The sequence below is a fragment of the Amphibalanus amphitrite genome, unplaced genomic scaffold, assembly GCF_019059575.1.
Source record: "Amphibalanus amphitrite isolate SeventyFive unplaced genomic scaffold, NRLGWU_Aamphi_draft 001638F_arrow, whole genome shotgun sequence".
In the NCBI taxonomy this organism is placed as follows: Eukaryota; Metazoa; Arthropoda; class Thecostraca; order Balanomorpha; family Balanidae; genus Amphibalanus; species Amphibalanus amphitrite.
In genome coordinates this window covers 1-131,469 of record NW_024883131.1, presented here as the reverse complement: position 1 = coordinate 131,469, position 131,469 = coordinate 1, and the positions used below count along the sequence as shown (strand labels likewise).

General features: G+C 47.7%; 2 protein-coding genes across 3 annotated transcripts; both read left to right on the top strand.

Moving 5' to 3' along the window:
- The first annotated feature begins 10,356 nt into the window (after positions 1 to 10,356).
- On the top strand, positions 10,357 to 20,468 carry LOC122374320. Of its 2 annotated transcripts, XR_006255193.1 has the most exons (4): positions 10,357 to 11,192; positions 11,797 to 11,971; positions 18,008 to 19,293; positions 19,665 to 20,468. XR_006255193.1 is itself a non-coding variant. In XM_043352990.1 (3 exons), the coding sequence occupies exons 1-2, from the start codon at positions 10,409 to 10,411 to the stop codon at positions 11,922 to 11,924; spliced, it is 912 nt and encodes a 303-aa protein (XP_043208925.1). In that variant the 5' UTR covers positions 10,357 to 10,408; the 3' UTR covers positions 11,925 to 11,971; positions 18,008 to 20,468. The 2 variants fall into 2 exon arrangements, 1 of the variants encoding a protein (XP_043208925.1); XM_043352990.1 differs by having other exon boundaries at positions 18,008 to 20,468.
- A 4,712-nt stretch (positions 20,469 to 25,180) lies between these two features.
- LOC122374321 (cadherin-related family member 1-like) lies at positions 25,181 to 125,416 on the top strand (the record flags this gene model as incomplete). The annotated part of the gene is made up of 8 exons (XM_043352991.1): positions 25,181 to 25,581; positions 37,815 to 37,967; positions 50,241 to 50,356; positions 74,642 to 74,773; positions 75,174 to 75,263; positions 80,963 to 81,088; positions 96,669 to 96,803; positions 125,338 to 125,416. Coding segments are annotated over exons 1-8 (898 nt in total), but the record flags the coding sequence as incomplete, so codon positions are not given.
- Positions 125,417 to 131,469: the final 6,053 nt, after the last annotated feature.

The window sequence follows — 131,469 nt, the reverse complement described above, 5'->3', positions numbered from 1 at the left end:
ATCCTTTATAAGATTTCTACATAATTTATGATGCGATTTTGTTTTCTTGAACGCTGCGAAAGCCAGTGGTGGTTTCCCAGGACGTGTGACTGGTCTGCCCATTGCGTGTCATATGAGCCAATGATGTGGCAGTCGGGTGCCCCTAAAACCAAAATCATTAATTGCCGTGTGTGTACTGTGTACCTACAGGGTGATTTTTTTTAACTGTTAAAAGTAAACGTCAATGGTGGTCCCTAAATCGAAAAATCGCGTGCAAAAAAGCAATGCACGTGATAGATAAATCTGGGACATTTTGTATGGTGTCATCATTTGTCCCTTTTGACCGACGGCCTCGGCCCCAATGGAGCCTGAAAATGCCCACCAATCGGGCACGCATGGTCCACCGCCGTTCAGTAAGGAACGACACAAAACGATGATTCTGAAGCATTGAGGCAGTTCGAAGCATACGATGATCAAGGAGATACCTCAGAAGACGTTAAATAACGCATGAACAAGCTTGTAGTCATAAATAACCTTCAAACGGTCCATCTGGCGTATGAGCAGCTTTTGAAGAATCAGTCTTCAGGGGAAAGAAAAACAGCGAGTCAGACACCATCAGGGCCGCCAGTATCAAAATCCTCGACCTGCCCTCCCTAGACTTCTAGTTTTTGGACCCAGCTATGGCAGATATAACAAGAAAACATTGGAAATATCTGGCAGAGCTGAAAATGGGCGATAGGAGCCTTTTCAGTCCGCCTAATGAGTATGAGAGTCCATGGTACTGTTCAACACGTGCTCAGGCGGGCTGAGTCGTGTCGGTGAGAGAGGGGGTAACTTCAAGCACGAGTAAAATACACGATGGACGTTCCTTCGCATCGTGTCTGCATGAAATCAAAATGTCCCAGAATGCTCGTCATCCTGGCATATAATTTTGCAAGATATATTTGCATTTTAACCCCACTAGACCTCATTACTTTTTAACAAGTAAAAAAAATCACCCTGTATATTTGTGCCTTGTGATTGTGTATGTACAAGGGGGGTGTTTGAACACCCCTCCCCCCTGTGGTTTTTCGCGAATATCGCCGCCGTTTTTGGCACACCTTATCATACATCAATTCTACACATGTAAAAATTTCAGACCAAGGTCGTTCAAGGTCAGGTCACCAAATCACTTGAAGTGACCTCACCTCATAAAAAGTTTCAATGTCTGCCACAGCTACACCGAGTGACCCATCGCTTTGAAACTTTCAGCGATTCCTAAGATCAGTAGTATGTATAAAATGTATATCTCGGAATTTTGATATCGGTGACCTAAGGTCAGGTCAATTTTGCGACCTCCCCATCATAAGTCAATGGGAGAAAATTGAAAGGCGCCTCTTTTGGACGAAAGCCATTATAAACACTACCGAACACTGAATTACAAGGAACTTAGACACACTGAGCATTAAAATGGTATCCATGACCCCTGTTTATGCCCTTGAGGTCATCTCAGGTCACGAATGGTATCTAACAGTTTTTCGCGAATAACTTTGATAGAAGCATGATAGGGCGATGAAAACGCCTTAGATGTGTTCAGCTCGACGATACGGATCGACTGATATGCAACATGACCCTTTCCGGTCAGGTCATGACCTTGACCTGAGGTCAAATTTTCAAGTTGACCTTCCAAGGTCAAATAATGGTTCATTCGATGCGCTTGACGAGAGGAACACGATGCCGGTAAAAGTAAGCTAGTGCAAAGCTTGGGTCAAAAGTTATTACAGAAAAACTGTTTCCGAAAAAATCGGCTATTTTGGCAGTTTTTGCCCCCTGCAGGCCAAAACCGTTGACGCTAGGTCAAATCTGAGAGAATTACTCAGAAATGGCGCTAATAGGGCTATCGAATGCGTTTTCCGCGGCGCTCTATTGCTTCCCGAGTTATGCTTTGGCATTTTGGAAATTGTCGACATTCGACCTGAAAATCGGCGAAATTTTGACTTCAATGACCTCTGGTGACCTGACCTTTGACCTGACCTTTGACCTGACCAAAAAGTGACTGAAGTGATGTTCTCATTATTTTTGGCGCGCTTTCGAACGCCGCCTTCCGCGTATCACTACGTGGTCCAGGAGCCGAGTTAGAATGGGGGTGTTCAACCCCCCCCCCCCCCAGCAGGGCGTAGAAATCCAGGATCCCCAGCGGGGCGCTGGTTAAAGGAGCTAGGCGCGGATACAGGATTTTCCTTAGGAAGGACACGATTTCCAAGGGGGGGCTTGACCTTCAGGGGAGGGGCTTGACCTCCAGAGGTCCGGGGGGCTTGACCTCCAGAGGTTGGGGGGGGGGGCTTGACCTCCAGGTTAGGGCAGTGGACGGAATTCAGGGGACGTGATCGACATCTGTTTTTGTCTATGGCCAGGGCGTCCAGGGGACCTGTCACCTGTGCTGGTGCCAGGGACCCGTTTTTCCATTGGGACCAAACTAGAGTTCTGCACGGCTGCAATTTTCCACAGCCTAGCCGCCCCGCAGCCATGGCTCCACAGCCACAGCCGCCCACAGCCGTGGCAAACTGTGGGCAGCCAGCCGTCAGCCGGCCGTGGATACTTTCAATGAAATGCAACCAAATAGTATATAATAAGTTGTTTTTAGTTGAAACATATAGCCAAAGGCACATTGCAATGGGCTATAGATTTTCAAGCTCATGAAGCATCATAGGTTAAGTGGTTGTGTATCTGGCTTTAGGCGGAAGGCCTGAAGCCTGATGCGCATCGCATGCCTACACAAGCCCTTGCAAGGGGTTAAGAAAGATGGGTAGGTAGGTAACAGAAAACATAAACAACGAACCAGAATAGAAGCACTAGCAGTGTGTAGACATCTAATGCCAAATCCTGAAGCATGGTTGTGGGACAGAACAACAGACCCTGATGCTTTTCATTATCAATGTTAGGTATGGAAAATGAAACTGAAGTTGATGGACTGTCAAACAGTGATTGTCTAGTCAAAACTCTTGCTTCTTTCTAACCTTGCATATTTTCTGGGGTGTGATATGCCAGGCTTGAAGCAGCCTTCTGAGCAAGTCTCAAACTAATTTGATATGCAAGGCATCAAAACACTAGTGAGCATCCAAGAAAGAAAAAACATTCATCTATTTTGATTTTTCCAAATAATGATCTTCGCTCAAATCCCCAAGGACGTGCGAGCCACAATTGCCTGTTTCAATCAAAAATTTTACTTAAGTTTTTAATGACGTCAATAGAAAGGAAGTGGCAATAAATTGTTTTGTTTCACTATAAACAGCCATAAAAATTATAATTTTTTTAATAATAACGCTATGCAGTTAAAAACTTGCTCTAAAACAAAGATCAAGTATCAAATTTTTACATTTTTAGAAGAAGACGTCATTTTGTTAGTAAAGTCAACAGCTCGCGTAAAAAATATTGTGTTCAGGGTTTTCACCGTCATGTGAATTACGTGTTCAGGGTTTTCACCATCATGTGAATTAACCGTAAGTAAGGTTCATGCTCACTTATAATCTACTTCCATTGGCTTCATTGATCGGCATTTTCTGGTAGCGGTCACTCACACACCAGTTAGAACATAAAGCGCCAGTTTTATATTACGTAATTGGACTTGCCCGAAAATCCAGAAATTCATCTAAGAGGTATTTAGATAATATTTTATTAAGCCTTTACCTGCCTTTACCTAGGCATGATTTCTTTTTCTATTACCTGAAAGAATTATTGAACGCTCGTCTTCAATAGCTGTAAGGTGCTCTCCTAATGACCAGGTGAGATTGATTTGAGAGGGATGTGACAATGCAACATGTTGCATTTTCTGAAACTGTCAAGCTCTTGATGATGAAGGAACAATTGGTACCTATTATTAGTATTCTGTACCAGAGTGCAAACTCCCCTACAGCAAATGGTAAAACCATTACAGGTTCTCAAAGGCTTCACCACTTTCAATGTTGCTGGGCATCCTTTGCATGATTTTTACAGGCTAGACTGCTTATCAGAATGTAAGATTAAGGATTTAAAATTTTATATTTGAGTACTTAAGATTGAGCTTGAAATCTCACAGCCGTGGCCACAGCCGTAGCCGTGTTCTTGGAGATATTTGCAGCCGCCCCGGCCCACAGCCGTGGGGCTGCAGCCAGCCGCGGCTGCAGCCGGCCGGTGCAGACCTCTAGACCAAACAGTGAGGGACCACGTGAAGGGGGTCCTTGATATACCAAGGACCCTGTATTTCTAGGAGTTAGTAGTGGCTCAAGAGGACCTGCAGGCGAGGTTAGGGGTCCCGGATGACCGGGCGCCTGGCTTCTGGGCCATGTGCTGCTAGAGGCCTGGGCTGAAAGGGGTCCTAGCTACATGGGGCCCACCCTTCTGGTTACCCGAACTGGGTCCTTTCGGGGAGCCGGCCAATCAGGGGACCCGTGCCGTTGAGTGCCCAAGTACCAGAGACCCACCCGTCTTCGGGGGAGGGGCTTTGACCTTCAAAGGGCCATGTTGGCGGGGAACTAGGCCTGCAGTGGCTCGTTCTTCCAGGGACCCGGGCAGCCAGATGGTCTACATATGTTATTACACCTGTTTGCATTTGCCTTTGACAGATCTGGATAACTATACAGTATCAGTTCGGTAAAAGTCATTCATCGTGACTATACCTCCATAACCAGTGTCGCCTCCTATATGCATAATGGTTAAACAGTTAAATCGGTCAAATGTAAAGGTATAGTAAAGGAATCGACCTGTGCTGCTGGGCCCGTCCTCGAAGGCCTGTGCTGCCGGCGTTGTCGGGAGCCCTGGATGCCAGGTGCCCGATAGGCGAGAGCCAAGTGCCAAGCGCTTCTGGGGTACCGGGCCTTTCGGGGGCTCGTCGGTCTGTGATACCCGGGGCACGGACTGTTAAGGATCCGAGCTGCCGGGGATCAGAATACCAGAGGGGGACCAGCCATCAATTACGTAGGGGCCAGCCGGTCAGGATCAGGGGCCCGCGTCCTGCTAGTGCCCGTCCTGTTAGGGTCCCGGTGCCAGAAGATTTGCATGAGCCATCACCCCTACCCTTTTGGATGTTAAAGCGGGCGTAGCCGGAATGGCAGCCTACTACCTACTGCATCCTAGTGACGTCACTGGGAGCATTCAGCTTTAACCCGCGCCCTGGTGGGGTCTGTTTATAACGCGACCTGGTTGGGGGGGGGGAACTATTCCCCCTCGTATCTCCGAAACTACTGGACGGATCCGCAAAACTCAAACGGCGTTCGAAAGGCCTGTCAAATTTGTCTACGGAAATCAAATTTCATTGACCTCGGGGTCACCGATGACGTCACAGGTCAGGTCAAAGATGAAATGTTTCACCGTTCACGGGTCTTCTAGGGAATGCGCTATAACACCAAGGAAAACGCATTTTGTCGAGAATCAGCGATAGGGCGTCAGTTGCCTAGTAGATATGTTACTATTAGAGGTCACTGACAATACCAGGTCAGGTCACCAAGGGTCACAGGTCAGGTCACATGAACCCAACTTTACTAAGGTTGTGTGATGCATGTTTTATGGCCAATTTTTCATTTCCAACTCAATGGTGTTGGTTATAAGACTATCAGGTACGGCTTAGGTCACTTTCTGGTGAAGGTCAGGTCAAGGTCAGGCCAAAAAGGTCAAATTTTAAAGTTGATAGTTTTGCATAAAATGGGTATTGATTCGATGCAGCTCGTCACGGGGGAGTCTAATGGTGGTCTTTGTTTTGCGCTACGGGGTCTAGAATTGCTAAAAATTGAGTTTGAAAATTTGACATCATCAATTTTGAACAGTTTTTTCGCTATAACTTCGCCAAAAAAGAGGTATCAATCTCAAATTTGGTATGTGGATAGAAGGCGGTAAGGACTACCACATATATTCCGGTTTTTGCGAAATTCAAAAAACGTTTTGGATTTTTCGACTATTAAATCCAAAAATTTTTTTTTTGATTTTTGGGATCAAAATCCAAAAATTTTAAAAATCCGAGATGGCAGTTTTGTAGCCCTGTCAATTCTACAGCTTTTATGTCATTTATGTTTATTTATGTTTTATGCTTTTTTATGTTTATCATTTTTCTGTATTTGCAAAGCTATAGGCCTGACAGCTCTTCCCGCGAAACCTTTTTTGGTTCGAAAACGGCAGAACATGATGTTACTCTGACGTCATTTCCGGCCAACCTATCATAGCCTTTGGAAAAATTTTTGGTCACAATGTGTAAAATTGATGTCCGGGAGGGTACTGAAAGTTTGGTGACGATCGGCGCAGCGGTTCTGGAGATATATCGAAAAGTCTGGAGGGGGCAAAAAATAGCCCCCCCCCCCCCCCCCACCAGGTCGCGGGTTAATATTGTGTACCCTAGACGCTAACCTACTAGTTGAATTTTTTTTTTTTTTCATAAGAGTTTTTTAGTTTTGACTGGTGTACTACTTAAGTATAATACCAAAATGGTATCCTTTCAGGCCAGATAAGGTCAGGTCAAGTCAACCATTATTATGACTAAGATGTCTGAATGACATAAAATCCCTAAGCCCATCATCGTATTTCCCTTCAGTTTTCCTTCGTTCCAACGATACCCATGACGACCTATTTAACAAAGTTACTGTAGAGGGCAGGCCAGGTCAGGTCAGGTCAAGTCAACACTTATTATTACGCATATATCTCTGCATAACTGTATTTTAGTACAAATTGTCTCTACTTTTATGCCAAGGAACATCTAAGCTTTATCTGGCAACCCATTACACTTATGGTAAATCACGATCCTTAAATCTGACTTCTGACATTGCCGTGATCTAACCTGACATTTGATACTTCCAAAATTGTGTACACATTACCCTAGGTGTGCAAAAGTTTCCTGTTGTGTGCAAACTTTTGCATCCTGTTGTGTGCAAAAGTTTTGTTTTGATACACCCAGACATTTAGAAGATTTTTGGGAAAACGTTAAGGGGGCAATAAAGTCCCCCCACCGCGTGGAAGGTGGCCTGGAGGCCCACCGCCTGCTGGGTTAACTTCGCTATCTCTCAAATATAATGTTAAGGTGGGATACTGGTCTCGCAAAACAAAGACCACCATTAGACTCCCCGCGACAAGCTGCATCGAATCGATACCCATTTTATGTAAAAACTAAAAAAATATCAACTTTCACCTAATTTGACCTGACCTTGACCTGGCCTTCACCAGAACGTAACCTAAACTGGCCCCAAATGTCGCCTAACCCACATAATCGCATTTGTCATGTAAAATGGACCATAAAACATGTATCACACGACACTTTTATTGTGAACCTCAGTGACAGTAGCGGCGTAACACCTTCAATTAAGGGAGGGCACTGCCGACTTTTGGTCCCATTCTTTCCATGCAACGCCCATAGGGCTAATGTTAAAATGCCAAAATCAAAGGGGGGCACGGTGCCCCGGTGCCCTCCCCGTTCCGCCGCCTATGCTCAGTGACCTGACCTCTATGATCTGACCTGGTATCAGTGACCTCAAATAGCAAAAGATGTGTTTGACGGACAATGCCCAATCGATGATTTTCAATGGTGCTCCTTTTTACTCGTTTTTACAACACATTTCTTGAAATGCCTGTAAACGGTGAAAATTCGAACTTTGACCTGACCTGTGACGTCATCGGTTAGGCCGAGGTCAATGAAATTAGGTCACAAGGTAGTTCCCTGTTAGCGCTATCCAAAGCCGTTTGAATTTTGAAAATCGGCCGGTAACTTTCCGAGATCTAAGGGGGGTGGGTAAGTTCCGCCGATAGACCTACGGGCGCGGGTTAAGTCTGAACGGTATAGATGGCTCTTTGTAAACTGTTTTAGTAGTTATGAAACGCAGCAGTTTAGGCCTGGTAGTGGTACCTGTCCCGGAGCTGTCTATTACGTTTTGGTGGGCGACCTTCCTGACTGACTGGTGTAACTGTACCAATGCAAGTATGATGCAGAAAGAATGATGTCAATATAATGTAGAACGATTTAATGCAGAAAAGCGTCCTGCGAACGTTAACTGCTTTGGTCAGATCCTAAAAAGAGGAAGTCTGTCATATTACAGGGTCATAACTTCGAAACCAGAATTTGCTTATACAGTGTCCCAAAATTTGTAGATGTGGGTGGGAAACGACATCGAAATGCAGATCATTTTCCACTCTCACCTCCAGTTTTCAAGCCCAATTTTCCACTCCCAATCCCACCGAGAAGGAGCAATTGCGGGAATGGTTGTTTTACATCTGTCACAGTTGTAGATAGATTAATGTTTTTGATCATTTTCCCACTCTTTTTGGGCCTTACCTGACCGACAATTTTCACTTTCATCCTTTTTTTGGTCAGCAATTTTCCCCTCTGACACCCAAGCAAAAATATGATTTTGGTACACTGTGCTTATATGTATCCCCACGGTGAAAGGCTGGTTCGGATGCCACTCATTATACATTTTTTTAAGGCTTTGTGCAGTAACACTAAAATTGGCCTTTGTTTTTATTGTTAATGTTTTGCGTCTTCCAGAAAACCTCGGCATTCCTGTACCGGACTCTGCTGGCGCTCACCTACAACTGGACCTGGACAAAACGGTGGCGGGAGCATCAGCTGCAGACGCACCTGTACCGGACTCTGCTGGCGCTCACCTACAACTGGACCTGGACAAAACGGTGGCGGGAGCATCAGCTGCAGACGCACCTGTACCGGACTCTGCTGGCGCTCACCTACAACTGGACCTGGACAAAACGGTGGCGGGAGCATCAGCTGCAGACGAACCTGTACCGGACTCTGCTGGCGCTCACCTACAACTGGACCTGGACAAAACGGTGGCGGGAGCATCAGCTGCAGACGCACCTGTACCGGACTCTGCTGGCGCTCACCTACAACTGGACCTGGACAAAACGGTGGCGGGAGCATCAGCTGCAGACGCACCTGTACCGGACTCTGCTGGCGCTCACCTACAACTGGACCTGGACAAAACGGTGGCGGGAGCATCAGCTGCAGACGCACCCGCTGCAGACAGACCAGCACACTCGCCCGCTGCAAATGAACCTGCAGAGGACGCACCTTTGATTGAAATGCGAACGCCTCCGCTACAGCGGCACAGAAATCGGATGGTGGCCACGCGTGAAAACATGTCGTCATTTAACAAGGTTGCGCAAGTTCTCCCCACGATACGTGTACAAAATGATTCCAATGATGACAGACTGGATGACGTGGTGTCAGACACAGACTCTGATCCTGACTGGATGCCTCCCAGCAACGAGTCTGCTGACATGCTTGACCGGACGTGGTCCCTCGACGAAGTGTGTGAAATATTTCCTGAAGTGAGAGGTGAGATTCTTCCCAATTCACCCGATCACGCAGATTCGAACCCATCACTGCAGTCACACGCCACCTACTCACCTGTCGCGGGAGCATCTGCGGACGCCCTCTTGCCACCCGCACCCGCAGCTGCAGACGCTTCTGCCGCACCTGCCGCACCCGCACCCGCTGCAGATACTTTGACGACCCAACCTGCAGTGAATGTACCGACAGCGAGTACATCTCGCGAGGATGAACCTCACCTGGAAGGATCCCCCAGTCATGGTGTCTTTTATAGAGTGTCGCCTACTGCTAAAACGTACGATACAATAAACTCATGCCTGTTTTGTAAAAAGAAAATCAAACAGAAAATGCGCCGCCATTTGAAAACAAAACATTCAGACAAACAGCAAGTGGCGCATGCCATGACGGGGACAGCTGATCAACAGGACAGAAAGTTTTCCCTTCTTATCAGCCGGGGTAACTTTGAGCACAACTTGGAAGTACTGGAAGCTGGAAAGGGGAACTTATGTTGAAGAGGAGACCCAAGAAGCCCGACATACCAGTCACCAAGTTCCTGCCATGTCCTGGATGCCTGGCGTTTATGTTGCGTGAGGACCTGCAGCAGCATCATCCAGTTTGTCCTGCAGACAACATGGACAGTCTGGACAACGCAATGATCACCACCAAGGCGGAAACCTGCTGCGCAGGTTTGATCCAGGAGACGTACCTGAGTTCGTAAGGGAGATACGAGACAAAGCTATAAGGGACGTAGTTTGTGGCGACAGAACGTTGGTGGCATATGCCAACTACACCGTAGAAAGCAAAGGAAAAAACGAAAACCACTTGAAGCCAATAAAAACCAGAGTGACCAAACTAGCCAAAGTTCTCCTAGATGTACGGACAGGAAGAGTCAGCCAAACCTCACTATGGATGAGCTTTGTGACGCTCGATACTTTGACGACATTGTGCATGTGACAAAGCAACAGCGGATACAGGGAAGGCACTAAGCTGACCCCCACCAACGTTCCTAGTGCCTACGGTGCCAGAACGTGGGAACTGCGTTGGGGAAGTTTGCCATGTACTACTGGGCTTCAGTATGCGAGAAGGAAACACGCGATGCAGAACCGAATCTCCATCTTCAAGAGACTGCTAGAAAACGAATGGGGCGATAAAATGGGGCGCGCCTCACTCGAAACATTGAATTTGAGAAAACAGAACGCAGAGAAACAGCTGCCAACCACCGAAGATATGAAACGGCTACAGAACCACCTTCAGACCAAACTGGCATCCACGATGGAGTCTGTGAGTAGAAAGCCTAGCGTCAAGTCATACAACACCTTGGCGTGCGTAACAGCCGTCAGCCTCATGGTGTTCAACAAACGTAGAGGTGGAGAGTCCATGAAGATTCGTGTCCGTGATTACACTTCAAGAGCGGCGTACACCCAAAACGAGACAGTCGTCAATTCGCTATCAGACTTGGAGAAACAGATCATGGACAAGATGTGCCTGATCAAAACGCGTGGCAAACGTGGAAGGACTGTGCCGGTTCTCATACCACAGATGGAGAAACGGGCGATCGATCTTCTGGTTTCTCTCCGTGAGTCGGTGGGTCTGCGTGATAGTGTACCAGAAGAGGCGCTCCTCTTCTCAAAGGCTCCGGAAGGAAGACTCGTAAACGGGTGGTATCAGCTGAAGAAAGAATGCAGAGATGCTGGTTGCCGAGACATAAACGCCATCACTTCAACAAATATGCGCAAATATCTAGCCACGATCGCCCAGATCATGAACCTATCAGAAAATGAAATGGATCAGATTGCCTCACACCTCGGACACGATATAACCGTTCACAGAAAATATTATCGCCTACCGGACAGCACAGTAGAACTCGCGAAAATAGCGAAACTTCTACTGTCTACCGAAGAAACGCTTGGAGCCAATCTCGACGATGATGCTGAAGGTCAGTACCATTTACCATTCAGAATACGTAATTTGTCTGAATAACGCATAAATAGCTTGTTGGTAATTACCGGTTGTTCTTATTTATTAATTTTACCATTCTCAGGAAATACATGTAATTGTAAACGCTAAAGCAAGCACAATTGAGCTGGATGTCACCGTGTTTTTCGGGTCGGCCCCATACATGTCCGCTTTAATTATTGTCGTTCTGTGCTTCAAAACAGATGTGCACCGCATGTCAAATCCTAGCATGTACACCAGCATGCGTGGCCTTGTCCACTACACCCGCGCAGCCCGTGGAATGAAAAGTGAAATTTAAGTGAGGGCCCATTTTCGACGCGACGATTTTCGACCCGAGGCATCAAGTGCTGCGGCTTGTTTATTCAGAAGCTGTTCTTATCTCCGTAACTGTAACACATCTGATTTACATACAATAGTTGCGGCCCAGTAACACTGTCCGCAGTTCGTAAGGTATCGAGATATTTATCCTTAGTACTTTCTGTTGTGTACTTTCGGTTGTGTTTGCTCTGTCACACTGCCACCAGCGGTCCTCGTGTGCCCTATCACTGTGTTGGGTCATAGTGTTTTGTCTGTGTGGCCGCCAGGAGCGTCAAATGCAGTCGGCGCTACGGCTGGCCGTGTCAGCGACCCACCTGCTCGGCCACGGCCAACAGGCAGCCGGCTCCGACGTCAAGTAGGCGCTACGGTTCCTGACGCCAGCAGGAGCACTTGACCAGCAGCTCACCGCCACCGCACAGGACCTGGCACAGCTCGGCACAGGTACACGATCTTATTGATCTGATGCTTCATAACGCTTGTCATAGTTTGTTTTCACCTTCGTGACCTTTACTTAAGGTAAATACTTAAGGTTAATACTATACTGATAAGTGCACTGATTGTTTATGTGTCCCTATTAAATTAGATCATGAAATGAGAAACTTTTACTGTTCGTGTGAATCGTGATCGTTCACTCTGATCCAGCACGGCAGACCAAAGTGTTCGTGTAATCGTCAAGTTCACTAATAATTGCGTATCTGATCGAATCGTTTCATTAACCGGAGGACCAAAAGAGTTCTTTGGTGAATGTCTATTTCTTGAATATTCACCACACAATGCACGTTAATCGTATCGTACGACGCCGGCGCCGTTGCGCCGGCGGAGCCGCGTCGCCGTCGTCGTCGCGTCGCGAACTGCCGAGCCGGCCGGCGTCGGGCCGGTCATCGCACACATGTGCCCCAGATGACCACGCGGGCCCCAGTACACCACGTGGGCGGCGAGGCTCGGCTGAGCCCGCCGATCGCTGCCGTCTCCTCCACGGCACAGTACGTTTTCTCTCAAACATGGCCGGCCCGAATTTTCGCCTCGCTCGCGGAAATTCTAAACGTAAGAGAGAAAACATTAGCGAAACAACAAACAGCTGCTCGCAGGCAGTGTCTCTGTCTGTATCGTACAGCAATAAACGACCACTAAAGCTAAGACTGTAAACTACGTCGGCTGCGCCGCGCGTCGGTCCCGATCTAAGGCTGCTACACTCTAAGGCTGTAAACTTCTAACTCGTACAAGACCAACCGGCTAAATGAGCCAGGAGCGACACTGCGACAGTGTGAACGCTGGCGACTGTCGGACGGCTCACAGCTGTTGGCTAATGGCTAAACACCAAACACAAATGACCGGCGCACAGAATGAACGACTCATTCTCGCACACGCACACGTTAACACCGCGAATGGCGGACGCAGTAAACACTAATAGATGGCCAGACTCCGACACTACTCGCCGGCGGCACAGAGGGGTCGTAAACGACTCACCTCAGTCGTCTCACACGCGCACATTACCACTCTGAGTCCATTTACTGTCCGTCACCGTCGCGCTCGAGACGGCAGAGACCAGAGACCGACCGCCTATTCCGAATTTCCGACCAGTGGCGGTGGCCACTAACACTTTGACCACCTGCACTCGGCTGTCGGCGCCAGGGAACACGGTCACCACTCGCTCCAATAGCCAGTGCCCGCGAGGCAGGTTGTCCTTTGTCACCAGCGCTAATTCGTCGAGCTGCACGTCTGCCGGGTCTGCGCGTCACTTCACCCGTGTGGTGAGCGTCCGGAGGTGCGGCCCGGGGCCGGCTTGCCCACTTGGAAGGCTGTAGGTCACTCGTCGGCGTCGGCGCTGGCTGGGCTGACCGTTTCCGGCACGGCATGCAGGCAGGTGTGTACCGCTCCGCAGCGGCCCTGCCACTGATGACCCAGAATTGGTGCCGCAGGTGAGTCAAAACGTGCTCTGCGCCAGAATGGGAGAGCTTCTTGTGTCGATCGGTGACTATCAGCCGAGTGATGTCTCCGCGTGCAGGTAGAATCACCCGGTGCTTGACCTTGAAGTCTAGCTGAGCGTGGCGCAGCTGGCCCCCGACTCTTAGAAGGCCGCTCGAGTCCAGGAAGGGGTTAAGCCGGTGCAGCTGGCTGTTCGGGGGAAGCCGCCTTCCGTGCTGGAGAGCGGCGATATCATCGCCGAAATGCTCGGCCTGTGTGCTGAGCAGCCAGACGCGCTCAGCTTCTCTCAGCTCTTCAGCAGTCAGCGGTCCCGTCCGCCGATCAGCTGCTGCCCGGCTGCGGCTGTTGTAAGCGAACCTGCGCACCCACGCTGTCACACGCAGCAGCCTGAGCCACGATGAGAACCGGCTGGGGTTTATGGCCGGCTCAGCTCCCCTGATGACGCAGGCTGGTGCTCTCATTTCGGCCGTTTCCTCGTCTCTCGGGCGCTCTGTCGGGCGGGGCGGCGCGGCGGGCCGGTCCTGAGGACGGCGCGACAGGACGGCGCGACCTTGGCCCCACTCTTCGCCCGGTGCCACCTCAGCCACCGAGCAGCCTCGGCTGCCTATGTTCGATGAGTTCAGTGACCCTGGCACGTTTTGCCATCGAGTCACTTCCGAAGCGTCCTGGGTTTCCTCGCTGACACGGATATGGTGCACGTCCTTGTTGACTGGCAGGTTCTGGTACGGCGCGCGGCCGGTGACCGTCCAGCCGAGCAGTGTTCTCACGGCGCACGGCGCACCCGGTGGTCCGTCGATCACCTCACGTGCCACGATCAGTTCTATGACGTCAGCGCCCAGAAGTACTTCTACTGGACCTCGAGTCGCACTCGGCAGATCCAGGTCAGCGAGATGAGGCCATTTGCCCTTCTCCCGTGACCAGTCCATGGCGTGATTTGACACACTCAGCGTCGGCGTCGTTTGGGCGTTCCGTATTTCGTGACGTGTGCCACCGCTGCTGACAGGCTCGATCACGAAGGACACACGGCATGATCTGAGTTTCACTTCCGTTTATGGTACTCAGGACCGAACTGTCAATGGGTCCAGAGATGCCGAGACGGTCGCTCAGGCCTTCGGTCACCAGCGTTACCTGGCTCCCGAGGTCGAGAAGCGCGTGGGTCGTGCAGCGCCCAGCAGGACCATGCACCGTTATCGGCAGTGTCTGCAGCAGCACCTTACAGGGTGGCTCGACCACCGCAGTGCCGACATGTTTCACTGGTGACGGCGCGCTGCCGGCAGCACTGCGCCGTGGAAACACACGGCCTCCGTTGTGCAGAAGCGTGTGGTGACGTTTTCCACAGTTCTCGTGTCCACAGTTTGTACCGGACGGGCACGCGGCGCTGATGTGACCTCGCGCGAGACAATTGAAGCAGAGTCCGTTACAACCGGCAACCTCTGCTCTCTCGCTCGCTGTCAGCTGTAGGAACCTGTCACAGCGCTCTACGACGTGTGTCCCCTGACAGAATACACATGCGTCCTCACTCGCGACCGGCGCTGCCTTTATTGCACTAATTTTCTGTTTTACGACCTCTCGGGGCGCGGCCGGCGCTAGCGCAGTCGCGTAAACACGCCGCTGCCGGCTCTCCCCACTGTTGACCTCGGCCTTGGATTGCTGGTGGCCCGTCAGGGTCAGGGACGCACGCCCAGCAGCCACGTAGCCGCGCAGCCAGCTGTCCAGGTCGGGGAGCGTGGGCGGACGAGTCCGTTGTGCACAGAGTGCTCGCCCCATTTCAAAGCCAGCGCAGCAGGAAGCTTGGAGATCACGGCTGTTACATTGGTGGCAGCCGAGATGTCCGCGTCGTAGTGAAGGCACTGTAGCACACGAACCGCGGTGCGAAGGTCACGTGACAGCTCTGTCACAGCCGACATATCACCATCTTTCACCGGCCGCGAATCGAGCAGTTTTTTCATCGTCGCGTGAATGACCCGTGCAGGGTCACCGAACTCCTCCTCTAGCTCACGCATAGCCTCACCGTACAGAGAAGAGTCGCACAACATACCGCGCACTGATTCCTTGGCCGGCCCGGTGAGATGAGCCTGGAGATAGGTCAGGCGCTCGACGTCAGTCAGGTCGTCTCGATCGTGCACTAGAGCCCTGAACAGCGCGATCCATCTCGGCCATTCCAGAGCGGAGCCGCTGAACTTATCCAGGGTCACTCGAGGCAGCTGTGGAGTCGTTTGCTGTCTCACGGGCTGTAGCGGACGTCGTGCTTCCTGCTGGTGACGGTCGTCGTATGGCTGCGCGCTCACCAGTTGTCCGTACTGGGAGGACTGCTCCACCCAGTCCCGGGTGCGTGAGGACCTGTCACCCGGCTGCAGCGGCTCACGCAGCTGGGCGGCTGGCTCACTTGGAGCTGCGGCAGCAGGCCGAGCTAGAGCCTGACGGTCGACGGCAGATGGCTGGTGATCATACTCCTCCTCCTCGAGCAGCTCCAGCTCCAGCTGACGGCGTTCCGCTTCGTCGGCGAGCTGTTGAGCTTCGAGAGCTGCCCGCTGTCGTGCCAGTTCCGCCTCTTACCGCGCCCGCTCCGCCTGCGTCTCCGCCTCCTGCCGTGCCCGCTCCGCCTGCGTCTCCGCCTCGCGACGCGCCCGCTCCGCCTGCGTCTCCGCCTCTTGCCGTGCCAGCTCCACCTTTGCTGCGGCCGCTCGCTGGCCCTGCTCCGCTGCGAGTTTGCTCAGCGCGGCTCGGCGGCGGGCTGCGCTGATGGTGGACGACGCTGCGCTGCCGAAGGTCTCGCTGCGGGTATGGCATGTCCGCGAGCTGCGCGTAGATTTCGCGTCACACTGTGCGACCGCCCTTGCGTCCGACCTGGCGTTCGATTTCGCGTCGGATTTTGCGTCTGACATCACTCCTTCACTGCACTCGCGTCCGGACTGTACGTCCATTCACTCACTAGTTCACATACATCCGGCCCGGAGGACCAAAATGTTCGTGTGAATCGTGATCGTTCACTCTGATCCAGCACGGCAGACCAAAGTGTTCGTGTAATCGTCGAGTTCACTAATAATTGCGTATCTGATCGAATCGTTTCATTAACTGGAGGACCAAAAGAGTTCTTTGGTGAATGTCTATTTCTTGAATATTCACCACACAATGCACGTTAATCGTATCGTACGACGCCGTCGCCGTTGCGCCGGCGGAGCCGCGTCGCCGTCGTCGTCGCGTCGCGAACTGCCGAGCCGGCCGGCGGCGGCCGGCCCGGCGCGTCGGGCCGGTCATCGCACACATGTGCCCCAGATGACCACGCGGGCCCCAGTACACCACGTGGGCGGCGAGGCTCGGCTGAGCCCGCCGATCGCTGCCGTCTCCTCCACGGCACAGTACGTTTTCTCTCGAACATTTACCAAAAATACAGTCAAAGAACTTCACGAAAAGTAAATTCAGCTTGCCTAAAACGCAATGTTTTTAGATGACCTAGGTTGTACAGACACACAAACCCACAGACATACAAACACATATCAGTGACCTTGACCTAACTTGACCTGAAATGGCCTCAGCCAGCCAAAACCTAGTCGGATAGTGTAACAAAGAGGTTCTTGCTGGCTTGGCACCACAATACGTCAGCGTCATCGGTATATGATAAGCAGCGCACTTGATATCCAACGGTGACCCCAAACAGCAACATTTTTTGTTTGACCTGACCTGGAAGGTCACTGACTGACCTGAGAAGGTAAAACTGTGTATCATTGGATTCGTCTCTTCCCAAAAAAATCTTTTTAGTCTTTACCGCGAAGCTCTATCTCCAGCAGGAACGAAATGGCGCGGGGGTGGCAACCCCCCCCCCCCCCATGTGCGTTCTAGGATGGGAAAGTGGCATGTGCGGGCGAGGGTTAAATTGCGTAGTTGAATTCACATGCTGAACGAACTTCATCATCGGAACTTGTAGATCGTATAACAAAATGTGACCCGGGTTGCAATGTACAGTACATTCTAGGTATGTCAAGGCGTTAGTGTGACTGGTTAGTCAATCTGGTTGTGAATTTATCGTTGGTGGGTCCAGTGAATAATTATCAGCTTGTTTACTTTGTGTCTCTTGTTCTGGTGTAATTGCCTGCATTATCTCTAAGTCATTCGTTCCATAGATATTTTATCTACATGAAGATGCCCATCCAATGTCGAAACACTTTATTTTCTGCCGTCTGACTGCTTTACACTCGTGATCGATGGTATCAGCATTCTCCTTGGTAGAAAACGAGTAAAATGAGATGTTCAAAGGTCATCGACCATCACTGTCGTCAAAATATTTCAGTAAAGTCGTACCCTATTTCGTTTTCGGAAACCTCCTTCGGGGAAATAAATCCAAAGTAAAGCTAAATTTGTCAGTTAAAAGTCGTGAAATCAAGCTCGCACGATGTTTCAGCTCACATTCCCTAACTTGAATTCCTCCAATGAAACGGCAGGATAATAAGCGTCAGGGCATCTCTATGTATATAAGACCTCTATGATCCGTTCTACATGAATGGAAAGATGTGTTCTGGAACAAACGTTGATATTATATCTCTTGATTCACAGGCATGCACATTGACCCAGCAGTGGTGCAAGAATGCGAATGGCAAGCTCTGCACTGATTCCTCCGTTTTTAGCATTAGTGTTTCGCGTAACTTTCCGTTAAACGGACGGGGCCGCCGCCGGCCCCGGCCGCCGCCGTGCGAGTCGGCCGCCGCGCCGCTACGGACGACTGGCACACGCCACAAGTGTGATGGATTTTCGGCCAACGCGGCGACACCGGCGTAGCGTTCAATTGGCCGCGCTGCCCTGACGCTCCGGTGACGGACAGGTGGACCGAGGGCGCCGCCCGCCCATCCCTCCGGACCAGGCCAGGCCGGCCGATCTGAGGGAGGTAGGGAGGAGCCGCGTGGCTGGCCGAATGGACGGCCGCGCCGGGCCATTGTCACTGATTGTTGGCCATTGTCACTGATTGTTCATTGCCGCACCGAGGTCCGGCGATGTCACCGGAATGCCGCCACTGGTTTGAGTTTCCGCGAAACCGGCTTGCCCAGAGATGTTTGTCACTGGCATTGCTATGTGCTATTTGTGATGTTCATATATACCATTCCCGTTACGGAGTACATATCTTGTTTTGAACGTTAAGTTCCGATATACGAACTGGCCGTCTGAAAAAGAGCCGCACGTGCACGATGCTTGTAGATATTCCTGACGACCACGAACCGACCACGAATCAGAACTGCGCCTCTCGTAATGGGAGTGCGAGTAGTTGTTGCGAGTTAGAGCTCCTTGGCGAGTGGCTGACTCTGAACTGACTGACTAAACACCGGTTAGCTGTTTCACCAGCAGTCCCAGTGGAGGGAAGTAGGCCCAGGCGAGCAGGGTGTCGCAGCGTAAGTCCGACGATGGCGGCGCAGTAGTCGAATGGCGTCCACATTTAGCCGACGAAGGCTGCGCTGAGCGCCATACCCGCCTCACCTTATCTCCGAGTCACGTGTTCATGACTGACACGGGCAACCATACGGCCCGTCGTTGCCCACGCGCACCCCAGACGGGGCCGCCAGTCGCGGCCCCGGACACGTCAGTCCCCAGATCTGCAGTGATGTCGCCCGGCTCTGACGATGGCGCACAGCCGCCGTGTCCGCGGTCTCCGTCGCCGCCGCGGTATGCGGCGCTGGGCGGCGACTCGTACATGTCGCGGTCTCGCCATTGGGGGCCGAACGATTCGCGGCTCCCGCCGACCCCGCCGGCGACGAGTTTCCTCCGGCGAGTCCTGCGCCGTCTGGCGTGGTCGACGCTGCCCGGGAGGTTCCTGGCTGGCAAGCTGCTGCTGTGTCTACCGACGCACAGAGGTCAGTAGCTCCGGTGCCGGCCCTGCAGTGCTCTGAGAGAGCGTCGAGACCGCCTAACCGATTCTGTCCCTAATTAAGGTCTTTGTAAATATGTGTTCATCGTGCATCGTTTGTGATGTGAGCCGCGTGATCAGCTGCTAACTGATAATTTTTACTGCGATTTTGCTGTGGTCGTTGCTGGCGAATTGTTTAGTAATGTCGTGGCAAGCTGGTTGGGGACGCCCGTCTGGCTGTTCTGTTGACGGAACGCGCCGATCGACATGGCATGCAGCCATCCAGCGCCTCAAATCGGCGAATCTGTCCAGCGTGGTCTCAATGGAGTGCTGAGCGGTGCTAAAGGACATGGTTATTTTCATGCGTTCTGTTCACAGTTTTGTCGTGGCTGTGCTGTCCGCGGCCGTGCTCCACGGTTGCGACGTCTGCGGCCAAGCTGCCCGCTGCTGAGCTCCGCGGCCGAGCTGCCAGCGGCCGTGCTCTGCGGCCGTGCTCTGCGGTCGTGCTCTGCGGCCGTGCTTCCCGTGGCTGGGCCCTCCGTGGTCCCGTGATCGTGGCCGCGGCGAGGGTGCCGCGACCTGCGCGATGCCGTGCGCTGCAGTGATGGCGCCGCGCACTGTGCAGTGATTTTGCCGAGCGCTGCGTACGCGGTGGGTGCCGCGCGCCGCGCTGTTGAGCGTGCCGTATTCGGACGGTGGCTGCCGCGCGCAGCGTGGTGATTGCTGCGCTCTGCCATGAGTGCCGCTCACTGCCGTGGCCTGAGTGCCGCGCTCGGACGGAGTGCCACGCGCCGTTGTGTTGCGTCGCCTTCTGCCTTTTGATATGTGCTATCTCCGAATTTAATGTTGCTTGTTGCCGATGTTCGCTTCTTTTCGTTAAGAGGGTCGGGTATAGTCGGTCGATTTATTCGCACCGTTTGATTTCGTACCGGCTTCTCTTCTGTTTCTTATTGTTTTCTGCGATGTCACTTGTCCGATTTTATATCTGATTAATTCACGTCACTTAAGTATTTATTTTATATTGTCATAATAACTTACGGCGCTGTTCCTTTATTTTCTGTTTAGTTGCAGCCCTAGTACCTTAATTTCCGATGTCTCTTCGGTTTGTTGTCGCTCGCATGTTCAGAGAGTCCTGGTTGGCCGGCGCGAGCGGCGGTTGTGGAATACAAGCTCGTCTGTGAAGGTTGTGTGTCGGAGCCGGGTTGGCGAGGCGGGACCCGTCTACATTTCAAACACCATTGCATTTCTCTCATCAAGACGCGTCGAATGATGAATAATGTGACCTCAAACATAGGCGCGGGAACCGGGGAGGGGGCAGTAGGGGCAGCTTGCCCCCCCCCCCAACTCTGGGGCCGTGGGGCCGTGTATCTTATGGTCAGGGCGCGTGTTTGAATTTATTTTCGGGGGTTGGGTCACTTAACTTGACCTGGTGACCTGACCTTTGATGACCTGGAGCTAAAATTTTCAAAGCCTGTACGGAAAAGACGTATAATAAGCTGTACCAAACCGTTTTTGAGATGTCAGCGAAAACCTGGGGGGGGGGGCGTGAAAACGCCGAGCGGGTTAATGAACCAGTAAGACGCCTTTCGGGGCGATACGCGAGCGAGCAAAAGGATGAGCCCTGCAAGTGCGAAACTGAGTGGGGGTATTTCCAACTGACTTTTGCACGGCACCCTGCCAACCGGTCGCTATCGGTGTATCAAATCTGAGCACAATCGGTCCAGCCGTTCCTGAGATCTGGAAGCGGCACCCTCCACGTGCGCACGTGTAGTACACTTCAACGTTGGTCGTTGACGCATTGAAATACATTGCCAAGTTGCTCATAGGTACTCAGAATTTTCCGCCATTCTACGAAAGCTTGCTTCGCTCGCTCCGCTGGCTCGCTTGTAATAAAGCACGTAAAAAATATGTCAACTTAAAGTGCAATTTAAAAACAAAAATGTACGTCCACCTATGCACTACATTTCAAAGCAAAAAAAAAATGTCCACTTATACCGTTATCTCAAGACAAAAAAAAATATGTCCACCTAAAAGTACAGTCCACCGAAACGCTTTTTTGCACCCAAATTCGACCGGCTACCACATCAAAACTAACCGGCATAGGACAGCGGCCAGTTGATATTTTCTTGCTACCTACCTGACGTGTGCTGCCATCTAAAAGTCATCCTCCCAGCATGCGTAGTTTTCAAGTCCACCGAAAGACGAAATACGCTAAAGTCCACCCATCCCGGAATTTGGAATATGTGTGTTTTCACGACGGTTTAAGCTGGCGAGTGGTGAATGCACTAAACTTGACCAAATCTATCCAAATTCTTCTTCCAATGTATAATCGAAAATACTCCCTGATAGTTTGATAGATCAGGTGTAGGTGTAAGCAGCTGGTTCAAACTAGGCAGACAAAAAAACATGCATCCGATCAGTGGCGGATCCAGAGGGGGGAGGCAAAATGGACATTTGCCCCCCCCCCAAACGGCATAATTTTAACATTACGCCTATGAACGATGCATGGAAAGAATCGATAAATTGTTATGGTTTGCCCCCCAAAAACTCTGAGCTGGATCCGCCTCTGTATCCGATTGACCTCTGTGGTAGCTATTCCTCCCCGCTGCACAAAGCACAGCACCCCCCCCCCTGACCCCCCCCCCCCCCTGCACCTATAACCAGACTGCGGTCGAGTGGCTCGGGCCGGGGAGAGGGGTCTATCGGGAGATGGGAGCCGATAGTGGCCGGCTACTGCATGACACGGTCTGACTCGGTGAGCCCCCCCCCCCCCCCCCTCCGGACCGGCCGGGGGCGGTCGGAGCCAATTTTAGGGCACACTGACTCCTATAGTGGGAGTGGCTGCAGCTTCCTCTACCTTCAGGCGATGTTCCGTTCAAAGGCGATGATGTCAGCAATACCACACCACATTCACTGGTTCATCGTTACAGCTTTCCGATATTTAGGCCTCGCCTTCTTATTAGTGCCACTGCCACGCAACATCAAGCCAACGCAATGGTCACTCTGATACGATGTAAATTCGTTCACCGTGCCATGAGTAAATTCGTTGGCTCTGATTCTATGTGAATTCACTCGCCACTCTACGAGCCAGCTCTCAGGGACTGTGAGCGCGAGCAGCTTCATCAGCTCTGCAGGGCGTATGGACCGTCAGCATAGTGAACTGGTGTGTTTATTCACATCCGATATCAGACAACACTAAAGCAAATATTCTAAATAGCCAGACGTTTCGGCCTCAGGGTGCCTTCGTCAGTAACAGTAGGTATTGATTACTATTGCATTAACCTTCCAGGCGGTGGGGGGGCCTTTTTTGCCCCCTCCCCCTTTAGTTTTTTTTTTCTTCAAATTATCTCCAGAACCGCTGCGCCGATCGTCACCAAACTTTCAGTACCCTCCCGGGAGTAGCTAGCGCACATGGTGACCATTTTTTTTCCAAAGGCTATGATAGGTTGGCCGCAAATGACGTCAGAGTGACGTCATTTCTGCCATTTTCGACCCAAAAAAAAGGTTTCGCGGGAAGAGCTGTCAGGCCTATAGCTTTGAAGATACAGAAAAATGTTCAGACATAAAAGGGGTAGAATCACTAGTGCGACTAAACTGCTTTCTTCAAATTTTGAGATTTTGAATTTTGACCCCGAAAAACCCTTTTTTAATTTAATAGCCAAAAAAATCCAAAACGTTTCACGATTTCCGAAAAAATGGGAACGTGTGTAAAAGCCCTTACCGACTTCTATTCACATACCAAATTTTAGATCGATATCTTATTTTTTGACCAAGTTATTGCGAAAAAACTGTTCAAAATTGATGACGTCAAATTTTCAAAATCATTCTTTAGCAATTTTAGACCACGTAGCGCAAAACAAAGACCATCATTAGACTCTCCGTGACAAGCTGCATCGAATCAATACCCATTTTATGCCAAGATATCAACTTTGAAATTTGACTTTTTTTTACCTGACATTGACCTGACCTGCACCAGAAAGTGACCGAAACCGTTCCTGATGGTCTTATAACAAACACCATTGAGTTGGAAATGAAAAATTGACCATAAAACATGCATCGCATAGCCCTAGTAAAATTGGGTTTATGTGGTGACCCTTGGTGACCTGACCTGTGACCTGACCTGGTATTATCAGTGACCTATAATAGCAATATATGTACTAGGCAACTGACGCCCAATCGCTGATTTTCGATAAAATGCGTTTACTCGATGCTATAGCGCATTCCCTAGAAGACCGGTGAACGGCCAAAGATTTTGTCTTTGACCTGACCGACATCATCGATGACCCCGAAGTCAATGAAATTAAATTTTCTTCAACGAATTTGACAGGGCTTTCGAACGCCGTTTGAATTTTGCGGATCCGCCCAGTAGTTTCGGAGATACGGGGGGGGGGGGCAAAAAAGTGCCCCCACCCCCACCGCGCGGAAGGTGGCCGTGAGGCCCACCGCCTGCCGGGTTAATAAATTAGCCCGCGCCCAGCTGGGGGAGGGGGGGGGGGTGTTTGAACACCCCCCAGCGGTTTTTCGCGAATATCTCAAAATCGGGAGGGCGGAGCGCCGCCGTTTTTGGCACACCTTACCGTACATCTTTTCCGCACATGCTAGCAAAATTTCAGACCAAGGTCGCTCAAGGTCAGGTCACCAGGTCACGTCAAGTGACCTCACCTCCTAAAAAGTTTCAATGCCTGCCATATCTACACCGAGCGACCGATCGCTTTGAAACTTTCAGCGATTGATAAGAGAAACAATATGTACAAAATGTGTATCTCTGAATTTTGATGTGGGTGACCTAAGGTCATGTCAATTTTGCGACCTTTCCATTACCTATAAGTCAATGGGAGAAAATTGAAAGGCGCCTCTTTTAGACGAACGTCATTCTAAACACTTTCAAACACCGAATCCCAAGTAAAAATGACACATGAACCTGAAAATGGCACCCGTGACCCCTATTTATGTCCCTAAGGCCATCTCAGGTCACGAAAGGTATCTAAAACAGTTTTCGCTAATAACTTCTGATAGACGCGTGCTAGGAGCGATGAAAACGCCTTAGATGTGTTTGGGTCGACGCTACGGATCGGCTGATATGCACCACGACCTTTTACGGTCAGGCCATGACCTTGACCTGAGGTCAAATGGTCAAGTTGACCTTTCAAGGTCAAGATACAAGATGCAAGATACAAGTTGTGTATTATATCATCGATCCACTTGACACAGCGGCCGTGTGGCTTTTCACAATGACGCGTCGTGAAATAAAACATGTGCAATGAAGGGGGCAAGCATAAAACATAAAAAAGGGACGGCCGCACGCCAACTTTTCTCAGGATCAATTTTTGCCCGTTTTGCTCGCTAAAACACGTGCTTATTCCTGTTTGTTTATTAGGGCTTACGGGCGCGTCCACTGCGGTGGTCATTTTCACGTGCTTATTCCAAAAACATACTTGGAGCCAGAGTCCTTTTGAAAAAACGAAGTATAGTGATTATCTTTATAAACTTAAGTTTTTTTTTTCTCGTAATTTCTTGCTTTATTGGTAGCAAGAGTACAATCATTTATCCGTCTGTAGTACCTAACCTAACCCTTTCACCCGGCCGTGCCCAATCCTCTGTCCGGCCGTACCCAATCCTCTGTCCGGCCGTACCCAATCCTCTGACCAGCCGTACCCAATCCTCTGACCAGCCGTACCCAATGCTGTGTCCGGCCGTACCCAATGCTGTGTCGGGCCGTACCTAAACCTGTGTCGGGCCGTAACTAGCCCTGTGTCCGGGAGTACGTAATCCGTTCGGCCGCCGTTTGACGTCACTGGGTGTATCTTATCTGCTGACGCCGGAGCGCCGACTATCCGCCTCTATCAGTGCCTATCAGCGTCTATCTGCCCCCGGCCGCGGCGCGACGCCGCTCCGTCCGCCACCAGAGGCAGTCCGTCGGCCCAGGTGACCTGCGTCCGGTCAGCGGAACGCCGCGCGACCATTGGCTGCTGAGGGTGACCTGCACCGGTGCAGCGGAACGCCGCGCGCCCATTGGCTGCCGTCCGGAGGGTAGGCTGTGCCGCAGTACAGCATTCGGCAGTGCCGACCGATCTGGGTGGGCTGGCTGACCGCAGCGACCGTAAAGCCCGGTCTGCTCGTGGGGAGGGAACAACAGGAGGCGACAGAGGAGTGACAGGGAGCAGTGGTCGGAGGAGGAGTGAGAGGACGCCGCGAGGAACTGTGGGAGGAGTGACGGGCGGCCGCGCGATGGCCGGACTCGGCGCAGTCCTGCCCGGGCTGCTGCTGCTGATCGGCGCACTGTGGTCCCCGGCAGGTGAGTTGGACGATCCGCGATCCGTCCTATATGGTCCGCGGTCCGCCCTATATGGTCCGCGGTCCGCCCTGTATGGTCCGCCCTATATGGTCCGTGGTCCGCCCTATATGGTCCGCGGTCCGCCCTATATGGTCCGTGGTCCGCCCTATGTGGTCCGCCGTATATGGTCCGCGGTCCGTCCTATATGGTCCGCGGTCCGCCCTATATGGTCCGCGGTCCGCCCTATATGGTCCGCCATATATGGTCCGCGGTCCGCCGTATATGGTCCGCCCTATATGGTCCGCGGTCCGTCCTATATGGTCCGCGGTCCGTCCTATATGGTCCACGGTCCGTCCTATATGGTCCACGGTCCGTCCTATATGGTCCGCGGTCCGCCCTATATGGTCCGCCGTATATGGTCCGCGGTCCGTCTTATATGGTCCGCCGTATATGATCCGCGGTCCGTCCTATATGGTCCGCGGTCCGTCCTCGTATATGGTCCGCCGTATATGGTCCGCGGTCCGTCCTATATGGTTCGCGGTCCGCCCTATATGACGTCCGTCCTATATGGTCCGCGGTCCGCCATATATGGTCCGTGGTCCGCCCTATGTGGTCCGCCGTATATGGTCCGCGGTCCGCCATATATGGTCCGCGGTCCGCCGTATATGGTCCGCCCTATATGGTCCGCGGTCCGTCCTATATGGTCCGCGGTCCGTCCTATATGGTCCACGGTCCGTCCTATATGGTCCGCGGTCCGCCCTATATGGTCCGCCGTATATGGTCCGCGGTCCGTCTTATATGGTCCGCCGTATATGATCCGCGGTCCGTCCTATATGGTCCGCGGTCCGTCCTCGTATATGGTCCGCCGTATATGGTCCGCGGTCCGTCCTATATGACGTCCGTCCTATATGGTCCGCGGTCCGTCCTATATGGTCCGCGGTCCGCCCTATATGGTCCGTCCTATATGGTCCGCGGTCCGCCCTATATGGTCCGTCCTATATGGTCCACGGTCCGCCCTATATGGTCCGCCGTATATGGTCTGCGGTCCGTCGTATTCTCCCGGCAGGAGGGTAGGGGCCGATGTTGTGATGGTAAGTCCGAGGAAGATGGGCTGGATGGGCTGCCGATCCGCACCATTATTCAGCTGACTCAGGGTCAGCGGCGCTCAGCTGACCTGGCTAGTCCGAGACCAGTCTGGTCGGTCTGATCAGTCCGACCAGTCTGATCAGTCTGTTCTGTGTGGTCTGTCTGATCAGTCTGATTAGTCTGGTCAGTGTGGTCAGTGTGGTCACTGTGGTCTGTATGGTTTGTGTGGTCTGTGTGGTCTGTCTGATCAGTCTGATCAATCTGGTCAGTGTAGTCTGTGTGGTCAGTCTGATCAGTATGGTCAGTCTGATCAGTCTGGTCAGTGTGGTCAGTCTGTGTGGTCAGTCTGTGTGGTCAGTCTGGTCAGTTTGGTCAGTTTGGTCAGTCTGATCAGTCTGGTCATTCTGGTCAGTCTGGTCTGTGTAGTCAGTGTGGTCAGTCTGGTCTGTGGGGTCTGTCTGGTCTGTGTGTGATCTGTGTGGTCTGTTAGGTCAGAGTGGTCAGTGTGGTCCAAGGGGACTAAAGGCCATGGGGTCACTATAAAAGTTCGTTTTTTCAAAAGGACGCTGGCTCCAAGCATTTTTTTCGAATAAGCACGTGTTTTAGCGAGCAAAACGGGCAAAAACTGAACCTGAGAAACTCGAACGTCGCCTTATTTTAACATGCGAATTATTCCCGATAAATTCCATGCCTGCGTTTTGGAACTAGACATGAGAACAGTGGTGACGTCATGCTGTGGAACTTGCATTGCAATGCAATGCATAACTATCATGAAAAGAATCGCTTACTCGATTCGGGCCTCGGTAAGAGCAAAACCGAAGTTTTCCCAAAATTCGTTGGTAATGAATGCTTTCTTACGGACATTGGGTGCCAGCTGCCACCAGTGACGTCATCATATGCTCATTTTTGAAGTCACATTTTCCATGTATTTACAGAGCACAATTTGAAATCGATCATTTTTTTTCTACAAGAAATTCCTAGCCAGACGCTGAAGCTGCTAAAACTGACGTGAAAGCTTCGAGAATGAACTTTGAGCCAACGTCCTTTTGAAGAAAAAAAACGAACAATAGTGCAATTACTATTCAGTGTCATGCTTGCCTGATCGACATCCATATCATTCGGAACTTAACGAACTTAACACAATGTCATAATTCTCTATCTTTTCTGTAAGCAATTAAATCCGTTTGGTGACCGTTGATGACGTCACATGACCTTAGAGCTGTCTAATAGGAATTAATACATCAAGGTAGTCAAGGTTGGTAATAAATGACGTCATTTATGGTATAATAAGCCATTCCGACGAGTTTCAGTGAAAAATCAGGCAGTTGATTTTTCTCTTATTCACTTAGTGGGGGAGGACAAGAAATTGACCTGAACTTAGGCATCGATATCGAATTTCAGTGACAAAAAATTGTTTTTTTTTTGTCACTGAACGTTTGGTTTCTTGAAGCGTGCAGACGTGTTTTGCTGTGCTCTAGAAAACTTGGATTTTAGCCGAATATAGCTTGTTTTCATTAATGTATTACATATTGGCATGTTCCTAATTTGACGTAGATGCTATGGAACATACTTTTGTGTCATATAAGTATAAGATGTGTCTTTATTCTTACATCTAAAAGTTGATTTTTCTAGTCTTTTGTTTAAAAAAACTCAGTAAAAGTAGGGCAAAGTGCCCGTGATTTTTGCAGGAAGGCTCGTGCAGCTAAATAGAGTAGTTGTTCGTTTTCAAGATACCATTATCTGAATTATGAATTCACTGAATCGTATTCAGCGAAGATGCCGCGTAGAAAGAATTCTGTAAAAGGGAAAAACTCTCAAGATGGCCAAAAACAACATAATTCACTATCAGACAGCCAACCGCAGATCATCTCATCATCAGGAAATCCGTCAGTTGTTGTTTGCGAACAGTGCGGCATCAGAAACAGTAGAAAACATCACATTACGTGTGACTCATGCGGCCATCATTGGCATCTCACATGCGTTGGCCTGAAGCGGAGGGAGGCTGATTTTTTATCACGCTGGTGGTGCAAAAGATGTCTCGGCTTTGAGACTTCACTCAGCTCGCAGCCAGATCATTCCACCGCCAATGTTCTGCGCTCAACACCGGAGGCGGACATCCCATCAAGCGATGCTGGTGATCTGGCGTCCAGCTTAGCCAAGCTCAGACAAGATCGCCACGTTATTCGCCGCATCCCTAGAGGTGCTAGAATAGCTACAGCTGGTGCACTCACGACCCTACTCGAAGATACCGTACAGAATAACACGGGATCGACCTGGAAGAGACTGCTGCTGTTTCCATATCACGCTTTGTGTGTGCCGGAACGCGACAGTAGTCAAACACAGGACACGTCACTGACGTCGAAAATCAAACGCCAAGTCAACAGCTACATGACCTCAACCCCTCTAATACATGTCCAGTCATCGGTCGAGACCAACAGGGTGAAAAATCCTGTCCATGGGAAGCGTCAACGGCCTGAACATAACGAAGACGGACGCCTCCAACGGAGCGTGGCAGCCAAAATAGAAGACGGGGACGTGCGCGGAGCCATTCGTTTGCTCGCCTCCAAGGATCAGCTGGCCCAGAGCTCACAGGAGATAATCGACAGTCTGCAGCTCAAACACCCACCCTCCCCAGACGATCTGGCCTTACCAGCAGCGCCCGATGAGTCCATCCAGCCGTGTCAGGTCACCGAGCCCGAAGTGGCGGCCTCCATCGCCTCCTTTGATACCGGCTCCAGCGCTGGTCTTGACGGCCTACGACCAGCCCATCTCAAAGATCTGACCACCCGATCCACCGGGGAAGCTGGCGTGCGACTCATCTCAGTTCTCACGGCGCTCGTGAACCTTGTCCTCAGTGGTGACGTCCCAGCCTCTGCGCGTGATGCCTTCTTCGGCGGCGCCTTAACAGCGCTCCGGAAACCAGGTGGAGGTGTGAGACCGATCGCAGTGGGGAACACTTACCGACGCCTGGCGACCAAGGTGGCTCTGAAGCCAATCAGCGCCGAGCTGGGAGATCTCCTACGTCCAGTGCAGCTGGGATATGGCACCACAGGCGGATGCGAGGCAGCGGCACATGCAACGCGGCGATTCAATGACGAGCTCGGCGAGGGCAGTGCCATCATCAAAATCGAAATGCGCAACGCCTTCAACAGCATCCGAAGGGACCACTTCTTACACCAAGTTCGAGAGCGTGTGCCGTCACTTTTCCACCTACTGTGGCAAGCATACAGCGCACCAACTCCACTCTTCTACGAAACAGCAACAATCACATCGGCCACGGGACTTCAGCAAGGTGACCCGTGTGGTCCCGCTGTGTTTGCGCTGGCCATTGACCAAGTGGCCAGAGGGGTGACGGCACCATTCAACTGATGGTACCTCGACGACGGCACCATCGGTGGCCAGGTCAGCACCATCTGTTTGGACCTGCAGAAGCTAATACCGGCTATGGCCAGCATCGGTCTCAGTATCAACGCCAGGAAGTGCGAGATAATTCTGCCAGATGGCAGCGCTGATGAAGAGGCAATGCAGGCAGTGAGAAGAATTCACGAGCTTATCCCAGGTGCAGCTGTCCTCGGCGCTTCGGAGCAGACCATTCTTGGCGCTCCCATCACTGAAGCAGCAGCCGATGCCGTCATGGAAGAAAAACAGGGGGAGCTCAAGCACATGGTAGAGCGCTTACATCACTTGGACGCCCACACCGCGCTCTTCCTGCTACGCAACTGTATCTGGCTACCGAAGCTTCAATATCTGTTGCGAGCTTCTCCACTCCAGGGGGATGTCGTCCCGGTTCTTCCCATGTATTATTCGCCAATCAGCTTAACACTACCGGTGACGTCACTGGTGGACCGCCAATCGGGGCCGGCCGGCCGGGCCCGTAGAAGGCCAAACGCAGACGTTTTCAGAAAAGCGTAAGCCGTATAGATACAGTCGTGGATGGAGTTTTGCTGTGATTCGGCTCTCCAAGAGTGCGTCAGGGTACTCCAGGACCCGGGCAAAGGTCATAGTGAACCGGTATCTGATAAAATCCGCTCGCCACTTAGCAGCCGACTTCGACCCTTCACCCTCGTATAACACAAAAGCTTGCCGGTCATCAATCCTCCTGCATCTCTGCATCTGCTTACTACCTATATCGACCAGTTACTACAGCCGTTTTGGAGCGGCTCACGGCCGATAACACACCGGGCGTGCGCTAGTCGCCGGTGCTAAGCGCTAACCATTGAGTGCGCGTGGCCGACTGCCGCCCCGATGGCGCTGGCCCCCGACACCGGCGCGGCGCTGCTGACCCATGGAGGGGGGGGGGGGCTGCTTATAATTAGTTGAGCCGGAATTGGGATAAAAGCCAGTATGGGATGGAGATAGCTCAGCGAGACTAAGGGTTTGTGTGGTGCCCTCGGTAGGCCCCTCAAAATCATCCGTGTAGGGCCCTTAGGGCCGCCGGTTATTAAGCCTTTGGAGGCACTGGTGTGGGCCCTCACAGGTACCGGTGTGAGGCTCTCAGAGGCATTGGTGCGGGGTCCCCAGAGGCGCCGGTGAGGGTCCTCACAGCTGCCGTTGTGGGCCCTCAGAGACACTGCAGTGTGGGGTCGTTACAGTCGGGTGTGGGACCCTTAGAGCTGCTGGCTCGAACCCTTCACAGGCCGACAGGGGCTCTCGAGAGGTCTGCGATGCCTTTTGGAGCCCTGTGGAGTCCTTAGAGCCCAGCAAGGTGCACTCAGACGCCAGTGGGGCCCTCAGAGTCGTCGGTGTGGGGCCCTCAAAAGTCACCGGTGAGTGGCCGTCCGATGCGCAGGTCCCGTCTGAGGCCGTCAGAGGCTCCAGCGTTGAGCCCTCAGAGCCGCCGATATATGGCCTTAAGAAGCATTGGTTTCGGGACCTCATTCAGGGGTGCCGGTTGCACTCAGAGGTGACAGTGTTGGGCCCTCAGCTAGGCACCGGTGTGGGGCCTTCACAGCCGCCGGTGAGGGCCCTCGCAGGCGCCGTTGTGGGGGCCTTCAACCATGGGTCATCGCAGGCGTGTGTGGAACCCTTAGAGCTGCTGGTCCCTGATAGGCCGGTAAGGGCCCTCAGAGGCCGGCAAGTAGCCCTCAGAGGTCGCTAATAGGCCCTGAGAAGCCGGCAAGGGCCCTCAAAGGCCGACAAGGGACACTAAAAAGCCGGTGTGGGGCTCTTATGGAGAGAAGTGTGGCTCTTCGGAGCGCATAAGATGTTCTTCCGAGCCTTGTGGGGCCCTGCTGAGTCGAAAGATGCCAGCGTGGACCCTCAGCCGCCAATTGGCGTCGCAAGGCCCCTCGGGCCCGAGGCCCCCTAATCCGATAGGGACACGTGCCCCCTGCCCCCCCCCCCCGGGTGCAGATAGAGAATGCAACCGGCGGTGCGGGACACAACAATTGCAATCGTTCCAATCCCAATCGTTCCAACAATTGCAACGGGAGAATTCTCCCGTCGCGAGGTCGCCCATCCGACCCATATCCCATGATTGTCAACCCTGGGGCTCGGGTCGGCAATGTACCGGCAAGGAAATCAGCTTTAGGTGAGTAAAAAAGTTATTAGGAGTCATTAGTTGTCGTTACGTTCAGTAATAATAACTATACGGTGCCAAATGTACCCGACGTAAAGCTTGGAGCCGGGCGCCGCCCGGTCTCCACCAGTGACGTCACGCTAATGCTTAGCGACCGGTCCATTGGAAATCGCGGGATGATTCTACCTCTCTTATACGGCCTTGCTCCACTCTACCGGCAAGCCAGTCTGCTCAGCCAGCTGGACGCAGTCATGCAGTCGGCTCTGACAAGCATCAGCAACGTCAAGCTCACAGGAGCCAGTTGGGAACAGGCTGTTCTCCCGACTCGATATGGCGGTCTCGGACTCCGGCTCCTGGTCGATGTCGCTCTACCAAGCTACGTCTCTTCACTGCATGCCTGCCATGGAATCATCTACTCGTACTCCTGTTTACCAGACTCTATGACTGCATGTGTCACAGAAGAGCGTGAAAAGGCCGTCAACGACTGGCAAGAGGCAGCTGGAGGTGAAAACGTACCCGAAAGAGACGAACAGCTGAAGCAAAAGGCATGGGATGCAGTCCTGGCAAAACAGCAGCAGGAAAAACTGCTCTCAGAAGCAAATCAGTATGATCGTGCTCGTCTGCTGAGCACTGCAGCACCAGAAAGCGGTGCATGGCTCCATGCTGCACCGTCTGCCAACCTGGGAACACTTCTAGACCGAGAAACCCTGCGAGTTGCCATCGCCCTTCGCTTGGGAGCCGATGTCTGCCGTCCACACCGCTGCAGATGTGGCTCAATAGCGGACAGTAAGGGATACCATGCCCTTACCTGCAAGTTCAGCGCCGGGAGACACCCTAGACACACCGCGTTGAACGACATCGTAAGGCGAGCACTGCAGTCGGCAAGGATTCCCTCTCTTCTGGAGCCAACAGGAGTTGACCGTGGAGACGGCAAGCGCCCCGACGGCATCAGCATATTTCCTTTCAAAAACGGTATGTGCCTAGCTTGGGATGCCACGTGCGTCAACACATACGCCGATAGCCATGTGCTGGCAGCCGCTACCTCAGCCGGAACAGCTGCACGCGAAGCTGAAGTCAAGAAGCGCAAGAAGTACGATGATCTCACGCAGCGCTTCCACTTTGAACCTCTGGCCTTCGAGACATCTGGAGCTTGTGGTCCTTCCACAAAGGTGTTTGTTCGGGAGCTCGGTGCAAGGATCGCCTCCGTAACGGAAGACCGTCGAGAGACAGCCCAAGGCCATATATAGGAGGTAGCGACACTGAGCGATTTGTTTACAGCCAGTTTCGGACTCAGTGACGCAAATGTGTCGTCACGGGACAAAACAATATGGCCACCTCTAATGAGAACCAAGTGCAAGAAGTTCCCGGATGTAGCCAGCACTGACGTCACCGGGTCCGAAACCAATGACATCAGTACTGGACCTATGGCGAAGCAAAGTAGTGACACCCCCCTGGACAGCCTGGCTTTGGCAGCGGCTGGCTCTGGCTGTTGTCAGAGGAAACGCGGCAAGCATCCTGCAAACGGCTGAACATGAGGTGCAGCAGAAGCGGCGGGAACAAGAGACTGGCACGTGGAGGGGACGGACAGTGCAAAACCGGCGCAACGGGCTGCGGGAGGAGCCGCTGGGCGTCGGTGAGCTGCACTGCGCGTTGCCTAGCCGCAACCCACTGGACGACCCCGAGCTGGCGCAGTACCTGAAGCCACGCGCCGCTCCCCGGTCAGTCGATGAGAGAGTGGCAACTACTCAGGAGCTGACCGACCAGCTCCTGAGCATCGCGCCCAGCTGCTCCGAAGTGTCGCCAGGGTCGCCGCGCCCCAATCGGCTGGCCACCTACGCATCGCTGCTGGCTGAAATGAAACGGGACGCAGTGTCGGGGTACGTAGAGCCGGGTGGGTAGTATGGTAGCATCTGAGTGAGTGAATGAGCAGCGTGTTTTTGTGTGTGTTTTTATGTCATGTCATAGATGATAGATGTGTGTACACTGGGCATTGGACATTAGCTCAATTAGCAATTCCGTTCTTTCTGATGACGCCCCCAGTTTTAACCTAATGAATAACGATTTAGCCTTCAGGAGACAAAAATTGCTAAAATGTACGTTGTTTGCCAAAAAATTGTAGCTGATAATAGTCTTATCACATCCTGCAACTTTCAAAGGACTCGGTCATCTACTGTATCTCTGATACGGTGACGAAGTTGCAAAAAAGTGATTGGAGGTCGCGTCATTCAAGGTGACATGGTGACCTGCCCTTGAAAGATAAGAGGTTCAGGGTTGCACACGATGCGTAAATTGGAAGTGAAAATAGTTTTGCCGAATTTCGAGGCGCTACGCGATGCGATTTTTTCGTTATTTAACCCTCGCCGGACGAGGGGGGGCGGGGTGCCGCCCCCCATAGTTTTTTTTTTTTCGCAAGAGCGCCGAACACGCTGGCGATAGATAGCTGAAACTTAGCACACCTGACTTATGATTGAAGCCGGATTTTTTTGACATCAACCGCGTTTTCAGGTCAGGTCAGGTCACTGACCTATGACGTCATAAGTAAACCTCTGCACGGTCTTCAGACGTCGCAACTTCGCAGCGCCCTCACTGCCAGAGGAGCTTTCACAGGGAAATGAAACTTGCAGGATGTAGTATCCATTACGAGTCTCACAACTTCTATATCTCGAATTTTTCCTAAAGGTCATATGAGGTGAGGTCATTTTCGTGACCTTGCCATTATAAGTCAACGGGGAAAATGAAAATTGCTATTCTGGCGCCGGGAACGATCTCCAACTAGCTAAAGCACACATAATTGTGATTTGATGCACTCCTTGCAAGGTTAGATGCTTCACTTTTGCAATGTAGACCTTGCGTGACGTCATTTATGACGTCATCAAGGTCATATTAGTTTTTCGTCAATAACTCCCGATCAAAATGAGCTAGCGAGTCGGGAAAGCCACCAATGGACTCAAGAAGACCTGCCGAAGCGAATTATATGCGACATGATCTCTTTCGACCAGCTTCGTGACCTGGGGACGCTGACCTGACCGTGACCTTAGGTCAACACCCTAAGTTGACCTGACCAAAACAGAAAGTATATCATTCGACGCGCCTGAGCAAGACGAACACGATGCTGCCAAAGTCGCGGCTCTGCGGCCGTTTTTTGCGAAGTTATTCACCAAAAACTGAATCGTGCCTTGGGGCACTAGACCTGACCTCAGAGGTCACGGGTTGACCTAGGACCTTAAAATCGGGTACCAATCTCTGCGTCTCGTAACGGTGCACACGCTCGTTTTTCCGCGACGCGCTAGCTCCGCCAGGGGCGAAACGGCGAGGGGGGTCATACACGCCCCCCCCCCCTCTCCGCCGGCGCGTATGCAGAAAACCAATAGGTCCGGAGAGGGTTAAAAACAGTGGCTGATAACCGTCCCCCGGTCGGTGCGGGAGTTAAAAGTACTTGATAGCATAATGCAGAAGGCTGTCAAGGAGCAGGAGGAGCTTTCATATGCAAAACGTGTGTATGTGACATATTCAACTGCTAACTTAACCCGCACACCAACGGGGAGCGGTCTGCGCCAACTTAGAACCGACGGGGGGCGGTTGACCGCCCCCCCCCCTGAGGTCTCGAAAACGAAGCAAGATAGCGACAAGCGGTAAACGGCATGGGGTACGCAGAGACAAGGTCTACAATTTTTACAAAGATCATTTTCAAGTCAGGGCAAAGATGACGTCACAGGGATCAAAGAAGTCAAAATGGCGGCGCTAGATGTTGAAAGTTATTTGAGTTTTTATCAAATAACTTTCGAATTAGCAAAGCTAGGAACAAACTAAAGGCATCATCGTGATCCTCTCGTTAATCCGCATAGAATCATATATGTGTTGACCTCGAAAGGTCAAGGTCAAAGGTTGACCCCAGGTCACGTGAGCTCAAGGTCATCATGTATATAATTCAATGCGCCTTGACGAGCTGAACACAATGAGACCATCTGCGCGGCTGCATCTTGTTCCTGTAAGGAGTTATTAGCAAAAAACATTTGGTGACCCTTGATGACGTCACATGACCTTACAGCTGCCCAAGAGCAAAAGAGGCCTCAAGCTAGTCAAGGATGATTGTATATGAAATCACTCATGGTATATTGGGTTATTCCGACGCGATTTAGGGGGAAAACACGGGGTTGATTTTCCCCCCATTGGCTTATGTGGAGGTCAAGAAATCGACCTGACCTTAGGTCATCAATATCAAAATTCCGAGAAATAGAATTGTAGCCATCATCAACCTCATTACATCCTACGACGTTCATAGGCCTCCGTCATCTACTGTAGCTCTGACACGGTGACAAAATTGCAAAAAAGTGATTTGAGGTTGGCTCACTCCAAGTGACCTGGTGACCTGACCTTGAGAGGTAAGAGCTGCAAACATGCACACCATGTGTAAAATTGATGAGGGAAAAGTCATGCCAAATTTTGCGGCGCCATGGTTTTTCCGCTATCCGCTAAAAACCTCAGGGGGCGGTAAATCGCCCCCCTTCCGTCGGTGCGCGGGCATTCTGCCACCCGGCGGCATCGAACAGCGCCCCGCCCAATTCGCCCGTGCGGCCAAGGCTACAGTCTGTCCGGCGATGGCGACCGCCCGACGATGAACCGTGTCAGGGGAAGGAGGTGCGACATCCGTGTGCGGTGTGCTGTCTTGAATCGTCCGTTTGTATTGAGAGAGAGAGAGAGAGCGAATGTCCAGTGATTGAATCTGTATGCCTGTGTTTCTTGTCCCCGCATGTTTTTGTTTGTACCCGACTCAGACTCTGGACTATAATTGTCACACGCTGTGTGGATCGTCCATGATGGTAATACATGCATACACATACACATACACAAAAGATTTTCCACTCTCAACGGTCGATTACAATCAACCTCCACTCTTCACTTATATGGCCTTGCGCTCTTCAACATACATACTCATGTACTTTTCTGGTGTTTGTTGATGCATACACGTGATGTTTTATATTGATAGAGACAAGTAGAAAAACACGGAACAAAAAGTGCATGGACGAGTTTCGATTATTAAATCTTCATCAGCATGTCATAACCACAGAGAAACAAGATATCTTGTTTTGATGATTGGTAAGAAAACAATATATCTTGTTTTCTCTGTGGTTATGTCATGCTGATGAAGATTTAATAATCGAAAAGCGTCCATGCACTATTTGTTCTGTGTTTTTCTGCACATGAGGTTAATGATTGTTTACGGCGAATCCTCGTGTTTGAAGCTTATCAACCTGTTATAACGTATTGGGATGTTGAAGCTTTTTTTTCAGCATCAGTTTATTACACACCAGTCAGCGGACACAGCTCACAATATACAGCGCCGCGGTCATTCAACGTGATCAGCAAAACCCAACGCGGTACGGGCCCGCTTTGGACACTGTCAGCGGCCGTACCGAGCATTGAGTACCGCAGGCAGCGGTACACAGTACCAAGGGTACGCAGTACTTCGGTACACAGTACACTGGCACTCAGAGATACAGACACTCAGCTCGGTACGACCCCTCGCGCGGCGGTCTTAGGGAAGTTGAAGTTTGTGTCGGGATGTTATACAGCTCAGCGGTATACCTATATTCCCGTCAGATCTGGTGATAAGCGAGTGTGCTGACGGATCATTGATTGCTTTTTTCAGAGGCGACTGCTGACTGGGACAATCCGTTCCTCTCTGCCGATACGTCCGACGACTACATCAAAGACGTGGATGAATCCAATGCGGTCCTTACAGTATACGAGGACGTCCCGATTGGTCACAAGATAGCCGAGCTCAACATCGTGGCACAGACAGGTGAGTGAACCTTTTCTAGTTAGGGCGTCACGGTGATGAAACTTAACCCGCGCCCTGATGGGGGGGCCATTTTGGCCCCCCCTGTGGTTTTTCTTAAATAGCGAGAAAACGGCGGCGCGCAGCGCCGCCAAATTTTGGGTACCTTACCGCGCATCAATTTGACACCTTCACACAAATTTCAAGTCACAGGTCACCTCAGGTCAGGAGTTATTGAGGTCAAACTGAGGTCATGTTCGAGTAAAAATGAACAAAAAACATGGCATCTTTAAACGCTCACAAATTCTACAGATAACAAGCAATTTTAAAGTTCTTTATGTGGTTGTGTAGAGAAACGACGGCGCTACAAAACTGCTATCTCGGATTTTCGAAATTTTGGGATTTTGACCCCCAAAAATAAAAAAAATGATTTTTTTAGAAAAACTCAAAAAATTTCCAAAAAAATTTCGTATTTCGAAAAAACCGGAATATATGTGATAGTCCCTGCGCTCTTCGATATACATACCAAATTTTAGATCGATACCTCTTTTTTTGGCCAAGTTATAGCGAAAAAACTGTTAAAAATTGATGACGTCAAATTTTTGAACTCAATTTTTAGCAATTCTAGACCTCGTAGCGCAAAACGGAGACCACCATTGAACTCCCCGTGACGAGCTGCATCGAATCGATACCCATTTTATGCAAAAATATCAACTTTGAAATTTGACCTAATTTGACCTGACCTTGACCTGACCTTGACCTGACCTTGACTAAAACGTGACCTAAGCTGGCCCTTAAGTCTGTCTGACCCACATAATCGCATTTGTCATGTAAAATGGACCATAAAACATGTATCACACGACACTTTCATATTGTGACCCCCCAGTGACCTGACCTCTGTGACCTGACCTGGTATCAGTGACCTCAAATAGCAAAATATGTGTTTGAAGAACATTTCCCCATCGCCGATTTTCAATGAAATGCATTTTACTCGATTTTACAACGCATTTCTTGAAATGCCTGTAAACGGTGAAAATTCGACCTTTGACCTGACCTGTGACGTCATCGGTTTTACCGAGGTCAATGAAATTGGGTCACAAGGTAGTTCCCCGTTGGGGCTATCCAACACCGTTTACCGCTTGTCGCTATGTTGCGTGGTTCTCGAGATCTGAGGGGGGGGGGCCAAAATGGCCCCCCCCCATCAGACCGCGTTGCTCGGCAGACCCCATCTGGGCGCGGGTTAACCCGGCACCGCCTGGGCTATTTCCGTACCCACGACAGCCTGAGAAGGGGTCGGATCCGACCCCCCCCCCTGTTATCTCGAGAACCAATGGTCGTATCGAGCCCCGCGAGGCGGCGTTCGAAAAGGTCTCTACGAGACCTTCCCAAAGCACTCTTAACATTTTAAGATTGAGGTCAACTTTCGGGTCAAGGTCAGGTCAAAGGTCAAATTCGGGGGTTTTGCATGATTAGGCTTACGGACAGCGGAATTGATAGCTACTGCTCGAAACTGACCAAAAATGACCTCAAAGGACTAGTGAAGGTACCATGTGCGTATAGGGGTCATACTAAGTACGGGTCAAGGTCAGGTCAGGTCACGAAAGGTCACGTTTTCACTTTCTGCTACATGGGCGTGCGACACATGTTTTATGGCTTATTTTTCACGCCGAATCCGATGGTAATGGTTATATGTGACCCCAAGTCACTTTGCTGGTGATAAAAGTGCAATGAAAGCATACAAAAATCGTTTATACCATGCATAACTAAACGAGGGCTAAGAAAAAAGTCAATTTTTCAACTTTTTATTTTTGACATAAAAATGTACTTTTCTAGACGAGCTTTGTCCCAGGAATCTAGTGGTGCCATTTGTTTTCTCATGCGATGTTCAGAAGTGCCTCTAATTCACGAAAATGCTTATGACGTCACCATGCCCTATGCATGTTGGAGCTATTTCTTACAATTTGGGGGTCAAAAATCAAGATAGAAAGTTGAAACTTGGGGCATTAAATGTTTTTATAGAGCTCTACAACATATATTCCGGTTTTTTGGAAATTCCCAAAATTTTGGATTTTATGAGCTGTTTTCCAAAAAAATATAGTTTTTTGACTTTTTAGGGGTGAAAAACGCATTTTATGGAAAATCCGAGATAGCCATTTTAAAGAACTCGTTGAGCTGCGTCTTTTTCAGTCCTTAATTTGTAATTTTCCCTAAACCCTGATTTTTGGGGATTTTTTAAACATTTACCACTTTTTGACCAAAAACGCCATGTAGTTACATCACTAAAATCAATATATCTGAAAATTGAAATTTTTTCTTAACAATTAGGGGAAGTTGGGGCAATGCCGGAATTGGGGCAAAGCCGAAATTCGAGATATTTCGAAAACCGTAAGACATGGATGCCACCTGTCAGTGATGCTCTGAAGCTTAAGTGACTACAATTATCGCATGTTTGTTACGAGTCGTCATTCGGAATACTTCGACTGTGAGGGCGCCAAGAGCGTTTTCAAGGTACGTTTCCCTTGTACTACATGCGCCTTTGAAGCTGCATTTTTTACTCATTATGCTACCGTTTGTCTGGCCAATTCGGTCAAGTAATCTTTAGCATGTCTTTGCATAAGTGTGCTGCCTATTTGAAATTTATACAGCACGTTGAAAAGTTATGGGCCTGCAAATGAAAGTATGGCTGGCTGGGGTAATGCCGAAAACGTGCGATTACGCACGTGTTAAAAGCACGCTACGTGGACTTTAGTGCTGTAGAATAGCAACGCGTATTTTTAGTCACACAAATTACACTTTCAACCGACACAACGGCCTGTTACCTATAAGGAATGATTTACCTGGCATTTTCTTATTATATCACACAATTATAACTTCCAGTGTGCACCGCGTCCTCAAGCTCTTGAAACGTGTGTCAGCTTTGATGAATTCTGGATAAAGTTTGAGATAAAATGGCAAAACATCAATGTCGGCATTCCCCGTAGATCATTTCTCCCATTTTCGGCTTTCCCCGCAGTCCGGGGCAAAGCCGAAAAAGTCACTTCTTTGATATTTTTAGTTTGTGCGCTTAACGGTATGCGAATTCATCAAATGCGCCTGGTATGTTTGAAAGGCAAAAGACTGGCCTCTCGAATGACGCCAACAAGAATAGCGTATGTTGTCTACCTTGCGTGCTACGGGCGTCAGAAAAAAAGTCTTCGGCGTTCCCCCAACTTCCCCTACACAGGAGACGTCAAATTGATGGGGGAGAAGGTATGCCAAGTTTCAAGTAGATAGCGAAAGTGGTTCATGAGTTATTCAAGAAAAATGGGGGGGGGGGGTCGGATCCGACCCCCCAGGCGGTCGCGGGTTAACTTCGCTCTCCTGATACTATATACATATCAATGCAGGCTAGCGAACCATTATCCGTTAGGCGGCACGGGCGGACATCGATAGCAGCGCCTCTATCGGTCACTAGGAAAAGCTGGGCTGTAGGCGACGAAATACCGGCTGAGTTGTCACACGTTGAATAGGTTTATAGACATCAGTCTTGTGAAAAAGTTGAACTTTTGCCTTCAATATTTCTACAGGCAATTTTAGAAGTGTCTTCACATAGATTACAAAACCGTTTAGATTATTGTATTCACTTCAAGCCTTCCCTATTGTCCTTGACAAAGATGCGGGAACTATTTCTAATTAGTGTTTCTAGCTTAGTAAAAATATATTGTGGAAACGATGGAAAAAGCATAAATGGAAGATTTTAAATGCAATTTTCTCTAACAATTAATGGTAAATTATCTACACATCAAGGAAAAGGTACATGCTAACTGATAATTTAAAGTTCTTGGGGCCAGTTGTTTTCTTCTTTTCTTACGTCGCCCCAATGGCCGCGAAAACACTTGTGATAACGCCTATCGCAAGGTTTGCGATAGGTAAGTATTTTACCTATGGCGTAACCCTGGCAGATTTATTTTTATATATGCCCTCCGCCGCATTGGCCGTACATATTTACAGCGTCAAACGTACAGGGGATGGTCTCCCTGACGTTCGGCCATGATCGATCTAGAGCTTCCAGAAAAACGAGCGTGTTGCCCGCTCATTCATTCATTCATTCATTCATTCATTCATTCATTCATTTATTCATTTATTTCGTATGATCTCCATAGCATGACTTTTATGATCAAGTGTGAATACAAAGTAGTGAAAGCAAGCGAATAAAACACGACGAAAATGAACAAGAAGTAAGATGCATACAACAACGCTAAAATCAATTCGAGTGTTGACTACCTAGCGTCTGCATCCCGCCCTCCAGGCTACACATTCCGCTTAAAACTGGCTACGCTGGCATCCCTCACGTTAGCCGGGGCCTCGTTCCATATCGACAGCGCCCTGTAGCTGAAGAATCGCTTTGTCATCTGGGGCGTTCCACGACAAATCGACAAATAAAAAATTAAATTTGCACCCTCATATTTTATTCTTCGTTGAAAACTGGTGTAAGGGGTTGTGATGGGCGGGGAAGCCAGCTGTGGCAAGGATTTTTTCTTCGAACAACGGTTTCCGAGATATAGCCTCGGGCAATTCTTGGTGTTCGCGCTGCAGCCCTATGTTTGGCGGCCTATAACTCAGAAATTATTGGTTTTTTACGATAAAAACTTCATATGGTTCAACTCACAATCAACCAACAAACATTTTGGCTATCTCGGATTTTCAATTTTTGAAAATTTTGATCACGTGACCTTTTGTCCTATTTTTCGAAGTGACCTCGATATTTTCCCCACTGAAAGTTGCAATTTTGTCTGATGACGATTAAAGCCTTATCGATTGTCATTCATATGCGATAATAAAAAAGTGGTTATCGCCCTGCGTTGACCTCAGGTCAGGTCATTTTTATGACCTGTCCATTATTACGAGCGGGAGCGACAGCGAAATCTCCAGAATAAAGCAAGATAGCGACAAGCGGTAAACGGTAAAGGGTACACACGGATAAGGTCTATAATTTTTACTCAGGTCATTTTCAGGTCAGGTCAAAGATGACGTCACAGGAGCTAAAAGGAAGTCAAAATAGCGGCACTATACATATATATGAAGTTTTTCTCGAATAACTTTCAAGGTATCCCAGCTAGGAACAAACTAATAGCACCATCGTGATTCTCTCGTCCATCCGCATCGAAACATATGTATGTTGACCTCGAAAGGTCGAAAGGTCAAAAATTGACCTTAGATCACGTGACCTAAGGTCAACTTTTGACCTTTCGACCTTTCGAGGTCAACATACATATGTTTCGATGCGGATCGACGAGAGGATCACGATGGTGCTATTAGTTTGTTCCTAGCTGGGATACCTTGAAAGTAATTCGAGAAAAACTTCATATATATGTAAAGTGCCGCTATTTTGACTTCCTTTTAGCTCCTGTGACGTCATCTTTGACCTGACCTGAAAATGACCTCAGTAAAAATTATAGACCTTATCCATGTGTACCCTTTACCGTTTACAGCTTGTCGCTATCTTGCTTTATTCTCGAGATCTCGCTGTCGCTCCCGCTCGTAATAATGGACAGGTCATAAAAATGACCTGACCTGAGGTCAACGCAGGGCGATAACCATTTTTTTATTATCGCATATGAATGACAATTGATAAGGCTTTAATTGTCATCAGACAAAATTGCAACTTTCAGTGGGGAAAATATCAAGGTCACACTTCGAAAAATAGGACAAAAGGTCACGTGATCAAAATTTTCAAAAATTGAAAATCCGAGATGGCCAACATTTTTGTTGGCTGATTGTGAGTAAAGCCATATGAAGTTTTTATCGTAAAAAACCAATAGTTTCTGAGTTATAGGCCGCCAAACATAGGGCTGCAGTGCGAACTCCAAGAATTGCCCGAGGCTATATCTCGGAAACCGTTGTTCGAAGAAAAAAAATCCTTGCCACAGCTGGCTTCCCCGCCCATCACAACCCATTAGACCAATTTTAAGCAAAAAATAAAATATGAGGGTGCAGGGCACTTGTCGATTTGTCGTGGAACGCCCCATCTCTGTGCGGACACGCGGCAGTTCCAGTTGTCCGGCGGCTGTGCCTCGCTTGTCCCTGACAAATACACAAGATCGCTATCTTAACTCGCGCCCCGCTGGGCTATTCAGCCATACGCGCCCTGCTGGGAGGGGGGCAGATTCTGCCCCCCCCAGTTCGGAAGTTAGACGGGGGGGCAGATTCTGCCCCCCTGTCTAACTTCCGAACCGATGGTCGTAGAAAGATGGGGAAAACAGCAATCGAAAGCTCTCAACAAGGCGGCGCTTAACAGCCCAATTTTTTGCTTAAGTAGGTCAGAGGTCAGGTCAAGGTCAGGTCAAGGGTACAAAATGCAAGTTTCTACAGTATCGGCCTTGCACCGTAGTTGCCGAAGAATGGACTGAGACTGATTGCCCAAAACGTGTTCTTAGACTACCAAGACAATATTCGTTGCATACAATGTCGTTCAAAGGTCAAGGTCAAGGTCAAGTCAGGTCAGGTCACCAAAAACAAAATATAAAAAAGGGTATGTGCAACACATGTTTTATGGGTCATTTTACTCATAGAATTCAATAGGTACACTCAATAAGTGATATTGACCACATCTGGATGAATTATAGGTCGAGTTTAGTTCAAGGTGAGGTCAAGTGAGGTCAAATTTTGAAGTTGGTTGTTAAGGCCTAAAGAGGTGTCTATCTGATGCAGTTTTTCACGGTGAAGCGAATGGTGCTCTGTTTGTTTCCGTACGTGGTTTATAACTTCCAAAAAATCAATTTTTCAAAAAAAATGTTGTCGTGACGTAATATGATTTTGAATACCTCCCACATTTTTGAAATGATTCTTCTGAAAATTGGTATGTAGGTGTACATAGACCACTTCTCTGACACATTCCGGTTTATTTGACCAGTATAACACCTTTTGGGGTGACTAACGGAGCGAGCGAGAGGGTGGGCCTTGCACATGCGAAATTGTGAAGGGGTACGTCCAACTGACTTGTGCACGGCACCCTACTAACCGGTCTCTAGTGATGTGCCAAATTTGGGCACAATCAGCCCAGCCGTTCTCGAGATCTGGAAGCTGCACCCTGCACGTGCGCACGTGCAAAATGGGTCCCAACTGACTTGTGCAGTGGGTGTCTCGAAAGTGGGGTCAAAAAAATTAATTCACTTCCTATAGCAAAAACCACTTGCATCTAGCCTTATTATGACATGAAATGATGATTAAAAATTTTTCATTTAATGTTAAGAACCAGCGCACCTCGTCTATTGTAACCCTTTCCTGACAATTTCAGGCGTTGCAGTCTCCATAGGCTTTCTTCGGTGTTATTCTCACGTAAACCGTGTAAATGCGTTCTCGCTTCAGCTTGCGATCTTTCAACGAATCAATACATCTGTTGCATAAACATTTACTAAAACACTTTCCTAGCGCAACATATCCAAAAATTGCTACCTGAGTTGATAATCATCCTGCTGACAGTAGGTTGTGCTAAAAGCTAATATCCATGTCGCTGACGAGGTAAAATGCAGTAAGAATGCCAACACACATGGTATACCTACGGCGTTTTCTACGTTTCTGTCTTGCTCTTGAGCGCACTCCATTCCAATTTTTTGTCCGGATAAGTGGGAGGTCGAGCCTTGACTTCGCACGGCTGACAATGATATCGGCCGTCATGGCCGACACGCTTCTGCGACACTCTTCTGCGCTAGCAGCATTCCTCTGCTTCAGGAATCATCGGAAAACATCGCTTCTCCACGGAAGCTGCGTGCGAGGAAGACGGGCGGATCCAGATTTGCATTTTTTTTTGGGGGGGGGGGCAACTCATGTACCTAGGAGCCAAACCTAGCGTAACCCCAAATCCTATTTTCTCATCGGATTTAGGCCAGTTATTTTTCGTCACAGCCCTGACACGATGAACATTTTTTTTAATTAGAAAGAAAAAATATAGACATGGTAACCCACCCGACCCATGCCTTTATATCACTTTGTATAAACACTTCACATTGCTTTTGTCGACCAGTTAACCCGCTCCGGGTCGATGCTTGGCGCAACCTTTGCGGGCCGGGAGGTGGTAAAACACCCCCTGTTTAACTCGGCTCCTGGGCCACGCACTGATTGAACTATGTTTCATTATCGTTGGGGGGGGGGGGGGGGTCAAACAGGCCACTTTAGGCCTTTGAGGGGGCATAGCCCTAAATGCCCCCTCCCTGCAGATCCGCCAGTGTAAGAGACCATTGGAGATGGAGGAAGCTCTGCTGGGTGGACATTCAGGACCGGGACCACGGTCTGGTTACGGGTACTTGGACCGGGCTTTGCCATGGCCTGAGAATGAATGAGTAACTTCACCACCAATGCATACATCGACAGTCGACACCATCACGAGAGTTCAATCAACACTGGCGCGGCCGCAGCCCCTCGAGGTGAAACTCACCAAGCCTCCAGGCGGCTGCGGGCGTCGTTCTCGTCCTCGCCGAGTGGCAAGTAGGCTCTGGACACGAGACGGCTCACAATTGTGGCTTGGGTACTATGATTATGGTTAGAGCAGACGAAAGTTATCAGTGTGCTGCTGCCGCGGTCGGGCTCGAGGGGCTCGAGTGTCGACTAGGCGTCTGTGGCGCTAGCGTGTCTGGTCCGAGTTCCGACTGAGATTATGGGCTGGTGCCGGACGTGGTTTGCCCAGAGTTTAGCTGCGCTGAAGCGAAGGTCGCATTACAGGCGTGACTTTAAAAAGTGTATCGACAACGTCTACACTAAATAAAGTCAATTAACTACTGACCTGAAACTACGCTTAAACTCTTCACCCACGAACTCTGCCTGAGACTTTCGTGAAAACCACCGTACTATTACTGCCACTAACACCAAGCAAAACCAATGGAGACTGCAACGCCCGAAAAGTAGGTGCAAGCTTTTGGAAATCGCGACTGCGCTTGTTGAAGACAATGGCTCATAATTTTTTAATTGCGATTTTCGAAACCAGCAGACTCGATTGCAAATGCTTTGGGCTATAGGCATGTCAACTTTATTTTTCGAATGTGCACGGCACCCTACTAACCGGTTCCTAACTGTGTACCAAATTTGAACGCAATCGGGCGAGCCGTTCTCGAGATCTGGAAACGACCCCTGCACGTGCGCACGTGCAGCAGCACCCCAACTCTGGCACATGGATATGCAGTGCCTAGTGGGTGCCTACCTACATACATGCCGGCAGCGCAATCGGCCCAGTAGTTACCGAGATATTGCAACAATAACAAAACTGACACCTCTTCGTTTTGCACGTGGCACGTGCATAAGAGGTCACCCACATGCATCAGGAATAGTCCAATACTTGGTAGAAGGAATGAAGCTACCCTACAAAAATTACCGCATGTAAATCGGTCAAGTGGTTGCTGAGATATAAGCCTCGCAAAAGCGTCCGCACGGCCGGCCGGCCGGCCGGCCGGCCGCTCATACTCAGAAATTTCGGGTAATCTATGGAAAGACTCCGCTCGCTTCGCTCGCTCCGTAATAAACTCAGTTTTTTTTTAAAAGAAAAAATGGGCCAATATCAAAAAAAATCACAAAAAACGAGAGAGCCATTTGATAGACAAAGTAGCATCACGTATGACCTTTTTTGTTACGTCTTGATTCCTTTAACCCTCGCCGGCACAGGGGGAGGGGGGGGGGGTTGATGCAACCCCCGTAAAGTTTTTCATAAATAACTCGCGTAAAAAGCGGCAGATCGCGACGAAACTTTAATTACCCTCGCATTGATCAATTTTACACCTACCCTGAAAAATTCATGACTCTGGCCCAAATGACCTTTGACCTGTGACCTCTTTTTCGAGACCATCTTTGGCCGGAATCGCGATTCGGCGTATGTCGGCTCGCATTAGCCGCGTGTTTGCAAGCTTTTCGTGGTTTCAAACGTTCAGACATGTGATTTGATGTTGCTCCCATACATTAGGGTGGGTGTCAAAGTCACCTGAAGTCTAGGTCAGGTCATTGACCTTAAGTGACCTCCGGTGACCTCGGTTCACTTTTTTGAGTTTTACATGTTTCTAGGCTAGTTTTTGGAGCTAAGTTCGAATTTAGCAACCATTTGAACATTTGCGAAAGAGTTTTGGTGCCTTCGCAGCATGTTACGAAGCTGTCAGAGGCGGTTGACACGTATTACGAATACCCGTCACAACCTCTACCGGTTGACCTGATCTGACCTGACCTGACCTGACCTGACCCGACCTGGTCTAAATGCTTAAAGACATCATCTCTGATCAAAACTAACACGATATTCGTGATCAGCACCCCGGAAAACCACATAGCAGCCACACTTTACGACTTTCTAACAGGTCCCGATTTTCCCGATTTTCGGGGGACCTGACCTGGAAGGTCACCCGATGGCCTAGGACCTTAAAGTTGGGTGTCATCGGCTTCCTCTCGTGACGGGCAACACGCTTGCTTTTTCCGCGAAGCTCTAGCTCGATCAGGGGCCAAACGCGAGGGGGGGTCGTACCAACCCCCCTTGTGCCGTCGAAGGACGCAAAATGGCCTGTGCCGGCGAGGGTTAACCCGGCACCGCCTGGGCTATTTCCGTACCCACGACAGCCTGGGGGGGGGGGGGGGTCGGATCCGACCCCCCTGTTATCTCGAGAACCAATGGTCGTATCGAGCCCCGCGAGCCGGCGTTCGAAAGGTCTCTACGAGACCTCCCCAAAGCACTCTTAAGATTTTAAGATTGAGGTCAACTTTCGGGTCAAGGTCAGGTCAAAGGTCAATGTCAGGGGTTTTGCATGATTAGGCTTATGGACAGCGGAATCGATAGCTGCTGCTCGAAACTCACCAAAAATACCTCTAAGGCCTAGTGAAGGTGCCATGTGCGTATAGGGGTCATACTAAGTACGGGTCAAAGTCAGGTCAGGTCACGAAAGGTCACGTTTTCACTTTATGCTACATGGGCGTGTGACACATGTTTTATGGCTTATTTTTCACGCCGAATCCGATGGTAATGGTTATATGTGACCCCAAGTCACTTTGCTGGTGATAAGTGTGCGTTGAAAGCATAAAAAATCGTTTCTACCATACATAACTAAACGAGGGCTAAGAAAAAGTCAATTTTTCAACTTTAATTTTTGACATAAAAATGCACTTTTCTAGACGAGCTTTGTCTCAGGAATCTAGTGGTGCCATTTGTTTTTACATGCGATGTTCAGAAGTGCCTCTATTTCACGAAAATGCTTATAACGTCACCATGCCCCATGCATGTTGGAGCTATTTTTACAATTTGGGGGCAAAAATGAAGATAGAAAGTTGAAATTTAGAGCATCTAATGTTATAATAGAGCTCTACAACATATATTCCGGTTTTCTGGAAATTCTAAAATTTTGGATTTTATTAGCTGTTTTCCAAATTTTTTTAGTTTTTTTTTTGAATTTTTAGGGGTAAAAAACGCATTTTATGGAAAATCCGTGATAGCCATGTTAAAGAACTCGTTAAGCTGCGTCTTTTCATGTCCTTCATTTGCAATTTGCTTCGAACCCTGATTTTTGGTGATTTTTAAAACGTTTACCACTTTTTGACTAAAAATGCCATGTAGTTACATCACTAAAATCGATATATCTCAAACATTTTTGAAAGTTTTTTCTTAAAAAGTTCACAGGAGACGTCAAATTGATAGGGGAGAAGGTATGCCAAGTGTCAAGTAGATAGCGAAAGTGGTTCATGAGTTATTCAAGGAAAACGGAGGGGGGTCGGATCCGACCCCCAGGCGGTCGCGGGTTAAAAGAACGTTTTTTATAGAAAACAGAACGAATGGATCTCTAATTGAATGAATGTTCCGAAAGGCGAATGGGATTTGTAGGGCTCTGGATGAAATACAGCTATATTCGTAATATTTTACAGTTGTGTGTTGCACAAATTTAAGTCACTTTTGAAGATGCAAAACTATTTGCACGTGTTTTGGTAAAAGTTTTTGCCCACGGGCAAAAATGTTTTACCAGATCAAATAACATTGAGCCTGAAATTTTTACCACACGCTCGCGCATATTGTAAAGGGATATCTCGGCATACGGTAAAAAGTTAGTATTGCAATCAGTTTTACCATTTGGTTTGATTTTCGGTATTTTCCTATTGTTTTGGTTGGCATTTGGTTTGGTATCGGTTTCCAAATTTTTCGTATTTGACATCACTAATTCAAGCCTGCCAGATCCCCATCAGCAGGGTAGGGCAAAGATGCACTTGATGTAGGTATGTCTCAACTTAATCCATAAGAACATTGGTGGTAGCACAGCGCAGCCCAGAGAGCAGACTCTATTACAGGTGTTCGATCGATGTTCATTGCAGGTGACCCGGTGGTGGTGACGCAGCAGGACAAAACTGATGAAATCCGGTTCAGCTTCGACGGCAACATCACCAAGCAAAATGTCTACATTCAGAGCGCTCTTGACCGGGAGAAGACGGTTAGTCGTGTACCTCCGCGATCATGATTCTCTGTGGAAGTAACTTGCATCTTCCTAAGTAACTAAGAAGTAACTTGCATCGTCTAAACGCGTTACGCGGCGACGTCAAACTTTCCGTACCTTATCATTCATCAATTTCACAGGTTTCCTGATAATTTAAGCGAAATCCTTTGATTTTTTAAAAGAAAATGACGTTTTAGTGACGTCATGTTCGCAATTTTCGCCTCAAAAACGGCAAAAATTTCAAACGCCGCCAAAATCCTCATTACGAGCGAGCGAGCGCAGCGACCGAGGGAGTTCATACTGAACTCCCTCGGGAAAATCCTGAGTATGAGACGCTCTTCAAAAGCTAGATCTTAGGAACGGGACATCCGATTGACAAGCGGTCTTCTTTACTGAATGTCACTTGGACGTAAAAGTTCTGTGGTGTGATGGTCACCATGCGTTCTTGCCAACCACCGCACGTGGCGCGTGGTAAAGTTGAACTTTATTTAAGAACCCCAAAAATTGCAACCTCAATAACGGCACAACGGCTGGGCCGATTGAATTCAAACTCGGAACAGAGTTAAGTCTCTATCAGATAATTCATCTGCATGTGTTGACCCGCGTCCCGTAGGGCTACCGGCGGACCCTACCACCCGTAGGGGGGGGGGGCGTTTCGGCCCCCCTAAGATCTCGGAAATTTACCGGCCGATTTTCAAAATTCAAACGACGTTCGATAGCCCCACCCGGGAACTACCTTGTGACCAAAATTTCATCGACCTAGGTCAAACCGATGACGTCACAGGTCAGGTCAAAGGTCGGATTTTCACCGTTCACAGGCATTTCAAGAAATGTGTTGTGAAATCGAGTAAATTAGTAAGTTATTGAAAACCATCGAGGGTACATTGTTCGTCAAACACATACTTCGCTATCTGAGGTCAATGATACCAGGTCAGGTCACAGAGGCCAGGTCACTAGGGGTCACCTGGGGGGTCACAATATGAAAATGTCGTGTGATAATGTTTTATGGTCCATTTTACATGACAAATGCGATTATTTGGGTCAGGCAGCCTTTAAGGCCAGCTTAGGTCACGTTTTGGTCAAGGTCAGGTCATGCTAGGTGAAAATTCAAAGTTGATATTTTTGCATAAAATGGGTATCTATTCGATGCAGCTTGTCACGGGGAGTCCGATGGTGGTCTTTGTTTTGCCCTACGTGGTCTAGAATTGCCAAAAATTTAGTTTGAGAATTTGACGTCATCATTTTTTAACAGTTTTTTTCGCTATAACTTGGCCAAAAAAACGAGATATCGATCTGAAATTTGGTATGTAGATAGAAGACGGTAGGTACTATCACATATATTCCGGTTGTTTCGAAACTCAAAAACTTTGTTTTTTTTTTTTTGCTAATATATCCAAAAAATCGCATTTTTTATTTTTGGGGGTTTAAACTCAAACATATCGAAAATCCGAGATAGCAGTTTTGTAGGCCTGTGAATTCTACACCTTTTATGTCTGATCATTTTTCTGTATCTTCAAAGCTGTCGGCATGACAGCTCTTCTCGCGAAGGTCTTTTTTCGGTCGAAAATGGCAGAACATGACGTCATTCTGACGTCATTTGTGGCCAACCTATCATAGCCTCTGGAAACAATGTTTGGGCCCAATGTGTAAAATTAATGCCCGGAGAGATCCTGAAACTTTGGTGGCGATATCTCCAGCCGTTTAGGAGATATCGACAGAAAAGGACAAGGGGGCCCGTTTCCACCCCCTACGGGGCGCGGGTTAAGGTTGGGGTGCTACAGCACGTGCGCACGTGCAGGGGCGCTCCCAGATCTCGAGAACAGCAGGGCCGATTGCGCTCAAATTTGGTACACGGTTGGGGACCAGTTAGTAGGGTGCCGTGCAAAAGTCAGTTTGGACCCCGCTTGCACGTGCGCACGTGCAGAATGCCGCTTCCAGATCTCAGGAACGGCTGGGCCGATTGCGTTCAAATTTGGCACACCGCTAGCGACCGGTTAGAAGGGTGCTTTGCACAAGCCCGTTGGAAGTACCCTCTCGCTCTTGCGCACGTGCAGGGCTCACTATCTCGCTCGCTCGTTTTTCGCCCAAAAGGCGTTTTACTAGTTTTTAAAAGAATCAAGACGTAACAAAAAAGGTTATACGTGATTCTACTTTGTCTATCAATTGGTTATCTCGGTTTTTTGAAAAGTTTGGATTTTGGCCCTTTTTTTAACTGACTTTTGGGAAAATAGTTATAAAATCCAAAACTTTGAGTGTATAGAAAAACGGAATATTTTTCAGAGCACTGGTCTATATGCACCTACATACCAATTTTTAGAAGAATCGGTTCAAAAATGTGGGAGTTATTCAAAGTTTTATGACATAACGACACACAAAATGCTCGAAAAAAGAATGTTTTGGAAGTTCTAGACCTCGCACGGAAACAACAATAGCACCATTCGATTCGCCGTGATAAACTGCATCAGACAGACACATTTTTAGGCCTTAACAACCAACTTCGAAATTTGACCTCACTTGACCTGACCTTGGCCTAACCTCGACCTGAAATTCATCCAGATGTGGTCCATATCACTTATTGAGTGTTCCTATTGATTTCTATGAATAAAATGACCCATAAAACATGTGTCGCACATGCCCTTTTCTATATTTCGTTTTTGGTGACCTGACCTGACCTTGACCTTAACCTTTGCATGATATTGTATGTAACGAATATTGCCTTGGTAGCCTAAGAACACGTTTTGGGCAATCAGTCTCAGTCCATTCTTCGGCAACTACGGTGCAAGGCCGATACTGTAGAAACTTGCATTTTGTACCCTTGACCTGACCTTGACCTGACCTCTGACCTACTTAAGCGAAAAATTTGGGCTCTTAACCCTCGCCCGCACATGGGGGGAATGCCACCCCCCCCCAGGTAGTCTTTCTGCTCTGCACTCAACATTTTTAAAGCTAGGAGGCTGATTTTTCGTATAGCTGCTCCCCTATCCTGTCTTGATGTCCACTGAAAATTTCAAGTTTCTGTGGTTTTTGGTTTCGGAGATATGACCTTGTTTTTCAGGTCATGTCATGACTCAAATGGCCAATTCTCAACATCTTGCGTTGGCTATGGGCCTTGTGAGCTTTTGACACCTTGATTTCGGCCTTTTTTGCCAGTCTTACCTCCCACCTATCATGGAACATGTTGTTCGACGATGTACAGATGTCAAGGTCAAGGTCAAGGTCAACCTAGGTCACCTAAGATAATTGCGTTTTGGGCAAGCGGAATTTACTTTTTGTGAAGTTTTTGGACTGCATTTTTGATAAAAGCTTCTCAGATCATGATTTCATGTAATATGGACACATAAACAATCGGTGCACACATCAGTATACACACAGACACACACAGACATACAAACACATATAATTGACCTTGACCTAACTTGACCTGAAATGACCTCAGCAGCAAAAACCTGGTCGGGTAGTGTGACAAAGAGGTTCTAGCTGGCTTGGAACCAGAAAACGGCATCGTCATCGCTATATGATAAGCAGCGCACTTGATATCCAACGGTGACCGAAAACAGCAACATTTTTTAGTTTGACCTGACCTGGAAGGTCAATGAATGACCTGAGAAGGTAAAACTGGGTATCATTGGATTTGTCTCTTCCCAAAGAATCTTTTTGGTCTCTACCGCTAAGCTCTATCTCCAACAGGAACGAAATGGCGCGGGGGTGGCAACCCCCCCCCCCCTTATGTGCGTTCTAGGATGGGAAAATGGCATGTGCGGGCGAGGGTTAACCCTCGCCGGCCGAGGGGGTGTGGGTGCCGCCCCCCCATAGGGTTTTTTTCGCGATAGCTCCGAACACGCTGGCGATAGAGAGCTGAAACTTGGCATACCTGACCTTTGATCCAAGCCGCATCTTTTGACACCAACCGCATTTTTAGGTCAGGTCAGGTCACTGACCTATGACGTCATAAGTGAACCTCTGCACGGTCTTCAGATGTCGCAACTTCGCAACGCCCTCACTGCCAGAGGAGATGTCACAGGGCAATGAAACTTGCAGGATCTAGTATCCATTATAAGTCTCACAACTTGTATATCTCGGATTTTTCCTAAAGGTCATATGAGGTCAGATCATTTTCGTGACCTCACCATTATAAGTCAATGGGGAAAAATGAAAACTGCTATTCTGGCGCCGGGAACGATCTCCAACTATCTCAAGCACACAGAATCGTGATTTGATGCACTCCTTGCAAGGTTAGATGCGTCACTTTTGCAATGTTGACCTTTTGTGACGTCATTTATGACGTCATCAAGGTCATATTAGTTTTTCGTCAATAACTTCCGATCAAATTGAGCTAGCGATTCGAGAAAGCCACCAATGGACTCAGGAAGACCTGCCGAATCGAATAATATGCGACATGACCTCTTTCGACCAACTTCGTGACCTGGGGGTGCTGACCTGACCTTGACCTGAGGTCAACACCCTAAGTTGACCTGACCCGAACAAAAAGTATGTCATTCGACGCGCCTGAGCGAGGCAAATACGATGCTGCCAAAATCGCGGCTCTGCGGCCGTTTTTTGCGAAGTTATTCACCAAAAACTGAACCGTACCCTGGGGCACTTGACCTGACCTCAGAGGTCACCGGTTGACCTAGGACCTTAAAATCGGGTACCAATCTCTGCGTCTCGTAACGGCACACACGCTCGTTTTTTTTCGCGACGCGCTAGCTCCACCAGGGGCGAAACGGCTAGGGGGGGTCGTACCCGCCCCCCCCCCCCCTCGGCCGGCGCGTATGTAGAAAACCAATAGGTCCGGCGAGGGTTAAGATACGCCTTGTTAAGAGCTCTCGATTGCCGTTTTCCCCGTCTTTCTACGACCATCGGTTCGGAAGTTAGACAGGGGGCAGAATCTGCCCCCCCCCCCCCCAGCAGGGCGCGTATGGCTGAATGGCCCAGCGGGGCGCGGGTTAACTGGCCGTCGTAGCAAGTTTTTAGTGTAGGGAAATAACCATACAGGGTATTCAGAAACGAATTATTCGACACCAGTAGTATGTATATGATCGGTAGCTTTCGGGGGCTGCTGCCTCCTTCATCAGCCTGCTTTTTAAATGCATTAGAACACAAGACAATACGTTTCAAACATGTCTACCAAAAAGTAAACCGCCACGAGGAAAAGTTGTTACGGTACGTCTCAAGCATAGATGCACAACAGTTTGATACATGATAACAAATAATAACACATAATTAAGTCGCCATCGTCCGTAATATCCGTAATAAAACATTCGACATTAATCGTGATCCGTGGTCGTAACAATCAAGTTCGCACAAGCGGGGTCATGACACATTAATCGATGGTAGGGGAGAGCGGGGCCAGTTGAACCACTTTTTATATATTGACATGCACAGCGAGATCTAGTAGTCATATCGAAAAATGCACAATGCCATGAAAAAAATGTGCTCTTTTGGCTTTATTTTGAGATATGTAAAATTATGTTTCAAACATATTTTGCTGCCAAACGCATGCTTATAAAACAGCTCTTCGCCCGTTTCAAATGACCCCGATGCGAGGGTCAATTGAACCAGCCCATGGGGTCAATTGCACCTATCCTTAACAATGGGATGTTTTCCTCTTTAAGACCACTTTCTTAAGGAGATATTTTGTCCGGTTTACTTTTCCAAATGCTACATTCAATAGGTCGTTGGAAAGCTAAAACTGCAAAGTTCCTCATAATAGGTGACATAAAGTACATAGACTATAGTAAAATGGGCGGATGAGAAAAATGAGAAATATCTCAGGATATAGTGTGCTTTCAAGCAAAAGGCTGGAGAAAAAGGGGTAAAAAATTGAGCTCTATTGAACTACTATTTCAGTTTAAAGGCTCATTTCAAAGGTGGACTATTTCCTTTAATGTTTACAGCCCCTGAACAATAACCATTGCAAAGGTCACCGGGGTCCATTGAAACGGCCTGTGGCCCTGTTTCAACTGACACTCAGAGAAGCGTTTCAATTGACCCCATCCGCTCCCGCCATCTCGCACGCGCCGTAATGCACATGTCAAACGAGTTGGAGGGACGGCGTCATGCTGAATGAAGGGCCAAATAAGGTGTTATTCCGGAGCCAGGAGTTCTTCTTTCAGCAAACAAAGGTATATGAGATATCACAAAATATTCATAAAAACGATTTCTCCCAAACGCCCCTCAAAAACACAAAAACAAGTGTCAAATCAAAATTACCGTCCGTTTGCCGCCCAAACGCCGTTGACAAAGGAACTGGTCGAGCGCGGATGCGCAATGGTGTCGGCAACGCCATATGTTGCATATTGTTGAAAATAAAGCCATGTTTCATCTGACCCCGTGTTTCAACTGGCCCCGCTCTCCCCTAATCGTTATAGGATCGTAATCGTTACATACTTGCAGGCGCACAAGCTTGCATAAATTCGCTCTGATAGCCACACGCCTATATAACAAAACAATTTTCAACAATCCAAAAGCAAGTGTACCTATTTTTGACAGCTCACTCAGCCTCATCGAAAAGCGCCTTACACACGTAGTGCCCGGTACATATCAGGCACCTCCCACCCGGGTAAGATGTTAACCCTCGCCGGCCGAGGGGGGGGGGGCGGGTGCCGCCCCCCCATAGAGTTTTTTCGCGATAGCTCCGAACACCCTGGCGATAGAGAGCTGAAACTTGGCATACCTGACCTTTGATCCAAGCCGCATCTTTTGAAACCAACCGCATTTTTAGGTCAGGTCAGGTCACTGACCTATGACGTCATAAGTGAACCTCTGCACGGTCTTCAGATGTCGCAACTTCGCAACGCCCTCACTGCCAGAGGAGATGTCACAGGGAAATGAAACTTGCAGGATCTAGTATCCATTATGAGTCCCACAACTTGTATATCTCGGATTTTTCCTAAAGGTCATATGAGGTCAGGTCATTTTCGTGACCTCACCATTATAAGTCAATGGGGAAAAATGAAAACTGCTATTCTGGCGCCGAGAACGATCTCCAACTATCTCAAGCACACAGAATCGTGATTTGATGCACTCCTTGCAAGGTTAGATGCGTCACTTTTGCAATGTTGACCCTGCGTGACGTCATTTATGACGTCATCAAGGCCATTTTAGTTTTTCGTCAATAACTCTTGATCAAATTGAGCTAGCGAGTCGAGAAAGCCACCAATGGACTCAGGAAGGCCTGCCGAATCGAATGATATGCGACATGACCTCTTTCAACCAATTTCGTGACCTTGGGGTGCTGACCTGACCTTGACCTGAGGTCAACACCCCGAGTTGACCTGACCCGGACAAAAAGTATATCATTCGACGCGCCTGAGGGAGGCGAACACGATGCTGCAAAAATCGGCGCTCTGCGGCCATTTTTTGCGAAGTTATTCACCAAAAACTGAACCGTACCTTGGGGCACTTGACCTGACCTCAGAGGTCACCGGTTGACCTAGGACCTTAAAATCGGGTAGCAATCTCTGCGTCTCGTAACGGCGCACACGCTCGTTTTTTCCGCGACGCGCTAGCTCCACCAGGGGCGAAACGGCGAGGGGGGGGTCGTACCCGCCCCCCCCCCCTCGGCCGGCGCGTATGTAGAAAACCAATAGGTCCGGCGAGGGTTAATGCTATTGTGTCTTTCTACCCTGGAAATGTAAAAACCCTCCTTCACCTTTCGTTTACCCCAGTTCGTTTCATAATCCAAAATTTTAACTTCGTCTCATTTGATAGAGTGCCCTGTCTCCAGCACATGTTTAGATATCCCTGAGTGATCCCGGTTTCCGTTTGCTATAGCTCGTTTGTGTTCCGATTCCCTCGTCCTTAGCTTTCTCCCGGTTTCTCCTACATAAATTTTTCCGCACTGACACTTATACTGATAGACCAGCCCAGCCTTCTCCTTCACCCCCAACCTGTCCTTAGGTTTGACGAGTCTAGCACTAAGGTTGGCTGCAGGTCTCGTGCTGACCTTCGCGTAGGGTCGAAGGACGCGCGTTACCTGTTCAGTCACCCCCTGGATGTAAGGGATACTTACATAAGCCCGGCTGTCATCTTCCGCTCCCCTAGCTGTCCGTCCGGAACCCTCCCCCTCCCCCATCCTAAGCCGTTCTTTATTCTTTACCCGCCTCTGAATACGTCGCACCAATCGCTTGGGGTAGTTGTTCTTCTCTAGTGCCCGTTCTATTTTCCCTGTCTCGCGTTCCTCGTCTTCAGGTGTTGTTGTGAGCCGTGATGCCCGTGTGAAAAGTGTCTGTGGAACTGATGCTTTGTGTTGTGTGCTGTGGTGTGACTCAAAGTGAAGGTACTTGTCTGTGTGTGTCGCTTTTCTGAACACTTCGGTCTTCATGGTCCCCCCTCCCTGCCTATGTACCCTTACATCCAAAAACGGTAGCGACCCCTCCCTCTCCTCTTCGAACGTGAACTCAATCCTCTCATGCTGAGCGTTGAGGTGGTCGAGAAGTTCACCTACCTTGTCTTTCTTTACGATCACGAACGTGTCATCCACGTAGCGTCTCCATAGTTTCACTGGGTGTGGGAACGACTGAAGCGCACTAGACTCAAACGATTCCATAAACAGGTTGGCCACCACAACGCTCACTGGACTCCCCATGGCCGTGCCCCACTTTTGTTTGAAGAACTTTCCGTTAACCCGCGCCGGGCCGGTGCTCTGAGATCCCGCGCCGGGCCGGGGGGGTGTCTGAACACCCCCCTTCTAACTCGGCTCCCGGGCCACGTAGCGACACGAGGTAAGCGGCAATCGAAAGAACGTCCAAAATAAGGACGAAAACACTTCGGTCTTTTTTTGGGTCAGGTCAAAGGTCAGGTCACCAGAGGTCACCAAAGGTCAAATGTCCACTATTTCAACATTTTGGAAACTGCCAACGGCTATCTCGGGAACCGATAGAGCTACAGCACCGCAGAAAAGCGCATTCGATAGCACTTTTACAGACCTTTCTGAGTAGTGTTCTCAGATTTGACCTCAGGTCAACGGTTTAGCCTCCAGAGGGCAAAAACTCCAAAAATAGCCGGATTTACGAAAAACGTTTTTTCGGCAATTACTTTTGACTCAAAAGAGCCACGACATTACTTTTGCCACCATCGTGTTCCTCTCGTCGAGACGCGTCGAATGAACTATAATTTGACCTTGAAAGGTCAACTTGAAAATTTGACCTCAGGTCAAGGTCATGACCTGACCGGGAAAGGTCATGTTGCATATCAGTCGATCCGCAACATCGAGCCGAACACATCTAAGGCCTTTTCAGCGCTCTAGCACGTCTCTATCAGAAGTTATTAGCGAAAAACTGTTAGATTCTGTTCGTGACCTGAGATGACCTCGGGGACATAACGAGGGGTCACAGTTGCCATTTTCCGGTTCAGTGTGTCCATTTTAGCTACATCTCGATGTTTGAGAGTGTCTAGAATAGCGTTCGTGCAAAACAGACGCTTTTCAATTTTCTCCCATTGACTTATAATGGAGAGGTCGCAAAATTGACCTGACCTTAGGTCACCGATATCAAAATTCTGAGATATTCATTTTGTAGATAATGTTGCTCTAATCAATCTCTGAAAGTTTCAATTCAATCGATCAATCGGTGTAGCTATGACGAGCATTCTTATTTTTTTCTGAGGTGAGGTCACTTGGTGTGACCTGATGACCTGACCTAAGGTGACCTGGGTCTGAAATTTTCACAACATGTGCGGAAAAGATGCAAGAACAGGTGTGCCAAAAACGGCGGCGCTCCGCGCCGCCGTTTTTGAGATATCTGCGAAAAACCGCAGGGGGGGGTGTTCAAACACCCCCCCCCGGCCCGGCGCGGGTTAACCCTAAAGTAAGTAGTACCCAGACAGAGTCGTAATAGTTTAATGATGTCCTCGACCTCTAGTGCTGTTTCCGCCCTTACCCTGCCCTCCTCGTCCAAAAACTCTTCTTCGAGTCTCTGGCGTGCTACGTCACATGCTGCCTCTGTCGGTACCGACGTGAATAGCGCTTTTACGTCAAAAGACACCATGGTTTCATCGTCGCTGAGCGTTACCCCACGTAAACTCTCTTTGAAACCCACCGTGTCCTTAACCCTATTAGTGGCAGGGGGGGGGTGTTTTTATCCACCCCTCAGGTTTTTCGGGAATATCTCCGAAACCGCTGAAGCTACGATGCTGAAATTTTCTGACTTTTCCTAAAACTAAATTGGGCACATCCCTGAAAATTTCAAGTTCGTAACTTTACCAGGGGCGGCTCTAGAGCACTGGGAATTGGGGGGGTCCTATTCGTGAAGCGAGTCATTTGGGCGAAGATCACGATGCTGCACCAGTTTTACGAACAGTGAATGAAAGGTATCATGTGATAACATATACAAAGTTATTGTGCATCCTCTTTTGACACGTTTTTGCTATAATAGGCGGATCCAGGCGTCCAAAAAGGGGGGTTATTTTTTACCTCCCAACATAGGTGCCCTGACACCGCCTATGCATGACCAATACAATTTTAGTCGTTCTCTCATAAGAAAATTGTAACATAACAAGACCATTGCCACCCTTTTTAGAAACAGTACCAACAAAAACCTTATTTACTATACTTTTTGTGTACCCCCAATCTCAATGATCTGTATCCGCCTATGATTTTTGAAAATGCATATTTTTAGGATCCATGTGAATTCCTGGTTCATTCTCTATCGATCGGCAAAAGTTGCGTTAAGATTGGTTCAGAAACCTGGCCGTGATAAAGTCTAAAATGTATCTGCAATTTGCCCTTTTTTACCCCCCTGTACCCCCCTATTGACATTTTTTAATTTTATTTTTTTAGAAATGTAGATCTCGTTGAGCCAAATCGAATGCCGTTTGAATTTTGAAAATCGGCCCGTTAGATCTCGAGATATCAAGGGGGGGTCGTAAACAGCCCCCCCTGCCACTAATATGGGGTAGCCAGGAGCCTGCCACTAATAGGGTTAACATGATGTTCGGACCTGCCCACAAGAGGAGATAGGATGCCTGCTAGGTGTTTCGACAGCGCGTACGTCACACTGCCAATGCTCGACACGATGGGTCGTAGCGGAACTCCCTGCTTGTGCACTTTCGGTAGCCCATAAAGCAACGGCGGAGTCGGGTCCGAGTCCGAGTCGGGTCCGAGTCGGGTATATAAAATCCGAGATATACAGATTGTAGGCGCCCATAACATCATGCAATCCACCAAGTTTAACCCGCGCCCTGATGGGGGGGGCATTTTGGCCCCCCCTGTGGTTTTTCTTAAATAGCGAAAAAAACGGCGGCGCGCAGCGCCGCCAAATTTTAGGAACCTTACCGGGCATCAATTTGACACCTTCACACAAAATTTCAAGTCACAGGTCACCTCAGGTCAGGAGTTATTGAGGTCAAACTGAGGTCATGTTCGAGTAAAAATGAGCAAAAAACATGACATATTTAAACGCTCACAAATTCTACAGTTAACAAGCAATTTTAAAGTTCTTTATGTGGTTGTGTAGAGAAAAAACGGCGCTACAAAACTGCTATCTCGGATTTTCGAAATTTTGGGATTTTGACCCCCCAAAATCAAAAAATTGATTTTTTTAGAAAAAAATCAAAAAATTTCCAAACAATTTTCGAATTTCGAAAACAAACGGAATATATGTGATAGTCCCTGCGCTCTTCGATATATATACCAAATTTTAGATCGATACCTCTTTTTTTGGCCAAGTTATAGCGAAAAAACTGTTAAAAATTGATGACGTCAAATTTTTGAACTCAATTTTTTTAGCAATTTTAGACCTCGTAGCGCAAAACGGAGACCACCATTGAACTCCTTGTGACGAGCTGCATCGAATCGATACCCATTTTATGCAAAAATATCAACTTTGAAATTTGACCTAATTTGACCTGACCTTGACCTGACCTTGACCAAAACGTGACCTAAGCTGGCCCTAAGGTCTGTCTGACCCACATAATCGCATTTGTCATGTAAAATGGACCATAAAACATGTATCACACGACACTTTCTTATTGTGACCCCCAGTGACCTGACCTCTGTGACCTGACCTGATATCAGTGACCTCAAATAGCAAAATATGTGTTTGAAGAACATTTCCCCATCAATGATTTTCAATGAAATGCATTTTACTCGATTTTACAACGCATTTCTTGAAATGCCTGTAAACGGTGAAAATTCGACCTTTGACCTGAACTGTGACGTCATCGGTTTGACTGAGGTCAATGAAATTGGGTCACAAGGTAGTTCCCCGTTGGGGCTATCCAACACCGTTTACCGCTTGTCGCTATGTTGCGTGGTTCTCGAGATCTGAGGGGGGGCCACAGACCGCGTTGCTCGGCAGACCCCATCTGGGCGCGGGTTAAAACCTTTCTGACAAACACTGCAGGCTGGACATGATTGCAAACTTTTTTAGGCTTGGTCAGTTAACTTGACCTGGTGACCTGACCTGACATGACCTGGGGTAAAAAAAATTCACACATTGTCCAAAATTGATGTACCAAATGCTACCCCAAGCGAAGCGGCACTACGCGCCGCGGTTTTTTATTTACACGCAAAAAACGAGACAGGGTGGTAACATATACCCCGGACCCCACCCCCCCCCCCGAATGAAGGTTAATGGTAACATTAAAACCTTCGCCCCAGTGGGGGGCATATGTTACCACCCTGTCGCGTTTTTTGCGTGTAAATAAAAAACCGCGGCTCGTAGCGCCGCACCGCTTGGGGTAGTTTTTTGTACATCAATTTTGGACAATGTTCGAAATTTTTGACCCCAGGTCATGTCAGGTCAGGTCACCAGGTCAGGTTAACTGACCAAGCCTGAAAAAGTTTGCAATCATGTCCAGCCTGCAGTGTTTGTCAGAAAGGTTTCAAACTTGGTGGATTGCATGAAGTTATGCGCACCTACAATTTGTTTATCTCGGATTTTTTTATATCCGTGACCTGAGGTCAGGTCAGTGGCGTGATCTTACCATTATAAAGCAATGGAGAAAAATGAAAATGCCTCTAGATCCGTGTGTACGCATAGGAACAGTCCAAATATTTCAGAATCACAATGATTTGGACCACCCGTGACGACCAAGGTGCTTTTTTTGCTGATAGCCTCTAGAAAGGTCATCTGAGGTCATTTGAGGCTACAAACAGATTTTTGCCAATAACTCTCGATTGGAAAGAGATAGGATGCTGGGGATGGCCTCATTGTGTTTCTCTTGTTGAGACGCATCGAATGATATGCAACATGACCTTTTCCGGTCAGGTCATGACCTTGACCTGAGGTCAAATTTTCAAGTTGACTTTTCAAGGTCAAATTATAGTTCATTCGACGCGTCTGTCTTGTCGAGAGGAACACGATTCTGGCAATAGAAATGTTGTGGCTTTTTTAGTCAAAAGTTATTGTCGAAAAACACAATTCGCAAAAACAGCTATTTTTGGAGTTTTTTTCCCTCTGGAGGCTAAACCGTTGACCTGAGGTCAATTTTGATGGTAGCTTTATCAAAAGAAGAGTTCAAAAGCTATCGATTGCTTTTCCATGCGTTTTTCTAGCTATCATAGTTCCTGAGATAAATGCATGTTTTCTGAGAAATATAATGACATTTGGCAAATTTGACCTTTGATGACCTCCAGTGACCCCAATATTGCTCTAAGATGAAAAAATGACCTTAATACTTTCAAACGTACACACTGAGAGCTATCGACTGCTTTTTACTGCGTCTTTCTAGCCCTCTTAGTTTTTGAGTTAGAGGTGGGTGGTAACATATGCCCCCCCCCCCCCACTAGGGCGAAGTTGGCTGAGACCGCCACTGGGGCGCGGGTTAAGTACTGTGGTTTCAAAGCATAAAAGTGATAGAACGAAGCGCATATCTCCAGTATTTTCCGAGTTTAGTATTTTCCCATAGGCTTAACATTACGACGTAATGACCTCTAACTGACCTAAGGTCAGTGACATCAAAAAACCCGAACTATATGTTATGCAACTCGGTGAGCTTAGCACACCCTGAAAGTTTGAAGGAAATCTGTCAAAAACTGTGAGTTGGACAGGTGCAAAAAGAAAATTGAAATTTGCCATGACCTTGTACCGGTCTTTTCTGACCTCGTGACCTGACCCAACGTCACCAGGACCTGTAATTATCAGGTCATATGTATAAAGGTTGCCCTATAGGCTGTGCCAAATTTGGCGCCGCCGTTTTTACGCTATCTTCGAAAAACATTAGGGGGGGTGGCATCGACCCCCCTGCCAGGGCGAGGTTTAACCCTCGCCGGACCTATTGGTTTTCTACATACGCGCCGGCCGAGGGGGGGCGGTACGAACCCCCCTCGCCGTTTCGCCCCTGGTGGAGCTAGCGCGTCGCGGAAAAAACGAGCGTGTGCGCCGTTACGAGACGCAGAGATTGGTATCCGATTTTCAGGTCCTAGGTCAACCGGTGACCTCTGAGGTCAGGTCAAGTGCCCCAGGGTACTGTTCAGTTTTTGGTGAATAACTTCGCAAAAAACGGCCATTGAGCCGCGATGTTGGCAGCATCGTGTTCGCCTCGCTCAGGCGCGTCGAATGATATACTTTTTGTCCGGGTCAGGTCAACTTTGGGTGTTGACCTCAGGTCAAGGTCAGGTCAGCACCCCCAGGTCACGAAGCTGGTCGAAAGAGGTCATGTCGCATATCACTCGATTCGGCAGGTCTTCCTGAGTCCATTGGTGGCTTTCTCGACTCGCTAGCTCAATTTGATCACGAGTTATTGACGAAAAACTAATATGACCTTGATGACGTCATGAATGACGTCACGCAAGGTCAACATCGCAAAAGTGACGCATCTAACCTTGCAAGGAGTGCATCAAATCACGATTCTGTGTGCTTGAGATAGTTGGAGATCGTTCCCGGCGCCAGAATAGCAGTTTTCATTTTTCCCCATTGACTTATAATGGTGAGGTCACGAAAATGACCTGACCTCATATGACCTTTAGGAAAAAATCCGAGATATACAAGTTGTGAGACTCATAATGGATACTAGATCCTGCAAGTTTCATTTCCCTGTGACATCTCCTCTGGCAGTGAGGGCGTTGCGAAGTTGCGACATCTGAAGACCGTGCAGAGGTTCACTTATGACGTCATAGGTCAGTGACCTGACATGACCCAAAAAGGCGGTTGGTGTCAAAAGATGCGGCTTGGATCAAAGGTCAGGTATGCCAAGTTTCAGCTCTCTATCGCCAGCGTGTTCGGAGCTATCGCGAAAAAACCCTATGGGGGGGCGGCACCCGCCCCCCCCCCCTCGGCCGGCGAGGGTTAACCTTCCAGGCGGTGGGGGGCATTTTTGCCCCCCTTTAGTTTTTTTTTTATATATCTCGAGAACCGCTGCGCCGATCGTCACCAAACTTTCAGTACCCTCCCGTGAATAGCTACTGCACATTGTGACAAAAAATTTTCCAAAGGCCATGATAGGTTGGACGCTAATGACGTTAGAGTAATGTCATTTCTGCCATTTTCGACAAAAAAAAGGTTTCGCGAGAAGAGCTGTCAGGCCTGCAGCTTTAGAGATACAGAAGAATGTTACATAGATAAAAGGTGTAGAATTTAGGAGGCTACAAAACTGCTATATCAAATTTTTGAATTTTTTGGATTTTGTTCCCCAAAAATCAAAAAATATATAATAGCCGAAAAATCCAAAAAGTTTTTTGAATTTCGAAATAATCGGAATACATGTGACAGTCCCTACCGCTTTCTATCTACATACTAAATTTGAGATCGATACCTCTTTTTTTGGCCAAGTTATAGCAAAAAACTGTTCAAAATTGATGACGTCACATTTTCAAACCCAATTTTTAGCAATTCTCGACCTCGTAGCGCAAAACAAAGACCACCATTAGACTCCCCGTGACGAGCGTTATCGAATCGACACCCATTTTATCTAAAAATATCAACTTTGAAATTTGACCTGTTTTGACCTGACCTTACCTGACCTCCACCAGAAAGTGACCTAAACCGTACCTAATGGTCTTATAACCAACACCATTGAGTTGGAAATGAAAAACTGGCCATAAAACATACATCGCACAACCTTAGTAAAGTTGGGTTCATGTGGTAACCCTTGGTGACGCTTGGTGACCTGACCTGTGACCTGACCTGGTATAACCAGTGACCTCTTATAGCAACATATGTATACAGCCCTCAGCAGACTGCATGGTAGGTATTCTTCTTTCGACAAAACCGGTAATAACTCAAAAACTATGTGATCTGTCGGTTGGAATTCATTGCAAATATAGGCACCATGCTCCACTCTTTCGATTGGGTCTATCACTAAACAAAGTATACTAATTCGTGCTACACAATACGCATGACAGTTATATTTGGACGCCTCTGTTGTATGAGGCGTCACTTATAGGCCACTCATAACACGATATTGAGTGGCAGCGCAGAGTTTTGGGAGTTCAGTTTTGGTCTATGTTCGTGGATGTAGAGAGACTCTAATAGCCTAAGGTCAAGCTCCAGGTAACTCCTCTGCAGAATTGTAAAATCGTTAAAATTGAGAAGGCGGTGCCGCACTCATCAGAGTGGTCTTTAACTGAAGAGGGCTTTGGGCTAAATACCATTAAGCCAGTGCGGTCAGAAATCCCCATGTGCTGGCACACTCTAGTAGTGAGGCGTACATGAGTGGACCCAATGTACGACTCCCCACACGAGGAGCAACAAAACTGGTATACAACACCAGAGCGGCAAACTTTGGGAACCCTGTCTTTGAAGTGGAAGATAGGACCGATGGTGAAGGTGTTTCTTAGAATCACCTTGGGGTCAAGATAGGGATAGAAGGACGTCAGTAAAGTTATGAGGTCTTTTCGCAGGCTAAGGGATTGTGCACCAAAGTAAGGTAGTACTAGGTACTTCTCCAGCTTGGGCACGATGACTTCGCTCGATATTGCTGCATATTGTCTGTCAGGGAACTTTCTAACATGAAAATCAAACATCTTTGTTGGAAAGCCATTGTTTTGAAAGAACTTTCGTAGGAACTTGAGTTCGCTGTCAAACGGTTTAAAATCAGAGCAGAGCCGGAATGCCCTGAAAATGGCAGATTGCATGACAGCCTTCTTAACAGTCTGAGGGATGAAAGTAAAAAAAAAACTCAAACCCAGACCCAGGGCTGCGGAGTCGGAGTCGGAGTCGGAGTCGGTCGGAGTCGACAGTTGTGACCGGAGTCGGAGTCGGAGTCGGAGTCGATTTTAGAAACCCGAGTCGGAGTCGGAGTCGGAGTCACCGAAAATCTGTCGACTCCGCAGCCCTGCTAGGTCTGCGGAGTCGGAGTCGGGAGTTGGAGTCGGTCGGAGTCGACAATTCTGCCCGGAGTCGGAGTCGGAGTCGGAGCTGGTTTTTGAAAGCCGGAGTCGGAGTCGGAGTCGGAGTCGCCGAAAATCCATCGACTCCGCAGCCCTGCCCAGACCCGTAAAGGAGGGTTTCCTATAAACTGATGTAACCAGTCGTTCTCCCGCTTTTTGGACTTGCACATCTAAAAAAGGAAGGGATCCGTTCTTTTCTACCTCTTTTGTAAACCGTATCTTTGGGTGACGGCCATTCAAGAAATCCAGAAACTTGTGTACTTTGGACTGGTCGTCAAAAATAGGAAACAGTCATCTACATACCCCCGGAAATACTTTGGGCGAAACTCATTTGGGCAGTCATTGAGCCAGTTCACCTCATGGAAACAAAGAAAAATATTTGCAAAGGTAGGGCCGAGAGGGAGACCGTGACGCTTCATACAACAGAGGCGTCCAAATATAGTTCTGTCATGCGTATTGTGTAGCATGAATTAGTGTACTTGTTTCTTGTATTAGTGTCTCGATAAACAAAGTATATGCTTCGTGTGGTTACAAAATGCAACAGTTTGTTTTGGGGGCAAAAATAAACTTTTGGGTTTTGTTGCCAAACTGGATGGAAAATGAATACGATGGTAATGCCCATCTATGTAAGGTGCGGAGTCTGGCGCGTCTTGCTGTTACGATTTCCGAGTGACCGAAAGCATAGTATCCGCGATATTCTCGGTTTTGTCGAAAAAGAATACCTACCACGCAGTTTGCAGAGGGCTGTACTAGACAACTGACGCCCTATCGCTGATTTTCGACAAAGTGCGTTTTACTCGGTATTATAAGGCTTTCCCTAGAAGCCCCGTGAACGGTGAAACATTTTATCTTTGACCTGACCTGTGACGTCATCGGTGACCCCGAGGTCAATGAAATTTGGTTTCTCACAAATTTGACAGGGCTATCGAACGCCGTTTGAATTTTCTGGATCCGTCCAGTAGTTTCGGAGATACGGGGGGGGGGGGCAAAAAAATGTCCCCCCCCACCGCGCGGAAGGTGGCCGGGAGGCCCACCGCCTGCCGGGTTAAGGTCTCAGGTCAACCAGTGACCGCTGTGGTCAGGTCAAGTGACCCAAAGCACAGGTTCAAGTCTTTAACCCGCGCGGGGCTGGGGTCTCCAGCCGAACGCGCGGGGCTGGGGGGGGGGGTAAATTTTACCCCCCCTGTTATCTCCCGAACTAACTGTCCGATTTGGAAAATTCAAACGCCAATCGAAAGCTCTCATCACGAACTACTAAAAACATGTACTTAATTTAAAGTTTGAGGTCAAGGTCAAGGTCAGGTCAAGGGTACAAATTGCAAGTTTCTACAGTATCGGCCTTGCACCGTAGTTGCCGAAGAATGGAGTCATGGACTGAGACTTATCGCCCAAAACGTGTTCTTAGGCTACCAAGACAATATTCGTTGCATACAATATCATTCAGAGGTCAAGGTCAAGGTCAGGTCAGGTCAGGTCAGGTCACAAAAAACAAAATATAGAAAAGGGCATGTGCGACACATGTTTTATGGGTCATTTTACTCATAGAATTCAATAGGCACACTCAATAAGTGATATGGACCACCTCTGGATGAATTTCAGGTCGAGGTCAGGTCAAGGTCAGGTCAAGTGAGGTCAAATTTTGAAGTTAGTTTTTAAGGCCTAAAAAGGTGTCTATCTGATGCAGTTTTTCACGGCGAATCGAATGGTGCTATTTTTGTTTCCGTACGAGGTCTAGAACTTCCAAAAAAGTCATTTTTTAAAAAAAAATTGTGTGTCGTGACGTCATAAAATTTTGAATAACTCCCACATTTTTGAACCGATTCTTCTAAAATTTGGTATGTAGGTGCACATAGACCACTTCTCTGACATATATTCCGGTTTTTTCGATAGACTCAAAATTTTGGATTTTATAATGATTTTCCCAAAAAAGTCAGTTTTTTGAAAAAATTTAGGCCAAAATCCAAAATTTTCAAAAAACCGAGATAGCCATTTGATAGACAAAGTAAAATTACGTATAACCTTTTTTGTTACGTCTTGATTCCTTTAAAAATGAAGATGTTAGCGGCGTTTGAACTTTTGCCGTTTTTGAGGCGAAAATGACGAACATGACGTCACTAAAACGTCAATTTCTCAAAAATTTTCCGACGGATTTCGCTCAAATTTTCAGGGAACGTGTCAAATTGATGTAAGAAAAGGTACTGAAAGTTTGGCGGCGCTGCGCGCCGCCGTTTTTGAGATATCGCAAAAATTCGCGAGGGGGGGTAAAATTTACCCCCCCAGCCCCGCGCGGGTTAATAATAACTTCACAACAAATGGTCGCAGGGCCGCGATTTGGGCATCATCGTGTTGGTCTTGCTCAGGCACGTCGAAGGGTAAACTTTTTGTTTGGTTGCTGTCACGTTCAGATGTTGAACTCGGATGACTGATGAGGTCAGGTGACAGGTCAGCGCCTCCCAGGTCACGAAGCTAGTCACGGGAGGTTATGTCGCATATCATTTGATTCGGCAGGTCTTCCTGAGTCCATTGGTGGCTTTTCCGACTCGCTAGCTCGATTTGACCGGAATTTATTGACGAAAAACTTATGACCCAAGTGATGTCATAAATGACGTCACGCAAGGTCAACAATGCAAAAATGAAGCATTGGACCTTACAATGAGTGCAAGAAATCACGAATCTGAGTACTTGAGATAGTCTGAGATCGTTCCCGGCGCTAAAATAGCAGTTCTCGATTTTCCCCTTTGACTTAAAGGGACTGTCCCACCTTAACATTAGATTTGAGTTGAGATAGCCATCTTGATGGACGTTCTTTGAAAATCAGTGCCGTGAAAACCGTTTCTCCAGCAATTACTTCATCGCAAAGAAATTTGAGTTTGATTTTGACATATGTGCAAATAAGTGCCACAGTGTATTGGTATAGGCACTTAAATCTGATGACGTCATCAGGCTTTCGACGTCCGTTAAACGTTTGACTAAAACGTTTTGTAGCACGCGGTGGTATATGCTGCGTTGCGCGCAACAAATGCCGCACTTTTAAATAAAGTCGCTAGGAACAGCGGAGATCCCAAAAAGTAAACAAAAGTAAAAGTCTAATATCTTGAAAACCGGTGAATATTTTTCGGTGAAATTTGGTAGATATTCGTTTTCGCTCTTTCTGAACCGAGCGACATCACTTTCATGCCAATTCATAAACTTTTTTAAAGGTGGGAGGGTCCCTTTAAAATGGTGAGGTCACATGACAGACCTGACCTCATGTAACCTTAACCCTATTCCTGGCGGGGGCCTCAGGAGCCCCCCTGAGGTTTTTTGGTTATTTCTCCCAAACGCGTTGAGCTAGGAAGCTCAAATTTTCTGACTTTTCCTAAAAGGCTTCTACGCAACATGTCTGAAAATTTTGAGTTGATCTGACCTCAGGTCAGGTCACCAGAGGCGGTTTGGTGGCCCTACCTCAGAAAAGTTTGCAATCACGCCAGAGCTAGAGTTTTTGACCGATCAATTTCTTCTCTTCAGGCTTTAGTTAGGGTACCAGTATGTGCAATTTGTATATCTCGGAATTTTGATATCGGTGACCTAAGGTCAGGTCAGTTTCGCGACCTCCCCATTATAAGTCAATGGGGGAAAAATCAACTCCCTGTTTTTACCACTAAAACGGGTCGGAATGGCCCCATATACCATACATGACTTCATATACGATCAACCTTCACTACCTTGAGGTCTGTTTTGCTGTTGGGCAGCTGTGAGGTCATGTGACGTCATCAAAGGTCACCAAAGGTTTTTGGCCAATAACTCCGTACAGGAACAAGATACAGACGCGTGGATGGTCTCATTGTGTTCAGCTCGTCAAGACGCATCGAATGATATACATGATGACCTCGAGGTCACGTGACCTGAGGTCAGCCTTTGACCTTGACCCTTCGAGGTCAACATATATATCATTCGATGCGGATTGACGAGAGGATCACGACGATGCCCTTAGTTTGTTCCTATCTTGACTAACTCGAAAGTTATTCGAGAAAAACTCTCCGTATCTAACGCCGCCATTTTGAGTTTTTCGACCCCTGTGACGTCACCTTTGACCTGACCTGAAAATGACCTTAGTAAAAATTGTAGATCTTGACCGTGCGTATCCGATGCCGTTTTTCGTTTGTCGCTGCGATGTGTAGTTTTTGAGATCTGAAGGGGGGCCGAATCGGCCCCCCCGCTAGTTTCTTGTCCCGGCGGAGCCCGCCAGGAATAGGGTTAACCCGCGCCCTGATGGGGTCTGCCGAGCAACGCGGTCTGATGACGGGGAGCCATTTTGCCCCTCCCCCCAAGATTTCGAGAACCACGCAACATAGCGACAAGCGGCAAATGGCGTTGGATGGCCCCAACGGGGAACTACCTTGTGACTCATTTTAATTGACCTCGGTCTAACCAATGACGTCACAGGTCAGGTCAAAGGTCCAATTTTCACCGTTTACAGTTGGAAATTTGGAAAATCTGAGACAGTAGTTTTGTAGCGCCGTCTTTTCTCTACACAACCACATAAAGAACTTAATAAATGTTTAACTGTAGGTTTAGTGAGCGTTTCAAGGTGTCATGTTTTTTGCCCATTTTTACTCGAACATGACCTCAGTTTGACCTCAATAACTCCTGACCCAAAGTGACCTGTGGCTGGAAATTTTGTGTGAAGGTGTCAAATTGATGCCAGGGAAGGTAGTAGGTACCCAGAATTTGGCGTTTTCTCGCTATTCAAGAAAAACCATAGGGGGAGGGCAAAATGACCCCCCATTAGGGCGCGGGCTAAGAAAAAATCTGAGATATACAAGTTGTGATACCTCTGGAGGATACCACATCCTGTAAGTTTCATCTCCTTGTATAAGTTCCTCTGGCACTGATGACGTTGCGAGTTCGCGACATTTGAGGACCGTGCAGAGGTTTACTTATGACGTCATATGTCAGTTACCTGACATGACCTGAAAATTCGGTTGGTGTCACGAAATGCGGCTTGGATCAATGGTCAGGTATGCAAAGTTTCATCCTTCTATCGCCGGCGTGTTCGGAGCTAATGCGAAAAAACTATGGAGGGGGGCCCCTCCCTCGTCGGCCGGCGAGAAAGGGAGAGTAGTAATTCAAGGGCTAATCCAGGGGGAGGAAAGGGGCCATGTCAGTCCCAGGCCCGTTTATTCCCCCTCCCCACAAAAGACCCGGGTTCTAGCACTGCGCCTATGGCGGTGCATGGAAAGAAAGGCGTAATTTCGGCCATTTGTTCCCCCCCCCCCCCCAAAAAAAAAGAAAGGCCAAAATCACACCATACAACAAATCATTAAAACTGACATATTTTTGGAAAATGAAAGACAAAAACAGAAGTATAGCTTAGCCACATTATCTTATTGTGTTGTCTCTGTTCCAGAATGATATCCCGGGTCTCTCCTATAGCTTTGCCACATTACCTTATTGTGTTGTCTCTGTTACAGAATGATATCCCGGGTCTCCCCTATAGCTGGGCCACATAACCTTATTGTGTTGTCTCTGTTCCAGAATGATATCCCGGGTCTCCCCTATAGCTGGGCCACATAACCTTATTGTGTTGTCTCTGTTCCAGAATGATATCCCGGGTCTCTCCTATAGCTTGGCCACATTACCTTATTGTGTTGTCTCTGTTCCAGAATGATATCCCGGGTCTCCCCTATAGCTTGGCCACATTACCTTGTTGTGTTGTCTCTGTTCCAGAATGATATCCCGGGTCTCCCCTATAGCTTGGCCACATTACCTTGTTGTGTTGTCTCTGTTCCAGAATGATATCCCGGGTCTCCCCTATCCCGCGCGGGGCTGGGGGGGTAAATTTTACCCACCCTCGCGAATTTTTGCAATAACTCAAAAACGGCGGCGCGCAGCGCCGCCAAACTTTCAGTACCTTTTTTACATCAATTTGACACGTTCCCTGAAAAAAATTTGAGCGAAATCCGTCGGAAATTTTTTGAGAAATTGACGTTTTAGTGACGTCATGTTCGCCATTTTCGCCTAAAAAACGGCAAAATTTCAAACGCCGCTAACATCTTCATTTTTAAAGGAATCAAGACGTAACAAAAAGGTTACACGTAATCCTACTTTGTCTATCAAATGGCTATCTCGGTTTTTGAAAATTTTGAATTTTGGCCAAACTTTTTTCAAAAAACTGACTTTTTTGGGAAAATAATTATAAAATCAAACATTTTGAGTGTATCGAAAAAAACCGGAATTTATGTCAGAGACGTGGTCTATGTGCACCTACATACCAATTTTTAGAAGAATCGATTCAAAAATGTGGGAGTTATTAGAAATTTCATGACGTCACGACACACAAATTTTTTGAAAAATGACTTTTTGAGAAGTTCTAGACCTTGTACGGAAACAAAAATAGCACCATTCGATTCGCCGTGAAAAACTGCATCAGATAGACACCTTTTTAGGCCTTAACAACCAAATTCAAAATTTGACCTACTTGACCTGACCTTGACCTGACCTCGACCTAAAATTCATCCAGATGTGGTCCATATCACCTATTGAGTGTGCCCATTGAATTCTATGAATAAAATGACCCATAAAGCATGTGTCGCACATGCCCTTTTCTATATTTTGTTTTTGGTGACCTGACCTGACCTGCCCTGACCTTGACCTTGACCTCTGAATGATATTGTATGCAGCGAATATTGTCTTGGTAGCCTAAGAACACGTTTTGGGCAATCAGTCTCAGTCCATTCTTCGGCAACTACCGTGCAAGGCCGATACTGTAGAAACTTGCAATTTGTACCCTTGACCTGACCTTGACCTTGACCTCAAGGCTCAAACTTTAAATTAAGTACATGTTTTTAGTTGTTCGTGATGAGATCTTTCGATTGGCGTTTGAATTTTCCAAATCGGACCATTAGTTCGGGAGATAACAGGGGGGGGGGGTAAAATTTACCCACCCCCAGCCCCGCGCGTTCGGCTGGAGACCCCAGCCCCGCGCGGGAGCTGGGCCACATTACCTTACTGTGTTGTCTCTGTTCCAGGATTCTATCACAGTTAGTCTGCTGCTGAACGGAGGAAGCCAGACATTTATTGCCATTGATGTAGCCGATATCAACGACAACACCCCGACATTTGACGACCAGGGATCGCAGATATCGCTGGACGTGCCAGAGGTTTGTACATGTATTATGTATAGCCTATGTGATATTTTATCCGGAATGTGTTGCATGCAACTTGTTCATGTTCTATTGATATAGTATTTTCTTGTTTTTTTTTTTCAGTTATGCCGAAATGTATCACATCATCAGCTTTTTATCGGCTTTGTTGGTATTACATAATTTAACCAAAGGACTTAGGTCCCATATTTATTTATATCAAAGTTAAAGTTATGTTGTAACCAAGGGATCACCATGTAAGTCTTAAGTTCCGCCATTACCAATCAAAAAGCGTTATCAATTTCCACCTCGCATGGGCCTTTTTAAAACACCTTACACAATTAGAAATTGAAAACAGCCTTAGTCATTAATTTTCCAGCGCAGTAATTGTTATTTTCTTCTGTCATCGGTGCTGTAGAACCAGCTGAACGACTCGCTTCTCATCCTGACGGCGACCGACGCTGACCCCGGAGCCACAGCCACCCTGACCTACACCATGAACACCGGGGTAAGTACGGCGACCGACGCCGACCCCGGAGCCACGGCCACCTGACCTATACCATGGATACCGGGGAAAGTACGGCGACCGACGCCGACCCCGGTACGGCCACCCTGAACTATACCATGGATACGGGGGTAAGTACGGCGACCGACGCCGACCCCGGAGCCACGGCCACCCTGACCTATACCATGGATACCGGGGTAAGTACGGCGACCGACGCCGACCCCGGAGCCACGGCCACCCTGACCTATACCATGGATACCGGGGTAAGTACGGCGACCGACGCCGACCCCGGAGCCGCGGCCACCCTGACCTACACCATGAACACCGGGGTAAGTACGGCGACCGACGCCGACCCCGGAGCCACGTATTGGTGCTTTTCCAGGCAGGTAGGCCGGAAAAACTCTTGGAGGTAGGCTTGCCCCTGGAGCGTGTACAGGTCTCAAGAGCTAGTGTATGGGCCCAATAATTCGGCTGGCGGCGTGGAACTTGCATGGGGATTCTTAGAATGCGCTTGGTACCCACATTTGTTGAGTCGTGAGCCCCAATAGTCAGTTACCGGGGTTACATGAGCAAGTAAATGCGTATCAGGAACGGATTTTCCTATTCGCTCACCATTGTAGTCCGTTTGTAATGTTTATTAACCCTATTAGTGGCAGGGGGCTGTTTTTATCCACCCCTCAGGTTTTTCGGAAATATCTCCGAAACTGCTGAAGCTACGATGCTGAAATTTTCTGACTTTTCCTAAAACTAAATTGGGCACATTCCCTGAAAATTTCAAGTTCATAACTTTACCAGGGGCGGCTCCAGAGCACTGGGAATTGGGGGGTCCTATTCGTGAAGCGAGTCATTTGGGAGAAGATCACGATGCTGCACCAGTTTTACGAACAATGAATGAAAGGTATCATGTGATAATATATACAGTTATTGTGCATCCTCTTTTGACACGTTTTTGCTATAATAGGCGGATCCAGGCGTCCAAAAAGGGGGGTTATTTTTTACCTTCCAACATAGGTGCCCTGACACCGCCTATGCATGACCAATACAACTGTAGTCGTTCTCTCATAAGAAAATTGTAACATAACAAGACCATTACCATCCTTTTTAGAAACAGTACCAACAAAAACCTTATTTACTATACTTTTTTGTGTACCCCCAATCTCAATGATCTGTATCCGCCTATGATTTTTGAAAATGCATATTTTTAGGATCCATGTGAATTCCTGGTTCATTCTCTATCGATCGGCAAAAGTTGCGTTAAGATTGGTTCAGAAACCTGGCCGTGATAAACAGTCTAAAATGTATCTGCAATTTGCCCGTTTTTACCCCCCTCTACCCCCCCCCCCCCCCTATTGACATTTTTTAATTTTTATTTTTTAGAAATGTAGATCACGTTGAGCGAAATCGAATGCCGTTTGAATTTTGAAAATCGGCCCGTTAGATCTCGAGATATCAAGGGGGGTCGTAAACAGCCCCCCCCCCCCTGCCACTAATAGGGGTAGCCAGGAGCCTGCCACTAATAGGGTTAACTCTGATCATGTAACCCCGAGCAGTGTGGAGCTCTAAGAGCCGGCAGCGGTAGAGAACACACAAGTTCCGGCGTTGGGACTATCAAAGGCCTGCAAAGGGGGGCACCAGGAGTGGATAAAGTGGCTCTACAAGCCGACATGGGGCCTAAGAATCAGAATGGAATCTCATGAGCCTACATATGCCCTTAGAGGTTTTCATTAGGCCCTCAAAGGTCGTCGTGAGGGCCCTCAATCTGAAATCCTTGCGCGGAGCTCAGATGCCAGCATGGTCCCTAAAACCTGCCTGCGGTGGGGCCCTCAGAGGTCGTCGTGACTCTTGAGGTTCCTCAGAGGGCCCTCAGAGGGCATGGGCCCTTGGGGCTGCCCTTGGGGCCTTTGTTGGGCCCCAGAGGCTGTTGAGAGGGCCCTCAGAGATCGTCGCATGGCTCTCAGAGGCAAGCATGGCCCCTGGAACCTGCCTACTTTGGGGCCCTCAGGGGCCATCGTGAGCCTTTGTCGCGTGCGTTGGGTCTTAGGCCGTCGTGAGGGCCCATAGAGGTCGTCGTGAGAGCCTTCAGTGGTTGTTATGACTTATGAGGGCCCACAGGAGCCATCAAAAGTGCCATCATAGGTAGTCATAAAGGCCGTCGGCCATCGTGAGGGTCTGCATATGGACCCTCAGAGACTTTGGCAGGGCCCTCAGATGTCTTCATAAGGCCGTCAGAAGCCATCGTTAGGGCCCTCAACAGACCGTCGCAGGGTCCTCAGATGTCAGCATAGCCCCCGAAGCCTGGCTGTGATGGGGCACTCAGAGGCCGTCGTTAGGCCGTCAGAGGTCAGATGGCCCTAAGACCCGGTTTGGGTCTAGGGCCAACGTGAGGGCCCTCAGAGGTCATCAGATGCCATCAGATGCCGCCATGAGGTACCAAACGCGGTTCGGGACACTACTAGCCAGTACCCGGCGTGGGGACCCTAAAAACCATAGTAGGGCGTTTCTAGCCGTAAATGGACAATGGACATCCATGACCCCACATTAGCGCTCATTTCCTGATCACCGTTTTTAGGAGGAAATGTGTATTGGAAGCTGCACCCCCTGTACCCCCTATTCAGCCGCTCTTGCGCATCGGTGACCAGCGACGCGACTTTACAACGCCACACTATCTGCATGCATTCAGTTAACCCGCGCGTGACTCGGGGCGGGGGGCTCTACAGAGCCCCCTCCCGTTTTTCGGCAATATCTTCTAAACAGTTCGACGGATCAGCACGAAACTTGCGGTACCCTCAGCAGCATCAATTTGACACCTTGTGTTAAACTTTCTATTTTCTATCCACCATACTTTGGCCGAAAATGACGTCAGAGTGACGTCATATCGGCCGATTTTGATGCAAAATATTGAATTACGGCAAACGCTCTAAAGAGCTTAGTTTTAAAGCTAGATCCAATTTATTGGCATCAGTGGGCTACAAATGCACGTAGCTATCACACTGGTATCTCGAATTTTCGAAATATTTCGATTTTCAAAATATGTGTGATAGAATTACAATTACAAAAAATATTACAATTACAAAAAAAAAATCAAAAAAAAATCAAAAAGTTTTTAATTTTTCGCAAAAACCGGAATATATGTGATAGAACACACACTGATAAACAACTCTAGCAAGTTTAAGCCCAATATCCTCAAAAAGCCAAGTTATTAGCATTATTGTCAAAATTTTATAATTATATATTTTCCAAAACCATTTTCAGTACGTTTTTGACATCGTACAGCTATATAATGGGCACCATCGTGTTCCTGAGCTCACATTGCATCTGAAAGGCACATTTTTTGTTTGAAAATTTTTCAAAATTTGACCTTTTGTGACCCGAAAGTGACCTGACCTCCGGTAAATCCCGCTGAAAATGACCTCAAATGACACAGATGACATTATTTTCGAAATCTTCGAGCAAAATGGACCATTAAACATGCGCTACGTGACCGATACATGATGAACAATTTTCGTGACCTAGGATGATCTGGCCTTGATCTGAAAAAATTGAAATAAAAGTTCGGTACCCTCTGGTATCTTAGGCATATATCATGGAGTTCGTAAACCAAAAATGACCCTGATCGAGCTAGTCAGTCGGCGGCCAGAGCCTAAATTGTCAACAAGCAAAAATACCGATAATTTTCATTTTGACCTGACCTGTGACGTCATCCGTAACCTTCAGGTCAAATAAAATCGGTTTCGCTCGACAATTTTCCAGGGCTATCAGAGCTATTTTAATTTTGACGATCGGCCCAGTAGTTTCGGAGATAGGAGGAGGGGGGGCTCTGGAGAGCCCCCCTCATTCACTCGTGTTATGGAAAATACCCCAGTCATGCGCGGGTTAACCCGGCAGGCGGTGGGCCTCCCAGCCACCTTCCGCGCGGTGGGGGGAGGGCATTTTTTGCCCCCCGTATCTCCGAAACTACTGGGCGGATCCGGAAAATTCAAACGGCGTTCGACAGCCCTGTCAAATTTGTCGAAGGAAACCAAATTTCATTGACCTCGGGGTCACCGATGACGTCACAGGTCAGGTCGAAGATAAAATGTTTCACCGTTCACGGGGCTTCTAGGGAAAGCGCTATAACACCGAGTAAAACGCATTTTGTCGAAAATCAGCGATAAGGCGTCAGTTGTCTAGTACATATGTTGCTATTAGAGGTCACTGGTCATACCAGGTCAGGTCACAGGTCAGGTCACCAAAGGTCACAAAGGGTCACCACATGAGCCCAACTTTACTAAGGTTATGCGATGCATGTTTCATGGCCAGTTTTTTTTTATTTCCAACTCAATGGTGTTGTTTATTAGACCATCAGGTACGGTTTAGGTCACTTTCTGATGGAGTTCAGGTCAAGGTCTGGTCAAAAAAGGTCAAATTTCAAAGTTGATTTTTGTTGCATACAATGGGTATCGATTCGAGGCAGCTCGTCACGGGGAGTCACGTCACGGGTGGTCTTTGTTTTGCGCTACGAGGTCTAGAATTGCTAATAATCGAGTTTGAAAATTTGACGTCATCAATTTTGAACAGTTTTTTCGCTATAACTTGGCCAAAAAAAGAGGTATCGATCTCAAATTTGGTATGTAGATAGAAGACGATAGGGACTATCACATATATACCGTTTCTTTTCGAAATTCAAAAAACATTTTGGATTTTTCGCCTATTAAATTCAACAAATCTATTTTTTATTTTTGGGGGTCAAAATTCAAAAAAATCGAAAAACCGAAATAGCAGTTTTGTAGCCCTTTTGATTCCACACCTTTAATAGTTGTAACATTTTTATGTATCTCTAAAGCTGTAGGCCTGACAGCTCTTCCCGCGAAACCTTTTTTTGGGGTCGAAAATGGCAAAAATGACGTCACTCTGACGTCATTAGCTGCCAACCTATCATAGCCTTTGGAAAAATTTTTGGTCACCGTGTGCGCTAGCTACTCCCGGGAGGGTACTGAAAGTTTGGTGACGATCGGCGCAGCGGTTCTCGAGATATATTTAAAAAAACTAAGGGGGGGGGGGGCAAAAAATGCCCCCCCCCCACCGACTGGAAGGTTAAGGGAAATCCATCTATTATCAGCACACCGACCTAAATCATCGGCAGCGAGCGGTCAGCTCCTTTCTTCAGAATGGCCGTCACGGAGGGTCCTGCTTTTCGTCCAGATATGCATCGACGCCGTATTAGATTTTCTCACCTCTGCATGCCTTGGGAGGGGCAAAAAGATAGTCTTGCCCAAACGATTTAGCTTTGGGGAGGGCAAATGCCCATTTTGCGCTCCCCTTGATCCGCCACTGGGCCTCGTTTACACCATGGATACCCGGGTAAATGATGTCAAATATGATATATTTTATGTGTTGTGAAGATGTTGAAATGAATATCCAATTTTACTGTTGCCTTTTCAATGGGTACTTTTGTAAAAAAAATCATAATGATTTTATTTCATGTATCAATGAACATGTCTCCCTAAAACCAACAATTTGAAACAAATATGGTGGTTATTTTGGATTAGCGAAATGGAATGGATGACAAGAAGCGAATATACTCAATTTGTAACGTCATTAATTTACTGAGATATCATCATTGATAACATGCAAGTTCCATCAGTCTCTAGCACCCCATTGTCGTTATGGGTACCTCACGTTTGTATTGTTCTGATATTGACAGCCTGCACCACGTTTACCAGGGTTACGATGACGTGTTCAAGCTGACCTTGACCACAAAGGACAACAAGCCGGCTTGTCAGCTGAGACTTCTGAAGCAGCTGGACTACGAGACCAGACCGCTGTACAAACTCACCATCACTGTCAAGGTAATTGCATATTCTTTGTTCAGCTTTACATTAAAGGTAGTGTGCCACCTTTGAAAGATTTCCCATTTTATTTTTCCTAGGATAAGAAGCTTCTGTTTTTACCTAATATCGCAAAAAAAAATCAAAAATGGGCCTGGAATAGTGCCTTTTTCGCCTAAAAGTTTTTCGGTTTTTAGATATGTATAACAACTGTAGTGGGCTCACCTGCAAACAGGCGCCGGGCAACAATCGCGAATGCGGCGCACTTGTGACAATAAGCAAAGGTCATTATAGTGTTACAACCATACGACGTACGGGAATGAGTTATCAGCTGTCTAATCGTAGACAACACAATGTCGAGCCTTAAACTGTAAGCCCGTATTGGTATTGTTTCTTTTATTTGGCTGTCGAACATTATTTATGGTTTGAAATATGATTTTATGTAAAATAATTGATATGAAAAAGCCGTCTTATAAGTTATGACCCCATTTCACCACACGCAAGTGGCAGAAATGACAATGATCAGCTGACGCATTTTTCTTGGCCGAAGTCAGAGCGCGCGGCCCGACGCACCACGCGTATTTGGAAATTCCGACCTCGACGAGCATCAGAAGCCACCTAACAGGCGTGTTCGAAACCGCAGGAGATGATGATGAACGGGTTTATCGAAACTTGATTGGATGAGCATATCGGTAATAGCGATTTCAGTGTGTGCATTTATTGTTCATAGTGGTGTGAAATGTGGTTGGGGTACGACCGACAACCCGTCGGGGCGAATTTCGCACTGGGGTACTCAAAATTTGAAGAATTTAAGACGTTTCCATGAGTTTTGAAGGTATGGATAAGTTCTAAAAATCCGGTTCTCCTTATCTGGGCCATTAACTCCATACGGTCCAGGAAAGCTGGCACACTACCTTTAATACACAACTTAAATTCAGATACACAGCTTGGTTCCCAATTTAAAAAAATAAACTATTTTGCTTGGCAGTAGCTGTTTTTTTTTACTATGGGCTATTTGGCGAATGGACCAAACTTGACCTAATTTGGTGAAGCCTGATCAAGTCTCTTTTTTAAATAAATACCTTAACACTCGCACCGACGGGGGTCTGTGCCAACTTCGCACCGACGGGGGGGCGGATGACCGCCGCCCCCCTGAGATCTCGAGAACGAAGCAAGATAGCGACAAGTGGTAAACGGCATCGGATACGCACGGTCAAGATCTACAATTTTTACTAAGGTCATTTTCAAGTCAGGTCAAAGATGACGTCACAGGGGTCGAAAAAGTCAAAATGGCGGCGCTAGATATGGAGAGTTTTTCTCGAATAACTTTCGAACTAGTCAAGATAGGAACAAACTAAGGGCATTATCGTGATCTTCTCGTCAATCCGCATCGAAGGATATATATGTTGACCTCATGGTCAAGGTCTAAGGTTGACCTCAGGTCACGTGACCTCGAGGTCATCATGTATATCATTCGATGCGTCTTGACGAGCTGAACACAATGAGACCATCCACGCGGCTGTATCTTGTTCCTGTACGGAGTTATTGGCCAAAAACCTTACAGCTGCCCAACAGCAAAACAGACCTCAAGGTAGTGAAGGTTGATCGTATATGAAGTCATGTATGGTACATGGGGCCATTCCGACCCGTTTTAGTGGTAAAAACAGGGAGTTGATGTTCCCCCATTGACTTATAATGGGGAGGTCGCGAAATTGACCTAACCTTAGGTCAACGATATCAAAATTCCGAGATATACAAATTGTAGCTACTAATGATCTAATAACATCCTGCGACTTTCAAAGGCCTCCGACATCTACTGTAGCTCTGGCACGGTGACAAAGTTGCAAAAAAGTGACTTGAGGTTGGGTCATTGAAAGTGACCTGGTGACCTGACTTTAAAAGGTAGCAAGTTCAAACTTGCACACCATGTGTAAAATTGATGAGGGAATAGTCGTACGTACCAAATTTCGCGGCGCTACGTTTTCCCGCTATTTGCGAAAAACCTCGGGGGGGGGCGGATATCCGCCCCCCGTCGGTGCGCGTGTTAATATCATGAATTTCTTTCGATGTTTAAATAAAAATAGGGTATGATATTTTGAAAAATCAGATTTTGATCAGGCATATCAACAGACAGTGCAAACCGTGCTGAATACTTACTAAGAGCTAGGCACAGGTCACTGCTGAAGTAATGTGCGGATATAGGTACTGTAATCGGACGAAACCTAGCACCAATCATCAATGGTGAGGCCTATCATATTCAAAAGCGAGTATCACACAGATTCGTGTTTCAGTTGGACAACTTTTTCTAACGCGTCACAGTTCCACCTGCCACAGAGTGCTCGCTATAATCGAAAACGGGAATACTCACTCCATTCGGGGCACCCCGGAGTCCAATCTCTGTGACCGCCACTGAACAGAGAGTTGTAAACCTACGCACGTGCGTACTACGCCGTAGTAAAGTGACATTGCTGGACCCTCCAGTAGGGGAGAGTGGGGAAAGATGCCCAGGGTTTGACTATGCCATATATCATTCGAAAATGACGATCGGAAAGCCAAAACTTGGAGTTTCAACGGAAGCCGACATCATTTTTCTCCAAAAATATCACACTTTCGTGCCTGAACTATGATAACTTTTTTGCTATTAAGCATTTTCCTGAAGAAGTGACAGGGGGCATCTTACCCCACAGGGTGGGGAAGACGCCCCCTGGCGTTGGGTAAGATGCCCCCTGCACTATAACTGACATAAATAGGCACGTGAATCGCCTGAACGAATCAGAATTCCCTGCGAGCCTGCAGTTAGACACCAAACGTCATCGTAAGGGCCCTCAAAAGTAGTCGTAAGGGGCTTCAGAGGTCATCGTTAGGGCCATCATAGTCCAGCGTGGCCAAACAAGCCTCCGTGGTGGCGTTCGGAGACCACTGTGGGGCCCTTATAGGTCTTCATGATACTTGAGGGCCCTCGAGCCCATCGTGGGGACTTCAGATGCCAGTGCGGCCCGTGGAGCCAACGTGGGAGCCCTCAAAGGATGTCGTGAGGGGCACTTGAGCCAATAATGGGGCCCACAGAGGCCGTCGTGAGGGCTCTCAGAGTCAGATGCCGCCCAAAAAGTCGCTGTGTGGGCCGAGAGACCGGCATGGGGAGCACCTGACCGTACTGGACTCTCAATAGTCCCAGATCGGCTTTTGTCTCTCATCACAAGTATGTAATAAATGATTTGACGGGCTGCTTGAAGGACAGCCTACGGATTTAGGGGGGCGTCTTTCCCCATCAGGACAGGGGGCATCTTACCCCAAGGTACCGAAGTGACATTAAATCAGCACAATTTGTTAGCCATAAAACTACACCCTGAAACAAACTGTTTGGGACACAGTACACGCATGTTAATGTATCACGACCATAGCAAGGGACGCAAAAATTATCTACCTTCTTTGATATTTACAATGTTTTGACGCCAAAATATTTTTTGAAAGCAGCAAATAAAAAACATGCAATCACCAGCCAGCCGTTGCCCAACTGAGCTTCGCAAATTTTTGTGCAGTTAACAAGGCAGGCTTCCGCTTTACGCTAAGAACATTAATTTCCCGGTTCGATTCTTTGTTTCCCCGCTAGAGGGGGTGGGGCGTCTTTCCCACCCTGGGCATCTTACCCCACTCTCCCCTAGAGTGTAACCATTGATGATCGGGACACCTGCATCGACAAATAGGGGCTCTCTCTGACAGGCGAGGAGGGGGAGGGTCTGAGGTGGGCAGGGGTTGACCGCGGGGCTACTGGCCGGCGCAGTGGGAGGGGTGGGTGGAGGTAGGGCGACAGGGACGCCAGCTGCAGGGCAACAGCGAGCTTTGAACCCAGACGTGCGGGAGCGGTATGTCTGATGCCATTTTGTGAAGCAGGCGGCTTTAGAGACACAGAAAAAATGTTTCAAATATAAAGAGGGCTATAATCAAGAGGGCTACAAAACTCGTTTCTCGGGTTTTTGAAATTTTTGGATTTTGAGCCCCCAAAATCAAAAAGTATATTTTTTAAAAATATAAAAGCCAAAAAATTCAAAACGTTTTTTGAATTTCGAAAAAAATATATGTGATAGTCCCTACCGCCGACTATCTACATACTAAATTTGAGATCGATACCTCTTTTTTGGCCAAGTTATAGCGAAAAAAACTGTTCAAAATTGATTACGTCAAATTTTCAAACTCAATTTTTAGCAATTCTAGACCTCGTAGCGCAAAACAAAGACCACCATTAGACTCCCCGTGACGAGCTGCATCGAATCAATACCCATTTCTGCAAAACTATCAACTTTGAAATTTTACCTGTTTGACCTGACCTTGACCTGACCTCCACCAGAACGTGACCTAAACCGTACCTGATGGTCTAATAACCAACACAATTGAGTTGGAAATGAAAAATTGGCCATAAAACATGCATCGCACAACCTTAGTAAAGTTGGGTTCATGTGGTGACCCTTGGTGACCTGACCTGTGACCTGACCTGGTATGACCAGTGAACTCTAATAGCAACATAGGTACTAGACAACTGACTCCCTATCGCTGATTTTGACAAAATGTGTTTTACTTGGTGTTATAGCGCTTTCCCTAGAAGACCCGTGAACAGTGAAACATTTTATCTTTGACCTGACCTGTGACGTCATTGGTGACCCCTAGGTCAATGAAATTTGGTTTTCTTCAACAAATTTGACAGGGCTATCGAACACCGTTTGAATTTTTCGGATCCGTCCAGTAGTTTCGGAGATACGGGGGAGGGGGAAAATGCCCCCCCCCCCACCGCGCGGAAGGTGGCCGGGAGGCCCACCGCCTCGCGGGTTAAAAAAAGGAGAAGAAAGAATATTGAAGCATATAACTATAAAGCCAAGAAGCCAATAATTTTTATAATTTGCATTAATGCACAGGTACAATACAACTGCAGCCACACATTCACTTACCATTGCAATTCCAAATCAAAATTCCAATTCCAAATTCCAAATACACATACGGTCACAGCGTGCCGTATTGGGATACAAAATGAAGAACTTGAATGTTTTGCGCCACTCATGTTGTGATGAGTTTGCTGCTTTGCAATTTTAACAAATTTCATAACATCGTCTGCGGGTAGGACGGTTTTCGTTGACCACACGTCTATTGTCATCGCAAAGGACGGTGACCGCCTCCCGGCCTCTCCTCGACCCCTCCCCTGCATTTTCAGTCCACCTCCAACTGGTCACGTGACTGGCCTCTCTCGAGGCCCTGCCGACTGACCCGGTGCGCCGTAGGCGGCATGGTCATGTCATGCTGATTAAATCGCTCACCACTTAACGACTATGCTCACGGTTTGACAGTGTCTTCGTGGCGGGGTGGTTTAGCGTCGAGCTATAGTTCGGGAGGGTTCGGATTCGATCCCCATCGGATCTTCCCGTTTTCCACTGACTGCTTGATAATATATAATAATATATGCACTTTGAATATCATCGACATTGGTTACCAATCAGCAATCAGTTATTGGCCAATCATATCAAGATTACTTAATTAGTGTAGGGGAGACCCGGGAGGTGTGGGCCGGTTTTGTGAAAAGGCAATTTTCTTCCAGTGGGCAGTGGCTAGACCCGGTTTTTCACTCTGTGTACATACGTGAAATTGCCTTTCGCCAGCAAAGTGTGCCTGATATTAGGCATCTAGGATCAACTATTTTTTCTCGAGTTAACTTTCAATAAAGCATGCGCTTTTTTATCCATTGACCTTCCAGGCGGTGGGGGCGGGGGCATTTTTACCCCCCCCCCTTTAGTTTTTTCGATATATCTCGAGAACCGCTGCGCCGATCGTCACCAAACTTTCAGTACCCTCCCGGGAGTAGCTAGCGCACATGATGAACAAATTTTTTCCAAAGGCTATCATAGGTTGGCCGCTAATGACGTCAGAGTGACGTCATTTCTGCCATTTTCGACCAGAAAAAAGTTTCGCGGGAAGAGCTGCCAGGCCTACAGCTTTAGAGATACAGAAAAAATGTTTCAACATAAAAGGTGTGGAATCAAGAGGACTAAAAAACTGCTATTTAGGTTTTTCGATTATTTTTGGATTTTGATCCCAAAAATTAAAAAAATAGATTTTTTGAATAAAATAGCCGAAAAATCCAAAAAAATTTGAATTTCGAAAAACCGGAATATATGTGATAGTCCCTACCACCTGCTATCTACATAACCAATTTGAGATCGATACCTCTTTTTTTTGGCCAAGTTATAGCGAAAAAACTTCAAAATTGATGACATCAAATTTTCAAATTCAATTTTGTAGCAATTCTAGACCTCATATCGCAAAACAAAGACCACCATTAGACTCCCTGTGACGAGCTGCATCGATTCAATACCCATTTTATGCAAAAATATCAACTTCGAAATTTGACCTTTTTTGACCTGACCTTGACCTGACCTCCACCAGAAAGTGACCTAAACCGTACCTGATAGTCTATAACCAACACCCTTGAGTTGGAAATGAAAAACTGGCCATAAAACATGCATCGCACAACCTTAGTAAAGTTAGGTTCATGTGGTGACCCTTGGTGACCTTTGGTGATCTGACCTGGTATGACCAGTGACCTCTAATAGCAACATATGTACTAGACAACTGACGCCCTATCGCTGATTTTCGACAAAATGCGTTTTACTCGGTGTTATAGCGCTTTCCCTAGAAGCCCCGTGAACGGTGAAACATTGTATCTTTGACCTGACCTGTGACGTTATCGGTGACCCCGAGGTCAATGCATTTTAGTTCCTTTCGATAAATTTGACAGGACTATTGAACGCCGTTTAAATTTTCCGGATCCGTCCAGTAGTTTCGGAGATACGGGGTGGGCAAAAAAGCCCCCCCCCCACCGCGCGGAAGGTGGCCGGGAAGCCCACCACCTGCCGGGTTAACCCGCGCCGGGCCGGTGCTCTGAGATTCCGCGCCGGGCCGGAGGGTGTCTGAACACCCCGCTTCTAACTCGGCTCCTGGGCCACGTAGCGACACGCGGTAAGAGGCAATCGAAAGAACGTCCAAACTAAGGACGAAAACGCTTCTGCCATTTTTTGGGTCAGGTCAAAGGTCAGGTCACCAGAGGTCACCAAAGTTAAAATATTGACTACTTCAACATTTTGGAAGCTGCCGACGGCTATCTCGGGAACCAATAGAGCTACAGCGCCTCAGAAAACCGCATTTGATAGCCCTTATAGAGACCTTTCTGAACAACGTTCTCAGATTTGACCTCAGGTCAACGGTTTAGCCTCCAGAGGGCGAAAACTCCAAAAATAGCCGTTTTTACGAAAAGGGATTTTCGGCAATAGCTTTTGACTCAAAAGAGCCATGGAATTACTTTAGCCAGCATCGTGTTCCTCTCGTCGAGACGCGTCGAATGAACTATAATTTGACCTTGAAAGGTCAACTTGGAAATTTGACCTCAGATCAAGGTCATGACCTGACCGGAAAAGGTCATGTTGCATATCAGTCGATCCGCAACGTCGAGCCGAACACGTCTAAGGCGCTTTCAGCGCTCTAACACGCCTCTATCAGAAGTTATTAGCGAAAAACTGTTAGACCCGCGCCCCGTAGCCTCCCTGTCCTTTTCCGCCGATATATCCTGAACGGCTGGAGATATCGCCACCAAACTTTCAAGACCCCTCCGGGCATCAATTTTACACATTATGACCAAAAAATTTCCAGAGGCTATGATAGGTTGGCCACAAATGACGTCAGAATGACGTCATGTTCCGCATTTTCGACCGAAAAAAGACCTTCGCGAGAATACCTGTCATGCCTACAGCTTAAAAGATACAGAAAAATGGTCAAATATAAAAGGTGTAGAATTGACAGGGCTACAAAACTGCTATCTCGGATTTTAGAAATTTTCGAGTTTTAACCCCCAAAAATAAAAAAGCATTTTTTGGATATATTTGCCAACAAATTCTAAAAGTTTTTTGAGTTTCGTAAAAACCGGAATATATGTGATAGTAACTACCGTCTTCTATCCACACCAAATTTCAGATCAATACCTCGTTTTTTGGCTAAGTTATAGCGAAAAAAACTGTTCAAAAATGATGACGTCAAATTTTCAAACTCAATTTTTGGCAATTCTAGACATCGTAGAGTAAAACAAAGACCACCATTAGACTCCCCGTGACGAGCTGCATCGTGACGAGCTGAATCGATACCCATTTTATGCAAAAATATCAACTTTGAAATTTGATCTAATTTAACCTAACCTTTACCTGTCCTTCACCAAAACGTGACCTAGGCTGGCACCAAAGACTTCCTAACCCACATAATCGCATTTTTCATGTAAAATGGACCATAAAACATGTATCACACGACACTTTCATATTGTGACCCCCGGTGACCTGACCTCGCTGTGACCTGACCTGGTATCAGTGACCTCATATAGCAAAGTATGTGTTTGACGAACAATGTACCATCGATGGTTTTCAATAAATTACCAATTTACTCGAGTTCACAACACATTTCTTGAAATGCCTGTGAACGGTTAAAATCCGATAATTGACCTGACCTGTGACGTTATCGGTTTGACCTAGGTCAATGAAATTTGGTCACAAGGTAGTTCCCCGGTGGGGCTATCGAACACTGTTTGAATTTTGAAATCGGCCGGTAAATTTCCGAGATCTTAGGGGGGCCGAAACGGCCCCTCCCCTACGGACGTAGGGTCCGCCGATACCCCTGCGGGGCGCGGGTTAGATTATGTTCGTGACCTGATATGACCTCGGGGACATAACCAGGGGTCACAGTTGCCATTTTCCGGTTCAGTGTGCCAATCTTACCTACATCTCGATATTTCAGAATGTCTAGAATAGCGTTCGTGCAAAACAGACGCTTTTCAATTTTCTCCTATTGACTTATAATGGAGAGGCCGCAAAATTGATCTGGCCTTTTGACAACGATATCAAATTCCGGGATATACATTTTATAGATAATGTTGCTCTTATCAATCGCTGAAAGTTTCAAGCCAATCGATCAATCGGTGTAGCTATGACGAGCATTCTTATTTTTTTCTGAGGTGAGGTCACTCGGCGTGATCTGGTGACGTGACTTAACCCGCGCCCCAGTGGCGGTCTCAGCCAACTTCGCCCTAGTGGGGGGGGGGGGGCATATGTTATTACCCACCTCTAACTCAAAAACTAAGAGGGCTAGAAAGACGCGGTAAAAAGCAATCGATAGCTGCGTATGTTTGAAAGTATTTAAGTTATTTTTCATCTTAGAGCAATATTGGGGTCACCAGAGGTCATCAAAGGTCAAAATTTGCGAATAGTCATTATATTTTCCAGAAAACATACCATTATCTCAGGAACTATGATAGCTAGAAAAACGCTTGGAAATGCAATCGATAGCTTTTGAACTCTTTTGATAAGGCCGTCATAAAAAATGACCTCAGGTTAACAGTTTAGACTCCAGAGGGCAAAAACTCCAAAATTAGCTGTTTTTACGAAATGTGTTTTTCGACAATAACTTTTTATTTAAAAAAGCCACGATTTTTTTTTTGCCAGAATCGTGTTCCTCTCGCCAAGACGCGTCGAATGAACTATAATTTGACCTTGAAAGGTCAACTAGAAAATTTGACCTCAGGTCAAGGTCATGACCTGACCGGAAAAGGTCATGTTGAATATCAGGCGATGCGTCTCGGCAAGACAAACACAATGAGGCCATCCCCAGCGTTCTATCTTTTTCCAATTGAGAGTTATTGGCAAAAATATGTTTGTAGCCTCGAATGACCTCGGATGACCTTTCTAGAGGCTATCAGCAAAAAAGACACCTTGATCGTCACGGGTGGTCCAAATCATTGTGATTCTGAAATAGTTGGACTGTTTCTATGTGTACACACGGATCTAGAGGCATTCTCGTTTTTCTCCATTGACTTATAATGGAAAGGTCACGCCACTGACCTGACCTTAGGTCATGGATATAAAAAATGCGAGATTTGCAAATTGTAGGCGCCCATAACATCATGCAATCCACCAAGTTAAAAACCTCTCTGACAAACACTGCAGACTGGACATGATTGCAAACTTTTTTAGGCTTGGTCAGTTACCTTGACCTGGTGACCTGACCTGACATGACCTGTGGTCAAAAATTTCACACATTGTCCAACATTGATGTACAAAAAGCAACTCCAAGCGGCGCGGCGCTACGCGCCGTGGTTTTTTATTCACGCGCAAAAAAACGCGACAGGGTAGTAACATATGCCCCCCCCCCACTGGGGCAAAGGTTAACCCTCGCCGGACCCTATTGGTTTTCTACATACGCGCCGGCCGAGGGGGGGGGGGGCGGGTACGACCCCTCTCGCCGTTTCGCCCCTGGTGGAGCTAGCGCGTCGCGGAAAAAACGAGCGTGTGCGCCGTTACGAGACGCAGAGACTGGTACCCGAGTTTAACCCGCGCGGGGCTGGGGTCTCCAGCCGAACGCGCGGGGCTGGGGGGGGGGTAAATTTTAACCCCCCCCCCCCTGTTATCTCCCGAACTAATGGTCCTATTTGGAAAATTGAAACGCCAATCGAAAGATCTCATCACGAACAACTAAAAACATGTACTTAATTTTAAGTTTGAGGTCAAGGTCAAGGTCAGGTCAAGGGTACAAATTGCAAGTTCCTACAGTATCGGCCTTGCACCGTAGTTGCCGAAGAATGGAGTCATGGACTGAGACTGATCGCCCAAAACGTGTTCTTAGGCTACCAAGACAATATTCGTTGCATACAATATCATTCAGAGGTCAAGGTCAAGGCCAGGTCAGGTCAGGTCAGGTCACCAAAAACAAAATATAGAAAAGGGCATGTGCGACACATGTTTTATGGGTCATTTTACTCATAGAATTCAATAGGCACACTCAATAAGTGATATGGACCACCTTTGGATGAATTTCAGGTCGAGGTCAGGTCAAGGTCAGGTCAAGTGAGGTCAAATTTTGAAGTTGGTTGTTAAGGCTTAAAAAGGTGTCTATCTGATGCAGTTTTCCACGGCGAATCGAATGGTACTACTTTTGTTTCCGTACGAGGTTTAGAACTTCCAAAAAAAGTCATTTTTCAAAATTTTTGTGTCTCGTGACGTCATACAATTTTGAATAACTCCCACATTTTTGAACCGATTCTTCTAAAACTTGGTATGTAGGTGCACATAGACCACTTCTCTGACATATATTCCGTTTTTTTCGATACACTCAAAATTTTGGATTTTATAGCTATTTTCCCAAAAAAAGTCAGTTTTTTGAAAAATTTTGGGCCAAAATCCAAAATTTTCAAAAAACCGAGATAGCCATTTGATAGCCAAAGTAAAATTACGTATATCCTTTTTTTGTTACGTCTTGATTCCTTTAAAAATGAAGATGTTAGCGGCGTTTGAACTTTTGCCGTTTTTGAGGCAAAAATGGCGAACATGACGTCACTAAAACGTCAATTTCTCAAAAATTTTCCGACGGATTTCGCTCAAATTTTCAGGGAACGTGTCAAATTGATGTAAGAAAAGGTACTGTAAGTTTGGCGGCGCTGCGCGCCGCCGTTTTTGAGATATTGCAAAAATTCGCGAGGGGGGGTAAAATTTACCCCCCCAGCCCCGCGCGGGTTAAGGTCCTAGGTTAACCGGTGACCTCTGAGGTCAGGTCAAGTGCCCCAGGGTACGGTTCAGTTTTTGGTGAATAACTTCGCAAAAAACGGCCGCAGAGCCGCGATTTTGGCAGCATCGTGTTCGCCTCGCTCAGGCGCGTCGAATGATATACTTTTTGTTTGGGTCAGGTCAACTTGGGGTGTTGACCTCAGGTCAAGGTCAGGTCAGCACCCCCAGGTCACGAAGTTGGTCGAAAGAGGTCATGTCGCATATCATTCGATTCGGCAGGTCTTCCTGAGTCCATTGGTGGCTTTCTCGACTCGCTAGCTCAATTTGATCGGGAGTTATTGACGAAAAACTAATATGACCTTGATGACGTCATAAATGACGTCACGGAAGGTCAAAATTGCAAAAGTGACGCATCTAAACTTGCAAGGAGTGCATCAAATCACGATTCTGTGTGCTTGAGATAGTTGGAGATCGTTCCCGGCGCCGGAATAGCAGTTTTCATTTTTCCCCCATTGACTTATAATGGTCACTGTGCCTGTGCCTTTAAGGAAAAGGCACAGGCACAGGTAGGTGCCTGTGCCTTTTCCTTAAAACCTATTTCCCTTCAGTCCCTCCGATACATCCTTTTTTCCATGAAAAACTCCTCCTCCTCCGGCTCCGACGGTGTCAGCATCCGGATCCTTCGCGTCTGTTTCGATTCCATCAGTCACATCCTCCTTTACTTCGTCAACACCTGTCTCACAACTTGTGAATTTCCCGCATCCTGGAAGCACTCCATCGTCTACCCCATCCACAAAGCCGGTAATCCTACTGATCCATCCAACTATCGACCTATCTCCATTGTTCCTGCCTTTGCCAAACTTGTAGAAAAAGTTGCTCAGCAGCAGCTGTACACCTACATGTCTGGCAACCATCTGTTTTCCTCATCCCAGCACGGTTTCCGCTCTTGTCTCTCCACAGAAACCGCGCTCGCCACCGTATCCGATCACATCCTCTCTGCCACCGACCGACAGGAACTCACTCTCCTCTGTCTCCTCGATCTCTCCAAATGCTTTGACGTGATCGACCACACAAAGCTTCTGTCCAAACTTCAAACCTATTCTATCGATCCGACCTGGTTTTCTTCTTACCTCCGTGGCCATACCCAATCTGTTTGCACAGCTGACGGGCGAGGAAATCGAGTCCTCTCCGATCCTCTACCCAATCCTATCGGCGTGTTCCAAGGATCCTCGCTCGGTCCGCTCCTGTTCCAAATATTTGCCAATGACCTCCCCCTCTACGCCCCTGGGGCGCACGTGGTGCAGTACGCTGACGATACTCAAATCTTACTATCTGGCAAAAAAGACTCCCTCCCTCATCTCATTGCAACTTTGGAACAAATTTTGGACTCATTTGACGCCTGGTTTCATACCAACGGTTTGGAAGTTAACACTAACAAAACTGAACTCATCATGTTTGGCTCTCGTCAAAATTGCCGTGGCTTGGATCCCATCTCGATTCGGTTCCGTGAGGACACGATCCGTGAGGGCCCTACGGTGAGGAACCTTGGCGTGATTTTTGACAAGCACCTCACCTGGGACTCTCACGTATCGGCCCTCGTCCAAAAATGCAACGGTATTCTCATCGGGCTGTCCCACGTGCGTCACCACATCCCTAGTGAACTCCTGCCTACTGTGGTCAGCGCCTTGGTCCTCTCGCACGTCCGTTATTGTCTCTCGGTCTACGGAAACGGCTCGGATAAAAACATACAACGTCTCCAAAAAGTCATCAATTTTGCGCTGCGCGTTGTGTCTGGCCGAAGAAAATTTGACCACATATCGGACGTGCGAGAGAAACTGGGCTGGCCCACCGCCCGTCAGCTGTTCGAAATCCACTCACTCAATTTCCTTCACAAAATACGCTGCACTGGGGAGCCGGAGACTATATCCTCTCAAATCCTGACCAACTCTTCCCTGCGCTCACGCTCGACAAGGCGGGACACTGATCTGGCTCTCCCACGCGTGAGGACCGAAGCAGGGAGGCGCCGTCTGCTCTACAGCATCGCCCAGTTATATAATCGCCTGCCCCATGATTTTAGGAGCCTCTCTACGGGAAGTTTTAAACGCTCTGTTTCCGAGTGGTTTTTACGTATTTAGGGATGAGTGAATGGTTCGATATGTTTACTGAGTGCTGTGATTTGGGTGCATTTTAACTCGTTTTCCCCTTTTAACTCAGACGCGACACTCAGAATAGCCATTTTAATATGGAGAGTGTTTTAATTGTCAATACAATACAATACAATACAATGGTGAGATCACGAAAATGACCTGACCTCATATGACCTTTAGGAAAAATCCGAGATCTACAAGTTGTGAGACTCATAATGGATACTAGATCCTGCAAGTTTCATTTCCCTGTGACATCTCCTCTGGCAGTGAGGGCGTTGCGAATTTGCGACATCTGAAGACCGTGCAGAGGTTCACTTATGACGTCATAGGTCAGTGACCTGACCTGACCCAAAAATGCGTTTGGTGTGAAAAGATGCGGCTTGGATCAAAGGTCAGGTATGCTCTCTCTATCGCCAGCGTGTTTGGAGCTATCGCGAAAAAACCCTATGGGTTCTTTTCGGGCGGCACCCGACCCCCCCCCCCCCTCGGCCGGCGAAGGTTAACCTTCGCCCTGGCAGGGCATTTTTCATAACACGCCCTGGCAGGGGGCGTCGATGCGACCCCCCTCGCGATTGACTCTTATGGCACCTAAAAACACCAAATTTGGTAGGTAGGTGGGCCCCCTGGAGTTCTCGCCCCTGTGCAAATTTGGTTTCTCTAGGTCAATATCTAGGTTTTTTGGGGGATATAAATGTAAAAATTTCGCAAAAAAACAGGTCAAAAGTGTTTCGCTTATAACTTTTGATCTAATTAAGATAGAGCAAAAATAAAAGCATTAGTGAACTCATCACGTCAAGGCGCGTCGGATGACGTACTTTTTAGCTTGCTTAAATGTACTTATAGTTTTTCTTTATTTTAAGTAAACTATAAATAATTAATTAAGTTCAAATTAACCAAATTGCAGCATATCGCATATCATTCGATTCAGCTGATCCCCAGGAACATAATGACACCAATTTTTAAGCTCTAGCGTCATTATGTCCCAAGTTATTGGTAAAAACGTCATGTGACCTCAGTTGACCTCATTTGACCTGACCCATGGATAAGTACACCAAACAAAGAAGCACCAAGTGTCCTGCTGTTACGTACTGTGGTTTCAAAGCACAATAGTGATAGAAAGAAGTGGATATCTCCAGTATTTTCCGAATTTAGTATTTTCCCGTAGGCTTAACATTACGAGGCTATGACCTCTAACTGACCTCAGGTCAGTGACCTCAAAAAACCCGAACTAAATGTTGTACAACTCGGTGAACTTTTTTTCTTCTTCAAAAAATGTTTATTTACATAACAATGGCCCAACACAACAATATAAAACAGGACACTTTTGAATCACAACTGTCTGGCGTATCCACAGTTGTATGTGCGGCCCGTCCGGCCAGGCCGGGACGGCACCATTAGCTATGTCCGCCCCGACCCCGGGGAGATCTGTTGGTCCGCCCCGTCCGGGGAGAGCTGTGGGATAACTCCCCGGAGCTCTGGACGGACCGCCACCCCCGCCCGCGCCGCCCCGCGTCTCACGTGCCACGGGGCAGCGCCCCTGTCACCGGCCAGGCCTACGACGCGCCAACTCGCTTGAGCGGCGCGTCACGTGTGAACTTTACGTCACGTGAACACTTTATGTCACGTGTGTCCCTCTGTGTGACAGGACACCCGGTTGTGTGACAGTGCGCCACTTTATGTCACGTGTGTCCCTCTGTGTGACAGGACACCCGGTTGTGTGACAGTGCGCCACTTTATGTCACGTGTGTCCCTCTGTGTGACAGGACACCCGGTAGTGCGACAGTGCGCCACTGTATGTCACGTGTGTCCCTCTGTGTGACAGGACACCCGGTAGTGCGACAGTGCGCCACTGTATGTCACGTGTGTCCTTTTGTTCGACAGGACACCCCCGATGTCCGGGGAACCACGTTCAGCTCCTCCGTCACCGTCTTCGTCAACGTGCAGGACGTGGGGGACAGCCCACCTCGCTGGCTGCAGCCGCCAATGGCCAGCAGCGTGGACGAAAACACGAACAAGGTGGGTCCTATACAATGTTTTTTTCCCATATTTATTGCAATTGAAACCAGGGGAGGGGTGCCCCCTACCCGCATTTGCATTACGAAAAGTTGAGACACTTGCGTTAGTACTTTCAGCAACCGTCACCATTCAAAACGACAAAAACATAGTTTTTGATCCTTTACCGAGCAATCAGCATGAGCCATGCATGAAAAGTACGACTCATTCTACCAGCATCTGCGATGCTGGGCTCCGCATCGCGGGACCGCAGGTTGTTTGAGCAAGCACCTCTGTAACGCCGCAAAAACGCCCGCCGCCAAACGAGAGGATGAGCCTTGCACGTGCAGACCGGAGTGGGAGTGGGTGTGCACTGCACTCTACTAACCGGTCTCTAGCGGTGTGCCAAATTTGAGTGCAATCGACCCGGCGGTTTTCGAGATCTATAAGCGACACCCTGCACGTGCGCACGTGCAACCTGGGTCCCAATTGATTTGTGCACGGCACTCTATTCGCCGGTCTCTAGCGGTGTACTGAATTTAATCTGAATCGGCCCAGCCGTTTCCAAGATCCATGGAAGCGACCCCTACACGTGCGCACGTGCAGCTGCACCCCAACCGTGGCACATGTAAATACATACTAACTGACTTGTGCACGGCACCCTACTAACTAGTCTCTTGTGTTATGCCAAATTTGAGCACAGTCGGTCCAGCCGTTCTTGAGATCTGGAAGCGTCAGCCTGCACGTGCGCACGTGCCAAATGGGTCCCATCTGAGTTGTGCACGGCACCCTACTCGCCGATCCTTAACAGTGTGCCAACTTTGATCACAATCGGCCCAGCCGTTCTCGAGATCTAGAATCGACACCCTGCCCGTGCGCACGTGCAGCGGCACCCCAACCGTGACACATGGAAATGCATTGCGGGGCGGGTGCCTACATCCATGCCAAGGATCAGCGCAATCGGCAAAATAACTACAGAGTTATTACACTTGCTACCGAACTGACACCTCTTCGTTTTGCACGTGGCACGTGCATTAGGGGTCACCCATACGCATCGAGAGTAGCACACTACGTGTGAGAAAGGAAGAAGCTATCTCACTCAAAAGACCGCGAGTGAATCGGTCCAGTGGTTGCAGAGATATAAGGTTTGTAAAGGCGCCCCCACGGCGGCCGACTGCTAATATTTAGCAATTATCAGTGTCGCATCCGCACACGGGAGGTATCCCCGTCACCTGTTCGTATAGTCTAATGTGGTTGGGTTCAAATCACAGTCGAGCCCTGCTTTTTTACAAGTTTTCTTGAAAACGGCACACCGTGCAGTGACGTTCTATACATCAATGGAAAGAGCATCAAAAGTTGTATATTATATTAACTTTTCACCTATATATATTACTAAGGATAAAAGTTATAGAGGAATAAAGACGCTCTCATTGACTTTCCATGTTAAAAATTTCCATTTTCAAACGAACTTTATTAGAAAAAACGATTTTGCACAGCTTAACGAAGCAAAAAAGCATATACTATGTTCCTTTCTCAACATCTCTCGAAAGTTTGAACGAAATCGTGACACATGATTTTGTACCATGCGCGAATGAAAATATCGCTGCAATACTGTCCATTGACTTAACATGGGACACAGCAAAATTCCAACTTTGACCTTGCGCATAGAGGTGTTCCGAGATTCTGGCGGGTGTACGGCGCACACTGGTGTGTGCCGGAACGTGTTTTCCATTAAATGCCTGGAAGAAAACCACCCCTTTCTTGGCTCGTTTTTCCACCATTCGCGATGGCGCAAAAAGTGCCCCAAACCCCCATTGACTTAACATGGGGAAAATGAAAACGCACGTGCCACGCGCAAAAGATTTCTGAGCGAGTAGCGACCGGTGCCATCAGGTAGATCTCCTTTGAAAGTCTATACCCTGAAATTTTTACGAAAATCGTTGCAGAAGTTTTGGCTGGAATCAAGTTGCCCCAATTCGCGGCCAGACATGCAAAACATAGCCCGGTGAACGACTGCTCCGGTTGTTTTTCAATAGAAAAACACAATTCTAACGAATAGTGTTTGTCTTTTCAAACAACCTGCGGTTACCGGCATCTGCGATGCCGGGCTCCGCATCGCGGGACCGCAGGTTGTTTGAGCAAGTACCTTTGTAAACGCAGCAAAAACGCCCGCCACCAAACGAGAGGATGAGCCTTGCACGTGCAGACCGGAGTCGGTGTGCTACGGACTGACGTGCACGGCACCTTATTCGTCGGTCTATAGCGGTGTGCCAAATTTGAGTGCAATCGACCCGGCCGTTTTCGAGATCTGGAAGCGACACCCTGCACGTGCGCACGTGCAGCCTAGGCCCCAATTGACTTGTGCACGGCACTCTATTCGCCGGTTTCTAGCGGTGTACCAAATTGGAGCTCCATCGGCCCCGTCAATTTCAAGATCTGGAAGCGACCCCTACACGTGCGCTCGTGGAGCTGCACCCCAACCGTGGCACATGAAAATACATACTAACTGACTTGTGCACGGCACCCTACTAACCAGTCTCTAGCGGTATACCAAATTTGAGCACAGTCGGCCCAGCCGTTCTTGAGATCTGGAAGCGTCAGCCTGCACGTGCGCACGTGCAAACTGGGTCCCATCTGACTTGTGCACGGCACCCTACTCGCCGAGCCCTAACGGTGTGCCAACTTTGACCACATTCGGCCCAGCCGTTCTCGAGATCTGGAAGCGTCACCCTGCCCGTGCGCACGTGCAGCGGCACCCCAACCGTGACACATGGAAATGCATTGCGAGGCGGGTGCCTACATCCATGCCAAGGATCAGCGCAATCGGCAAAATAACTACAGAGTTATTACACTTTCTACCGAACTGACACCTCTTCGTTTTGCACGTGGCACGTGCATTAGGGGTCATCCATACGCATCGAGAGTAGCACACTACGTTTGGGAAAGGAAGAAACTATCCCACACAAAAGACCGCGAGTGAATCGGTCCAGTGGTTGCAGAGATATAAGGTTTGTAAAGGCGCCCCCACGGCGGCCGACTGCTAATATTTAGCAATAATCAGTCTCGCATCCGCACAAGGGAGGTATCCCCGTCATCTGTTCGTATAGTCTAATGTGGTTGGGTTCAAGTCACAGTCGAGCCCTGCTTTTTTACAACTTTTCTTGAAAACGGCACACCGTGCAGTGACGTTCTATACATCAATGGAAAGAGCATCAAAAGTTGTAAATTATATTAACTTTTCACCTATATATATTACTAACCATAAAAGTTATAGAGGAATAAAGACGCCCCCATTGACTTTCCATGTTAAAAATTTTCATTTTCAAACGAACTTTATTAGAAAAAACGATTTCTGCCAGCTTAACGAAGCATACCAGCAAGTACTATGCTCTTTCCTCTACAACATATAAGAGTTTGGGCGAAATCTATCTCTAAAATTTTGTACAAAGATCGAATGAAAATGTCTCTGCAAAGTCTCGACATCGCCGTCCATTGACTTAACATGGGACACAGCAAAATTCCAACTTTGACCTCGTGCAAAGACACGTTCCGAGATTCTGGCGGGTATACGGCGCACACTGGCGTGTACCCAAACGTGTTTGCCATAAAATGCTGGGAAGAAAACCACCTCTTCCTTGGCTCGTTTTCCCGCAATTGGCGATCGCGCAAAAAGTGTCCAAAACCCCGTTCACTTAACATGGGGAAAATGGAATCGCACGTGCCACGTGCCACGAGGTTTTAAGCGAGTAGCGACCGTTGCCATCAGGTAGATGGCCTCCGGGAGCCCATACACTGAACTTTTTACGACGATTGTACATTTCGTCTAGGCCCCCGTCAAGATGTCTCGATTCGCTGCCAGACTTGCAAAACATAGCCCGGAGAACGACCGCTCCGGTTGTTTTTCAATAGAAAAACACAATTCTAACGAATAGTGTTTGTCTTTTCAAACAACCTGCGGTTAACCGCAGGTTGTTTGAGCAAGCACCTTTGTAAACGCAGCAAAAACCCCCGCCGCCAAACGAAAGGATGAGCCTTGCACGTGCAGACCGGAGTCGGTGTGCTACGGACTGACGTGCACGGCACCCTATTCACCGGTCTATAGCGGTGTGCCAAATTTGAGTGCAATCGACCCGGCCGTTTTCTAGATCTGGAAGCAACACCCTGCACGTGCGCACGTGCAGCCTGGGCCCCAATTGACTTTTGCACGGCACTCTATTCGCCGGTCTCTAGCGGTGTACCGAATTTAATCTGAATCGGCCCAGCCGTTTCCAAGATCCATGGAAGCGACCCCTACACTTGCGCACGTGCAGCTGCACCCCAACCGTGGCACATGGAAATACATACTAACTGACTTGTGCACGGCACCCTACTAACCAGTCTCTAGTGGTATGCCAAATTTGAGCACAGTCGGCCCGGCCGTTCTCGAGATCTGGAAGCGTCGTCCTGCACGTGCGCACGTGCAAAATGAGTCCCATCTGATTTGTGCACGGCACCCTACTCGCCGATCCCTAACGGTGTGCCCAACTTTGATCACAATCGGCCCAGCCGTTCTCGAGATCTGGAAGCGTCACCCTGCCCGTGTGCACGTGCAGCGGCGCCCCAACCGTGACACATGGAAATGCATTGCGCGGCGGGTGCCTATAACCATGCCAAGTCTCAGTGCAATCGGCAAACTAACTACAGAGTTATTAGACTTGTAACCGAACTGACACCTCTTCTTTTTGCACGTGGCACGTGCATTAGGGGTCACCCATACGCATCGAGTGTAGCACACTACGTTTGGGAAAGGAAGAAACTATCCCACACAAAAGACCGCGAGTGAATCGGTCCTGTGGTTGCAGAGATATAAGGTTTGTAAAGGCGCCCCCACGGCGGCCTACTGCTAATATTTAGCAATAATCAATGTCGCGTCCGCACATGGGAGGTGTCCCCTTCACCTGTTCGTATATTCTAATGTGGTTGGGTTCAAGTCACAGTCGAGCCCTGCTTTTTTACAACTTTTCTTGAAAACGGCACACCGTGCAGTGACGTTCTATACATCAGTGGAAAGAGCATCAAAAGTTGTATATTATATTAACTTTTCACCTATATATATATTACTAACGATAAAAGTTATAGAGGAATAAAGACGCACCCATTGACTTTCCATGTTAAAAATTTTCATTTTCAAACGAACTTTATTAGAAAAAACGATTTCTGCCAGCTCAACGAAGCATACCAGCATGTACTATGCTCCTTTCTCTACAAGATATAAGAGTTTGGGCGAAATCTATCTCTAAAATTTTGTACAAAGATCGAATGAAAATGTCTCTGCAAAGTCTCGACATCGCCGTCCATTGACTTAACATGGGACACAGCAAAATTCCAACTTTGACCTCGTGCAAAGACACGTTCCGAGATTCTGAGGGGTATACAGCGCACACTGACGTGTACCCAAACGTGTTTGCTATAAAATGCTGGGAAGAAAACCACCTCTTCCTTGGCTCGTTTTTCCGCTATTGGCGATCGCGCAAAAAGTGTCCAAAACCCCATTGACTTAACATGGGGAAAATGGAATCGCACGTGCCACGCGCAAACGAATTCTTAGCGAGTAGTGACCGGTGCCATCAGGTAGATTGCCTCCGGGAGCCCATACCCTGAATTTTTTACGAAGATTGAGCGATTCGTCTAGGCCCCACCCAAAATGTCTCGATTCGCTGCCAGACTTGCAAACAGGGCTCAAAAAAAGCTCCGTCCTGCCGATGAGGTCGGCGACCACGAATGCTATACCATTTCCCAATGGTGCGACCAAAAACGCGGAATATGAGTCAAATTTTCGAAGAATATCTTTGAAAAACTATATAAATATTGTTAAGAATAGTGCCACAACTTCAGCATCACTTATGCGCATCATTTAGTCAATGGTCATGGTTACTTCCACTTTACAACCTAGACGGTGAGCAAACATACCACTGTTGTAGGATAAACTACCACCTTCCGTACACGGGAATACTACCACGTTTCCCCATCGGCGCTCGTCGGCGTTTTCTGTGCGACCACCCGTGTTAAACCAATGGGAAAGAGTGGTTGTCAAAATCGCCGACGAGCGCCGTTCATTGGTCGCCCAAATGGTCTCCTACTACGTGGTAGGTACGCGGCGTGGCGTATTACGGGACGGGACGCTCACCCCCGGCCGTCCGGCCGTCCGCCAGCTGACTGCCGCCGTGGGGGAAGGGACGCCGAGGGGAGGGGTGGCGTCCGTCGGGTCAGCCAGGGGAGGGGTAGGGATTCAGGCGCAAAATTTCACTCTTTCGTTTGTTATGGTGTATTTAGGCTGCGTTCGGGCAGCCCGGTCACTGCGTGGAAATTCTACGCCGAGGAATTCCTCACGCAAACGTGTTTGGTCAGCGCGAAACGCTATGGCCAAACGGCCGAAAGGTGATCGTTTCCGTGAGGAGCTCATCGGCGTAGAAACTCCACGTGGAAACCGGGCTGTCCGAACGCAGCGTTAGCGATCAAACCGCTGCTTTTAATCCATGTTGTAATTACAGATTCGTGTACATTGTACACAGCCCCGTAGCCCGCTTCATACGGGCTACGGGGCCATGGGAATAGCAGCACTTAGAAGTTAATTACTTTAAAAAAAACATTCCATTGCCTGTCCGACAACCAAAGAGCCATGGGTAGTGGGCAGCCGGTGCTGCGACCACAATATGAGTAAAACTTGTGGTCGGCGACCACCAAACACCTTTTTTGAGCCCTGCTTGCAAAACATAGCCCGGAGAACGACCGCTCCGGTTGTTTTTCAATAGAAAAACACAATTCTAACGAATAGTGTTTGTCTTTTCAAACAACCTGCGGTTACTTCCGATCAAATACCAGCATCTGCGATGCTGGGCTCCGCATCGCGGGACCGCAGGTTGTTTGAGCAAGCACCTCTGTAACGCCGCAAAAACGCCCGCCGCCAAACGAGAGGATGAGCCTTGCACGTGCAGACCGGAGCGGGTGTGCCACGAACTGATGTGCACTGCACTCTACTAACCGGTCTCTAGCGGTTTGCCAAATTTGAGTGCAATCGACTCGGCCGTTTTCGAGATCTGGAAGCGACACCCTGCACGTGCGCACGTGCAACCTGGGTCCCAATTGACTTGTGCACGGCACTCTATTCGCCGGTCTCTAGCGGTGTGCCAAATCTGAGCACAGTAGGCCCGCCCGTTCTCGAGATCTGGAAGCGTCGCCCTGCACGTGCGCACGTGCAGTTGCACCCCAATCGTGGCGCATGGAAATACATACTAAATGACTGGTGGACGGCGCCCTACTGATCGGTATCAAGCGGTATGCCAAATTTGAGCACAGTCGGCCCAGCCGTTCTTGAGATCTGGAAGCGTCAGCCTGCACGTGCGCACGTGCCAAATGGGTTCCATCTGACTTGTGCATGTGCACGGCACCCTACTCGCCGATCCCTAACGGTGTGCCAACTTTGATCACAATCGGCCCAGCCGTTCTCGAGATCTGGAATCGTCACCCTGCCCGTGCGCACGTGCAGCTGCACCCCAACCGTGACACATGGAAATGCATTGCCCGGCGGTTGCCTACATCCATGCCAAGTATCAGCGCAATCGGCAAAATAACTGCAGAGTTATTAGACTTGTTACCGAACTGACACCTTATCGTTTTGCACGTGGCACGTGCATTAGGGGTCACCCATACGCATCGAGAATAGCACACTACGTGTAAGAAAGGAAGGAGCTATCCCACACAAAAGACCGCGAGTGAATCAGTCAAGTAGTTGTGGAGATAGAAGCTTTGCAAGGCGCCCCCACGGCGGCCGACTGCTAATATTTAGCAATAATCAGTGTCGCATCCGCACACGGGAGGTATCCCCGTCACCTGTTCGTATACTCTAATGTGGTTGGGTTCAAGTCACAGTCGAGCCCTGATTTTTTACAGCTTTTCTTAAAAACGGCACATCGTGCAGTGACGTTCAATGCATCAGTGGAAAGAGCATCAAAAGTTGTATATTATATTGACTTTTCACCTATATATATTACTAACGATAAAAGTTATAGAGGAATAAAGACGCTCCCATTGACTTTCCATGTTAAAAATTTCCATTTTCAAACGAACTTTATTAGAAAAAACGATTTTGCACAGCTTAACGAAGCAAAACAGCATATCCTATGTTCCTTTCTCAACATCTCTCGAAAGTTTGAACGAAATCGTGACACATAATTTTTTACAATGCGCGAATGAAAATATCGCTGCAAAACTCTCCATTCACTTAACATGGGACACAGCAAAATTCCAACTTTGACCTCGTGCAAAGAAACGTTCCGAGATTCTGACGGGTATACGGCGCACACTGGCGTGTACCGGAACGTGTTTGCCATAAAATGCTGGGATGAAAACCACCCCTTTCTTGGCTCGTTTTTCCGCCATTCCCGATGGCGCAAAAAGACCCCCAAACCCCCATTGACTTAACATGGGCGAAAATTCAAACGCACGCGCCACGCGCAAAAGAATTCTGAGCGAGTAGCGACCGGTGCCATCAGCTAGATCGCCTTCGAAAGTCTATACCCTGAGATTTTTGCGAAAATCGTTGCAGAAGTTTTGGCTGGTATCAAGTTGTACTGATTCGCGGCCAGCCATGCAAAACATAGCCCGGAGAAGGACTGCTCCGGTTGTTTTTCAATAGAAAAACACAATTCTAACGAATAGTGTTTGTCTTTTCAAACAACCTGCGGTTACCAGCATCTGCGATGCTGGGCTCCGCATCGCGGGACCGCAGGTTGTTTGAGCAAGCACCTCTGTGACCCACTCACCATTGAACGCAGCAAAAACGCCCGCCGCCAAACGAGAGAACAAGCATTGCACGTGCAGACAGGAGTGGGTGTGCTACAAACTGACAAGCACGGCATCCTATTCGCCGGTCTATAGTGGTGTGCCAAATTTGAGTGCAATCGGCCCGGCCGTTTTCGAGATCTCGAAGCGACTTCCTGCACGTGCGCACGTGCTACCTGGGTCCCAATTGACTTGTGCACGGCACCCTAGTTGCCGGTTTCTAGAAGTGTACCGAATTTGAGCTAAATCGGCCCTGCCATTTTCAAGATCTGGAAGCGACCCCTACACGGCCGCACGTGCAGTTGCACCCCAACCGTGACACACGGAAATACAAACTAACTGACTTGTGCACAGCACCCTACTAACCGGTCTCTAAAGGTGTGCCGAATCTGAATGCAATCGGCCCAGCCGTTCCTGAGATGTGGAAGCGTCACCCTGCACGTGCGCACGTGCAACCTGGGGCCCAGCTGACCTGTGCAGGGCACCCTACTGCGCGGTCTCTAGCGGTGTGCCAAATCTGAGCACAATCGGCCCGGCCGTTCTCGAGATCTGGAAGCGTCACCCTGCACGTGCGCACGTGCAGTTGCACCCCAACCGTAGCACATGGAAAGGCATGGTCCGGCGGGTGCCTCCATCCTTGTGTGGTTTCAGCAGAATCTCCCCAGGAATTACCGCGGTATTGTCATTACAACAAAAGTGACACCTCTCCGTTTTACACGTGTCACGTGCAATGGGGGTCACCCGCATGCATCGTGCATAGTAAACTGCTTGTAAGAAGGGTATACTACCCCACACAAAAAACCGCAAGTGAATCGGTCCAGTGGTTGCGGAGATATAACTCCTGCAAAAACGTCCCCACGGCGGTCGGCTGCTAATATTTAGCATTAAATCGCATCCTTGAATGAGAGGTATCCCCGTCACCTGTTCGTATACTGTCTGAGCCAAGACCATATATAGGTCTGAGCTCAAATCTCGATAGAGTCGTGCTTTTTTACTATATTTCTGAAAAACGGCACAGCGTGCAATAACGCTCTATATATCATTGGAAAGAGCATCAACAGTTGTATATCCTATCAACTTTTCACTTAAATATATCTTCAACGTACAAAGTTATTAAGCACCAAAGACGCTCCCATTGACTTTCCATGTTAAAAATTTTCATTTTTAAACGAGCTTAAAAAGTACAAACGAATTCTGACAGCTTAACGAAGCATAACAACATGTTCTATGGTCTCTTCTCAACAGGTCCTGAAAGTTCAAACAAAATCGTATCATATAATTTTGTACAATGAGCGAATGAAAATGTTTCTGCAAAAACGCCCATTGCCTTAACATGGGGAGCGAAAAAAGTTCAACTTCAAAGTCGTACTACAAAAAATATCGACTTCTTACGGGTATACAACGCACAGGGGCGTGTACCTGAACGTGTCGGCCATAAAATGGTGTGCAGCAAACCATACCTTGACCTGCGATTTTTCCCGCTATTGGCGATCGCGCAAAAAGTGTCCAAAACCCCGTTGACTTAACATGGGGAAAATGGAATCGCACGTGCCACGCGCAAAAGAATTCTGAGCGAGTAGCGACCGGTGCCATCAGGTAGATCGCCTGCGGGAGCCCATACCCTGAACTTTTTACGAAAATCGCAATGCACGTTTAGGCCCCGGTCAAGATGTCTCGATTCGCTGCCAGACTTGCAAAACATAGCCCGGAGAAGGACCGCTCCGGTTGTTTTTCAATAGAAAAACACAATTCTAACGAATAGTGTTTGTCTTTTCAAACAACCTGCGGTTACCAGCATCTGCGATGCTGGGCTCCGCATCGCGGGACCGCAGGTTGTTTGAGCAAGCACCTCTGTAACGCCGCTAAAGGTGTGCCGAATTTGAATGCAATCGGCCCGGCCGTTTTCGACATCTTGAAGCGGCACCCTTCACGTGCGCACGTGCAAGCTGGGTCCCAAATGACTTGCGCACGTCACCCTAGTTGCCGGTCTCTAGCGGTGTACCGAATTTAAGCTCAATCGGCCCAGCCGTTTTCAAGATCTGAAAGCGACCCCTACACGTGCGCACGTGCAGTTGCACCCCAACCGTGACACATGAGTATACATACTAACTGACTGTGCACAGCACCCTACTAACCGGTCTCCAAAGGTGTGCCGAATTTGAATGCAATCGGCCCAGCCGTTCCTGAGATCTGGAAGCGTCACCCTGCACGTGCGCACGTGCAACCTGGGGCCCAGCTGACCTGTGCAAGACACCCTACTACGCGGTCTCTAGCGGTGTGCCAAATCTGAGCACAATCGGCCCGGCCGTTCTCGAGATCTGGAAGCGTCACCATGCACGTGCGCACGTGCAGTTGCACCCCAACCGTAGCACTTTGAAAGGCATGGTCCGGCGGGTGCCTACATCCTTGTGTAATTTCAGCAGAATCTCCCCAGGAATTACTGTGGTATTGTCATTACAACAAAAGTGACACCTCTCCGTTTTACACGTGTCACGTGCAGTAGGGGTCACCCGCAAACATCGTCCATAGTAAATACTTGTGAGAAGGGTATCCGCTACCCCCCACAAAAAACCGCAAGTGTATCGGTCCAGTGGCTACAGAGATATAAGTCGTACAAAAACGTCCCCACGGCGGCCCTCCGCTAATATTTAGCATTAAATTCGTGTCGCATCCTTCTATGGGAGGTATCCCCGTCACCTGTTCGTATACTGTCTGAGTGCCATATATAGGTGTGAGCTCAAATCTCGGTAATGTCATGCTTTTTTACTAAATTTCTCAAAAACGGCAAAACGTGCAATAGCGGTCTATATGTCATTGGAAAGAGCATCAAAAGTTGTATAACCTATCAACTTTTCACTTAAATATATGTTTAACGTACAAAGTTATTAAGCAGCAAAGACGCTCCCGTTGACTTTCCATGTTAAACTTTTTCATTTTTAAACGAGCTTAAAAAGAACAAACGAATTCTGACAGCTTAACGAAGCATAACGGCATGTACTACGGCCTATTCTGAATAAGTGTTGAAAGTTTGGTCAAAATCGTATCATATAATTTTGTACAATGAACGAATGAAAATGTCTCTGCAAAAGCGCCCATTGACTTAACATGGGGAGCGAAAAAGGTTCAACTTTGACCTCGAGCAAAGACACGTTACGAACTTCTGAGGGGTATACGGCGCACACTGGCGTGTACCGGAACGTGTTTCCCATAAAATGCTGGGAAGAAAACCACCTCTTCCTTGGCTCGTTTTCCCGCTATTCGCGATCGCGCAAAAAGTGCCCCAAAACCCCATTGACTTACTATGGAAAAAATGGAATCGCACGTGCCACGTGCCACGAGATTTTAAGCGAGTAGCGACTAATGCCATCAGGTAGATCGCCCCCGAGAGCCCATACCCTGAACTTTTTACGTAGATTGAGCGATTCGTCTAGGCTGCGACCAAGTTGTACTGATTCGCGGCCAGACTTGCAAAACATAGCCCGGAGAACGACCGCTCCGGTTGTTTTTCAATAGAAAAACACAATTCTAACGAATAGTGTTTGTCTTTTCAAACAACCTGCGGTTACCAGCATCTGCGATGCTGGGCTCCGCATCGCGGGACCGCAGGTTGTTTGAGCAAGCACCTCTGTAACGCCGCTAAAGGTGTGCCGAATTTGAATGCAATCAGCCCAGCCGTTTCTGAGATCTGAAAGCCTCACCCTGCACGTGCGCACGTGCAAGCTGGGTCCCAAATGACTTGTGGACGGCACCCTAGTTGCCGGTCTCTAGCGGTGTACCGAATTTAAGCTCAATCGGCCCAGCCGTTTTCAAGATCTGGAAGCGACCCCTACACGTGCGCACGTGCAGTTGCACCCCAACCGAGACACATGAGTATACATACTAACTGACTTGTGCACAGCACCCTACTAACCGGTCTCTAAAGGTGTGCCGAATTTGAATGCAATCGGCCCAGCCGTTCCTGAGATCTGGAAGCGTCACCCTGCACGTGCGCACGTGCAACCTGGGGCCCAGCAGACCTGTGCAAGACACCCTACTACGCGATCTCTAGCGGTGTGCCAAATCTGAGCACAATTGGCCCGGCCGTTCTCGAGATTTGGAAGCGTCACCCTGCACGTGCGCACGTGCAGTTGCACCCCAATCGTGGCACATGGAAATACATACTAAATGACTGCAACCTACTGATCGGTATCAAGCGTTATGCCAAATTTGAACACAATCGGTCCAGCCGTTCTCGAGATCTGGAAGCGTCACCCTGCACGTGCGCACGTGCAGTTGCACCCCTACCAAGACACATGGAAATGCATCGCCTGGAAAGTGTCTACCTCCATGCCAAGTTTTAGCGCAATCGGCCCAGTAATTACCGCGAGCTATTGCACTTATTACAAAACAGGCACCTCTTGGCTTTGCACGTGGAACGTGCGTTAGGGGTCACCCATGAACATCGAGAGTAGCACACTATGTGAAAGAAGGGAAAAAGCTACCCCACACAAAAAACCGCACGTGTATCAGCCCAGTGGTTGCCGAGATATAAGTCGTACAAAAACGTCCCCACGGCGGCCGGCCGCTATTTAGCAGTAAAATCGTGTCGCATCCTTCTATGGGAGGTATCCCCGTCACCTGTTCGTATACTGTCTGAGCAAAGGCCATACGTTACGGTCTAAACTCCATAGTGAGGCGGGCATACGAATTTACGAGAGTTTAGCGACGAAATGATTCACTTAAATGTTAAGTAATGGGTACCATTAGGTAGACCATAAATTTTATCTAGCATCTCACCGTAGATGCAGTAAAAAGTGCTTTACTTTTCAATGTATATAAAGACTTGCTCAGCTCAATCAGTTCACTGTATTGGCTCAAGCCGTATCATGCGAACGCAATACAAACTAGAGCACCGATAGCGCAGCGCTCCCCAACTCACTGCTCGCCCAGTCCACCCGGGCCGCCGCCACGACGGCCCCCCGCAAGTAGGCATCCCGCACTGCACCGACAGCCGCGGGCGACCAGCTGACCGGCCAGCTGACCGGCCAGCAGCCGGCGGGGATGGCCGACCCGCCGGCGCGGCGAGGGAGGGGAGGGACGCAGCTGAAAGACCCGACTACATATATATCAAAGAAACATTATATGTAATCATCGATGACGCGACATAAATCTGCTTTAGTGGGGTTAGCGGTGTAGTCTGTGATGCCATCACAATGAAAATAGCCTAGTTTTGTAGAGCATCAAATTCTGATTCCATAACGACTCTCGCTAGTCCATTTTCAATTGTAAATAAGCCTTTTATTGCGATGCAAAGTCCCGAAATGGTGCCGACGGCGGCCGGTCCCCCGATGGTACCATACCATAGATGGTAAACAGGTTAGTTCACATTCCCGCCGCTATGCGGGCGGCGCACTGTAGGCCGGCAGCCCGAAAAAGCGCTAGAAATTCCCCCAAACTGACTGTCCACAATATGAACAAAATAGGTATCATTTAATCCCAAATTGATCGAAGAATACGATACCGATGCCATTTTTGCCCTAAGGTCGAAATTGAGGTGGTCAGTTGTCACCAAACACAAGACTATTTAGACTCGCTAGTGGCCACCACATTTGCCGATTTTAATGCTAATCTTTAGTTGATATTTATTAGTTGACCAGTTGTCGTTTTGAACGCAATTTTCTGTCAGACTAGTTCAGGGCACTGTTGTTCACTGTACCAACAACATTCTTACATATTGCATCGCTTTTCTGCAACATAAGCTAGCTTTTTGCAAGCAGCTGCAAGACCTAAATAAAAATCATATCTAAATTTTTAAATAGACTTTTTAAAAAAACGTTATTTCGAGCAGCTAAAAATAAACATCTTATACTAGCCGCTGATTACTCATCTTTCGTTCCATATAGGTACTTTGCTGCTTTTCCCTGCTACTTTTCGAGATATGCGCCAGTAAACCACATGATGTAGGGGCAATTGTCACCTCGCCGCTCTACTGAATGCCCGGCGCTCTTTATAGCGCTGGAAGTTGTGAAAAACTAAGGCTTATAATCTGAATAAAATATATGTCCCTGAGCTCAGAATTGATCAACGCACACAATGCTGTCAAAATTTTTGGGCCAAACTAAAAAATTCAGTCATTATTAACCCCCAAACACAAGTAAGTGATAATCAACAACAACTTGCTCTTTAGTTAGACTTTTTGAGAAATTTTATTTCGAGCCGCTAAAAATGACCGTGCCATACAAACCACTAATCATCTTTCTGTCATGCCCTACTCGCAATTTTTGCTAATGCCTGCTACTCTTCGAGGTCACGTGACATCACCATTAAAAGTAAATGGGGAGATAAGGAAACTGTTGTTTTTGCGCATGGAATGATCTCAAACTATCTCAAGCACACGGAATCGTGATTTCATGCACTCCTTGCAAGATCCGATGCTTTACTTTTGCATTTTTGACCTTCCGTGACGTCATTTATGACGTCACTACGGTCATAGGAGTTTCTTGTCAATAACTCATGATCAAATTGAGCCAGCGACTCGGGAAAGCCACCAATGGACTCGGGAAGACCTCCCGAATCGAATGATATGCGACATGACCTCTTTCGACCAACTTCGTGACCTGGGGATGCTGACCTGACCTTGACCTGAGGTCACCACCTTAAGTTGACCTCACCCGAACAAAAAGTATACCATTCGACGCGCCTGAGCCAGGCAAACACGATGGTGCCAAAATCGCTGCTCTGCGACCATTTTATGCGAAATTATTTACCAAAAACCAAACCCTACCTTGGGCTTTTTGACCTCACCTCAGAGGTTACCGGTTGACATGGGACCTTGAAATCGGGTATCAATCGTTCCGTCTTGAAACGGCGCACACGCTTGTTTTTTCCGCGAGGCTCTAGCTCCATTAGGGGCGAAACGGCGAAAAGGGGTCGTACCAACCCTCCCCCCTCGGCCGGCCGAGGGGGTGGGGGGTCCGACAACAGGTCCGGCGAGGGTTAAGCAGCCCCACTTCGTTTTTAGCATGTTTGCTTGTCGCTGAGATCAACAACTCAATCACAAATAATTTCTAGCACTTTTCCGGGCCCCCGGCCCAGTGTGCGGCGGCGGCGCCACCTGTCCTCATGTCCGCCTGACACCGTAACGATATAGGTCTGAGCTCAAATCTCGGTAATGTCGTGCTTTTTTACTATATTTCTCAAAAACGGCACCACGTGCAATAAAGTTGTATATATCATTGGAAAGAGCATCAAAAGTTGTATAAAATATCAACTTTTGACTTAAACATATCTTTAACGTAAAAAGTTATAAAGCAGCAAAGACGCTCCCATTGACTTCCCATGTTAAAATTTTTCATTTTTAAACGAGCTTCAAAAGAACAAACGAATTCTGACAGCTTAACGAAGCATAACAACATGTTCTATGGTCTTTTCTCAACAAGTCCTGAAAGTTAAAGCAAAATCGTATCATATAATTTTGTACAATGAGCGAATGAAAAAGTCTCTGCAAAAACGCCCATTGACTTAACATGGGGAGCGAAAAAAGTTCAACTTTGACCTCGTGCAAAGACACGTTACGAAGTTCTGAGGGCTATACGGCGCACACTAGCGTATACCCAAACGTGTTTGCCATAAAATGCTGGGAAGAAAACCACCTCTTCCTTGGCTCGTTTTCCCGCCATTGGCGATCGCGCAAAAAGTGTCCAAAACCCCGTTGACTTAACATGGGGAAAATGGAATCGCACGTGCCACGTGCCACGAGGTTTTAAGCGAGTAGCGACCGGTGCCATCAGGTAGATCGCCCCCGGGAGCCCATATCCTGAACTTTTTACGAAGATTGAGCGATTCGTCTAGGCTGCGACCAAGATGTCTCGATTCGCTGCCAGACTTGCAAAACATAGCCCGGAGAACGACCGCTCCGGTTGTTTTTCAATAGAAAAACACAATTCTAACGAATAGTGTTTGTCTTTTCAAACAACCTGCGGTTACATTTTATTGCTTTTAGATAAAGTATTGCATTGAAAAACGAATTGTTAGATAGTCCCTCACGCCAGCTTTCCTCTGTTACTATGGCAGCCTGATATCCCGCGCCGGGCTGGGGGTGTTTGAACCCCCCCCCCTCCTTGTGGTTTTTCGCAGATATCTCAAAAAACGGCGGCGCGGAGCGCCGCCGTTTTTGGTACACCTGTTCGTGCATCTTTTCCACACATGTTGGGAAAATTTCAGACCCAGGTCGCCTTAGGTCAGGTCACCAGGTCACGCCAAGTGACCTCACCTCAGAAAAAAATAAGAATGCTCGTCATAGCTACACCGATTGATCGATTGACTTGGAACTTTCAGCGATTAATTAGAGCAAAAGTATCTAATAGCTATAAAATTTATATCTCGGAATTTGGATATCGGTGACCTAAGATCAGTTCCCGAGATAGCCGTTGACAGTTTCCAGAATGTTGAAATAGTCAGCATTTTACCTTTGGTGACCTCTGGTGACCTGACTTTTGGCCTGACGCAAAAAATGTTGAAGTGTTTTCCTCCTTATTTTGGACGTTCTTTCGATTGCCGCTTACCGCGTGTCGTTACGTGGCCCAGGAGCCGAGTTAGAAGGGGGGGGGGGGTTCAGACACACACCCCGGCCCGGCGCGGAATCTCAGAGCAACGGCCCGGCGCGGGATATTGTTGGGCCCTCTGAGTAGCGCCTACTAATTATTGTCACCGCTTTTTCATCGGGAGCCCTTTACCTGGAGCTGGACCGACCGACTGTACCTGGTTTTGATAGTCTTGGGAGAAACTTATTTGAAATGGAGTTAATACAAATATAGGGTGGCCCAGACAGTAGCCAAGACCGTGACCCGGACCATTGCACAGACTATGACCCAGACTAGGACACAGACCGTGACCCAGACCGTGATATACACCATGACATAGACCGTGACCTTAACTATGACATAGACCATGACCTTAACCGTGACCTTAACCGTGGCATAGACCATTACACAGACCGTGACATAGACTCAGTGTTCCATTTTTGGAAATTTTGGGTGGAAAATCACACCTAATGGGTAAAATATTTTCATCCCCAAAACCAGGTAAATTGGAATTCTTTCATCTTTGAAAAATGCTCAACTCATGCTCAACAATTAACAGCCAGATTACCAGATATACCTAGCAGCGCCCTATAGACAGTTAGAACTTATAGGTTTGCTACATAATACATAATTTCCATGAAAAAAAAATGCGAAATCAAGGCACGATCCCAACAACTCACCCTGACTGACAACGAAAGAAAATAACCTTGCACACTTCCAGCTGTTAATAACAAATATGCGTTGAATGACCTTGATCACCTCAACTGTTTGTAAAAACCAGGCTTGTGTTCTGAATAAATGCTTTTGGATATTCATAACAACTATGATTAGTGGTTTGCTGCCAACGCAAAACGGATGAGCCGCTGCTTGCGCAAATTAAACACTACCTCTGCAATTCGCTTTTGACTAAGTTGCGCAGGATACGCCTACAAATTTTCATCTTTGGACCCGCAGTCAGCTGGGCACACCCTGGCACACCCTAGGGATGAATTTAAAACTTGGTGGGCTCTAACTTCTTTCATATACAAAATAGGGGTATGAGACAGGTACCAACTTATTCTACATTCATTTCTGATCCTATTGTATCAATTTCACCACAAATTATGTCCGTCAATGGCTTCTAGAGGACTTTAAAGCTCGATGCGTCGGGCCTGGCAGAGGTCCAAGATGAGAAAAGCCACCCTGCGCACACCCTAGGGATGAATTTAAAACTCCGCGGGTTCTGGCTGGTTTCATAGGTAAAATAATGTTTTGAGACCGATGCCAATTTATTCTGCGCTTATTTCTGATCCTATCGCATTAATTTCGCCACAAATTATGTCCGTCAATGGCTTCTAGAGGACTTTTAAGCTCGAGGCGTCGCGCCTGGTAGAGGTCCAAGATGAGAAAAGCCACCCTGGGCACACCCTAGGGATGAATTTAAAACTCCGCGGGCTCTGGCTGGTTTCATAGGCAAAATAATGTTTTGAGACCGATACTAATTTATTCTGCGTTCTTTTCTGATCATATTATATCAATTTCACCACAAATTATTTACGTTGTTAGTTTTTAGATGTCTTTAAAACTCGAGGCGTCGGGTCGGGCAGGGGTTCAAGATGACTGACACGCCACCCTGGCACACCCTAGGGATGAATATGAAACTCTGTGGACTCTGGCAGGTTTCATACGCGAAATGAGGCTATAAGACCGGTAATGATGTATTTTACGTTAATTTCTCATGCCTTTGCAATAATCTTACCGCCAATTATTCATTTCAATTAGTTTCTAAAGGTTTTTAAACACGAAGCGTTCGGCCGAGGGAAAGCCAAGGTGAATGAAAGGATACCTTGGCACACCTCTAGGGATAAATTTAAGATACGGTATTTCCAGATCTGTCCAATACATGTTCTGAAGCTGGTAGATGGGATTAAGAAGGCCCTAGCTTTTTAATAAATTATCCCTCGCCCGTATGGGGGGGGGGGTCGAACGAACCACCCCCTCGTTTTTTCGAGAATAACTCGCGTAAAAAGCGGCCGATCGCGACGAAACTTTCAGGACCCTCGAGTCAATTAATTTGACACCTACTCTGAAAATCTCATATTCCTGACCCAAATGACCTTTGACCTGTGACCTATTTCTTGAGGCCATGTTTGGCCGGAATCGCGATTCGGCGAGCCGCTAATGCGTTCCGTTCACTCCCGTTCCGTTTCGGGTGTTCTGGTCAGTTGTGCTCTCGCTTTCCCTTCCGCTTGGGGTGTCCTGATCAGCGATGCCCTCCGTTCCGTTGCAGTTGCTCTGATCAGTGATCACTGATGCCCTCCGTTCTGTTGCGGGTGCTCTGATCACTGATCACTGATCATTGACGCTCTCACTCAGCACTTATCACGTGACATGATACGAAGCTACCGCTCCGTTTCGGTGGCCGCCCATGAGGTCGGTGGCATCCTTTTATATTTTTTTTTTTTGCATCCCGTTCCGTTCCGATATGGATGCCCTGGTTACTGGTTAGTTGCACGCTTTTTATTGCGATATTGCGTATTATGCTGCGCAGTGCACATCGTTCCGTTTGGGGTGCCCTAATCAGTGACCCTTTGTCTAGTCTCATGTAGTGCACCGCTCCTTTCGAAGAGTTGCGCTGACACCGTTTCCATTTTCACTATGCGTACCTAATGAGTACCGACTATCGCTGGCCGTTCCGGCGTTCGGGCCGGGAGATTTCCGGCGTATGTCATGCTGCATAGTGCGACTGCAATTGCATACTCAATACTGCGTCCCGTTCCGTGTGCCCAGAGCAAAGGCACCATTTCCAGTATCATCCGGCCATTGTCATATCTGTTGAAAATTGAAAGCTCAAAGCTATACTGCGTACACTGTACGAATATTACCAGATCAGATGCGAACGAAAACTACATACTTATATTGCCGCATATTATCTCAAATATACAGTAATCTTGGAAGCGGTGCTGCCATATTGTAGGCGCAAAACGTTCCAGAGGCCAGAACACATGAGTTATACGGTTTCTGGTTTCATAGCGATCAGTTACGTCAACAAACTGCCCATCAGGGTATCATGATTACCTAAGATTTTATGTCTGACAGTGTCACAGTGATGACCACGCCTCACGCATTACACACTTACATACAAATACACAGTCTGAGTCAACTGCACTAAATCAATAATACAGGACGACAGAATGATACCCTTTGCAACGGCAACGACAGGTTCCTTCCCACTTCCTTTGCTTAAAAAAGAAAGAAAACTTCTCCACATGGCACTAGTACCAAAGCCTGCATATAGAGAGAGCTCCCTCACCCGCCCCTCCCCCACCCTCCTTAAGATATGACAACAGATTTCAACAGAATCATTGCATCTTCTGCTTCTTAAAGACCTAGTTCGCTCGCATGATGGCGACTGGCGTCGCGAGGATGGAGGTCCGCGGATGATCTTTAGGAGAAATATACAGGCAGAAGGACCGTCCTGGATCCGTGCCAGTAAGCAGAGTAGGAACTTAGCAGATGCTGACGGTAATATCTGCTGTCTGCATCTGAAACGGAAAGGAAGGCATTGATTTAAGGCTAGGAGAAGGATGGCCACTGGACAGTCATTCAATTGTGACAATGCATTTTGACTTGTGAGGAAAATGAAATTTCACTGGTTGAAGTAGGTATTCATTCTTAGCTGTATAAGAGACAAGTTAACTTCATTAGTCTCAATCAAACACAAAGGTTGGGATAAAATGGGACGGATTTCGAAACACTTGGCGATCAGATGCTTAAGTTATAATTCTGCCGTATATCATCCTTACCTATTTGCATCGTCTTTTTCGGTTAGTTTTGGTGGTCAGGAATGGTATGTTCTTTTATTATCAGCCAGCGTAGCGTTACGCCTTTATTGCGAAAGTGATATAGGTTTTCACTTGTTTTTTTTTCATCCTAGATTTTTTGGTCATCATTGTCACACCCAACCAAAATCCAATTTTAGAACACTGCATAGACTGTGACCGTGACACGGACTGGTGGGCGCGGACGGTCAGATACTGGACTGATGGGCGGACGGTCAGATACTGGACTGGTGGGCGGACGGTCAGATACTGGACGGTCAGATACTGGACGGTCAGATACTGGACGGTCATATACTGGACGGTTAGATACTGGACGGTCAGATACTGGACTGGTGGGCGGACGGTCAGATACTGGACGGTCAGATACTGGACTGGTGGTCGCGGACGGTCAGATACTGGACGGTCAGTTACTGGACGGTCAGTTACTGGACGGTCAGATACTGAACGGTCAGATACTGGACGGTCAGATACTGGACTGGTGGGCGGACCGTCAGATACTGGACTGGTGGTCGCGGACGGTCAGATACTGGACGGTCAGATACTGGACGGTCAGATACTGAACGGTCAGATACTGGACTGGTGGTCGCGGACGGTCAGATACTGGACGGTCAGATACTGGACGGTCAGATACTGGACGGTCAGATACTGGACGGTCAGATACTGGACGGTCAGATACTGGACTGGTGGGCGGACCGTCAAATACTGGACTGGTGGTCGCGGACGGTCAGATACTGGACGGTCTGATACTGGACTGGTGGTCGCGCACGGTCAGATACTGAACGGTCAGATACTGGACTGGTGGTCGCGGACGGTCAGATACTGCACGGTCAGATACTGAACGGTCAGATACTGGACTGGTGGGCGGACGGTCAGATACTGGACGGTCAGATATTGGACGGTCAGATACTGGGCGGTCAGATACTGGACGGTCAGATACTGGACGGTCGGTCAGACACTGGCTGACCGTCCCGTATCTGTTGTCATGCAGTGAAGCTCATTGATTGGAGTACGGAATTAACTAGGTGCACGTGTTGTCATTGAGCAGCTCTTGGGTTTTATTTTACAAAATGGCCAGTGCTATTGCGTTCTGTTCTGGGGTGACTGAGCACTGAGCAGTTAGCTTCAGCTGTTTGCCGTTTACTATGCTCTGTTTCAGTGTATTTACTGTGCTCTGTTTCAGTGTGTTTACTGTGCTCTGTTTCAGTGTGTTTACTGCGCTCTGTTTCAGTGTGTTTACTGTGCTCTGTTTCAGTGTGTTTACTGTGCTCTGTTTCAGTGTGTTTACTGTGCTCTGTTTCAGTGTGTTTACTGTGCTCTGTTTCAGTGTGTTTACTGTGCTCTGTTTCAGTGTGTTTACTGTGCTGTTTCTGTGTGTTTACTGTGCTCTGTTTCAGTGTGTTTACTGTGCTCTGTTTCAGTGTGTTTACTGTGCTCTGTTTCAGTGTGTTTGCTGTGCTCTGTTTCAGTGTGTTTACTGTGCTCTGTTTCAGTGTGTTTACTGTGCTCTGTTTCAGTGTGTTTACTGTGCTCTGTTTCAGTGTGTTTACTGTGCTCTGTTTCAGTGTGTTTACTGTGCTCTGTTTCAGTGTGTTTACTGTGCTCTGTTTCAGTGTGTTTACTGTGCTCTGTTTCAGTGTGTTTACTGTGCTCTGTTTCAGTGTGTTTACTGTGCTCTGTTTCAGTGTGTTTACTGTGCTCTGTTACAGTGTGTTTACTGTGCTCTGTTTCAGTGTGTTTACTGTGCTCTGTTTCAGTGTGTTTACTGTGCTCTGTTACAGTGTGTTTACTGAGCTGTGTTTCAGTGTGTTTACTGTGCTCTGTTTCAGTGTGTTTACTGTGCTCTGTTTCAGTGTGTTTACTGTGCTCTGTTTCAGTGTGTTTACTTTGCTCTGTTTCAGTGTGTTCACTGTGCTCTGTTTCAGTGTGTTTACTATGCTGTTTCAGTGTGTTAACTGTGCTCTGTTTCAGTGTGTTTACTGTGCTGTTTCAGTGTGTTTACTGTGCTCTGTTTCAGTGTGTTTACTGTGCTCTGTTTCAGTGTGTTTACTGTGCTCTGTTTCAGTGTGTTTACTGTGCTCTGTTTCAGTGTGTTTTCTGTGCTCTGTTTCAGTGTGTTTACTGTGCTCTATTTCAGTGTGTTTACTGAGCTCTGTTTCGGTGTGTTTACTGTGCTCTGTTTCGGTGTGTTTACTGTGCTCTGTTTCAGTGTGTTTACTGTGCTCTGCTTCAGTGTGTTCACTGTGTTATGTTTCAGTGTGTTTACTGTGCTCTGTTTCGGTGTGTTTACTGTGCTCTGTTTCGGTGTGTTTACTGTGCTCTGTTTCAGTGTGTTTACTGTGCTCTGTTTCAGTGTGTTTACTGTGCTCTGTTTCAGTGTGTTCACTGTGCTCTGTTTCAGTGTGTTTACTGCGCTCTGTTTCAGTGTGTTTACTGTGTTCTGTTTCAGTGTGCTTACTGTGCTCTGTTTCAGTGTGTTTACTGCGCTCCGTTTCAGTGTGTTTACTGTGCTCTGTTTCAGTGTGTTTACTGTGCTCTCTGTTTCAGTGTGTTTACTGTGCTCTGTTTCAGTGTGTTTACTGTGCTCTGTTTCAGTGTGTTTACTGCGCTCTGTTTCAGTGTGTTTACTGTGCTCTGTTTCAGTGTGTTTACTGTGCTCTGTTTCAGTGTGTTTACTGTGCTCTGTTTCAGTGTGTTTACTGTGCTCTGTTTCAGTGTGTTTACTGTGCTCTGTTTCAGTGTGTTTACTGTGCTGTTTCTGTGTGTTTACTGTGCTCTGTTTCAGTGTGTTTACTGTGCTCTGTTTCAGTGTGTTTACTGTGCTCTGTTTCAGTGTGTTTGCTGTGCTCTGTTTCAGTGTGTTTACTGTGCTCTGTTTCAGTGTGTTTACTGTGCTCTGTTTCAGTGTGTTTACTGTGCTCTGTTTCAGTGTGTTTACTGTGCTCTGTTTCAGTGTGTTTACTGTGCTCTGTTTCAGTGTGTTTACTGTGCTCTGTTTCAGTGTGTTTACTGTGCTCTGTTTCAGTGTGTTTACTGTGCTCTGTTTCAGTGTGTTTACTGTGCTCTGTTTCAGTGTGTTTACTGTGCTCTGTTACAGTGTGTTTACTGTGCTCTGTTTCAGTGTGTTTACTGTGCTCTGTTTCAGTGTGTTTACTGTGCTCTGTTACAGTGTGTTTACTGAGCTGTGTTTCAGTGTGTTTACTGTGCTCTGTTTCAGTGTGTTTACTGTGCTCTGTTTCAGTGTGTTTACTGTGCTCTGTTTCAGTGTGTTTACTTTGCTCTGTTTCAGTGTGTTCACTGTGCTCTGTTTCAGTGTGTTTACTATGCTGTTTCAGTGTGTTAACTGTGCTCTGTTTCAGTGTGTTTACTGTGCTGTTTCAGTGTGTTTACTGTGCTCTGTTTCAGTGTGTTTACTGTGCTCTGTTTCAGTGTGTTTACTGTGCTCTGTTTCAGTGTGTTTACTGTGCTCTGTTTCAGTGTGTTTTCTGTGCTCTGTTTCAGTGTGTTTACTGTGCTCTATTTCAGTGTGTTTACTGAGCTCTGTTTCGGTGTGTTTACTGTGCTCTGTTTCGGTGTGTTTACTGTGCTCTGTTTCAGTGTGTTTACTGTGCTCTGCTTCAGTGTGTTCACTGTGTTATGTTTCAGTGTGTTTACTGTGCTCTGTTTCGGTGTGTTTACTGTGCTCTGTTTCGGTGTGTTTACTGTGCTCTGTTTCAGTGTGTTTACTGTGCTCTGTTTCAGTGTGTTTACTGTGCTCTGTTTCAGTGTGTTCACTGTGCTCTGTTTCAGTGTGTTTACTGCGCTCTGTTTCAGTGTGTTTACTGTGTTCTGTTTCAGTGTGCTTACTGTGCTCTGTTTCAGTGTGTTTACTGCGCTCCGTTTCAGTGTGTTTACTGTGCTCTGTTTCAGTGTGTTTACTGTGCTCTCTGTTTCAGTGTGTTTACTGTGCTCTGTTTCAGTGTGTTTACTGTGCTCTGTTTCAGTGTGTTTACTGTGCTGTTTCAGTGTGTTTACTGTGCTCTGTTTCAGTGTGTTTACTGTGCTCTGTTTCAGTGTGTTTTCTGTGCTCTGTTTCAGTGTGTTTACTGTGCTCTATTTCAGTGTGTTTACTGAGCTCTGTTTCGGTGTGTTTACTGTGCTCTGTTTCGGTGTGTTTACTGTGCTCTGTTTCGGTGTGTTTACTGTGCTCTGTTTCAGTGTGTTTGCTGTGCTCTGTTTCAGTGTGTTTACTGCGCTCTGTTTCAGTGTGTTTACTGTGTTCTGTTTCAGTGTGTTTACTGTGCTCTGTTTCAGTGTGTTTACTGTGCTGTTTCAGTGTGTTTACTGTGCTCTGTTTCAGTGTGTTTACTGTGCTCTGTTTCAGTGTGTTTACTGTGCTCTATTTCAGTGTGTTTACTGAGCTCTGTTTCGGTGTGTTTACTGTGCTCTGTTTCGGTGTGTTTACTGTGCTCTGTTTCAGTGTGTTTACTGTGCTCTGCTTCAGTGTGTTCACTGTGTTCTGTTTCAGTGTGTTTACTGTGCTCTGTTTCGGTGTGTTTACTGTGCTCTGTTTCGGTGTGTTTACTGTGCTCTGTTTCAGTGTGTTTACTGTGCTCTGTTTCGGTGTGTTTACTGTGCTCTGTTTCGGTGTGTTTACTGTGCTCTGTTTCAGTGTGTTTGCTGTGCTCTGTTTCAGTGTGTTTACTGTGCTCTGTTTCAGTGTGTTTACTGCGCTCTGTTTCAGTGTGTTTACTGTGTTCTGTTTCAGTGTGTTTACTGTGCTCTGTTTCAGTGTGTTTACTGTGCTGTTTCAGTGTGTTTACTGTGCTCTGTTTCAGTGTGTTTACTGTGCTCTGTTTCAGTGTGTTTACTGTGCTCTATTTCAGTGTGTTTACTGAGCTCTGTTTCGGTGTGTTTACTGTGCTCTGTTTCAGTGTGTTTACTGTGCTCTGCTTCAGTGTGTTCACTGTGTTCTGTTTCAGTGTGTTTACTGTGCTCTGTTTCAGTGTGTTTACTGTGCTCTGTTTCAGTGTGTTTACTGTGCTCTGTTTCAGTGTGTTTTCTGTGCTCTGTTTCAGTGTGTTTACTGTGCTCTATTTCAGTGTGTTTACTGAGCTCTGTTTCGGTGTGTTTACTGTGCTCTGTTTCGGTGTGTTTACTGTGCTCTGTTTCGGTGTGTTTACTGTGCTCTGTTTCGGTGTGTTTACTGTGCTCTGTTTCAGTGTGTTTGCTGTGCTCTGTTTCAGTGTGTTTACTGCGCTCTGTTTCAGTGTGTTTACTGTGTTCTGTTTCAGTGTGTTTACTGTGCTCTGTTTCGGTGTGTTTACTGTGCTCTGTTTCGGTGTGTTTACTGTGCTCTGTTTCAGTGTGTTTGCTGTGCTCTGTTTCAGTGTGTTTACTGCGCTCTGTTTCAGTGTGTTTACTGTGTTCTGTTTCAGTGTGTTTACTGTGCTCTGTTTCGGTGTGTTTACTGTGCTCTGTTTCAGTGTGTTTGCTGTGCTCTGTTTCAGTGTGTTTACTGTGCTCTGTTTCAGTGTGTTTACTGCGCTCTGTTTCAGTGTGTTTACTGCGCTCTGTTTCAGTGTGTTTACTGTGTTCTGTTTCAGTGTGTTTACTGTGCTCTGTTTCAGTGTGTTTACTGTGCTCTATTTCAGTGTGTTTACTGAGCTCTGTTTCGGTGTGTTTACTGTGCTCTGTTTCGGTGTGTTTACTGTGCTCTGTTTCAGTGTGTTTACTGTGCTCTGCTTCAGTGTGTTCACTGTGTTCTGTTTCAGTGTGTTTACTGTGCTCTGTTTCGGTGTGTTTACTGTGCTCTGTTTCGGTGTGTTTACTGTGCTCTGTTTCAGTGTGTTCACTGTGTTCTGTTTCAGTGTGTTTACTGTGCTCTGTTTCGGTGTGTTTACTGTGCTCTGTTTCGGTGTGTTTACTGTGCTCTGTTTCAGTGTTTACTGTGCTCTGCTTCAGTGTGTTCACTGTGTTCTGTTTCAGTGTGTTTACTGTGCTCTGTTTCGGTGTGTTTACTGTGCTCTGTTTCGGTGTGTTTACTGTGCTCTGTTTCAGTGTGTTTGCTGTGCTCTGTTTCAGTGTGTTTACTGTGCTCTGTTTCAGTGTGTTTACTGCGCTCTGTTTCAGTGTGTTTACTGTGTTCTGTTTCAGTGTGTTTACTGTGCTCTGTTTCAGTGTGTTTACTGTGCTCTGTTTCAGTGTGTTTGCTGTGCTCTGTTTCAGTGTGTTTACTGTGCTCTGTTTCGGTGTGTTTACTGTGCTCTGTTTCAGTGTGTTTGCTGTGCTCTGTTTCAGTGTGTTTACTGTGCTCTGTTTCAGTGTGTTTACTGTGCTGTTTCAGTGTGTTTACTGTGCTCTGTTTCAGTGTGTTTACTGTGCTCTGTTTCAGTGTGTTTACTGCGCTCTGTTTCAGTGTGTTTACTGTGTTCTGTTTCAGTGTGTTTACTGTGCTCTGTTTCAGTGTGTTTACTGTGCTCTGTTTCAGTGCGTTTACTGTGCCCTTTTTCAGTGTGTTTACTGTGCTCTGTTTCAGTGTGTTTACTGTGCTCTGTTTCAGTGTGTTTACTGTGCTCTGTTTCAGTGTGTTTACTGTGCTCTGTTTCAGTGTGTTTACTGCGCTCTGTTTCAGTGTGTTTACTGTGTTCTGTTTCAGTGTGTTTACTGTGCTCTGTTTCGGTGTGTTTACTGTGCTCTGTTTCAGTGTGTTTACTGCGCTCTGTTTCAGTGTGTTTACTGTGCTCTGTTTCAGTGTGTTTACTGTGCTCTGTTTAGTGTGTTTACTGCGCTCTGTTTCAGTGTGTTTACTGTGTTCTGTTTCAGTGTGTTTACTGTGCTCTGTTTCAGTGTGTTTACTGTGTTCTGTTTCAGTGTGTTTACTGTGTTCTGTTTCAGTGTGCTTACTGTGCTCTGTTTCAGTGTGTTAACTGTGCTCTGTTTCAGTGTGTTTACTGTGCTCTGTTTCAGTGTGTTTACTGTGCTCTGTTTCAGTGTGTTTACTGTGCCCTGTTTCAGTGTGTTTACTGTGCTCTGTTTCAGTGTGTTTACTGTGCTCTGTTTCATTGTGTTTACTGTGCTCTGCTTCAGTGTGTTTACTGTGCTCTGTTTCAGTGTGTTTACTGTGCTCTGTTTCAGTGTGTTTGCTGTGCTCTGTTTCAGTGTGTTTACTGTGCTCTGTTTCAGTGTGTTTGCTGTGCTCTGTTTCAGTGTGTTTACTGTGCTCTGTTTCAGTGTGTTTACTGTGCTCTGTTTCAGTGTGTTTACTGTGCTGCTCACCGTTCATTCCGCACTAATCCAGGACACAATGTTTTTCACCCTGTATTTATTGTGCTCTCGGGTGCTGTGTGTGTGTTCACTGTTCATGGCGTTCTGTTCCAGGGCAGTGAGCTGTTCACTGTTCAAGCTATAGATGGCGACACCAGCGTCGACAACAACATCACATACTCCATTCTCACTGGTAAGGATTTGTCGGAAGCCTACCCTCACATTGCCCCGCATACTTTGTAGAGGCTCTTAGAGCGCCTTCAAGTGTGTGATTATCTGGAAATGTACAATTGATCATAAATCATGCGTCACACGACCCTATAGTATGTTCCACTGATACCAGGTCAGGTCACAGAGGTCAGCTCACTGAGGGTCACAATATGAAAATTGCATGTGATGCATGTGTTATGGTCCATTTTATATGCCAAATGCGATTATGTGGGTCAGACAGCCTTTGCAGCCTTTGGGGTCAGTTTAGATTATGTTCTGGTGAAGGTCAGGTCAAGGTCAGGTCAAATTAAGTCAAATTTCAAAGTAGATGTTTTGCATAAAATGGGTGTCAATTCGATGCAGCTCGTCACGGGGACTTCAATGGTGGTCTTTGTTTTACGCTACGAGGTCTATAATTGTTTAAAAAAAAAATTGAGTTAAAAACTTGACGTCATCAATTTTGAACAGTTTTTTTTCGCTATAACTTGGCCAAAAAAGGAAGTGTCGATCTAAAATTTGGTATGTATTAAGAAGAGCGCAAGATTTATCACATACTAGAGGTACAGGTTTACGCGATAACTGTATGTTTTGATATGTATGATTAACGGATGCATTAGTTTGGGTGTAGAAACTTGCATTTTTATTGGTATGATTTTTGTAGAACTGGGTAACTGCTTTTAATTGAACTGTAAAGTATGATGGTGATGCATGCGAGTTGTTCGAGCCCTTTGTAAGTTAGGATGTTACTGAACGCAACCCTACCCTACCCTACCCTACCCTACCCTACCCTACCCTACCCTACCCCTACACTACCCTACCCTACCGTACCCTACCATACCCTACCCTACCCTACCCCTACACTACCCTACCCTACCCCTACCTTACCCTACCCTACCTTACCACTACCCTACCTACCCTACCCTACCTACCCTACCCTACCCTACCCTACCCTACTCCTACCCTACCCTACCCCACCCTACCTTACCCTACCCTTACCCTACCCTACTCCTACACTACCCTACCCTACCCTACCCTACCCTACCCTACCCTACCCTTACACTACCCTACCCTACCCTACCCTACCCTACCCTTACACTACCCTACCCTACCCTACCCTACCCTACTCCTACCCTACCCTACCCTACTCCTACCCTACCCTACCCTACCCTTACACTACCCTACCCTACCCTACCCTACCCTACCCTACCCTACCCTACCCTACCCTACCATACCCTACCCTTACACTACCCTACCCTACCCTACCCTACCCTACCCTACCCTACCCTACCCTACCCTACCCTACCCTACCTAACTGTACCCTACTTAACTCTACCCTACCCTACACTACCCTACCCTACCCTACAATCCCCTACCCAACCCTACCCTACAATCCCCTACCCTACCCTACCCTACCCCACCCTACAATCCCCTACCCTACCCTACAATCCCCTACCCAACCATACCCTACAATCCCCTACCCTACCCTACCCTACCCTACCCTACACTACACTTCCACCGACAGTCCAAGTTTCAGCTAAATCGGCCCAGAAACGGCTGAGATATTGCAAAAACAAATTAATTGTATTTACTGGCGAATCCCCTTGGCGAGCGGTGCCTTGTGTCGGCCTTCGTTGGCTCTGATGCTTTTCACTCAGTTTTCTAAGCGAACAACTGAGCCTAAAGCACGTGCACTCTGCTCGGCGCTGGTCGCGGCCCCACCACGTGCACACCGCTGAACCCACCCCCTCGAAAATTTAATACGACAAATGAGTGCACGCGTCCGACTTGCAGTGAAAATTTCACCCCCGTAGCCCTTACCGTTCCCGAGCAATAGCGTGTTTTTGCCGATTCTAATGTTAACCCTATGGGCACGCGAGCACGCGCCGCGGGCGCACCCCCGGCCGCATCATGTCCAAAATTTAATACGACCTACGTGTAAAGGTGGCCCACATCGCTGTAAAATTTCACGGCCGTAGGTCAACAGACGCCGCCGCAATAAGCGCTACAAAGTGACTACGTCGCACACGGCGTGGGCGGCGGGGTACTTTTTAGGATTTATAATATAGATATTCCGGTTTTCTCGAAATTCGGAAAAAAATGTTTTTTTTTTGCTTTTTTCCAAAAAAAAAAATATTATTTTTTATTTTTTGTCAAAATCTCACAATTTTGAAAATACGAGATGACAGTTTTATAGCGCCGCCTTTTGTCTACATGACCATATAAAGAACTTTGAAATTGCTTTGTAACTGTAGCTTTTGTGAGCGTTTCAAGATTTCATGTTTTTTGCTCATTTTTGCTCGAACATGACCTCAGTTTGACCTCAATAACTCCTGAACTAAGGTGACCTAAGACTTGAAATTGTATGTGAAGGTGTCAAATTGATGCCCGGGAAGGTACTGAAAATTTGGCGGCGCCTGGCCCCACCGTTTTCTTGCTATTCAGGAAAAACCACAGGGTGCAAATTGCCCCCGCGTGGCAAGGGTTAAATGACAAGCCTTCGCCTTCAAAAGAAGTTTTCCTCTCTGCAACCTCGTTTTGGAGGCCTTATAAGCGTAAACGTGACGCAGCGGCTGCTTAGACTTTGAATGGTCGCTTACAGGGGCGACGGATACGGGGCGGCAGAGGGGGCACTGCCCCTAAGAAACTTGTGGAGGAAGGGTAAACGTATAGTTCTGTCCCCCACAATTTGTGCCCTAAACATGGAGGAAAATTCCATAATCTGATATTGCACCTATGTGCTCATACAATTTGTACATATATACGTTGCCTTTTGAATCTATGTAGATGCTAATCATTTCCTCTTTATAGCAGTTTTTCCTTGGTTTAGACTGATGAGCGGTTGTATCAAAGCCACTCCTCTGATTTTTTTCGAGCTCATCAGTTTCCAGTGCATAAAATAGTGAACGTCGCGGTCGTACACATTGACCACATTGACCAATGCATGGTATGACACCCAAAGGCCAGTCATCGGAGATCTGCTTTGGGCATTCGCAGCTGCCGGACATTGGTCACGTGACCACATTTTCCGCGTGACCTTGAGTTGGCACCAGATTTTGTCGACAGACGTGGCGCAGCTTATTTTGCTGCATTATTTTAGATACTAAATATTTAGGCGTGTGGTGGTAAATGATACCGTGCAAATTATATTGAATCATCGGTGACATAGTTACCATTGATACTTGAATAGCATCAATAAAATGCAATTAATCTATTATTACTCTTCCATTGATTTTATTGTGTTTGCAGGCATAGGTAGAAACTGAAAAGCTGAGCCTGCAGCTTACAGTTGTTCTATACAGTAGCGGCGGAACACCTTCAATTAAGGGGGGGGGGGGCACTGCCGACTTTCGGTCCGATTCTTTCCATGCAACGCCCATAGGGCTAATGTTAAAATGCCAAAATTATAGGGGGCACGGTGCTCCGGTGCCCTCCCCGTTCCGCCGCCTATGGTTGTATAACTGTTAACATAAATCAATGCTACTGAGGGCTGCAAATTTGTTTTTTACCTATCTTTAATAACTGATGCCCTACCTTCATCTACCATTATCTGTAAGAATCTTGCATCAATCATCACCAGACTTTAGTTTTTTTTTTTTTACATACCTACGCCCCAGCCGCGAGAGTGGGCGGGTACGACTCCCTCGCCTTAATTGAGCTAGCCTCGCGGGAAAAACGAGTATGTGTGCCGTTACGGGACCGGGGACGCAGCGATTGATGCACGGTTTAAAAGTCTCAGGTCAACTGATGGCCTCTGAGGGTCAGGTCAAGTGCCCCGAGGGCCAAAATGCGATTTCAGGTTTTGAAAAATAACTTTGTCAAAAAAAACGGCGTAGAGTCGCGATTTTAGTACCATCATGTTTGTCATGCTCCGGTGCGTCAAAATGGTACACTTTTGTTTGGGTTGGGTCAACATAAGGTGTTCACATCGGATCAAAGCCAGGTCAGAGGCACTCAGGTCACGAACTTGGTCGGAGGAGGTTATATCGCATATCATTCGATTCGGTAGGTCTTCCTGAGTCTATTGGCGACTTTTCCGACTTGCCAGCTCAATTTTATCAGGAGTTATTGGCGAAAAAACTTGTGACATTTGTGACGTCATGAATGACATCACGCTAGGTTAAAGATGCAAAAGTGAAGCATTGGACATTGCAAGAATTGCATGAAATTGCGATTCCATGTGCTTGAGCCAGTGGCGCGGGAACCGGGGGGGCTAGGGGGGGCTGAGCCCCTCCAACTTTTCGGCTGGGGGGGCTCGTAATGTATTTGAGCCCCCCCAGCTGGAGGAATCGAAATCGGAAATCTACCAACACAATTTCATAGATTCATACATAGGCGCGGGAACCGGGGGAGAGGACAGTGGGGGAAGCTTGCCCTCACAACTCTGGGGCCGTGGGGGCGGTGCCTAACAACTTTTCATGAGGCCAGGAACCGTTGGGGCAGCTTGTCCTCCCCAAATTAGGGGTTGTGAGTCACAAAGGAAGAAAGCATGTGAGTGAAAAATCTACCTATTTTACTGACTCGGCAACTCATTTGGCAGCTTAAAACCTTTATTCCAGGTTGCCAAAACGGTAGTCTCTTCACTCAGCTGAGACGGAATACCTCACTTTTTTGCAAATATTTTCTTCTTTTTTTTCGTTGAAAAGGCCAAGGTCTGAAAAATAAGTGGCCTAAAACCGATGAGAAAACTAGATTTGGGGGTACCCTAGGTTGATCTCTATGATGGTTCAGCCCCCCCAGTCTGGAAGAAGTTCCCGCGCCACTGGCTTGAGCTAGGTTTAGATCATTCTCGGCGTCAAAATTACAGTTTCCATATTTTCCCCATTGACTTGCAATGGTGACGTCGCGCGATCGGCCTGACCTCATGTGACCTCTAGGAGAAATCCGAGATATACAAGTTTTGAGACTCCTAGAGGATACTAGGTCCTGTAAGTATCATCTCGCTGTGACAGCTCCTCTGGCACCGAGGGCATTGCGAAGTTTCGGTATTTTGGGACTATTGCAGAGGTTCACGTGTGACGTCATAAGTCAGTGACCTGACCTGAGACGGAAATGCAATTGGTTTCCAAAGATGCGTATGGAAGCAAAGATAAGGTGTGCCAAATAGCAGCCCTCTAGCTGTAAGGTGTTTTGAGCTATCGCCAAAAGTCGTGAGTGGAGCGCTACTGACTCCTCCGGTCGGCCGCCGGGGGTAAGGAGGCGTGCAGGGTATCGGAAAACCATCTGGTACTTTGCGAATTTTGCCGATAAAAATACGTTTCTTATGCCAACTTGTAGCCAAAAGACTACTGAATCTCAAACCAGTCGTATCCTTGCACTAAATGGCTTGGTTTAGACACGATAGGTCTGAAAACAAAAGGCCCCATGTATTCTCTATGGGCGCCGCGAGGCCGTTGGCAACAGAGTTTCGGGAAGTGCCCTCGCCACAACCGCACGTGCAGATTTGGTCACGTGACCAAGTGCATTTGCCGCCACTGTATTTATATACACTGTGGGCATTCGGAGGCTAGTGTGGGGCTAGTGTAGAAACTGGATGTTCCCAGTTCGGTACAGTAAACGGGGTGAATTTGCCTTGCTGGGTGACTGCCATGTTTCTAAAAAAAATGCTTTAGGGTGATCTCCAGTGATTTATTACGAAAAATGTAATAATTTTTTTTTATGCACAAATGAAAGACAATTGATGGGCCTCTCCTTCCCACATAGCCAACCCTGAGAGATACCCAAAAAATGACTGAGTGTTTCGTCCTTATTTTGAATTTCTTTCGATTGCCGCTTACCGCGTGTCGCTACGTGGCCCAGGAGCCGAGTTAAAAGGGGGGTGTTCAGACCCCCCCCGGCCCGGCGCGGAATCTCAGAGCACCGACCCGGCGCGGGTTAAAAGTAAAAGTTTATATGTTGAAAATTAACACAGGAATGCACAGTGAGAGTATAGAAAGCAAAGATTACCAAAATAAGAAAAAATGGATGAAGCTGGCCAAACTTTTCAGCACAGCCATGATTATCTACAACTCCTGAGTTTGCCAGTAAGACTGGCTGAAG

Excerpts from the sequence above, each read along its gene's own strand:
- LOC122374320 (XM_043352990.1), top strand. The coding sequence starts at position 10,409 with ATGGGGCGCGCCTCACTCGAAACATTGAATTTGAGAAAACAGAACGCA. Across the intron at positions 11,193-11,796 it reads TCTCGACGATGATGCTGAAG|GAGCGTCAAATGCAGTCGGC; the intron begins GTCAGTACCATT and ends TGTGGCCGCCAG.